This window comes from Orbicella franksi, chromosome 15 (assembly GCF_964199315.1).
Source record: "Orbicella franksi chromosome 15, jaOrbFran1.1, whole genome shotgun sequence".
NCBI classification, from domain to species: Eukaryota; Metazoa; Cnidaria; class Anthozoa; order Scleractinia; family Merulinidae; genus Orbicella; species Orbicella franksi.
The window spans coordinates 12640853-12783277 of NC_138159.1; the positions used below are offsets into that span (position 1 = coordinate 12640853).

General features: G+C 39.7%; 10 protein-coding genes and 2 pseudogenes across 12 annotated transcripts in view; 6 read left to right on the plus strand and 6 right to left on the minus strand.

The window, feature by feature from the left end:
* Window positions 1–989: 989 nt before the first annotated feature.
* Window positions 990–59925, minus strand: LOC145469233 (uncharacterized). Its single transcript, XM_081452923.1, has 46 exons — window positions 59896–59925; window positions 56139–56736; window positions 54748–54979; window positions 52883–53271; window positions 48518–48751; window positions 47357–47462; window positions 44980–45434; window positions 42508–42791; window positions 41972–42013; window positions 38503–38644; window positions 37141–37554; window positions 36121–36222; window positions 35320–35582; window positions 34958–35075; window positions 34164–34512; window positions 31886–31961; window positions 31699–31837; window positions 28081–28409; window positions 23621–23759; window positions 22879–23034; window positions 21918–22656; window positions 20677–20791; window positions 19828–19857; window positions 19630–19688; window positions 19197–19327; window positions 18458–18865; window positions 18300–18324; window positions 18157–18214; window positions 17180–17552; window positions 16607–16657; window positions 15735–16124; window positions 13322–13639; window positions 12517–12827; window positions 11279–11703; window positions 10366–10730; window positions 9375–9674; window positions 8814–9266; window positions 8270–8613; window positions 7474–7850; window positions 7135–7153; window positions 6363–6974; window positions 5329–5423; window positions 4749–4905; window positions 3532–3598; window positions 2233–2507; window positions 990–1768 (listed from the first exon to the last, which is right to left on the minus strand). The coding sequence occupies exons 1-46, from the start codon at window positions 59923–59925 to the stop codon at window positions 1385–1387; spliced, it is 11478 nt and encodes a 3825-aa protein (XP_081309049.1). The 3' UTR covers window positions 990–1384.
* LOC145470044 (retinoschisin-like) lies at window positions 28662–30751 on the minus strand. Its single transcript, XM_081453872.1, has 2 exons — window positions 30233–30751; window positions 28662–29207 (listed from the first exon to the last, which is right to left on the minus strand). Exons 1-2 carry the CDS (start codon window positions 30599–30601, stop codon window positions 29034–29036), a joined length of 543 nt encoding a protein of 180 aa, XP_081309998.1. The 5' UTR covers window positions 30602–30751; the 3' UTR covers window positions 28662–29033.
* LOC145470013 (uncharacterized) lies at window positions 40203–43275 on the minus strand. The gene is made up of 2 exons (XM_081453844.1): window positions 41881–43275; window positions 40203–41601 (listed from the first exon to the last, which is right to left on the minus strand). Exons 1-2 carry the CDS (start codon window positions 41927–41929, stop codon window positions 41216–41218), a joined length of 435 nt encoding a protein of 144 aa, XP_081309970.1. The 5' UTR covers window positions 41930–43275; the 3' UTR covers window positions 40203–41215.
* On the plus strand, window positions 45523–47334 carry LOC145469985 (uncharacterized; annotated as a pseudogene).
* Window positions 59926–65370: 5445 nt separating the features above from the next.
* On the minus strand, window positions 65371–67079 carry LOC145469234 (RYamide receptor-like). The gene is made up of 2 exons (XM_081452924.1): window positions 67066–67079; window positions 65371–66691 (listed from the first exon to the last, which is right to left on the minus strand). Exons 1-2 carry the CDS (start codon window positions 67077–67079, stop codon window positions 65917–65919), a joined length of 789 nt encoding a protein of 262 aa, XP_081309050.1. The 3' UTR covers window positions 65371–65916.
* A 1374-nt stretch (window positions 67080–68453) lies between these two features.
* LOC145470034 (uncharacterized) lies at window positions 68454–79805 on the minus strand (annotated as a pseudogene). The gene is made up of 5 exons (XR_014042417.1): window positions 79607–79805; window positions 78768–78861; window positions 76887–76914; window positions 72531–75041; window positions 68454–72062 (listed from the first exon to the last, which is right to left on the minus strand). The product of XR_014042417.1 is annotated as an uncharacterized LOC145470034 (transcript).
* Window positions 79806–87063: 7258 nt separating this feature from the next.
* LOC145470837 (MPN domain-containing protein-like) lies at window positions 87064–105198 on the plus strand. The gene is made up of 14 exons (XM_081454710.1): window positions 87064–87441; window positions 89744–90000; window positions 90601–90747; window positions 91594–91656; window positions 92305–92615; window positions 92812–92936; window positions 94201–94303; window positions 100728–100824; window positions 100951–101023; window positions 101249–101325; window positions 101669–101837; window positions 102370–102530; window positions 103146–103238; window positions 104861–105198. The coding sequence occupies exons 1-14, from the start codon at window positions 87438–87440 to the stop codon at window positions 104936–104938; spliced, it is 1758 nt and encodes a 585-aa protein (XP_081310836.1). The 5' UTR covers window positions 87064–87437; the 3' UTR covers window positions 104939–105198.
* A 317-nt stretch (window positions 105199–105515) lies between these two features.
* On the minus strand, window positions 105516–113288 carry LOC145470838 (uncharacterized). Its single transcript, XM_081454711.1, has 8 exons — window positions 113056–113288; window positions 111279–111509; window positions 110637–110944; window positions 109433–109761; window positions 107554–107717; window positions 107001–107073; window positions 106115–106147; window positions 105516–105674 (listed from the first exon to the last, which is right to left on the minus strand). The coding sequence occupies exons 1-8, from the start codon at window positions 113286–113288 to the stop codon at window positions 105516–105518; spliced, it is 1530 nt and encodes a 509-aa protein (XP_081310837.1).
* An 86-nt stretch (window positions 113289–113374) lies between these two features.
* On the plus strand, window positions 113375–117052 carry LOC145470839 (superoxide dismutase [Fe]-like). Its single transcript, XM_081454712.1, has 3 exons — window positions 113375–113663; window positions 115247–115350; window positions 116209–117052. Exons 1-3 carry the CDS (start codon window positions 113406–113408, stop codon window positions 116621–116623), a joined length of 777 nt encoding a protein of 258 aa, XP_081310838.1. The 5' UTR covers window positions 113375–113405; the 3' UTR covers window positions 116624–117052.
* A 931-nt stretch (window positions 117053–117983) lies between these two features.
* LOC145470840 (uncharacterized) lies at window positions 117984–121099 on the plus strand. Its single transcript, XM_081454713.1, has 3 exons — window positions 117984–118454; window positions 119416–119686; window positions 120629–121099. The coding sequence occupies exons 1-3, from the start codon at window positions 118222–118224 to the stop codon at window positions 120782–120784; spliced, it is 660 nt and encodes a 219-aa protein (XP_081310839.1). The 5' UTR covers window positions 117984–118221; the 3' UTR covers window positions 120785–121099.
* Window positions 121100–122876: 1777 nt separating this feature from the next.
* LOC145470081 (N-terminal Xaa-Pro-Lys N-methyltransferase 1-B-like) lies at window positions 122877–132665 on the plus strand. Of its 2 annotated transcripts, none has more exons than XM_081453910.1 (10): window positions 122877–123374; window positions 123468–123549; window positions 125468–125566; window positions 126529–126637; window positions 127027–127139; window positions 127890–127937; window positions 129145–129214; window positions 129749–129872; window positions 130548–130649; window positions 131352–132665. In XM_081453910.1, exons 1-10 carry the CDS (start codon window positions 123370–123372, stop codon window positions 131374–131376), a joined length of 777 nt encoding a protein of 258 aa, XP_081310036.1. In that variant the 5' UTR covers window positions 122877–123369; the 3' UTR covers window positions 131377–132665. The 2 variants fall into 2 exon arrangements, with proteins under 2 accessions (XP_081310036.1, XP_081310037.1); XM_081453911.1 differs by having other exon boundaries at window positions 122878–123351.
* A 5225-nt stretch (window positions 132666–137890) lies between these two features.
* LOC145469473 (pleckstrin homology domain-containing family A member 8-like) overlaps window positions 137891–142425 on the plus strand; it is a 15090-nt gene continuing 10555 nt past the window's right edge. Inside the window, exons 1-4 of the mRNA XM_081453208.1 lie at window positions 137891–138168; window positions 140569–140685; window positions 141193–141363; window positions 141827–141936. Of these exons, the coding sequence (XP_081309334.1) occupies window positions 138120–138168; window positions 140569–140685; window positions 141193–141363; window positions 141827–141936 (447 nt within the window). The 5' untranslated portion in view covers window positions 137891–138119. The remainder of the gene's footprint in view (window positions 138169–140568; window positions 140686–141192; window positions 141364–141826; window positions 141937–142425) is intronic.

Below are 142425 nucleotides of genomic sequence, written 5' to 3' on the forward strand. Positions count from 1 at the left end.
GCATCATGGGTAATGTCGTGTGATTATTTAAGCTTGGGATTGTTCCTAGGCAATCATTCTAGGCCCTATCATTCTGATTTGTGTCTTTCTGAATGTGTTTCGCCTTGTAGGATGGACTGCAAGAGCTTGGGCCTGGTTCTTGCCCAGATTTCCTGTCATTTTTTTCCTTACAGGGTCTTTTCCTGGCATGTTTTTTCTGGCCCCCTCTAACCACAATGTCTTGTTAGTGGTTGCCCGCGGCTCTCGTTATTTATTTAGCTTAATTACACTGTTATGGTGATTATTGGAGGAATTTAGAAGATAGTGTTTTGCTTTACATGGCTATTATATAATAGATTCCTTATTTCCTGTACTTTGGTGCTCGCCAGAAACATGCAAAATGTTCCTAATGGCTCATAATTGTGTTCTGTCTGTTGCGTAGTGAAGCTGAAATTATATCTTGACTGAATATGCTGAATCCAACAGATGTTTCAACGTCTCTGTTGCCTAAAATTTGGTTTCCTCCTTACTTGTTTCGTCAGGAATATGAAAGGAAACTCTCACTAGGTTGTAATTAGGCCTCTCTTGTTGGTTCTCAGTCAAGATCATAGCTTTTCTCGAAGTGGGCAGCACGACTAGCCCATGTGTTAAATCTTCTTCTTCGTGGCTTGTCCTTTGTGAATTCGCCGACACTATGTCTCGTTGTTCATAGAGAAACTTGCGACTGTTATTCATTGTTCTTAAAACAGATTTTCTTTCAATTCGGTGCTTTTCTTTCAGTTCCATGATCAAGTTGTACGTTTGAGTTTTATAGTCTTGTAGCATTTTTCTCATCTCAAAAGACGGCAGAGTTGTAGGTTTGTTATCTGAAATGCAAGGAGATCACAGATGTTAGGGTATTCATGAATTGACTGGAACCTCTTCCTTTTCCAGACTTGAGAAATGAAGCACGTTTGTATGGTCGCCAAGTTCAGTTGCGCCTTGAAGTCACCCTGGAGTCACTCGGGGGGGGGGGGGGGGGGGGGCTCAACCAGAGGAGGGTGAACTATTGCAAGACCCTTAAAGCGGGGAGTTGGGGGCAGATAAATAGAGAAGGGAGAGCTTATCACAGAAATGAGGTGATGGTGATTTCTACTCTTGCTTCTAATCTCTTGGTTAGTATCTTGGGAATAGTGGCCTTTGAAGTTCATAGAGATAGGGACCTTACTTAGCAACTGAAGTTCTATACGGGGCTAATTTGAGAGGGGCGCTAATTGGGAGGAGAGTGCTTAACAAAGCTTTCATGTTTCTGGTTGCGCAGTTCTGGCCTATTTTAACACATTATGTTTATTTTCCATGGTCAAATTCATGAAGCACATTCAGCAACATGATAAATTGTGTGCATTTGAAAGGAACAAGTTCATTGCTACACTGCATAATAAAAAATTGAATTATACAATTGTTGACTAATTAATATAGTTGACATACCTTGAGGTTGTATTTTCATTTTGTGTCGCAAGCGATGCATTACTTCCCACAGAATACCGCCCAGGAAAGCGCAACACAGCAGTACAGTTAATATCATCAGGTTATTTCTGAATAGCTCGCTCTCGCTGTCAAACAAGCCAGTGGAACGTTCCACCTCTAACGGTTCAGGGGACTCCTGCAATGGAGAAAAGAAATTTGCAGTGCGCGTACCTGGAAGCAAGGTAAAATGTGTGCGCGCATGCGTGTAGCCATTAAAAAGGACCGCCAAAAAGCGCACTATATGGTCCCCTGTATATGGCACCTTATGTGGAGCGAAGTAATCCTGTAGTCAGTTTGGAGGCACTATAAGAGAGGGAGAGCATCTACCAAGAGATCATGTGTTTTCCTGTACGCTTCAACTTTTGCGCACAGCGTTTGTTATTTCATTTATGCTCGATGTGTTAAGTGCATAAATTCCTATTTTTCGTTCTTCGTAGATCAACCAATAGTTGTTCTATTTTTCCGTAAGGAAAACCATTAAGTAGCCCTTACTTGTGAAAATGGTGCGTAAAACCCCGAATTTGAATTATATTCTTCCATTTACCAGAATTTACTCGAAGAACCTGAAAGCGAGCTGGCACGAGGAGGTGCCACGCGCACGAAACAAATTGGCGCAAGGCCTGGAACTAAACTCCTTAATCACTCATTAATGACATTCCTAACGAATTTTCGTAAATTTACTCATAGATGAATGAAGTTTGAGACTGCTTTGCAACGTACTTTAAAGGAAAATCAAGGAAGATAATTTACCTGTATTGCTTTGACATTGTCTGCTACATGTTCGTAAATGCTGGCTATATTTTTTTGTATGTAGTTGTGGAAACATTTGCCAAGTTTTCTCGAGTCCCCACCGGTTACCACTCCATAAACTGCGGAGTAATCATAAATTCTGTATATTCGAAGGAATGGTTTTTCGAAGAGATGTTTTTTGCTTCCCACCATGTAGGCGTCGACGAGAACTCCACCAACTTGGTTTGATGAAATTACCTCGTATATTTCTTCGAAACTGCGGTGTATCTGGTCTGAAAAGTAACACCGTGAAATCCGAGAAAACATAAGCTGTTTCAGTAAAACTACAAGAGCAGTTCTTAAGAGCCGCTAGCTGTAAAAATCAAGAACAGCCGTTGCTAAAAATTGGTTCAATTTTCGACAGAGTACAATGGCGGCTTTATCGCGAGCACGGCATTTTCACGTTTGGCTGGATTCCTGAAAAACGAAAACCCTTCCGGAAACTTTTATTGTGATTTTTGTAAATAATCCACCAAAGGGTCTCTCCTGACCAAATGTAAGGAATTTCGAATTTTCAGTTTTAGCAGCGAATTCTTGATTTTACAGCCAGCTTGACCTAGTCAAGGCCACCAGTAAACATTCGACAGTAAACTCGTCATTCATGTTTCACAGTCTCGTACCACGTAACGCACGTTACACCCTAGAGTTACGTTATTCGTCAAGTTAACCGCGTAAACTCTGAGGCTACAATAAATTATAAGGTAATGATTTTCATTGGACCAAACACCAAATAAATCGTACATGTCTTGTATTGAATCCTTCCGTCTTATTACATGTCAATCAACGTGAGCAGTCTGATAAACGAGTACATTGCTGATTATCCAGCGACACGAACCGGTCAGTCCAGTTTTCCTTTTTCTCCCATGCAATCGAACTGATTGATCTCACAGCATTTACGTTTCCTTAATCTTCCTTTCTAGGGAGGCGCGGTGGCCTCATGGTTAGTGCGCTCGTCTCCGGATCGAGCGGTCCGGGTTCGAGCCCTGGCCGGGGACATTGTGTTGTGTTCTTGGGCAAGACACTTTACTCTCACAGTGCCTCTCTCCACCCAGGTGTATAAATGGGTACCGGCGAACTTAATGCTGGGGGTAACCCTGCGATGGACCAGCATCCCATCCAGGGGGGAGTAGAAACACTCCTAGTCGCTTCATGCTACAGAAACCGGGATAAGCTCCGGCCTGATGGGCCACTTGGCTCGCATGCAGACTTTACCTTTTAATCTTCCTTTCTATTGGGGTTAAGTGTAAAATCAAGTACCTTTGTGAAACTTAGCGTTCTTTCTCACGCCCATGTTATATTGTGCGGAACCAAAGATGGCTGCAACCTGAAATAAACAACATTCTCCGTAAAATGTGCTTTTATTAAATCATCCTGTTCTGAAAACTGTTTAGCTTGAGTTGAAATGAAAAGTTTACCTTCTCATAAATCCCCAAACACTACTAAACGTCTTAGCTCTAACCCTAGCAGGTACACTTCAGTGGATCTAGAGTCAGGGGGATGTCCAGTCAACGGGGGGGGGGGTGCTTGCCCTGCCGGCTTTTCTTCCTTCTGTGATTATTTTAACCCAAAATAAGGGGGCAGCGGGGCCCCCTGGCCCCACCTCTAGATCCGCCACCGCCTCCAAGAGAAGACTCTGAGAGAGGACTCTGAGAGGGGAAAAGCTCAGGAACGCTGGCAAGGAAGGCTTTGGCAAAGTAGGCCGATATCCTTATACGAGTCAAACTGTGTTAATGCATCCCTCTACAAGGGCATGTACTAGCTCTGGTGAGGTGGAAGAGTTTGTGTACCTAGGCGTATTGTTTGACGAAGAAGGCGGAGTGGCCAAGGACATACAGCAGAGATTAAAGTAAAGCCAAACAGTCTTTCTACAGGATGCGAAGAATTTGCACATCAGTGAGATTGACATGAAAACGAAAGTTCAGTTGCTCAAAACTTTTATAAGATCAAATTATGGCTGTGAGGCCTGGAAACTTGCAGACGCAAAGAAGCTGGAAGCTTCACAATACAAATACATGAAGCACATACTAAGAATAAGGTGAACAGCTGGGTTGCACGGATTGGTAAGCTCAGCTTCGCATGCCTGGGCAATGCCGCGGTGAATCAAACTGGTCAGCCTGCCAGATTTTCAGCATGATATAAGGGTTTTTGGCCAAGCGTGAGTTCAAGATGGCTGGATATTGGCCAAGTTCTTTTTTTGCGTGTTTATGCAAGAGAAAGAACGAGGCTAACATCCAGCCATCTTGACAGAACAAGCTTGGTCAATAGAGGATTCATTGTATGAAAAAAGAACCCTATTTTCTTCCGGGACACTGCGGGTAATCCCTAACAGGCAAGACAGCACCATCTTGCCCGCTCGGGTAGCCAATCACGGTGCAGGATTCGGTTTAGCTTGCCCGCTCACGGAGCTATCCATATAATAAATGCCGTTCTTATCAAGTTTAGAACTTTTTAGACTTCGAAGAGCGTCAACGAACCTTTGCTCCGTAAAGTTTGTAGTCCACACCAACTGACACACTCGTAAGCGACACAGCGATGACACCAACCAATATACCAATGATGATAACACCGGCCAGTGTCCACAATACAGCCATTAACCTGGCTGGGTTTGAAAACGGCGTGCGATCACCATACCTACAAAGCAGAGAACTACATCACTTTCTCTTCACTTCTACTGCTTTTTTTTTCCTCTAATATACATGCACTGCTTCTGATGTGGTACAGCTGGAAAGCAGCAACGGAACCCCTTACTAGCGGCTGCATCTCCCGTCAACAGTATATCTACACGAAGAAGTTGAAAAGTAGTTTCACGTTTGTTTCAATTAATGTGGCGATGTTTCTATTTCTGGATATTTCTTTTAAAATTGTGAGGACAGAAATTAGAGGGTGGTTCTTAATCTTAGGTACTTAACCTCTTGAACTTAATATTATATATTTTTAACTATTCTGGTATGCAATGAGAGAGGATATAAGTCATTTTCGATGGAATCTTTTTTGTCTGGACCTTGTAAGGACTAAAATATTTCTACATCACTATCCCTTTATTATCGTACTTACCCGACTGTTGTCATGGAAACAAAGGCCCACCAGAATCCTTCCCACATTCCGGGAAAGAATGATCGAGGGAAGTGTTCAGAATTTTGGACTTGATCCTAGAATGTTCAGAAGATAAAGAACATTTTCTCATTACTACTTCACGAATGAAAAATCTGGTAGTCCATTGGGAGATCTTAACCTTTTGGGTCAGACCTCGGTCTCCAGTTTCACTTCTAGTAGAGGAGATCAAGGTAAGAGAGTGAATCCCTCATATGGGCCTTATACCCAAGGTAATCCCTCTTAAGTTAGTTGTGGACATGTTACTCTCGCGATGCGTGGATGTTTTGTGGTGGATTCGTTTATGTTTCGTTTCGTTTTAACAAAGGAAAACCTCCAACGCTGTGGGGACGTCTGTTTTGATATTTTAATATCAAAGAAGCAAAGGAACTTCGGCCATCGCTATGTTTTGACACATTTCGAAACTTTAAGAGGAATTTAAATATGAGACAGATTTCCCCTACACAAACAATAAAATCTGAATGAACGGCAGAGAAATAAACAGCCAGACGAGTGCAAAAAAACGAACGACCGAACACAATGCAGTCCGTTTCCCATATCTTTTAGTTCTTCCCTCCCTCCCCCGCCTCTGTTTCGTAGTTTCGAAACGAGGTTTCCGCCTCGTCGTTCGTTATCCATCGCTCCCATAAGTTAAAAGAGCAAAGGTGGGGCATGGCAGTACGTGAGAACTAGTCTAAAAAAACACAAGAGCAAAGAAAAACACTAAGGAAATGGATTGGAAATCGCTTTAGGTATGAGAAGGAAATAACAACAGAGCATTCTAACAAGCTAACATTTGGTTTGCTTCAGAAAATTTTACGTGCAAATATTGGCTAACTAAATGCAATTGCAAACACATTAACAGCGTCTACGTCTTGAAAAAGTACGTCTACTGCGCATGCATTAAATGGATGAATAAGAACTCAGGTCAATACAGCTTTATATAAACCCCGTAAAGAGCCACTTAAATAAGTCGCAGAACTCAATGTATGACATACCACAGCCCATACAGTAAATCCTGATATGTAGGCCAGCAAGATACTCATTAATGCCAATGGCCAGCACGCCAAAATTGAATCCAGCAGCGATGTGGGAAGCTCTTTACCAAATTTCGTGTTTATAATGTACGCAGTTCCTGGGGACTCGATCATGCCCGTGTATCCAAACTCATGTCTGAATTTGTCTTGTAACTTGTACCCGTACACGGGAAAGCTCAAGTCTGTATCGTGGTTTATGTTCAGACGATGTGCATTTTCTGTTGGCTGACCGGAGGGTTCACCTTTACCGTTAAAATCAAAGTCGACATATGACTTGCCGTGTGTTCTGCAGGACTGACAACATGTCACGGCCATGTCGCTTACAAAGGGCGTCATTAGACCGCCGAGTCCATGCTTTGTTGAGTTATCCTTGGTGACGTAAGGATCGAGTAACATCCAGTTTGTTGTTAAACGCTTCACACATCGGCACGTTTCTGACAAGAGGGAGCGACAAAAGTTATTCTGCATGTCAAAACCACGCTTGTCTATTTGTGGAGAAATTGTTCCGTTTAATCTACTCCAAGAAAAGGATAACGGTCGATACTTATAAGTATCGAGTCGAGCTTTCTTGTTCTAAGATGTGATCATCAAAAACTATGAGGTGTTATTGCATTTTATAACAAGACAAGGAAGTTCAGAGAGGCAAGAAATAAAACCAATCAATCAGATTGGTAAGTATCGGACCGGGCAGGGTCCCGAATGATCCCGCGTGACCTCTTGTAAGATTTCTTACAGTTTTCTGAATAACGTTTCTAAAATAATTAACGTAGACTGAGGTTGTACTTTTGTCTCTTTTTTTCATTTTTTTTTCCTTTTCTTTCTTTGAAAACTTCAGAAATAAGTCAGCTCTCAATCAAACTGGTGCGCTTAAGGCTCGTGGTGTCTTTTGAACCCGTTATAGTGACATTTCTTTCCGACGCATTTTCAGTCGTGTTATAAATTTCGTATTTATAACCAGGCTTGTCAAGACGGGCCGATATTCGTTTATACGGACCTCTCACTTGATTTATGAAGTACATGTATTGGACTAATTCCTATCTTCTCAGAATTGCATTTCATCATAATATTTTACCTTTGATTACCTGCAAAAATTACTTTACTAGGACCATCGCCTATAATTGTAAGTCCTGTCACCTCGATACGATACACAGCAAAGCTTTCTAGACCTCGTAGAACGGTAGACGTATTTTCTGGCGGTAGGATCACTTCCCTGGGGGTTTCTTCATGAGGGCATTCCCCTATCTCTATAGCTTGATATGTTATCCTGTAGCCGGTGAGTATTCCGTTCAGTAAATAGGGAGGAATGTGTGTCCACGTCAGTGGAATACTGTGTGTTGTCCAAGTGTTTTCAGCTTTTATATCAAGTGGTGGAGTGTCAGGAACTATGAAGAACAGAAAAGCCAAAAAAATTATTGTTCCAGAACTCGTTAATAATTCATCAAGTTTATACTAGGGATATCATAACCGTGACGGTGTTTGGATAACTGGTCTTAACCAGAATATATTTTTAAGATTTTATTTCTCAGCATTCTTCTTAGTTTTAGTTTCGATCGAAAAGATATATCAAACACGAAAGAACGCGGTTTATCAAATTTCCAAACACCTTGAATTGTGTCAAAAAAAATCCCCATCACGTCGTATTTTCAACTCTCTCCTAGGTGTTTGAAAATGTGGTAAAACAAGGTCTCTCGTGTTTGATATTATACATAAAGTGTACTGTTTAAGACTTTCGTTTCTACAAAAAAGAGAGAAACAGATTGCCGTGCTCTGGTTAGTAATGTCTAGAATGTCGCAGCAGTAGGTAACGATTTTACTTCTCGAGCAACGCGATCAACCATCAACCAAACCCACTAAAGAAGACAACGTGCGAAATGCTTCATAGGGTACCTAGACCTTAATTTCTTATCAAACATACCATCTTGATCTGTCATGATGACTTCGGTACATGACACTCCATCACCTTTGCTCGTGTACGCCAAAACAGTGATATTATACAGGGTAAATTTCTTTAGTCCAGTGATACTCAATGATCGTTTCCATGGCTCTAGGTCCTCGATCTCGATTGACCCGTTGTCCGTCATTTCTGTGTATTGAACTTTGTACCCTCTAATGACTCCATTTTTGTAACCATTTGGTACCTCATTCCAGCTTACATCTAGGCCTGTTGAATGTGGTGTCCAGACCTCCAAGTCAGCTGGCGCTTGGTCAGGTTCTTTAGAGACAAGAAAATTCGATCTGCGACTAGTCCATTGAATATTACTTAGAACAACAACAACAAAAACAAAGAAACAGGAACTTTGCTCGAAAGCTATCTACTGAACAATACATAATCATAATTATTTTTGACTCAATGCTTTGAAAATCTTATATCTGATTGACATTTTCGCTGAGTTTAGAATATCGTATACTTACTGTCTTCATCTGTGAAAACGTTCACTTTTTCGCTGCTCACTCCATCCTTGTTTGTTCTTGCCACGACATACACAGTGTAATTGGTGAACTTGTACAGATCAACTAACTCGACTTCCAATGTGGTGGAGTCCACTGTTACATTCTTGAGCGAGCGAGTGAAGTAGGTTTCCTGTTCAATATAATACACGCGGTAAGCCCTGAAAATAGCTCTCAAGCCCTGTGTGCTGATTGGCTGCCATGTGACATGAAGACTCGTTGAGCTTGTGTTGAACGCGGTGATGTTTGTTGGGGCAACTGGTGGAGCTGAAAAAGCATGATAAGCGGTAGATGTTAGGGCAACCCCTCTCATGGTAAATGAAAATATATGCGAAAAGAAAGTGTGCAAAAAAAAGCAAATAAAGTAAAATAAAGAACAAATGTACCAATTTAAAAGAACAGGGAACTGTTTTGGCAGCTAGCTGCTTGGAGTTATAGCCTGCTTTGTCATAGCCTGAGAACACAGACGAATTTCTGGGTTTTGTTTCACGTCGCCGAAAAATATCATTTTTGTTTGTTGTTAACATTTACCTTCCTCGTCAGTTATTCCCCGCACAATTGGACTCCAAGGTCCATTTCCTTTCACAGTGAACGCGGAAACTTGCATGGTATAATTTGTCCAGACTTCTAATCCACCAATAGTCACAATCTCAGAGCCAAGGACACTGATATTTCTCATAAATTCGCCCGTGCTGTTGCTAAGAGCGACGCGGTAACCCAGGATAATGCCATTTCTGTCCTCTTCGATGACCGGAAGCCAAGTAACTGTTAAAGCTGTTTCGTTGGCAGGAAGTGATAAAAGGTTGACAGGAGCACCTTCCGGAACTGTTAGAAAATAGACGTTGAACTAAGTCAGTTCATGACACAAAAACGTCAACTGTAGTACGGAAAAAATACACACTTAAAGTGTCGTGAAGTTGTAATGCTTTCGCTTAGTTGAAGACGCACCTTAAAAACCGACTAGGTAACCTCCTTGTCAACGGCTACGTATGAAATAATTTATGTATTGAAGGGATCATGAATATATGGGCAGGATAATAGTTAGGTTTGTGTATGTGAGGTGGTGGGGAAGTGGGTCATTACGTAATTCAAGCAGTTTATGACCACTGTGAGACGTTTAAATGTTTGTTGTCTGGATCATACGTAAGGTAACAAGACTTACGACCAAATATGAAGAGATAGGTCGGGGTTTGAATATGACACTTAATTTCTCCATGCATCTATTGTTTTCGTTCTGATTATACAAATTTGGAGCCGTTTACTATCGTTGAGCAGTATGTTCACCAGAGGGAATAAATAAAAAAGGATTACGCCGACCACATCTGGGTGCATCTGATTTCAGGAGCTGTTCGAGGGCTGCCTCGTGTGGTGCGCGAGGAATTATGGGCCTTTCCACGTTCCCCCACCTCACCATGAAGCACTGCACTCCCTGTCACCGCTAAATGTAACGGAGCCAGGGGACAAGACATGTTTGCAAGTGTGTTCCTGAACATCTCTACATTATGTACTTAATGTAAAAGCAATTTACCGTCCTCATCTGTCATGCAGTAAACAGGCTCGGAGATATTTCCGTCTCCAACCATTGTAAATGCCAAGAGCCGTAACTCGTACTTTGTGTAGAATTTCAAGCCATTTATTTCTATATCAAAGATACTTGAATTCACTGTAAGATTACTGAAGTCGTTAATTGCTTTATCAGCCTGTTTGTAGAATAAGCGATATCCCAAAACAATGCCGTTCACGTGATCATCAGGTACGGGCTCCCACGTGACATTGATACTTGTGGAGCTGGTATTGAACGCGGTCACATTTATTGGCGAGCGACTTGGAACTGAAAAAAAAAATGAAATGCCATAGAATAAAGATAGTAAAGGTGACTTGCTGAAGAGCTCTGACGTAAAGTGGGTAAAGACTGAATGTCATTGCAATAAAATTCTAGCAAGTCACATTTAAAATGACAAAAAATAAACAAATAGACGGACTGTTGATCATTATGCTGAGAGACGATAAATTAGAGAGACGTGGCTTATCTTGACATGAAAAGGTCCGGGGGGACTCCCATCTGAATAGGTGAGGGATGCTAGTCGGAAAATTTGAATTTAACCCTCAACGCAGACCAAACTGGGTGTGGCTCGAGCTATTTGACCCCTAAAAAATACCACTTAAAACCAAATAGGCTTGATTACCGGCTGGTGCTCAGGACAGGAGCCTGGGCTAGTAGACCGGATTTGAAAAAGCGGCGGAAATCAAACCTAAAATGACTTCTTTGAGTGCACCCTAAAAGATACTTTGGCAGCTAAAAAGTAGTGTCGTTTCGTCATGAACACCCTAAGCGAGACCAGAATCCTTGATTTATACCCTAGACATCCTGAGGGAAATGGTGTTGAAATCATGATGCAACGAAAACAAAAGCTAATAAGGACAAGTACTAGTATTTGTTTAAGAGATTACCATCTTGTGCTGTGGTGATGTTGATTTCAAGGCTTGGCACTCCATAGTCAACAGTGTAAGCCATCACCTGAACAGTGTAAGTGGTGTACTTTCTTAATCCTCTCAACTCATAACTCGGTGAAGAAGGATCGGTTATAGCACGCCGTTTTCGAGCAGTCGTTACAGGTATCGTGATGTTGTGACGCGTGACATGTGACGAATGCGTGATGAAGTAGACAATGACGTAAGCGCGTAGTACGCCATTTATGTGCAGCTCGTCGACTGGTTTCCATTCCAATGTTAGTTTTGTTGAACTTGGAGCTTGGCCTGTGAAATTTGAGGGTGGGCGACTTGGAGCTGAAAAAGAAAGAAAGAGAAAGAAAGATGGGACTGAGTGCGAGTTGGGCTTTGCAAAACGTGTCGAGAATTTTCATCCAATTGGGAATAACTGGACGAAAAAAAAGTTCCATTCATTGCAAAAGAAGGCCTACAATCGCGTACTCACTCCCTATTCTGTAATCAATGCTGAAACACTTGTGACTGTTCAGGAGACATTTTTGTCCAAACATGCAATTTATAACAGCTCCTTTCTTAAGTTATTAGACTTCAAGAATTTTACGATATAAAGAGGTAGCTTTTATTTCTATTTGACTTCTTGTTATAACGCAAAAAAGTCTTATTCGATTTTGGAAAACTAACCATGGACGCCTCAAACTTATTAATAATTCATCAAGTTTCAACAAAGGAAATCAGGACTGTGGCGTTGTTTAGATGTCTGATCTTTATTAACATAGCTTTTTTACGATTTCATAGACCCTTTTCATAAATGGCTGCCAATTATAAATTCTTTTGTAAGTATTAAAATTAGCTTGACTAACCTCGTTTTTGAGTTGATAATTCAAAAGAATTTTTACTCCCAAACGAGTTTAGTGAGGCTAATTTAAGTGTATACAAAAGAATTTTAAATTGGCAGCCATTTATGAAAAGGGTCTATTTCTCGACTTTCTTCTTAGTTTTAGTTTGGAATGAGAAGACAGAGTTTGACCTCATTTTCAAACACCTCGAAGTTCGTCAAAAATACTCCCCTACGCGTCGTATCTTCAACTCTCTTCTCGGTGATTGGAAATGTGGTCAAGCACGTTCTTTCGTGTTTGATATATCTGTCAGTTTTTGAGTTCTGATCATTATTGTTGGGTGGTCTGTGGACCACCTTTAATTCATCATGAAATTAGATGACATAGCCCCTATACTTACCAGCCTCCTGGGTTCTGCCCAGCATGACGTCACTGGCGTTACCTTGGCCTTTACTGTTGAATGGCACAATACGCGCTTCATATTCAGTGTAGGGGAAGAGGTTTTCAATGTTTGCCTGGTCTAAAGACTGCACAGTTATAATCCGAGTCTCATTCCTTAGTTTGTCGAGCAATATAACGTGGTATCCCAAAATAAGTCCGTTTGCGAAGTCTTTGGTCAGCGGTTTCCACGAAAACGTCAGACTTGTCGCCGACGCAGCCGCTGGAGTAATATTTTGCGGGCTTCCTTCAGGAACTAAAACCAAAAAGGAGAGTTAGTTTTGCTGATGCCATGAAATAGTAGTTAATTAAATAGTGATAGGAAGCAGGCTCTTACACGTTATGTATAAAGTCAGAACACGTGACTTAAAGGTATGTGGGAGGCTAGGCGTGGTGGCCTCACGGTTAGTGCCCTGGATTCCGGAGCGAGCGGTCTGGGTTCGAGCCTTGGCCAGGGACATTGTGTTATGTTCTTGGGCAAGACACTTTACTCTCACGGTGCCAGCTCTCTCCACCCAGGTGTATAAATGGGTACCAGCGAATTTAATGCTGGGGGTAGCCCTGCGATGGACTAGTATCCCATCCAGGGGGGAGTAGAAATACTCCTAGTCGCTTCTTGCTACAGAAACCGGGATAAGCTCTGGCCTGATGGGCCACTTGGCTCGTATGCATACTTTACCTTTTTAGTATAAAGGGTGACTTGTGTTTTTATGTTATGGCCAATAACACACTTTGTCGTTGTAGACTTACCATCCTCGTCAGTCAAAACAGTGATCTCGTCACTAGCTTTCCCAATTCCTCTATCAGTGACACCTGCTACCGTGATCCTGTACGCCGTGTATTTGCGCAGCTTCGTTCGGTGCAGTGTCATATTAGTAGCGTTTACACAAGCGCTTAATATGGCATTAAGCTGTTCCGTGTCACTGTAATGGTCTGCTCCTACCATGGTCACGTAATACGCCCTTGTAGCTATATACTTCTGATGTGGAGGAATTAGATCCCATGTGATCTCAATACTTGTAGAACTTGTGCTGTGAGCTGTAAGGTTTGCTGGTGGCTGGTCTGAAACTGGACAAATGACAAGTCACAAGTCGCGAGATTACCGACTAACAATTGGGAGGTTCAGAAGTATTCCGTAGCGGAGGGGAGTCGTCGCTACATGAGGTTTGGTCCAAACTTAATGCATCTGACTTTGAAAAGATTTGCTATTATATTCTAAAAACAGGATATAAACTGCAAGGTCTAGAGACAATTCCTAACTTGCAGTTAAAAACCTTTTCATTTAAATACTTAAAATATCAATTATTTACTTGCTACCTTATATTTCTATCAATGTTAGATTTAAACGCTAGACGGGAATGGCAGTTCCCACATTCCACATCTTCATCTGTCGTAAGGCGTTAAGACCCACGTGCCTCACCATCGGGCAAAAAAAGCGGATTTGTACTTTTGCATGCGCGGCATTTTGCAGAGTCAAGCTTCCTGTAAACTAGACACGCTTCAAAATTTCATCAAACCAAAGATATATGTACCATTGATAAAATACGGATAACATAAAATTTGTTAATTTTTGACATAACGTTCCAAGAAAAGGCATGTGCTAAAACCCAGACAGTGGATTCTGGACGATAGACGATGGACGATGGACGATGGACGACATCTCTGACATTCATTTATTTCTCACAGACAAAGTATAAAATTGTCACACAATCTTTTGCCCTTGTCACGTGATGTTATAATATTGAACAGCGCAAATTCGTGCCCTCCCCCCTCCCCCGAGAAAAAATCTAACTTATTTGAACTGGCAAAGTTATGATCGCGAATTGTTCGTCACGCAAATTCACGCATTCCTTCTTTTATCACGCGATGTCACCATGGAATTTTGAAGTAGTGCACAGCGAAAATTCGTGCCCGCCCCGCTCCCCAGCAAGAAAAAAAAAACAAACTTATTTTGACTGGACAAATTTTGACCGCGGATTCTATGTCACGCAATGTCAGTTATTCAGTTACTAACTTCTGACAACAAAGTATAAATGTGTCACACAATCGTTTTCTTTTGTCCCGCAATCGATTGCTTTTTCACATGAATTATTCCAGACTGCACGCAGAAATTACGCAGGAGAATCGTAGCCCATACGGCAAGCACGTGAATGTTTTTGCATGAGTTGTCGTGGGGTGGGGTGGGGCGGGGGGTATATAAGCAGCCTCACCTTAGTTTTAAGCTGTTTTGGTGAAGCTTTCCACAAGCGGTCTGCCAGGATTATCGGTGCTTGCCATTACCAGTTTTCCCTTCCTTCCTTACGTGTTTCTATTTCATTTTCGCCAGCTCTGAAAGTTTTTATTGCAAAATGCCAGCGCTTACACTTGCCAAAAGGCCAGAAGATTTTTTTTTCGAAGCATGAACTCTTACACCAAGCGAACCCGAAAATGGGAATCGTGATAATTTGTCCATTCCCTTAAAGTTAGATTTTTCCTGGGGGAGGGGGAGTGCACGAGTTTTTGCTGTTCAATATTTCAAAACTCCATGGTGACATCGCGTGACAAAAGCAAAAGGTTGTGTGGAAAATTTATACATGTACATCTACTTTGGCTGAGAGAAATAAATGAATGCGTGACATTGCGTGACAAAAAATCTGCGATCAGAACTTCGCGATAATTTGTCCAGTCCAAACAAGTCATATTTTTGCTCGGGGGAGGGGAGGGTGGAGGGCACGAATTTTCGCTGTTCAATACTTTAACATCGCGTGACAAGATTGTGTGACAATTTAAATGACAAATAAATGAATGTGACAATTAAATGAGTGTCAGAGACATCGTCCATCGTCAATCGTCCATCGTCTATCGTCTATCGTCCAGAATCCACCGTCTGGGTTTTAGTACATGCCCCAAGAAAAAAATGGCGCACGTTATATCAGTAACAAAAGATAAGATGCCATATTGTAAAAAAAAGACGCCATATTGTTCTCAGTAACGGTCTGACAAGCGACTGCAATGAGATTGCTCCAGATTTCCTCTCATTTCTAAGGTGGCGGATTGGCAGTCCAGAACCCTTTTAAACCGGAACGCCATTTGAAGCTTGTTTATTCTACTTAGTTTATTAATCTGACAATGTATCAAGACTGCATGGAGAAATTACACATTGAATTTAATTAAGAAAACTTACCACCCTTTTCAGTAACAGCGTCCACGAGTGCAGCTACTCCAAATCCTTTATCTGTTAAACCCGTGACTCTGATGCCATAGCGGGTGTACATATCAAGACTTGCTATTGCACACCCGTACGTGTTGTTACAGTATTTTTGTTTCCAATCTGGTCCTAAGGCGTCGTGTTTTGTGTAGAACAAACCGTAGCCAATAATGATACCATTTCTGCCCTCACTTGGGATTGGACCCCAACTGACGAAAATGCTGCTGGAGTTCATGGCCCACGCGGTTACATTTGATGGAGCAAGACTCGGAACTAACAAAATAAATGTAACGTGTTTATTAACATTGGTAATAGGCCTTTTTACAGTTGTGTCCTCAGTGACCTGCCCTACGAATGCAAGCGAGGCTGGAGGTGACCTTGTTTTGATACAAACCTCTCTGCTTTTCTCATTTAAATGCAAAGTAGTTAACATTAGAACAACTTGATTTACACAACAAAAGCAGTGAGGTCTGTATCAAAACAAGGTCAACTCCAGCCTCACTGCCACTCAAAGGCCAGGTCATTGAGCGAACAACTGTAAAATAGTCTATTGGACTAATTTATTAACATCAAACGTAGAATGATGGCGTAAAAGAGTATTTTACGACGCCAAATTTTTTGGAAGAATCAGAATTCTGCCAATTCTTTGTTTGCACTGCCACACAATAAACAAAATAATTCAAAAACCATTCAGTGGATAAAGTCAAGAAATTTTCATATTATAGGAGATGAAAAAGAAGACACTTTTCTAAGTTTTAGGTCTGGGCGTTTTCCCAAACTTCAGATATTCGTCGAAATATTTTGCACAAATTTACAGAGCCCAGTATGGAGCCACCATGTTGGTGTACCTCCGTTGTACACCGACATGGAGTTTATCTGCTGTGTGTTCAAGCTGCAAACTTGGTATACAAAAAGTTCAATGTTAACACCAAATATCAGTAGTGAATAACACGTGTTAACCGTAAGGTATACTTGTCCACAATGACATGGAGAACTCTGAATCCTTAGTGGTGCGAATTTTCTAGCATGGACTACTAAGACGCACCGCTCACGAATTAATTTCGGCGAATTGTTTCTTTTTTTTTTTCTTTCTAAGCATTGCAAAGAAGGAAGCAGTTTGTTGTTCTAATAGTAACATATTTTTTTTCCTTTTTCGTGTTTGGCGGGAAAAAAGTAAAAACAGATGTTAAATTTTTGCCCATGCGTTTGCCGAGAGCGGCTGGCAGGGTGCATTAAATTTATCAGCAGAATCTTAAAAGAGCCATTATAATATAGACTTCTTTTGAGCTGGCTTATCCAGTCCATATTGGGGAACACTGTTCTCGATCCATAAATTTTAACACTCGACCAATATTTCCCCAGGACGGACCTCACGCTCGTTCAATTACATAAAATGTTTATTGTCTTAAAACGTTATTTGCTTTTACCATCTTGGTCTGTCATGGCGTAGATTGGATCGCTCAGTGGACCTAATTTGTCCTTCTCTGTAAAACCCAGGACTCGAATGCTGTAGTTTGTGAACTTCTGGAGATTGTCAAGATTCGTCTCGTTAAGGTTTCCAGACTCCACGCTGACATTTTGTGCAGTTCTGTTTCCGTCTTTGACAGGAAAAAAGATGACGGTATATCCCATTACCTCTCCAATCCCCTGCCTGGTAGGAATTGGTACCCACGTAACGAGAAGGCTGGTGGAGCTCTTGTTGAATGCAGTGATGTTAGTGGGAGGGTGTGTTGGTGCTTTGAAAGCAACAAGTAAAGGCAACTTAGGAAAACAAAGACAAGGAAGTGAAAAGAGCTAGGTAACAAAGAAAGGTTGCTAAACCCCTGAACTCTTTTTTCATTGGCCCGTTATTTGAACATGTGCTGACCACTTATTGACGTACTTGTTCACCAGATCTGCTTTTGGGGAGGGAAGAAGAGAGACCCTGGGAACGAGGTTGGCCTTTCCTCTACGAAAAGCGCTACAGGTCGAAAAGAAGAAATATCACAATGGCGATTTCTTTTTTTTTCCCACAAAGATGAAAGACAAACAGATCCGTTTGAAACTTCTGCTGAAGTAAACTACATTTGATTGGAAACAAATTAAACTAGGGTGATAGGCGTAGTTAATCATAGGGTTAATTACACGTACGTCAACTGGCGCCTTTTAAATTCTGCAATTCATTGCCGCGAAGAATAAGAGTAGGTGCTTTGTCGTTAGCAACTAAACTGAATAAGGCCTTTTCAGTATTGGTGCAGCATGCGATGAAACCTCTTCCCTAAAACGATTTATGGAATAAGTTTACATTACGGTTTAATTGACTCCGGGTCATTCCTGTGGAACACCCTTGCCGGTCCTAAGACCGGAGAAAGAAGAGGGCTAACCCAGCGAACAGGCTCTTCGCGGGGAGCCAGCTCACAGGGTAAGGACGGCTGTGTGTTGGGCCAGTAAATCCTCCATTTAACACTGACACTTTCCTGTTTACAAAAATGGAAAACAGAGGCATCATCGCCACACAGCCAGGTTCACGGCCGTGAAAGGGAAATGTACCCTGGAACCAACCTAAGACTTGCAAATGACGATAAATCTACAATGACAACAATCGGTTGAAAGAGCACAGAGCTTTTGGAACAAAGCCAAGTATTAATATTGGTGTGAACGCACTATGCTTTCCCAATAATGACGGAATGGCAGTGGTGGTGAGTTACGACTGAAATTACCTGTTAGTGCTGTCCACACATAAATGGGCTCGCTCATTCTTCCTTCACCTTCCAAAGTGAAGCTCTTGGCTGTGATCATGTACTTCGTGTAATGCTGCAGGTCAGATATCTCGTAAAACGTATCACTCGTCCTCAGGGTTACATTAAATTCTTTACCCGAATTAGTGTCGCGATAAAATATCTCGTAACCTTGAAATATTCCATGCAACAGTTCGGTTGGTCCGTTCCAAGTGATGGACAACTCGATGGACGTTTGTTTTGGGGCATTCTGAGCTTGAAGGCTGACAGCTGTTATGAATACTGAGAAAGGAAAGGACATAGGCACGCAATTAGTGCTAAGAGATCTAATTCTTAAATGAAGGAATCCACCATCTCTAAAATCAGTATCTAGCCAGAAAAAAATTATGACTGAGGTAAGAGTCATGATTTAATTCTCTTCCTAGGTATCCAGCAGTGTTTCGCGTTCCCCCTTCAACAAGAAAACCAGCAAAAACGAACAGAAAGAAAAGATCAACACAGTTCTCATCAATTAACGTAAAAATTGTACTCTCCACAAGATATCTTGGCTTAATAATTTTTCTTCATGATATAATAATAAGAAAAAACAATAGGCCTGTTTAAAAAAATGATCCCTATGCAGTCTTAGGAATAGCAATTTATGTGTGATCCGAAATGTTATCTTTCCTACTACGATTAGCACTAGCAATTGAAAAAGGGAATAAATGGTATGTAATCTTACTGTCGTTCGCCTCAAGGCTGTTCATCTGGTATGTGCTTTCTGTGAGCCAGTGTATGACAGGTTCAACTGCGCTGTACCCGGTTTCCGTAAATTTTGTTGTAAACTCGCATCCCACCGCGCCTGATGCGTCCCTGAAGAGACAAACCGGAGATACTTCTTGTTAGCAAACATGAAGTCTATACTAACCCACTAGGTTAACTAGCAAATCAACATTTAGTTAATACCACAGAGACGTGTTTGAAGAACTGTATCAAGCACGAGAGATAGTGCTTCACAACACCGAGAAAAAAAACGACTCGCGCGACAGTATTTTTTGTCCGTTTAGAAATGTGGTAAGACACTGTTTCGAATGTTTGATATATCTTCGGGATGTATGTCAGTGGATAGGAAGAAATTCCATTGTGTTTGATACACAACGAAAGATATGACTTACGAGTATTTTTCAATTGTAACATCAACATCGCCAGCCGTATTATGATACAATGATTGAACCTGCATGGAAAGAAAAGAGAGACGATGCTCTCAAGAAAAAGCTGTAAGTATTACTTAATATGATATTCATTTAATTTTCCCAAACAAGGATTATCATGATCGAGTGTTTAGGATGATTTCGAGAAGCTCAGAATCTTACCAAGATCACAGGAACCCGAGCAATAATGGTCTGTTTTTGAAGAAACAGTTGTTGAAAAATGACAGAACTTATTAAGATGTGAGGGTGACTAACATTCGCGAGGATGGGAAAGGATTGAAAATGCGCGAACAGAAAAACCTATGGCTCCTTATGAAGTTTGTTGTGTGTCCAATTGGTGTGTGCAAGTTATGTCCAAGCTGCAATTTACTGATTATTTCTATTTTACCAGTTCAGCGGTGGTGCGATTTGATTAGAAGGGCGGTAGGAAGCCCGGAAATTATTTCATCTATCATATCGGGCTATGTACGGGTTCTGAGGTGGGCAAGGGACAGAACTGCTGCAAGTAGAAACGAATTGAACTTCTCAAACTCATTAATAATTCATCAAGTAAAACAAAGAAAATCACAATCGTGAAGGAGGTTTGGATACCCGATGTTAATTAGCATAGATTTTGACGATTTTACTTCTTCGTTTACTCCTTAGTTTTTGTTTTGATTGAGAAGATATGTCAAACACTCGAGACAGTGTTTCATCGGTTATCCGAACACCTCGAATTTCGTTAAAAAATACTCCGCTGCGCGTCGTATTTTCAAGTCTCTTCTCGGTGTTTGGTATCCCGATGAAGCATTGTCTCTCGTGTTTGATATATTACATACAAATCGAGCGAAGCCACTTTCAAAACAGACACACCACATAATTACGTCCAAAAGGATCGCTGCCATTCAGTTAGACCTGGCGGGCGTACATGTGAGAGAGTAAGCAGTAATTGTAAGAATCCTGGACTATATAGGTCCGCAGAGCATGCATGGACTGATATATCTATGTTTTCTTTAGTTCTCTTTTCTTTACGTGATTTGTTAATTGCTGACTCCTATCCTTAAACGCGTCTGTTTCTTGATCCAATAGTCTTTCATCCCACGTGGTGCCTGTAAAATTTAAATTTACATGCAGTTGTAGGTCGGGACTTCCTGGAAAAAGATGTTAAAAGAGAACGATTAAAAATGAAGTTAGTTTCGAACAAAGTTCTAGTATATCAGAGTTTTAACTTCCATCTAACCTTTCCTGGATGATACTTGTTGTTTTTTTTACCTTGGGAATACAATAAAACAGAGACAGACCGTGACTAGACATTTACTCCATAGAAAATCCCACTAGTTTTCATGGGCAGCTCAAGTAAAGTGAACTTCAAACTTTCTTGATATAATGCAGTCTTTCTTTTTTTAATTGTTCTTGCATACTTTCTTATCTGTTTTTCATTACTGATTCTCAAACTCATGAATAATTGATCAAGTTGAAACAAAGGAAATCATGGCCGTGACGGTGTTTGGATATCTTAATTAGCATAGATTTTTACGATTTTATTTCTACATTTTCTCCTTGGTTTTGGTTTCGATTGAAAAGATAAATCAAACACTCAAGACAGTGTTTGACCACAATTCCAAACACCTCGAAGTTCAAAGTGAAGTATGATCATCGCAGTAAATTTTCCGATTTAAGCAACTGGAAAGAAGAAGCCTGAAAAAAAAAAATCAGGGCTTCAACGGGACTCGAACCCGTGACCTCCGCGATACCGGTGCGATGCTCTACCAACGGAGCTATGAAGCCACACATTGGGAGCGAGGTCAATTAATTGAGTTCATATCTTCCCGTGAGTGAAATGATGTGAAGTATATATGAAATATGATTGGTAGAGCATCGCACCGGTATCGCGGAGGTCACGGGTTCGAGTCCCGTTGAAGCCCTGATTTTTTTTTTCAGGCTTCTTCTTTCCAGTTGCTTAAATTGGAAAATTTACTGCGATGATCATACTTCACTTTCATCTACTACCGCAGTTCAAATATGAATTATTTCATATATACTTCACACCTCGAAGTTCGTCAAAGATACTCCCGCTACGCGTCGTATTTTCAACTCTCCGGTGTTTGGAAATGTGTTCAATCACGTTCTGTCGTGTTTGATATATTACTTAAGTCATTCAAAACCATTTTATGCTACGAAAACCGGAGAACTATTAGTCAGTTGGGCTAAAAAGGCTTTACTTTTTTACAAGTTGCCAGTAATTATGGAAATTAAATAATGGTCAACGTAACTATATTTGACTATATTTAACTAAAGTCAACGTAACTATATTTAACCCGTTACCTTTATAATAACTATAAGCCGCAGAAATCTCATCACTAGCTAGGTTCCTGTACCAAATGATCACCTCGTCAAATGCAGCTTCAGGAAGTTCGACATCGGATTCCCCGACAGAGAGTTGAGCGCCATCGTTGAAAGGGAAACTTCCATCACTACAACCTTTAGAAACAAAGTTTTTAACTTCCTCTCCATTCACAAACACGTTTATGTTATCCAGACTGTCAAGAGATCTGTACGTTATTGCGTAATGCGTCCATACTTCTTTTGGAGTCGAGAACTCAACGAGACACTTTTTGTGGGAGCTTGTAATTTGATAAGCTACTTGTGGTGTATCACTGTTGATCTGATACATTCTATGGCCTCTGAAGTTATCTTCGCTTGTAGCAAGAAAGACTTGTCCAGCGCTTTTGTGCTTGTACCACATCCATAACATTAATGTGAATCCTTCATTGCATTGAGATGTGTTGAAGAGGCACTCACTGGGATTAAGTCCTTCGGTTAGAGTAAACTTCCCATTGACACCGTGTTCGACGTTCATAGCCTTGCCTCTTATTCCTTTCACTGTGTTGATATCACTCGGTGCAACACCAAAGTCAAAACCTACCATGTTGTTGATCGTTTTTTCGTCATCCATCGTCCAATAAAAAGCAGCTGATTCTTGAAGCTTGTCTATTGATAAAGGCACATATCCTGAAATACAATGATGCTAAACTAAGTTGATACAGTACATTATACGAAGTCTTGAACATGGGAAAGGTGGGAGGTTGTAATGTGAGAACTTAAAGTTGTAAAAGCCAGACTTTGAATTCAATTGTTGAAACAACCCTTATATATGAGTTACAACAGTCAAACAATATTTCTTTATTAGTTTTGTTTAGTTAATCCTATTCATATGAAGTTGAAACTAATTACTTTGTCTTTTCCAGCACCATTCCTCGTCTCGAAGGCTTGAGTCGCAAACGCACTGTCCCGTGACCTCATCACAATATTGTCCCGGCAAGCATGGCAGTTCGCACACGATATCTATGGAATTAATAACACACTCTGGAATAACTATAGGGTGTCTTACTAGAATAAGGAAGAAGTATGGCGTATCAAAAACTTTGAAATATGGACGATGAAGTTCTATTGAGTTATTGTTATTATTCGAGAACAGCGTTTTGCACCAGAAGTTCTGCACCAAATAGAAATAAGGATACGTAGATTATTGAGCGGACCGAGCCTAGCCGCTGACTTCAATAAGATGTTCAGTGTAAACCTAAGCAATTTTGGGCACCATGGTTGCTTCCATTTCTGGTCTCCACCGTAAGTTATACGTGGCGAAGAACGGTCAACAAGGAGAGAAAACATCTCGAATTCAAGACATGGAGGGAGGCAGCGGTGGCGGCAAAAGACCGTGTTGTTTGGAGGAGGCTGATTGATGGCCCCATTCTTCATGAGGAGAGAAGAGAAAGATGATGACCGTAAGTTATGGAATCATACCAGCTGCCCCGAACTCTATCTTTTCACGTTTCGATTGTCGTTATTGTATGTTCGCGTGCCTTACGGTGTAATGCCTGTCTACGTTCCATTTTTGTTGCATTACGGTTTGCTGTAAAATTCCAGAAAAAAACCTCTAGATTGATGGTCTAGTAGAGTAGACCTTGTTAAGTACCTTGACATCCGTATAGCTCCGCCCTCATAGATATGTGGCCATGCCATACTATTGGTCGAAAACGGACGTAACGTGCTATGATTGGTGGGTTTAGATCATGTGACACAACAGTGTCCTGGTCTGTGTTTCCAGCAAATTCCTAAATGAGTAATGTGAAAAATGTTTACGACTACTTCAAACTTTAAGTTACTGCTTTAGATCATCATTACGTTGGAGACAAGGTTATTCAGCATCAGCATCAATTAATCAATCAATCTTTATTTGCAATCACTCTTGCTCAAAATAAAAAAAAATACAACAATGAAAATATTAAAAGTAAAAATTAGAGTACTAGCTGCCTAGAATAACCATAGGCGTTATTGGAGCCAGGCAGCCAGTTAACATCAGCATTAAATAGAAATAAGATACAGGTCAGCAAGAAAACTGAAGCACAAATGCACACACAGGCGTATGGGTCGGGGGTGCGTGGCAGGGGGGCTGCAGCCCACCCAGTTACAAAAATTTTTGAAATTTTTCGGACAAAACGCTGATGATTTAGGCAAAAGAACTTGGGAAAAAACATTCTAAAAGGTAGTCAAAGCCAGGTTTGTAGGCTATTTTCTCTGACGTTTGCCTTGTCAAAACGGAGTCAAGGTCAAATGATCTAATGAACCAGGAAATCTGTTTTGAAAAAGCCATATATCGTTTAAATGTGTATCGTGGAAATCCACGAGTTGGATTTTAGTCCATCAACAAAACAGTGACAGAATCAAAGCAAACTAAGACCTTAAGACTTTTGTTTTTGTGTTTGCTCTGAAAAGAGCCGTTTTGAATGGCTCCACAAATAGCCGATTTAAATTTTCTTGAACTTCTCGTACGAGCAAGAATTTACTGTTTCTTTTATAAGTTTCTGATTTTACTAGGCTGTCGATCGAGGTCATTGAGTATCCGAGGTTTCAAAATAACTACAGTGGAATCCCGATTTCTCAAACCCTCAGTTTTTCGAACTTTCCGATAACTCGAAACAAAAGTCGTTTCCCTCTGCTCAGTCGAATACTGTAATTTTACCCCCGAGTTCTCGCACTATCCGATTTTTCGAACCAATTTTCGTTGCCCTTGGAGGTTCGAAAAATCGGGTCTCCACGGTAATTTTAGAATGATAATAGTTTCATTAGACGTGAGAATTGTGAACGTTTTTGTTTTTACTGCAATTTGAGTGCGTTTGTACAACACATTCTTTCGGGCATTGTGTAATTTTTTTCGAGCAATAAAGTCACCGCACCCTCAAGTCCGAAGATGCCCGTGCGCCTATGAGGGCACACATAAGAAGAAAAAAAGAAGAGGAAAAACGCTATTTCTATGCTATGAAGGACGTCTAAGATAGTTAAATTTATATATGAATACAAAACATTAATATAAGAAGAAAACACAATAGCTACGGCAACTCGGCTAATGACAGCTATATATTAAACTATAAAAGAAAGACTTGGAAAGTTGACAGAAATTAACAAATGACTAATTTACAGGTGAATTGGAAAACAACAAAACTGCTAATAAGAACACAAGTAACTAATAATCTTTGACAAGATCGCTTTTTCCTGATTCCTTGAAGTTTGAAAGAGGGAAGGTTTTCAAATTTTCACCAATTGAATTCATATTACTTTGGGCCCTTAAATCTTATGTTGACCATTCCATAATTATTATTGTTATTGAGGACTTTTTACAGTAATGTTGTTTACGAAATCGCCATGATTTTCGCCAAGGTATCTTTCTCATGGAAAACTCTCACTGATCAGGGTATAAAGAACATACATACATACAGACAGACAGACAGACAGACAGACAGACATACATACATACATACATACATACTAAAGAGACTAGAATTGACAACGATGACTAAAGACAACTAATAAACTAACGATATTACAAATAATAATTAACAACAGTTACGACGAGAAACTACAGATACACTAAAGCGAAATTATTGAGTATTAATGAATACATACTAGGAGGAAAATAAATTCAACTTTACTTTTTGAACGATTTCTGTAAGATCAGTATAACAGTCTTCTGAAGCTAGAATTTCAGAAAGTATTTGTTTTATTTTTCCTCTTAAAGACATTTTTTGGAAGCTTTCTTAAATATATAGGCATTTCATTCCAAATTTTTGTTCCGATTCTAGAAAATGAATTCACTTGAATTGAGAGTCTAGAACTTTGTGTGTAAAAATTATTTGAGACAGAGGATCGAGTATTGTAAGAATGAATATCAGAAATGTCTTGAAAGAGATCTTGAATGTTTCCAGGAGCATTTCTGTGTCTTATTTCAAACATAAGGTTAGCTAAAAGCTCATAATACAAAAATTTTAACGGTAAAACACTGGCATCAATAAATAAAGGAATCGTATGTTGATTTCGCTCAGAAAAATAAATAAAGCGAAGAGCTCGCTTTTGGAACTTGAGAAGCTTTTCAAGGTGTGATTTATATGCTTGGCCCCAGGCCACCAAACCATAAGTTAAATAAAGAGTAACTAAGGATCTATAAATAGTTAAAAGAGTTTGTCTTGGCAGAAGGTGCCGTAGTTTACAAATCAATCCTACAGTTCGGCTTATTTTAATAGCTACATGATCAATATGATGTTTCCAAGAAAGATTATTGTCAATTATTACGCCTAGATATCTCACAAATTCTTTACATTCTAGAGCCACATTCTTTTGTTGATCATTATCGAATATCATAATTTTGGGATGATAAGTAAGTTTTCTCTGAGCTGGTCTAAAGATAAAATTTGTTTTTTTAATATTTAAGGTTAATTTATTAGCCGTTAACCAATCGAGCAACTTGCAGAGTTCTTGATTTACAGTCGACTCAAGGGACTTAAGATTTTTGTCAGCATATACAGCATTCGTGTCGTCAGCAAATAAAAAAAATTCAAGTTTGTCAGAGGATTCTTGGATATCGTTGACATAAATTAGGAAAAGTAAAGGGCCTAGGACTGAGCCTTGCGGTACACCACAAGTGGTATTTTGCCTTCTAGATATATAAGAGCCAATTTGCGTAGTTTGAGTTCGACCATCCAAGTAAGATGAGAATCACTTATTTATAACACCACGAAAACCATAGTGATCTAACTTGTGTAAAAGAATTTTATGATCGACTGTATCAAAAGCCTTTTTCAGGTCAATGAATACAACACATAAGAGCAAGCGCTTGTCCATATTTTCCTGTATGGTACTTACAATGTCAAGAATTGCATGCTGTGTTCAATGCGCTTTGCGGAAGCCATATTGAGATGAAGAAAGTATATCATTTTGCTCAATGAAAGATTCCATTCTGGAGTAGACCAGTTTTTCGAAGATCCTATTAAAGTTAGACAGCAAAGAAATAGGCCTATAGTTGTTTGCATTAGTGTTATCTTCGGCTTTAAAAATAGGAATAATTTTTGCCATTTTTAATTTAGTGGGATACATCCCAGATGAAATAGAAAGATTTATTATTTCCGCAAGTGTACTGCTTACAACATTTGACGAGTACTTCAACAGTTGGGTAGGACATGAGTATAAACCATGAGACTTGTTATTTGGTATGCGCAAAATTTCCAATTCCACTTCAGTTGGGGTAACTAGATTGAAAGCAAACGACGAATCGGGAGAGTTAGATCTGTTCATAAAATCAAAATAATTACGCTGAACGGTTGGTAACTTATTTGCCAGTTTAGGTCCAACAGAAGCGAAATGGTCATTAAGTACGTTGGCTATTCTATTATGGTCACAGGCAACAGAATCATTATCAGTAGGGACTTTAATAGAAGTAATAGGTTTTGTGTTCTTCAATTTACGAGCAAGTACATTGTTTATTCCCTCCCAAGTTTTTTTCATATTAGTTAGGTTATCATTAAAAAATTTAGAATAGTATTGCTGTTTACTTAAACGCGTTAAGGTACAAATTTTGTTCCTATAAATTTTGTAGTTGGCGGTGTCACCAGACGCATATAACTTATTTTTAACTTTAATGGAGATTCTTATGCCTTTGGTGATCCATGTTTTGGAGAGCTGTTTTGCTTTGCGGTTTGAAATTGTCTTCATAGGTACATGTTTATGTACAAATATTGCATAGCGGCTAGCAATGAGTGTCAAACTTCTCCTCTGTCCTTCTTTTCGTATTTATCCGGTAGAATTTTCATAACAGGGATTAAACTCTCGCCTGTAGGGGTTCTCTTTTTGCAATCTCGGAGACATCTATGATCGTTGTCATAGTAAAAAGACAAAGAAATGGAGGTTTAATTCCCTCAATATTTTGACGAGTGTTTTGTTGAGCTCGCCAAAAGGAAGTAATGATAATATTTCTGTGTGTTTAACTGGAGATCGAGAAGAAATTTCCCCAGTGGATACTTTTCATCGGCTGTCTTAAAACTGATAAAGTTCTCAGAAAAAACAACTTCAAATTGACCATCGTTTTGATGGATTAGGTGCATTTACCTTGTATGTCGTGTGATATTGCTGCTTGTAGTCATTAAAATCCCCTCCACCGTTACTGAACTGTAACATGTATTTGGTCACCCACTGCGCGTGATCACTCCTTCCTTGTGTGGCTACACGTGTCACTTTATTGTACTGACTACCAATGTCGATCTGAAGCCATTGATTCTGATCTAAGTCTCTAGCAGACCAACTGCCTCCTTTACCTGGAGAATGTTCAACGTTCAGTCTACCTCGAATGGCAGCCAGAAAAGCATTGTGTTCTGAAGAGGCGCTAATCTGTCCATCGGCGATTACACCACTTTCCATGCCGAAAGCGTCTTGACATTCTAAAGCTTTTGTGGAATTGATACAAATTCAACATTGATTACATATCACGGTGTCAATTTTCAGGAAACAAGGCTCAGATTATTTAACAAGCATATTTTGATTGAAAGTCACGTCATCGTCTTTTTAAACGTGGGCTAAATTTGAATTTTTCACTCTCATATATTTTACATTCTTAAACCAAGATCTTATCTGAATAGAAGCGTTCTCCTTCGTCGAACGCAATGAGTAATAATGACTACAGTTATGAAAAAAGGACTAGTAACAGAACAAAAAGTCTTTACCCTTTTTGGACGTTGGAACTGACAATAATTAGTGTTCTTCTTCACTCATTAATGCTCTGTCTACAGCGAAAAGACTTTCATTGGTCGGCATCATTTGTCTCAAATTACGAACCTCCTTTCATCACGGCCTTATGGAACTCTGAATTATATTGATTGGTGGCATTTGCATCTGCGCACTTGCTAAATATAGGCTATAAAAAATAGACTACCCAAATTTATATGCTCCGTTGAACTAGAATATGGTATTTTTGTGCAAGTAATAAAAGCAGGATTTCCACAAAATTGGTTTCTTAAGTTTATACTCAAAAATTGGCACCAGCTAGATAGAAATACGATGCAACCTCAACGGTCCCCAAGCAACCGGTATGAGAGATTACCTTGACATCCGTACAGTTCCACCCTCATAGATATGTGTTTATACCAAGCTATCGGTCTGAAACGAATATACCTTGCTGTGATTGGTGGGTTTAGATCGTGATAAACAACGGTGTCTTGGTCTTCGTTTCCAGCAAAGTCCTTAATAAGTAAGATGACAAGTTGTTAGGGATATGACGTTTTTCTTGTAATAAATGTATTTATTTTTTCCTAAGAGGGCACGGTACCGAATCCTGCAATTCAACGGTAACGCTTTCGTAAGTTTTTGCCCTTGAGTTTTTATTATTTGACGGATAGAGGAATAAATAAATATAGATAGATAAATAAATAAATAAATAAATAAATAAGTTATCTACCGGCTGAGAGGCAGTCCGTATAGTGAATAACTGTGACCTCGGACTTGAAAATGCTGTCCTCGGCCTGCGGCTCTGGGAAGCATATTTTGGCCTCGGTCATATAATGGTTCACTATACGGACCTCTCAGTCGGCAAATAACATACAATTAGCTTTCAAAATTTACTTAACATTTTCCACACTAAATTATTAAGAACAGCCAGGAGATTAATTTTACATGAATATTTGACAGCAAAATTTACAAAGAAAAAATGCTTAACAATTTAAAACTTGTGACTTTCCCCAGTTCCACAGCTAATAATTAAAAGCCCCGCAATGAAACTATAAAATTCTTATTCCAAATAAAGTTGCATTTGCTCGGGATTTATCAACTGAATGAAAGGTATCTACACTTTGGAAAAAATGTGAGCAGGTCAGTTTAAACCGCTCAATAATAAAACGGCATGAAATGGTTCGAATGTTAGGTAGCGTTTTGCGAACTCAGCTTAATTTCAGCCCTGTGGGTGTCAAAAGATGAACGTTCGGTGCTGCCGCACAAAAAAATTCTGTAGCTTGACCTTGATGGAATGTTAGTCTATCGACAAGGTAACCCCTGTCCCTTACAAACATTTAGCACTTGACTTGAGAGGCACTGTGAGAACGAAATATCTTGCCGTAGAACACAACAGAAAAACGTCCTTAAGGGCTTGAGCCCAAACCCCTAATACTAAAAGTCCATCGGTCTAACCATCTAGATTACCGCGTCTCCCACAGCGAATTTTTAACTTCAAAACTGATTGTTATCAACCTTACTACGGATTCATTTTTTTCACCTTGTTTACGGTTTGTCCTCGTTCCCTGTAGTACTGGAAATTCACTCCATTGTTGCCATACTGCAGTTTGTACTCAGTCACCCACTGATGATATGAATTCCTTCCTTGCGTTGCTACACGTGATACGCTGGTGTAGTAACTACCAAGATCAACCTGGAGCCATTGTTTAGCATCGACTGTTCGAGATGACCAAGCTCCGCTTTTAATTCCGGTTTTTTTAAAGTTCAGTCTTCCCTGTATGGCGGCATGATGGGCGTCCCATTCTGAAGACGCACTGATTTGCCCGTCTGAGATAACACTGCTCTGCATGCCAAGAGCTTCTTGACATTCTAAACATGGCAGAGAAATAACACAAACATATGACAACATAAAGACATATACCTTCCTAGCAATTCCTTCGAAAAAAAGTTATTATCTTTATTGCAAAGACAAGTTACGGTGCATAATAGATTACAAACAGTGCATTACAGAAAGTGGTTTTATATAAAACATAATTTACCTATACTTGACGGAACTTTGTCACGGATTTTGGCCAAATTTAATTTAGACATATGACTGAATGGCCACCAATTGGAGTGAAATATAAAAATAACCACTCAAAACAGTGAGGGAACATTTCAATAACACAGCAAATACAAAACAAGGTACGAATGGACAAAAATTGAAAAAGATTGAAACGGATTTTGGTACGGGCTTTTGAAAAAACTGTTTAGACTGAACAGTTTTCAACACTTCTAAATTCCAATTCGATCTAGAAACAGTGGACGAAGAGCCACTTCGTGGAAATGCCACTGCAAATTATCATTATCATCATTATCATCATCATCATGTGTATTAATCTTAGTATTGTTATCAAAGTTAAAATCTCGTTTGTTTGCCACCTTTCATTACAATGCCCAAGAGACATACGTGTTTGTAATGAAAGAAGTCATTTCCTCGCTACATTTAATTTCATAGGAAATGTTGCGCAGAACTTAATATAATACAGTCGAACACCTATGAGCGGAATGGGAGGTGGTCGCCTAATAGGGGTTCGTGTATTTTGAATAGTTTTTAGATCGGGTCAATTGCTTAGTGAACATAGAATGGCGTTAAGACAGTCAAAATAAACGTGTGTTTGAATATATGTTTTTAACGGTCTACCAATCCTATTTCTGTCATCGCATTTTCCAAAAGAAAGCCAAACAACGTTTGTTAAATTTTGGGTGGCCGCTTAAAAGGGCTAGGGAAATAGAGAACTTGCGTGGCCACTTAATAGGTGGTCGCTTAAAGGTAGTCTGACTGTATTTTATTTCCTACAGAAACCACGTTCGCAGTTGGTTTTAATTTAAATTTACTACAATTTTCAGTTTTAAAAAAACTTGTTAAAGAAATGTTTGACATTTCATGTGCATATTTTCCCATTCACTGGAAGGTAATTCCACCGCTAAAAGTGAAAATCGTCGAAATGAAACTTCTTGTAGTACCTTGACAGCCATAGAGCTCTACTCTCATTGAAATCCAACCATCCCATGCTACTGGTCGGAAACGGACGTAACGTGTTATGATTGGTGGACTTAGGTCGTGTGACACCACAGTATTCTGGTCTTTGTTTCCAGTAAACTCCTATAAGAGTAAATTGAAATAGTTATTACGAATTCACCACATTTAAACCTCAATAATATCAAAATACTGAATGAGACTGGAGTAAGGTGGGACACGTCTTGTACATAGAATAACTTCACCCAGCCTAAATAGAGAAGGACACTTCTTTTGGGAAGAGAAAAGCTTTTGTTTAAGTCAGCTGAGAGCTGATCTACAATAATTTACAGTATCTTTAGTATTAAGCACCGATTTCAAAACCGGTTTGTATCCTGTAACGGTTGTGGTTGACACTCTCAATTAAACTTAAGGTGATTCCCTAGTAAAAGAGTCCACCATAGATTTCCGATGAAACTTGGTATGCTGTTGTTGCAGGACAAGGAGATATTAAAAACGTAGTAAAAAGGGGGGGGTCACCGTACTTGTTTTCAAGCTACAATGCTGACAAATACGGTTATTTAGGCGACTTTTGGTAATTTCCGTGCGCAGCAAATAAGCTCGATTATTTTTCAACGTAGCGTGTTATATCACAAAGTGTTTGACTTTCTTTGATGATTTATTCACGTTATTCATCTACGTCCCAGAAAAATTGTCTTCAAATGCCCTGCATTTTTTTATCCTATAAAGGAAACATAATTTGGACATGCGCTGTTGGGCCCATTATGTCTCCCTCCGGTAGCGTTTATTTCATTTGCCAAAAAAGTAGCCATAGATTTCTGCTATTTTTTTTCTCAGTTATTGAGGATATTGTTTTTATTGAAATTATGAAATAAAAAGTGGGGGTCACCGTGCTCGTTTAAGAGAAAAGGAGCATTTATTTCGCTATCGAGCTTAGTTTGAGGGAAATCTCTTACGTTTTGTACACGCACGCGCTCATGTGCGCGCGCTAATGACACGAAAATCGTGCGCAGTAGAGATGCGCAATGCGATACTAAGGAATCACCTTAAAGAATGATTGTTTCTTACGGCCTGTCTCTTGATGTTGAAGTGACTATGAAGTTAACTCATAATGTTGGCGATGCGGGCTTGGCTTGATGCATGATTTAAATGAGGTTATTTTCACAAAGGGAAAAAAACTAAACTTTAAACACTACTATATGCGCACAAAACCAAGTGTGTGATCAAAGGTTGTTGTCACAAACCAATTAAAATCTACATCATTTTACAAACTAAACTTAAGCTATCCTGTCAACTCCTTACACCACCGCCGATCGTGTAGTCACCATCTTGGACACATTTGTAACACACATGACCTTAACTTTTATTAATTGTATCCTAAAGATAGCCGCCTAATTTTTTTTTAAAAGAAACCGATCGCGCAGGTTTCCCGTAGCTGAACATTTCAACTCCACCCCCCACTCTCTGGATGACATCATGGTCTGTGGCTTGAAACAGTGCTCTGGCAGTAAAATCATCCGCAAGCAGCATGAAATGAAATTAATCTTCAAGCTGGGCACGCTTCGACCGAACGGACTCAACATTAACTTCTTGTGGCTGTGGCTCTAGCACGTATTACACACACGCGCGCTAAAACAATGGTTTGCCTATTTGTTTACTTTGTACTTCATACGCGCGCTTTCCGTGCGTGCGTACGCGTACAGTTTTTTGTATGGCGTGGCTCAATCATTCCACCTACAGAAGAAGGACTAAGCGCGAAATGTTTAGACTACCAGAGAATATTTGACACTTTTAAGAGCCTTTCTAGCCTTATATCTAATTTTTCTCAGCCTTATAGTTGCTATAGACAGCTAAAAGATTACCATCTTATAAGCTTCAAATTATTGTATTCTTCTTTCCTTTTTTGGTGTAAATAAATGTTGTTGTTGTTGTTGTTGGACTATTTGACGACAGAAATCTGGTGAGAGGAGAGATAGCTATGGGCAGTACACAAAATAATCGAAAATGGCGACTACATACACGATCAAACGTGACAGCCCAACGATTTCAACATGAGGCTTACAATTTAATTTTTATCATCGAATTGTGATACAAGTATGTTAAAATTCAGCGGGTTCGGAGCCATCTCAATTTTTTTTACGAAAATTTAATGTAACAGATCAGACCGTCATTTGTTAGAGTGGTGGTATTAACAGCAACAACTAGCTTTATTTGCATGACCATAAATACATACAGCGTTGCAAAAGCAATCAAATTACATTGGTTTGATTTGAAAGTAGAACAAAGCAAGATATAATAAATTTTGGTAATTGAATATTAACATAATGATTTGAAGAAGTCACAAGCTCGCCGATGGCTTGTAATGGCTTGTATTGATCCGTTAAAGTACACAACACTGTTGATATCGGGCGGGCGGTTAATTGCCGGTAACTGTTGCTAGTCAGCTTAAAACCATTCTACCTTATCTCTATGTTGTCCTCTCTGCCTGTAGTATTGAAAGCTTGTTCCATCATTACCATACTGCAGCTTGTATCTAGTTACACTCTGTGGGTAATCATTCCTGCCTTGTGTGGCTACGCCCGTTACTCTGGTGTATATACTGCCTAAATCAACTTGCAGCCATTGATTGGCATCGTTTGTCCCAGCTGCCCAACTTCCTCTCTTGCTTCCACTTGGTACAAGGTGTAGTCTGCCCAGACTGGCCGCGTGTTGGTTATTCGGAGACGCTTGCGAAGAGGCACTAATTCGTTCGTCTGGTATTGCACCGCTGGCCATTCCGAGAGAATCTCGACATCCGGAAGCTTGAATTGAATACAAACACAAATATAAACATTGCTTTAAACAATGACATCTGTTCTATATGTTTCAATTACAAAACTGGAAATCTTTTGAAACGCCGCGAGCTAGCTGCGTTGCAATTAGCTGTGTGTCCGTTGCAGTCTAACAGTAAATGGAAAATTGGTTTTAAACGGTGAATCATTCTCTCACGCCATGAATCAGTTCAGTAACAACGAAATGTTTTATTTGCATGGCCATATAAATACTAGCACTATCGCGATTATGCACTTTTTAAACACAAAATGTCTTCCAATAATTACAACCTCCCTCCCGAGCCATTAAGCCCACCGAAACAGCCTTTTTTCTGGAATCCTATGGCATGCAGGTACTCTACTGAGTAATCCCAGTTCAAATAAGTCAAAATTCATTTTCGACGAGCCGAAACAAATCAAAAGTACAAACACGTACCAGCTGGAAGAACTAGAGCCTTCTTTGGCGTAAAGGAGCAACTATCATTCACGTCTAGAACAACATCCCTGATTGCAATGTCTCCATGGTAACCACCAACCACTCCTTCAATTATAACCTAAATATCAAAAATATAACGGATAATGTAAAATGAACCTCGTTTTAACTTGGGCAGAACCCAGTACAATCCGTCATTTTGTACGAGATTCTGAACTTTATCGACAGAGTAGCCATGTTTGGCACTGCCCTGAGGTTTGCTTGGACGAAACGAAGACGTACCATATATCAAACCACCTAAGATATTAAAAAACGCCGAACTAATATATTGAAACCTTAAACACGCAACATACTATATATTTTACCTGATACGCATATATTTCCCTTATAGGTATCTCTCCTTTCTTCCAGACGTTGCCATGGGAACCAGCGAGTCTCCAGATGAGTGTTTCTGCGTCGTTGCTATGACTACGTAAATACACATTAAGCCTTCCTGTAGTTTCTCCATGCATGTGGTACCAGAATGTGAGGCAGTTTCTAGTGGTAACTGTTAGACGACTTTCGAGACGAGCCTTATCGCCTTTTACGCGTGGGAATGAGGATTCGATGTACATAAATCTCTCCGTCTCTGAAAATTATTTCAGAAAGAGTAGTGTTTATAGTATCACGATTCGAACCCATTACTACGGAGAGCCACGGAGAGCTACTGAGAGACTACACATTTTGTTAAACTTTAGTCACAACTGTGCTATGTTTTGTACCGAGATAGCTTTACTTTAGTAGGTACTCGTTTACGTATCCGGTGGATTATGTTATTATAAGTATTTCAAGGAATTTCTACTTAGCTACCGTCTCAATGCATTTATCACAACACCTATACCAAACACACTAAAATACCCACGTGCCCTGTAACTCCACTAATTTGCCCTAGACAGGCCGAACGTTCGATCGAAACGTCGGCTAAAGTGATATTCACTGACCTTTAACTTTTCTTATAATTTCCTGTTAAGTGGATGTTAAAATAGCAAACCCAAAATAAATTTCAGTATCATCCCGGCATCGAAAAAAATAAATGGTCTAACACCAGAAACTCAAAACCATCAGTAAAAGAAATATATGGCAGAGCGTAATGAGAATCGACATTCTAATCATTTCATTTGAGTTACCTCCAGAACAAGGTCCTGTGTCATTAGTATTAGCGCAGTGTGTCTTTGACTGCCAAGCAAAATCCATCATCGACTGGTCATATGACCAGATTCTGTTTGCGTCTACAATGGGAAAAATACGCATAACCTGAAATTTGAATGGTCATCATGGATACTGATATGAAACTAAGAAAATCAGAACGAAACTCATATTTTTGATCTTTTTGTAACCAAATTGTTTGAAAACAGTGTTCGAAACAAAAATGTCCGCAACATATAGACGGGATACAAGTTTTGCTTTGACTCTGTTTTGCTCAGTCACCAGGCAAATAAATGAAGCTACAAATAAAAGCGGATGTTTAATAGTAAAGTGGTTATTGCTGAGGAAATATTTGACAACTGAAAGCAAAACAAAAGAAGTCAGATTCCAAAATAAAACTTGTATCCATTTTTACTCATTCTGTATTTTGTGGTGTGGTATTGGACGTATTATTAGCGGGTCTCGATTCATTTTGTTTGTTTTTGTTTTTGTTTGTTCATTGAATGCTGTCGAGACGCCAACGAAAACGCAGTCGTTAGTTAGGTTTTGAACTTCAGAATTCGCGTGTTACTGAAAAGCGCTGTAATATAAATTATATTAACAAAAATTTGTTGTATATAGATCGAGATGATACCAGCAGAAATAAAATCATTTAAATTTCTCAGCAGAATTAAAAACTCGTTGTTATACCTCCCGACTCAAATACGTTTTCCGATTGGAGGAGAACGTGTCACATGTCATGGGTTAAAACTCACACAACCCCTAGGGAATCAACAACTTGAACTTTCGACTCATACCTGATCAGGTCGTGCATCTTGAAACCGCGGCAAATTTGTTGTGCCAGCCGACGTCAAGGACAAAAGTTTTTCGTAGTTTGTTCTAGTTTTGAGTTGGAAGTATAGCAACAAAATAAATGACTGGTCCCACGGGAAACAGCGAGTTTTGTTTGGGGATCATTGGGAAATAAAACTCACTGTTTATTGTAAGCTATATTTCAGTACCTGATAGGCTGAACCCTTCCATCACATCTGCTTCTGACAAAAAAGCATACCAAAACACGAGGTCGGACATTTGAAAAGTGGACGGAGCGTAATCTACGGAATCGATAGAAGGAGATCTGCCAATCGTTATTTTATCAAACGTATGACTACTTCCGGTCAGCTTAAAGTTCACTTCCTCTTTGACGAGTCTCCCATCCTCGTAATACTTTAGTCCCCAGATCGCGCTCCACGTGATGGTCACGTGCAACCAACGAAGAGGAACAGCAGGAAGTAGCATAGACCAACGCCTTGATTCTGTTGCAAACGTTAGGTGATATGAAGATGTGTTCTGTGGGATGTTATACGTGTGATACATGGCAAAGCCCTCACTGTTTGATTGCTCACCGCCTGATGCTATTATGTAGTCGGTTTGCCCTCAAAAAAAAGAAGGTTTTATGAAAACTTTGGAGTGTAAGTTCATGTCGGAGGAAGGGTTGGGACAAGGTATAAACGCATTTCACATTTTTAAATCAATTCTGAGGGCTTTCTTCTTTCTTACTAATATTGCAAGCTTTAAAAATGAAAAAGAAAATGATTATTAACCAAATAGGTTTTGTAGAGTATTTGAGAAAAAATGACCTTAAAAGTATTTTTTCATAGAAGCCTTTAATTGCCAGGGCAACAAGAAAGGTCAAAAAGCTGTCCTAAACAACCTTGAAACTAGCCTGCGAACGCAGACGTATTTCCGGCTGTCACTTGGTTCCGCCGAAAAATAACGTCTGCGAACGCGAGCCAGGAAACGATTTCTGCGACGTAATGACTTTTGTTCCTCCTTGGCCAATCAGATTCCATGATAGAATGAAACTCGAGTGCTCCTCACAGCGAACACCTCGCGCGGTAGTTCTGGGGTTATTTGAGCTAAACTGTGATTGGCTTAGAATTCCTACGTCACAGAAATCGTTTTCTGGCTCGGGTTCGCAGACGTTATTTTTCGGCGGAACCAAGTGACAGCCGGAAATACGTCTGCGTTCGCAGGCTACCTTGAAACAAAAAGCCTAACAAAAACACCTTCCATAAAAGTTGACAGAAATATCAATAACTTGCACACAAATTTAATTATTTCACAGGTAATGTGAACCGTAGGAAATCGTTTCGAACCTGCTTGATCATTTATGGTGTGACGCATTAGTGCGAAATTTTAGAAGCTGGTTTTCTTGTTAGTTTTTTCACTAGTTCCCTAGAAGCTTATCGAAAATGTAACAACTAAGGAATGTATTTTTGCAATTTAAAACCGGTCAAAAGGATATGAAAAAGTTGTCATAAATTCATCAAACACTTTGTCAACTTGAAACAGCGCAGCAATGTAATAACTTTCTGACCTACCTCCTCTAAGATTGTACAGTCTTACGTTCATACAACAAGGGGAGATACAATCATGTGGTAAAATTCGAAGAAACCGAGTTTCCAGAGGTGGGAGGAAGGCATGTTTTGTCCATTGTTGATTGGTCCAGTCTCCGTACAGTTTCTGCAATGAATGAAATAGGAAACACTCAATATGTTCGCTTTCCATTCAACCAAAAATTCCGGGACTTTCGAAAGAGTGGCAAATGGCTTGTTTAGAAAGCTCCCTGGCAATTCCAAACAATCTGAAATTGTCAAAATTTCCGAAATGAGAACCATTCAACCGAAAATTTGGACTTTCCGGTATGAAAATCAAATGGAAAGTTAATTCCCGCGCTGTAATAAATTTTCGGAAATTTCGGTATAGCTCGCGAAGTTGTCGTAAGTGCTGTTTCATTCGCCCGTGACATTTTCCGGAAATGCAAACCTGCAGAATTGTTGGTCGAATGGGAAGTGCCCATACTATTACTGAATTTTTTTGCACATGATAAAATTACATGTTGCGGACATAAAATTTTCCCACCGATATGGCAGCCACATCTTTATCATCTATCAAACAATTTTGTGGTTCCTACAAAACTTTTGCAAAATTTAAGGCGTATGAGTACATGTAGTACAAGGGGATGGTTGCTGACTGATAAAGCGGCTTCTTCTGAGAGTTTTCTCCCCTCATGAGTCTCATTGTTTCATCTGGACAGAAGCCATAATCGGGGACGGAGACCGTAAGCGCGCGCCATTTCTAGTATTGGGGTTGTCCCCATGATATGGGACAATAATTCTATTTTTAGAACAAATTGCGCCATCGCCTGCGGCACACGCGCGTACATGCTGCGAGGATTTTTGCGGATGTCGCGCGTGGGGAAATGGCGTCCGAAATTCCCGAAATTTTTTATGTTTTTGGCCCACAACTCAACGCGTTTACGTCTGTTGGAATTTTGCTTAAGTATTTTCGTCGTAAGCTGCTCCAGTTTGAGTGAAGTAAGACAGTGTCGAATTTGGGTATGTTCCGCTTTAAGCTTAGATATATATCGCTGACCAAGTTGTGTTCTGACGGATGCTTCTTTTACATGAGCTGTACATTACTCCACTTTAAATTTCACATATGTTAAAGATTAACAGCTTTTCCATTACACAATAAAAAACTAGCTCGATATATTTAGATATAGCAGAGCTTCAGGACCTCATAGTTTCCTAGCTCCTCTTGCCACACGCTTCCGAGGAATTTGCCAGTCTATCGCGACCGAAAAGTTAAACAAAATAATTGCTAGTTTGAGTTTCGCCTGAATTGTAAGCAACGCTTGATGTTTCATTAAGGCCCAATAACTTTACGTCAGTAGATACTGCTCAGTTTTATTCGTGTAAAAATCCAGTAAATGCTCTGTTGTCGATGAATGAGAGCGCCCGCCGATGCGTGTTTTGTACAGTCAGTAAACATGACAAATTGTACTTCCGCCGCACTTTCGTGTGAAAGCGTACATCGAACTCAAACAATAACTCTATAGTTTTCAAATATGTTTAAGCTTGATAAATGTTTGAGAACATATTAAAAGCTAAGCTGAAAATATGCGAATAAAGCAGAAATGATCAGCAAAGTTACGATGACGCTTTCTTTAATCAACTTCGAATAACCATTTCGATTTTGTTGATCGAGTTATCAAACTCCTTGTCTATTTCCATTTTCGCAGTGTAAAAGTTCACTATGCTTATGTTGAAGAAACACACATGATGTTTGTAGCCTTTTTTGCGTTCGTGAAATTTGTTGCAGCATCTCAGCAGAAAAGATAACGATAGAAATCGTTGTCAAGATTTGTTGACAATTGAAAACAACGACTCGGACTTGAAAGTGCACGAGCCGCACTATGCAAATGAGCTAATTGTACGCGTCAGACTTTCCTTTCAAAAACTTTTGCAAACTCACCAAACAAGCAGAAACAATAAGAAACCATCAAAACAGGTTTTGGTTATGATTAACCATTGTCCGAGAAACTCACAAATCAACTCGATACCAGAGTAGAGAGTTTTCTTGCTATATTCTTAAGTCAGAACAAACACAAAAACATACGCGTAAGCTTACAACTAGCGCGAGCAGATCTTATTATTCATTCCCAGCGCGAGATTGAAGTCTTGTTTTCGACCCTGACAAACCCACCTTTTCCGTTGGCTCAGAGCATAAAACTACATATAAGCGCCCTGGTTCTTAGTCCCTGTCTTATTCCCTGCCATCGCTGTGAAAAACACGCAAGAGAATCTCTCAACTCTCACCATTTGATCACGCAACGTGACAACATCCACACGAGAACCCCCGACATGTGCGTGGATCCGCGCGGATATATGACGTCAGGATGGCGCAATTTGTTCTAAAAATAGAAAAATTGTCCCATATCATAGGTGCACGCGGATCCCAAGACTTACGGTCTCCGTACCCGATTATGGCTCCTGATCTGGATTATTGCATTTTCCTGCTCTATTTTTTTTTTATTTTATTTCCCTCCGAGAGTCGAGATTGCGTTATTCTGAATAGCTTGCGGTTACCAGTGGCGGATCCAGACCTTGAGCTAACGGGGGGGGGAGGGGGGGTGGAGGGAGAGTGGGGGCGATTTTTTTGTCTTTTCTTCCTTCTGCGACCTTTTTTTTTTTTTTACACAAAATAAGGGGGGCTTCCCCCCCCCCCCTCTATATCCGCCACTGGTTACGTTTACAATAGTTCGGCGTGGGTGCGTTCTCGATCGTGAGGCAGCAAATGAGAAGGTAAATAATTATAAGCAAAGGAAATACAAAGGAAGCTTACCTGTCTCTCTCCCCCTGGGGCGTAATCTTGCCATGTTGTTCCATCGAAGCTATATGCCAAGTAAAAGGAAGTGACCGGATTACCTTGAGCTGGCCCTCTAGTCAAGATAAGTGTCAGCAGTTTGTTTTTCTTCATATCAATTTGAAGCCAGGTGGACGCCCCCGTTCCACACCAAGCTGCATAGCATTTTCGAATTGCGTTGTGGTACGCTAAGGAAGGAGTGTTCATACATTTCCAAGACGACGCCGTGAAGCTGCTATTTGGAATAACTGAGGAATTGTCGATTCCAAGGTCTAAAGAAATACAGACTTGTTGATAAAGCCACTGAAAAAGTGCCTGAGGGCACAAATTTATCACGAAACAATGCATTAGCCTCAGGTGATGCAAATTGAAATGAGGACGCTTCTCCTGTTTGGAACACAGGTAGCCATGGAATGGAAATGAAAGTCTTCATAATTTGACCCTTAAAGAAAACCTCTTTTCCCCTTTAGTCTTGTAGTGATGGGTATATCCCTTTGCAGGACCTCCACCCCCCTAATGTAGACGTGTACAACCTAAAAAACGGAACGTACCTGTTAGAACACTGCCGACTTCCTTGTAGACTTGAACACGCATACACATCTCGTTGTGCCAGGTTTTGGGATAAAATCGAATAAACCTCACCGAAGAAATGTTGACCACTGCAAGATTTTGCCCGTCAAGCACCTGTTAAAATGAATACATAAACCTATGAAATTTTGTTCGCTGTTACGAAGTGTTTACGAAAATGAACGAGCTATGATAGGCCGGTAACAGTTCAAATTACAAAGTAAAAACAAAAAATCACGAGCTTGACTAAGAATTGGATACCTTATCTTATGTTTGCCGTTATTACGCAAATTTTTTCCGTGTTAGGTCGAAAGAGAACTCAAAAAATTTGCGCCCGTATGCTACGGCTGCGTCCTCGTCAACTTCAAAAACATCGTGTGGTTCATCAAAGCGAAATCTTATATTGTAAATTAATTTGATTTTTAGGATTCATTGTTGTCTGATTTTGTGCTGAGGGTCACCGTAATTAAACCAATGATTTATTTGTGGAACAAATAAATAGCGTTCAAAAATATATTCAGCCAAGCAGAATCTCCTCAGTTATGACATTGTAATGCACCATTGAACGTCAAAAGAAGCTTATGTTACCGAACAAATACTAAATCCATTACCTGGCTGTTGTTATAATCTGTCCATGATTCTGCTCCATCGTTCCTGTATTTGACTGTATAGGTTAAAACGTAACCCGCATCATTGCTATTCTTCTCCAGTTTTATCTTATTGACACTCTGAGACGTTCCAAAATCAATAGTTAGCCAATTGCCAGAACTATCAGAATTGGAACACCATGGAACAGGGCTGGATGGGCGAGCACGATAAGGTGCATAGTCGGTGTTGGAGAACGTATCACTTGCAGAATACAACGTGTGTCCCGGCGTCACAAGGTAAACGTTAACTAAACATTTGATAAAGAACGAGTTAAGTAGTGTCCACATAACTTATGTCTAAAGTAATCAGTTACTTGGAGAGCCAGTCTTTTACCAGCCATATTAGCTATGTTGTGAATCCAATGAAGTCCAAAAATGATCTGTGGCACACCATCCCAAAACTAGCATACGTTTTACACTTGTTTTTTGAGAATTGTACCGGCAAATTAAATGCGCAGGGATAATAGAAATTATGACGACACATGCGTCTTTATGCTTTATCCTAGTAATATCCTGTCTAAGTAAGGTAATAACTGAGCCTCTCATTAGCTAGTCTTTTATATCTCAGGGTTTAATGTATCCGACCGCTGTACGCCGCAAAGTCACCTGTTCCACTCCCGTAAGGAACTCGGCAGAGTTCCGTATTCTCTTAAATATCTATCGAAACATTACAACAACTGGAGACTGACCAGAAATCGTTCAGGTAACCTCAGGTTACCTCAGTCTCCACACTCAAATGTACTTTTTTTCTGACCTTTTATTTATTTATATAAATTCTTTTGCAAAACTATAAATACATGAGTGACTATAGTTGTTGTTTTCGGAATCTTTTCTTTTTTCCTTGGATGCGACAAACTGAACTGAATACGGTTGGTTTGCGGCCCCGCAAATGATCCCAGGACCGGAAATGATCCCCAGATTGTACCATAAATGATCTCGGACCGGAAATGGTCGCCTCGCCATAAAATTTGGAAATGTGAGGACTCGGAAATTTGGACAGTGGATTTTAAATTTATGCAATCTCTTTTTTTTATGACTGTGAAACTCAGAAAACCGTGAGCATTTGGATTTGATTCCAAAAGGTTAATTTGGTACTGAACCAATCACTACAAAGTTGAGGACACGCGAGAAAACCTCCCGCAAAGCCACAACCAATAGGCCACGTGTGATATATCAATATTCTAGCATCGATCCAAGGCTTTCGGGTCAAAATTGCAATTTTTTTAAGTTTCCTTTGTCTTTCAATTACCAAAAGAGACTTGGATACAAAGAAAACACCACCAAACATAGAAGTTTGTCCTGAAACTCCCTCGGAGCCACGTTAGAACATTGATATATCGAACGTGGCCTATTACCGCTGGTGTTTGCGGTGTAATTTTCTCACGCTTAATTGGCTTTTTCCTTGCTACACAATAATTATCCTTGAATACTTCTGGTATTCACGGTTTTCTGAGTTTCACAGTAATAATACAATATTTTGATTCAACAGTTACTATATGAAACGCAAGAAAATGTGCAGTATGAACGATTTGAATGCAAATTTCACACCTTTAAAAATGATATCCAACGTTACGAAATCCTGTGTGAAGTCTGTAGTTTAACTGGATCCTTCCCTGAATGACTTTATTGCGTCCGGGCCTGAGATGTATGATAACACAGGATGTTCACTATATCCTCAAATTTGGAGACAACTGAGAATTCCCAAGTGGATTGACTACATTTTTACTACGGTAACTAGCACGAAGGAATCTTAGAGACTTTCTTGGAAGCCCGTGGCTATCTAGGACGCAAGTATAAGAAGTATACAGGGAAAAGTTCGAAGCGGTTAATTAGATGGCAGAGGCATCTTCGAAGATTCATGTTTCTTTTTGCAGTGCGTTTCCTAAACGAAAAATTTATGCAGTCGACACATGTCAATTTAGTATTTTGCGCAGTATGAGAAACGTTTTTTATTGCTGCTTTTATGCCTGAGGTACTTGTCTTTTCTTCACCAAGGATAATTAAGAAAATATGTATCCATCCATTGACTTTTCATGGAGTCCACGCCATTTCTAACTTTTTCCGGTGGAATCAGTTCCGGTCCCGGGATCATTTGCGGCACAATTTGGGGATCATTTGCGGTACGGGGATCATTCGCGGGCCGGGGTCATTTGCGGGGCCGTGCATTTGTTACTTGTTTTGACTGTTCGCAAGTATTCGAGTCCCATTCCAAAATATTGGGATAAGCTTTCGGGAAACTTCGTTTGCTCCTAGGTAATCTTCGGAAATCTTTGGAGTAATCCACCCGTCAGGTAACTAAATATTAAGGAATTTTTTTTGTATGCCCATCTGCAGCATGGCGCAGTTTTGCTGTATGTAATTTTGGGACATTAGTATGTAATTCGGCAAGATTAATTAATTCATTTTCAATGCAGTCTCCAGACCTTTGTCTCCTACTGGCATGGCTGTCAGTAGGATTAAACGCGGTAAAGCTATCTCCTGTAATAACATAGACAATTGTCAATGAAAACTTACCTACGTAGCGAAACACTTCAATATCATCTACAATGAACTTGTAACTTCCCGCAAAAAACTTTCTAGCGTCCAACGTACCAGCCCCAAAAGGGTTATCTGGAAGCTCATAGGCATAGCCAAGGTCACTAAATGATACCGCTGATTGATCTGCACTGTCTCCAATGTAAAGATCATTTTCTCCAAATACAGGACCTGATTGAGGATCTTGTCTTAAGGCCTTGTCAGTTTTTTCAGGTCTTATATTAAGTTTAACAGGTCCGATGCCAGCAGGGTTGACAATGCTGAATAAAAACGATCTTGCGCTCCACATATCTAGTTGATCCACAGTTGTTCCTGTCATTTTAAAATGAACGGCAAATTCAGTTCCGATCAATGTTCTGTAAATTTGCCCCAAGTATTGCTGGTTTTCAGTGTCACGCAATTCAAAATAGATCAAAATAAAAATCAAAACCGGTCAATAGATAGAGTCCAGAATCTGGGAAATGAAATAAGGTAAATATGCAGACTCTCGCCAAAATTCTGTTCACAGCAATTTTTCTTATGCGAGATATGCGGAGAAATTTTTTATCCAAATTTACAGAGATTTGTATGGAGACGCCATTCTGGTGCCCATCCGTATGGGCACCAACATGGTGGCCGGAAACCAACAGAAACATCTGTCACTGAGTTTTGCTAGCTACAAAAGCGTAAATTTATCCCTCGAGAAACTCTAAAACATTAAAATAATACTTTTTCTAAGACATGAACTGTTCAGATAGCCAGGTTCCCCGAAATAAGTCACTTTTTTAACCATCACGACAGCTCTCTAGGCCGTCATGTAAATGCCGCGTCGCGCAAAAGCTTAGAAATCCAAGCGTAGTGTATCACAAAACCAAGAACCCATTCGGAGCGAAGATTTGTATGAATATTAGTTTTCAGCTGCTCTTATACATCATTTAAGTAAAATCTCAGGAAGACCAATAGTTTTGTAGTTTGAACTTTAGTGATGTCATGTGAAAACCAGCTATAGGCAATCTTGTTTTAAAGGATTAAATCTACGAGTGATACTTGGAAATTTTTCTCAAAATTGGGCGAGCGTTTAGGAGAGTTCAATTTGAAATAATTTTACATTTTTACATTACATTTACTATTAAGTTACCGAATACCTTTAGAGGTGCCTAAGCGATGTAGCACGCCCGGTTTTAAAAAACAGTACATACCTAAACCCCTATTCAAATTAAACCTTATAGAGCTTGCTATCAAAATATTCTTGGGTTTCACGTGACGTCACAAGCTTTGCTCACATCAGTGTCCGCCATGTTGGTGTTCCTCGGGTGTCAAATTTATGCTAATAATAGTCCATTTCTACATTGAAGCTGCTCTATTATCGCTCTATTATTTCACCACCTACATGAATATCCAGAGAGAAAAAAAACATAAAAGTACCGGGCATTCATCCAAAGGTATCCCAGTGCTCTCTGAGTATGCCAAAAGCTTAGAGAGTCGAGTTAAGGAAAGATATTCGCAAAAGATCTCGGTCATCGGGGTTGACCCCGAAAGCATAACAGCCGAGCAGTTCAGTCCAGAATTCTTGCCTCCTGTGGAAGTCTCGGCCTTGCTGAGTTACCTTGTTCTTGAGACCAACTTCTACACCAACAAGCAGTTCAAGGCGTTCAAGAGTCTGGAGGCGTTTAATCACATGGTGTCGGGATTTCTAACCTCAGTTGTAGGCAAAGTAATCGCCCGCAAGTATGGCATTCACAGCGTATGAATGATCCTTTAGTGAACATTTGGGTCATTTCCGAAAACGATGGGTCTATTTTGTCAGCCCATTGCTTGGGATGCAAAGCTGGACTGGCTGAGTCATGCTCACATATCGCGAGTGTTTTTTTTTTTTTTCATTTAGAGGCAACTACACGAATTCATGGCAAGCTCGCTTGCACGCAGGTAAAATGCTCATGGATTTTGCCGACATATGTCAATGAAGTGCCGGATGCGAGGGCTAAGGACATCGATTTTTCATCGGCTAACAAGCCCAAAGAAAAGCTCGACCAGAAAATTGAGGATCTACAACAGCCGCAAGCCTCGAACCATGCAGCAGCTTCCAGTTCTGGGACTGCATCAGCCAGCGCCTCAGCGCATGCAGCGCGCATCGGCGCCTTCGAAAGAGGAAATGGATCAGCTTTATGCCAAACTCAACCAGTGCAAAAATAAAGCAGTAGCTTTAAGTTTAATTGATCCTTTTGCTGACCAATTTATCGATCAAAGCCGCTCTGTTCCGGTAGTTTCAGAGCGAAGTGTTTGCTACAAACTCGTTCACTCTCTAGCATTCTCTTGTTTGTAGCGTCGCCGCGACTCACCGCAGAAATCCACTCGTTTCTCCCCCTTATAGTGAGTTCCTCCTATTCCCCTTAATTTGTAATAATCTTAGGTATACGAAAAAACCGTAAGCCTTTGTGACTTCCACTTTTGCTCGAACAACCAACAACGACGCATAAAACCATCCCTTCTTTCTCACATGAACTCTTCTTTGGATACGGTTTGTTTACGCCTGAGGGACACCAAGATGGCGGTTAGTAACCGTTGCTAAGCTATTGGTCACGTGGGTGAAACCCAAGAATGTGAAGAATTTTGAAATAAACTGAATTGTCAAGTTTTTCACGACCTCTAAGTGCAAGCATCCGGACAAAGTTTTATGAAAGCCACAAGTTAAAACTGAATTTTGTTTTTCCTTAATTCAATTTGTTCCTCAGTGTCCGGACGCGAAGCGCTAAAAACTCCACGCCTGCGTTTTGTCATATTCAGCATGAGAACCCTCAAGCCTTAGAGCGAAAAGTAAAGAACATTTTCGAAATAGGATTGAAACAAATGTGGGGTGATCGTACAAAAATCGCTCTCGGAGACAAAATATTTCGAAATAAAACTTTCGCAGACATGTTTTTGTCAACAACCAAATTTGTAACTTTTACATTGCACACAATTAGATGAGTCGTTGTTTTAATTTCTGTGAGCGATAGTCAATTAAAGTACGTTTGATCATAGAGGGAACAGCCAATGAGCTTGTCTTCTGAAACCAGTAACGCGTTTCTCGATAGTCCCGAAAATGTTTCGGGCCCACAAAGTTATTTTTAGTTAATCTGTATCTAATAAAAGAGAGGTGTGTACGCCTGAAATTTCTTGTATGAAGAGAACCTCTCTTCATATTAAGAACAAGCGAATAAACCAGCTCTGTAATCATAAGGTTTGAGAGTTTGCTACGGCTTTCCGGGCGCGAAAACTTTTCGGGACCTTCGAGAAACGGGCCTCAGGACTATGACTTCCTCAAACGTCCAGAATCACACATTGGATACGACAAAAAAGCCCTTCTCATCTCCCCGTCAGTTACATTCCTCGCCACCTCCTGGGACTGAAAGCAAATGAACTGACAGCCCGCACCCTCCACCCCACCATCAATTGTCCTGGTGCTAAAAGGTACACATACCTCCCCATCTCTGGTCGGAAAATCCTCCAAACACGAAGTTTCTTACTTTCACCAGAGTGACCGTCGCTCCATGCGTGGGACATTTTTCATGAAATGTTTGCGCTCTAAAACCATGTTGGACAGCTCTGTAGCAAAGATGCCAGCGGGCATTTTTTGGCAGGAAAGGTTCAAACCACGCCCGCAAAGTGTCCTGGTATTTACTGTTCAGTCCCAGAATGTGAGAAACAAATGGTACTGCAGAGATAACATTTTAATAAAGTAATTTAGAAATTTAGTAAAGAAACTTCGCTTATTCATATAAATAAAAAAAATGGTGTATTACGAAAAGTTAAAGTTAAAATAGGATCCGATCCACACCAAGTGAATTATTTTTGTTTACAAAATTTAGCAAAAATATCTGTCATGAAATACATTTTGCAAGTGTACATGGTTATTTTTAAGCCTACCCACGCTTCAATTTATGTCAAGTGTCAAAACTGACAATACATCTGTCAACCTGTCAATTAATTGAAGCATTTCAGGTGATTCGTTTTGTAGCCTGCTACGCAGACGCTCTTTGGGCTCGTCGCGCAATCTTCGGGGAGGGGGCAAGAGGATATTATTTTTGCCGCTAACAGAGGACGTGCAACATCATATTTGACTGGTATTTTGCTGTTGGGAAATAATTTGCTGATCCGTTTTTAAGTGGGGACACGAAACGTTTCTCAGCCTAGTGCATATGGACCCTAAGAAAGAGAGCTAACAAACAATGTAACAGACACTATCTCTCCCCCCCCCCCGCTTTGGGCAGGAGACCATCATTCGGAGACTCCATCTCGCCCTCTAGGATAGGAGTGAACCTTTTGCTGCTGCGTTTTATTTTTAGAGAAAGTCTAAATAAAGCTTGCAAAATCTTAATTTAAACCGATTGCCGTGTGTTATATATAGACAGCAATCACTACAATAAGCAATCACTACAATAGACCATTATACAGTTGTCTGTTCAGTGACCTGGCCTTTGGATGGCAGCGAGGCTCCAGGTGACCTTGTTTTGAAAAAGACCTCACTGTATTTTTTGTGTCAATCAAGTTGAGTCCAAGTTATTCTTATGCTAACTAGTTGGTATGAGAAAAGCATAGCGGTGTGTATCAAAGGAAGGTCACTCCAGCCTCGTTTGCATTCATAGGCCAGGTAAATAAGCACACAACTGAAAAAATGGCCAATTTTAGTTCCATTTCTTACCGTTATAGTTCATCCAAAAGCTTAACGAGAGACCGCTTTTACAAAGTTCAAGATTACCAGCACATTCTCCTGCGTAGGAACCCAGGCTCAGCGTCGATCTATACTCTCTCGAGAGCACTCCAAGTTTTGTGTGTAAAATATTTGGATTATCCATATGGCCACCTTGTCGGGATGTAAGCCTTTCCTTAAGTCTGTTGTTATGGACTTCTGTAAGTGGCCAGTCGTACTTTGCTAGGTTTTGTTTGAAAGAAAACAAAAAGGAAAAACAGACAAAGTGTAAACTGTGCTGTTCGAGTGATTGACACTCGATCTATCTTACGCCAGTTAATCGTGCGGTTCTTAAAGTAAATGTAGGCAACTTACTGAAAATGTGTTTATTTTGCGTTCACTGGTGTACAACCCGAAGTTTCATACCCGTTAGTAATACAACAGTTTCGTCGAATAATAAATTCACGGGTTCAAACGTGCCCTTGATCTCAATGCTTGAAGGTGCCGTTTTATTATATGGCAAAGTAGACAGAAGTAAATTTGGACTTTACGTTCTGACTGGTTCTTTCTTAGTCTGAGTTTTCCTGTACAAAGTTCGGAATTAGCAGCCTTTTTGGGCTCGCTACCTTCGAATAGGGGGGGGGGGGGGAGGGTGGTGGGGGGCTTCCTTTCGGGAGCAAAAAACTATATATATATATATATATATATATATATATATATATATATATATATATATAGTGTGTGTTACGTGTACTGAGTCCTTCTTAACAAATTCAAGATGGAAATGCGAAAAACAGTTCTTAAAATGAAATGCTTCGTTCCAACTTATTTTGCTGGCACATGGCTGGGCTTTTCACTTGTCAAGACCATGTTGTTAGTGGTCGGCAGGAAATCTAGTCAAATTGTTTCTGCTTCTTGACGCACTGCTGCATTAGTCTGTCAATGTCTCAGTGTGCTGGTCGAGTTTTCAATTTTAATTGGAAGAAAAGTTCCTTTTAAGGTACCAGTAAGGGGAAAATTTGCCATTTTGCATAATTTTACTTTTCTAAGCGGTTCGATAAATCTTTAGACAATCGTTAAGATAAAAAAACTCTACGAAAAAATATTATATCTGCCGCTAGTTATTGCGCGAGAAAGATTTTTTGCATATTAATTACTTAATTGAGAGTTGACAAGTTCTGTCAAATGAATTAATTATCGAGGCAAGAAGTCACATAAGATCATGCTGAGTTGACAGGCGATTCACGCGCCATAATCAGTGCCGGATGTCTTCGAAGAAGAAAAAGCGATCTTGCCCGTTTTCATCGGCTAAAGGAAGGCCAAAGAAGGCGAAAAACGCTTTCGACAAAGAGTGGGCCGCTAAATTAGCGGATAGCGTCGAAGGGTCGGTTTACAACTAAGAAAAATTGCTGGATGAACTCGACAACGATCGCGATCACGGAGCCAGCGAGCAAGCCGAAATGAGCGCAAGCCGCGCTAAAATACTGTTAAAAATTTCGAACGCTAATAGAGTAAATCAAAAGATAATGTCACGTTTACTAACCTTGGAATTCTGACTTCACACATGAAAAAGCGGTTTATTCACTGGTGAATAATTTACCGTGCGCCGTCGCGGGAAATTTGTACCTGTTCCATGTTAACTGTCACTGGCCTATTGTTATACAGAAAGCTGATTCCTCTACGGTGTGATAATCTCATAACACTTGGATGCCGCCGAATTTTAAATTTTTTTCTGTTTCTCGAAAGTGAAAAATAGGCGAGTTGTACGTGCATTTCGAGTTCCAGGTCGGCAGCCCCTGGACCAAATTGGCTGAAATTCGGAGAGAATATTGTCAGAACGATCGCCGACAAAACCGTGTCTGCGAATTCTGATTATTCTTTTCATTAAAAAGTTACGCCTTTTTTTTTTTGCGGCAGTCCTATTTTTTTCGCTTTTCTAACTTTATCCTCTTGTAAAATAATAACAAATGCATGTGCCAAAAAATCTGAGACAGGGTTTTTGAGGTCAATGTGTGAAGAAACGGATGCCATGTTAATCGTTTTCTCCGACCTAAATTTAGCGGGCGTGTACCTTGATTTATGGGTTCGTGAAGCTTTGTAAACATATTCACATTTTCGAAACACGGTAAATTTTTACCGTTTTAAACAGGCCGGGTCATAATCTGTAAGCTTCCAATAAATATACGGTTTACATAGGTTTTTGTTAAAACCACGAACGCTAGAGCGGACCGCGCGCAGATGGTCAAATGGGTTATACTGATACCAGAGTTTCAATTTCAGTTTGAAGAAAATGTCCTCTTAGTATGTCAGTTCCTGTTATTTGATGGAAATTCTACGGGCTTTGTCGTACAGGGGTATTCTCGTGATGCGTGATTAGCTGATTTTGTTTTCCGTGAAAAGTGAATTTAGGAAATTATTCTTCGTGATCCGTGACCTGAAGGTTTTCCGTGATCCGTGAAGAACTTGAATATAATTATTAACCGATATTCGGGATTTCACAACTCTATTATTCTACGATATTTTGAGACGCGAGTTCTCCGAATGGTTAGAGTCGTCTATCGAGAGTGACTTAGGTATGCGATTTGCGATATGGAGCCTTGACTTAGCCTTTCACGATTTTGCTTTCTTCAAACACTCTTTCTAGTGTAAGAACAGGTTATTAAAAAGAGTATCTTACTTGCTAATTTTTGTGATTCGGGAAAACGAAATTTTTAAATCCTTGATCCGTGATCCTCTATTTTTTTTTCCGTTCGTGAGCCATACCAGAGACCCCCCCTGTAAGACCCTCTTTTTAACACGGCGTAAGATTAACTGATGAAGCACGAATTGAAATTTCACAACGCTTCGTGGCATAAGCGATACCCTCCCTTGTTGCAGAGTGCTTTAAAATGGTCACCAAGTTACCGTACGTAACTTTCACTTGACTATTGATTGGAATAATAACTTCACCGTTGAACCTTGGTTTGGCTACTTTCGGGGGTAGGGATGGTATCACTACTTTAGTGGGGTCGCTATTTCAGGGATTTATTAATTAGCGGCCACAATTTCTTGACGTTACCTATTTTCGGGGGGTCGTTATTTTCGGAATTATACTAGTAGACATTACAAGTAGGAATTTTTATCTGTTTGTACATTAATTAACTAAGACTGTCATACCTTCAGCGTGGCATCTAACAAATGCGGTCCTTGTTACATTACCATGAAGTGATAATAACATCTCTGGCCACGGAACTAAAGTTCCTATGTTTACATTGCAGTCTGAATGTATGTCTATTATTTCTTGATCAGTAAACACACGTTGCCACATGTTGAAATGCATTATATCTGCTTTCAAACTTTCATTTCCATTAATGGCTCCCAACGCATCTTGTGCCTGACCAACAACGAGATGACCGCCAGGGAAAGGTTCTGAATGTTGAGTAATTTGGCCGTTAAATACAACTTTGCTGTCCACATAAAAACGTAAAATACCATTCTTAACATTCCATGCTAACAATAAATGATGCCACTCGGAATCAGCAAAACTCTGTTCTGAGTTGATTTCCCTATTAGGAAAAAAGAAGAAGAACAAACAAACAAGCAAAAAATAATAGGTTGGTGATAGGTTTAACAGATAGTTTTCCATGCGTCTGTCCTGTTATTGATCATGAATTTCGTCATAACATTGTCAAAGTAGCTGTGGATTCATGAGGCGATATGTTTTGTTTTTTTACAATTATCGCATAAACTCTAAATTCATGTGTTTGTCCGCTTCTTGACGATGAAAATTAGCCAATTAGCGCGCGAAAGTTCAGCAGTTTTTTGAAAAAAAACAAGATTCCAGCCCATTTCTTAGCCATCAGTAAATTGAGCAGATATCAGAATGCCATGTATACTGTGTATTTTCTTTAATTCACAATTCAGAATTTAAATCACTGACAGGAGTAAGCTGGTATTTTGCTGTGCTAGAATTGTAAGTAGAGCAAATAATCTAATTATGTTGTATTGTAAGCAGTGTAAGTATCAGTATTGTTAGTAGCGTAAGTATCCGTGTTGTATTGTAAGTAATATAAGTAGTGTAAGTGTTTGTATCGTAAGTGGCGTAACTAAGAAGTTTTTATAAGTAGTGTAAGTAACTACATTGATATTGTAAGCAGTGTAATTAGTAATTAATAATAATAAAGGAAAAAAAACTGCTTTCACCCCCCCCCCCCCCAAAAAAAAGATCTCAGAATGTGTTTTTGACAACCAACTGCCGGACAACTAAAACTTCGATCAACTTGGTGGAAATTTGAACTTTGAGAATTGAATTCTCAGCTACCATTTAAAACACACCCACACCCACCCTATAAAAATGTGCGTAATGTACCAAAGTGTTCATTCAGTTGAAACTTAATGTACGTAAACGTCTTCGATAACCCAACGACAAACCCTTATATATCTTTAGCAAAGTTAACCTCGCCTCGCCAGAGACATATAGTTCCACTGGCAATATATTGAAAACAGTTAGTTCTTGTTTTTAGCTTTGCATCATCGAGTAAATGATGTGCTTGGGAAGTTTGGAGAGCACTTAAGAAGCTTGAGTTGCCCTAAGCTGCATCTCAAGCCATTCTTAGGTTTCTTTCGTGCTCTCCAAACTCCCCCGTGCACCATAACTCGATATTGCACACTAAAGCATGATCAAGTGTTAGATAAATTGTGCAAGAGTTAAAGTGCGCGCAGACGGACTCGGCTAACGTGTTAACATGCTTGCTACCACCCAATTCAGATCATGTGATGATTCATTTGTGAGGTTGCAATGGTATTGTTTGTTCATACTCTCATGTAATCAGTTCCGTGTAGCAAACCTCCCAAATGAATCATCACGTGGCCTGAATTGAGGTGGCAGCGAAAAAGAGGTAAACACGTCAGTCGAATCCGTCTGTTAATAACTTGCAAACACTGCACATTTCTTGAGTCAACTTAATGAATTTATTTAATAGCTGAAGCTTATTTATCTGAAGGTAACCTCTCTGTCTTGGTTATCACACTGTTTAGCTTACCTCGTGTCACTGTCTAGAGTTAATTTATACCGTCGATCTCCAGTGTAGGAAAACGCTGCTGTTCTTCCCTGCGGTATATTGACTATGGAAAACACTGCTGACCAGTGTTGAGCCATAGCTCCTCTCATCCACCACGAGACAGTTATAGCCTCAAAGTCCAACACGACAGGAATAAATGCAAAATCCTGAGACTGGGCACCAGTGAAGCTCAGGTAGTAGTCCCAGGGTCTCTCTGAAACAAAGAGTTAATCTAAGAAGAGTTGCAAAGTGCAAATTACCGCGTCAATTTCGCTTGGAGAGCGGTCAGGAAAAATGCATTCTGAGAAAAACAGGCCAGGCCCAGGTTCGAAAAGTTGGTACTAAACGCTATCGGATAATTTTTTTAAAGGCTTTACTGCGTTTCAATTATGTTATACTTAATTACGTAAAAAAACAACACTCTGAGGAGAAAAATGAATAATGAACGAAAGAAAAGGTATAACACACAAGGGGCAAAGCACTAACGAGACCAAAGGACCCACGCAAGCTAGGTGCCGCCCAAGTAGAAAATTTATCCAGTGGATAGTGTGTTTTTTTAACTCTTATCCACTGGATAGCGATTTCCTTAGCGTTATTCAACATTCGAACAACGGGGGCCAGGATACTAAGTGATTAGGCCACGAAGCACCACTGTTAATTGAAAATGTATGAGAGTGAGAGAAAAAAAGATATGCGATCAAAGAAAATCCCCTAGAAGAATAGCCTTTCTGTCGACAAGAGAATCTTGGGAATACAAATCTTATTTGACCCCAGCCGGTGGTTTTCTAGACCACGAACATCGACTGGGTCAGACGTGTTAACACGTAACCTCCTCTCCTAAGTAAACATATACCATGAGTCATCTCATGAAACTCTCACTTCCGGTCAAATCTCTTTGGCATTGGATGGCTCTTAGTCAATGCTTCTAAAGGCCGTTAACTGAAGCAATGGCCAAAAACATCTACAAAAAACATCTCCCTCCCGAAATAAATAGACACCGTTCATTGTCATTACCAGTACAATATAAAATTATTAACGACGGAAATTTTCTGGGGCATGAATTTTTTCCTCGCCTTTAGGTTGTGCGTGATTTTTGTTTGGTGGGCAATAGCTTGTGCAAGAATTTTTTTAAAGTCCAACTCAGGACCTGGATAGATGAAAGCACTTGCTCGATTTTTTCCCCATGGTTCCCCTTGCACGAATTTTTTTCAGCAGTGTTTACTGCGCAGGAATTGCCCAAACCCCCCCCCCCCCCCCGAACAAAAAAAGAATAATGGTCCGTCCCTAATTCTCCTTACCTCTAAGCGTTCTTATTTTCATCGCTGTTTGTTTCAGGCGGTGATGGCTATTTTTCCAGTGATACCATAGCATACCTATTTCTGGACTAGGTACATAGTAACCATTTAATAATGCTCTTCCGCAAAATTTGAACCACCAGCCTCCGCCATTCCTTTGTGAACAATGCCTTGAAGCAAGTGGGTCATTATCTTGATCAATGGTGCTGAACAGAAAGCCACTGTGACTCGAAAGTGAGTCCTTCGCTGTGCCAGAGTATCCTTTCACGTAAAGTTTGTATTTTTCAGTCTCGGAATGAACGGAAAACTCGTCATAGGACGCGTGTACTTTTTCTCCATTAAAATCTTCGATTTCCACTAGGAGCGTTTGATTCATGGACGACAATCGATGCAGCTTTTCGTTGCCCAGCCAGAATTCAGTGGACAGGTTGCCAAATCCGTCTTTATATTCGCTCCAGATTTTATTAACAAAGTCAACAGTGCCATCAAAGCGCTTTTGTATCACAACCCATCCACCACCGTTTGTTTCTTGATCGCATAAAACTTGGTAAGCTCCATTACCATCCGGGTCAATGTGATACAAACCGGAGGAGTTGAAGCCTCGGTGAAGCAAGTCGAGACAATCACGCCCTGACAAACACGAGTGAAATAAGCATAGGTAATCGTATGGATGCGACTGCAATTAATGATTTACACTACGAGTGATATTGGAAGATTCTCTAAAAAATTGCACGAACCTTTAGGCGAGTGCAATTTTAAAAAAAATTTCAAATATCACGAGTAGTGTAAATCCTTAATTGCTCGAGCTTTCATACGATTACTTATTTATTATATGACTGATAAAATTGCGGATACGTGTGCGTTAATTTGCACTGCAGTGCAAATTGAGAATCATAGTAACGATAAATTGGCCTCCTCTCGGCCAATCGCAATGAAGTAGTTTTCTCGCTCATGTAATAAAGTATTTTATCGCAAATCGGAAGAAATAAACTTGGTATCCTATCTGTTGTCATGGGCGAAGAGCAGAGCACAAAACTGCAATCTTGAAAGATGTGCTCTCCTTACTACCTCTTCAAGGTTTTCATCAACGATAGTTGTGAAAACAGTTGTGACACATCAAGACAATATATCTTAGTTATTTATTATCTTTATTGCCGTTTTCTTCGTCACTGTTCTGAATCCAAAGGGAAGGAGGCTACAGCTTTTCGGCCAAACTGGTCACAAGTAAAATTGAATTCAAGGGAAGAGCCTACATCATAGTGTGGAAATGCCACTGTAAGCTGAAAAACAGTCAAACAAACCACTATCTTACTATTAAGCACAGTACTAAAAACAACGAGAAATGACTCACCTACAACGCTTGAATTTGCCTGCACCAAGTTTTCTTGGGAGGAAAAATAAAGGACTACCTATTTAAAAGTACAGGAAAAGATCTAATGAAGCGAGTAAACAGGTCTTAGACCAATAAACTATTCACACATAACCGAATTTTCGAGCTGTGTTCTCGTTCTCTATCAAAATGGGCCCTGGTGCAACACCTTCATATAAAACTGATCACAGCATTTTCAAAAATGAACAGTTTTGCACCGCCTGAGGACTTTTATTTAAAACAAGTGGAAACGAAAACATCTCCGTATTAGTTAGTGGAAGAGAATGCAACCCAATACTCACGTTATTTCACAATTAACTTCATACCATTTCTCTTGTGTGCCAGCACCCCCCCCCCCAAATCCCCGTTCCCCCCCCCCGAAAAGACGTCTAATTTTTAATCTGCAGATTTTAACTGTTGGTTTTTAACTTTCATCTTTTGCGCTTTATAATTATCTGTACTATATACTATATAAAATAATTGTACCACAAAGTACACACTTTGTTTCTTCTTGTTTCCCTAGCCACTTTAGTTTAAGCCTTTTTAACGTTTTTGTAATATTCTTTTGTGTAGTAAATTAATTCAATAAGTATCTCGTTTCTGTTGTTTTACTCCTTCCCGTGAGGGTCAGTTTACTGTTTAGGTGATTTAAATTTCAAGATTTTCTACTCCATGTTTATAAAAGATCCTTATTAGTTTTCCATTGTGGTTTTGGTTTACTTAGAGTTTTGCAATACGAAACTATACCTCTCTGTGACCAACCTGGAGAGAATTTAATAAAATTATAAAGAACACCTTTTCATAACAATAACCTTCAAGAGACATGATTAATTGAATTTAATTCAATTCTCAGAAAGTTACTTCTCAAACTCATTAATAGCTCAGCTAGCGAGTTTACGCAAAGGAAGCAATAACTTTGAAGACGTACGTATGTAAGGATATCTGATGTTAATCAGCATAGAGTTTTTTTATTTTATTTGTGCGTTTTGTCCTTAGTTCAGTTTCCGGATTGGGAAGGTATATCAAAGACGCAAGACCGTGTTTGATCATACCTCCAAACACCGCGAAGTTCGTCAAAAATTCTCCGCTGTGCGTCGTATTTTCCACTCTGTTCTCGTTGTTTGGAAATGTGGTCAAACACGGTCTTTCGATTCTGATATATTACTTGAATTCCTTATACTCTAATTTAAGGTGCGAAATGTTTTAAGAAAGATGTCCAATGAGACATTTTTGAAGCATACTTAAAGGTAAAGTATAAAAATAGATTTTGTAAAATGCTACTACTTGAACCAGTGGTATGTCATTTAGACAATGTAAGTTGTTTGCAAAAAGCTCTTTGTTTTGTCCAAGTTTCTATCCCAAAATTAATAAATTTAATCAAAAAGGTAAAATATTATCGAGACCATTTTCTATGCAAATGCTGAACACTACTAAACGCCAATCCGTCTATTTTTTTTATAAGGACGTAATTTATCTTAATTAACTACAGGTTGAATGAAATTTGATTTTTATTTCTGGAAATTTCCCTTGACAATTTCTATCATTCCATGTTATCAAGTTTAACCAATTTAACTGATCATGATTGCTTTCTGTTTATTAAATAAATAATATGGCAAACAATAGTACCCTTTTAAATTTTTAAAGCCATGATTTTGTTTTAAAAAACAAATCAAAGGTTGAAAATAACGAGCCGGTGCCTAAAGAAATTATAACGAATTTTGTCACAAGAGTAGATATTTCGGCTTCATAGGTGCATGTCCAGTGCAAAGGGTTGCAGCTAATTAAATCTTAAGCTAAGACTATTGCAATTCGTTTTCATTGGTTTTTGCTACGAATGTGACATCAAACATCAAAAGCAGTTGGATACACGAACAGACTTCCTGTGTCATAAATTAATAAAAGATCCAGTGTAGAGGATATAGAATTTTCTCCTGAAATGTCCTAAAGAAGTTTTTACACTTTATTCCAATTAATTTTGGGGTATTTTGGATGTCACAGTTTACCTTTATATCTGTATGTCTTTTAGTAATACTATTTTCCCTTACATCAATAAGACCGACATTCACTAAACATTTCAGATATTAAACACGACCACTTCTTCCATTTGAGTCCTAATATAGTCAAAGCCCCCTTAAAAGATGGCAGAGGAGTTCATTTTCTAACTGACTTTAATCAAGAAGGAGTGAAAAATTGGTAATTCTAATTGTTTAAGTTGACATCCAATTATAGAGTTGTGGTCCGAGACAAAAGTTTTCTGAAACACGATAAACCCACATTTAGAGCATTGAAACTATTATTTTCTGTATTTTACAATCCAAAAATTAAGGACCAAGAAAATATTTCAACTTATTTCCTGATAATTCAAAGCATTTAACCTCACAGCGCAATGCCTAACTCATGCACAAACCAAAACAAAACGAATTTCTGAAAAACACACTGAAATTTCTAAAAGTAGCTCGTTCTTACCAAATATGCGACACTTTTGCCAACGTCCATAATGCTGATAGTATTGCGCAAATTAGTAGCTTGAAGTTAGCGCACTTTTCCGTTCAGCGAAAGTTGCATACGCTTTGTGCTATGCAGCCGAATGCTTTTAGTGTAGTACAAAACAACATGCTGAGTGTCAAAGGATTTTATTTTATTTGCACGTTATGAGGATTATAGTCAGTTGGGGAGTTGTTATGTTAAATTTTTATGATCTTAAGGATCACTGGAAGGTTCTCGATAATCTTAATCATACAATGAAAGAAATCTGGCCGGGTTGTTCAAAGCCCGATTACCCTAACCCAGGATTAGCGAGAATTTTGATTTCAGTTTTGTAACCTTCCGGTGAGGCTTTCTGTTTATATAGTTTGTTTGTCCTTCAGTTTTGAGTACCCAACACAAAACATAAGCAGTGAAAAATATTTTTATACAAGAAAAATCAATAGTTTGGTTAACTTTTAGTCCTGGGTTAGCGTTACCCGTCTAGTGCTACTAAATTATGACTGTGGAAAGTTACGTTAAGCACATTTACACCGCTCGGAAACGTTTCAAGAAGAAAATGCGCTTTTGACTAAACGTCTTACTTAGTATTGTGCAATTGATTGTTGGATTTAACAAATTCAAGGCTATAATTCATTCTGCCAACAATAGCCCCTTATTCAGAATAAACTCGCTTGGAGAATTGTAATCACTGATATAGAGCGGTTTTCAATCGAGTGTCGTAAAACCAAAGCCAAAGTAATCACTCTAGCCAATCACAAAGGACACAGACAAACCAGCGAACCAATCAAAACTCGAAATAATTACATGTAGCTGACGCAAAGCGCGGGAAAACGCGTGTAAGCTAGTCACAATAGCCCAATTTCGATATCTTAAAATTCAGCCTAAAACAACAGACCTCATTACGAGACTCTGGGGAATAAGTACAGAGTTTGTTAGGTCTATTCCCCAGAGCCTCGTCCTGAGGTCTATTGTGTTAGGCTGAATTTTAATATATCGAAATTGGTAAATTGTTTTGGTTTCATTCCTGATTGGATGGAAAAGTGGCGCAAGTTTTTTAAACCAATCGGTTGGCTTAGTAAGTGTAAAACCAATTTCTTTTCGACACAAATGAAAACCGCTCTAATCAGTATAATTTTAGTGTTGAGGAGTGGATTGTTCAATAATTGTACATGGAGTGCTGTGTTTGACAATGTGTTGTATTACACTCCCATGTGGTTACAAGGTGATCGATCATCAGCAGTTGAATTTTTCAGTACATCTTACACCTTCGAAGTTTCAAGAGTAACCCGCCATAGACGTCGTGACAATATCGGTGCGTGTCATTCTTGAAATCTATTCTTGCTTTGTGGAACAGGGTACTTTTAATTATTTCATTGGCAGGTAGCCCTGTGGTGTTTATCAAATAAATCATTTGCTAACTGTCCAACTTTTTTTTGTTTCAGAAATTTTAAATAGGTTAGACAAAGGTCAATTCACCGGACACGTTTATTATTTATGTGTTTGATTGTATTGTATTATAAAGGGGTTTCGCGGAAAAAATGGGCTGATTAAGTTTGTGAATCAAAACCAAGGAGAAAACAGTTAACAGTTGACAAAATTTGTAAGGGAAGAAAATTTTGCAGGGTTACACCAATCTGGGTAAACGTGATTTTCCCAGAGCAACTTTCCTTTGGCATAATACCCAAGGGTTTCCTATTATACTTCTCCAATACGGGCCGAACAAGCTAGTTCAATGAAGTATTTATTTTAAAGGCTTTTTGTAATCTGCTGGTAAGTGCGTCTCCGCGATCCATTCTCGGTAAACGCGCGCGCGGAAGGTAAGTATTTATTTACGTTTCTCGCGTCGCTTTTGTCCACATTTAAATGAAATTGTCTACCAAACTGGTAAAAAGGTAGTTCTACTTAACAAAAAACTTTGTATTTTGTGCAATGAATTGAAAAAGCAATTCGCTGAAATTAATCCGTGAACGGTCCATCTTAGCGGTCCATCTTACAAAGTTCGGACCGCTAAGGGAACCAATCAGATATCTCCTTTTCATAACGGACCAGCTCAGCCATATAATAAATTTTACATTAGGCGATCTTTTGTCGTAGAACTGCAGACTTTTCGTCTGGGTCAAATCGGGTTAACCCTTTGACACCCAAGTGACCATATACGGCCACTTAATGGTCGTGCTCTTTGTAGCACTTGTGACGTCATCAATTTAAATGTCACCAGATATTCTTGATAAGCAGATGGTAGAGTTACAATCGTGGACAAAAGTCCTTGGGACACATGTAATTTAACGAATTATCTGTGTTTTACTACTGAAGTTTGAAAAAAGCGCTGCTTTCCTTTTAAAAACGCGTTACTGTTCCCCCTCCCCACCCAATATAATGTTGAAGATCAGAAGAAATTGCAGGTAGTAGTTTTCAACATTGTATGGGGGGTGGGGGGCGAGGTTAGGCAGGTGAAGTAGTATTCGCGCCTGGCGTGTGCGCAAAAGCACCGAAAGTGCAAATTTGTCCCAAGACTTTTGTCCATGATTGTAGGATAGGCCCTGCCGCACAATGGTCAGGTTTAGATATCGACGACATTCCAACTTCGCGAATCGAAAAAGAACGTTATCAGTTTTGGTGCAAAAACGGTGGTAAAATGGTCCACTATGCCTATGATTGATCAAGGTCCATTTCTAGGCTTCGCCCGTAGTCAACATCCAACTTTTCACGGCAGCCAGAAAGAACATGCAACACAAAAGGTAGCCAGAGTAAAAGGGCCGAGAAAAAAAGAAAGGAAAGGGGCAACAAACAAAATTGAGAAAAATTGAGGCTTATTTAGCGTCATGGCAGCCAAAAAACCTGACTAAACGGTAAAAAACGGTATTATTTGGCGAACGTTAAGTATTCAAAGGATTAAAATTTGTCGGAACATCAGCTTGCCGTACACTAGCCGATTTTTTGTCGCGACTAACTGCGTTCAGACTTAAGGCCGAGTCATCCAAAATCAAGATGGCGCTTATTCCACTGACGTGACTTTCATGACATTTCCTAATTGGTTGAGGCTTACGCGAGCCCCGATAAATTGTCTTGGTCTACCGCACGCAAGCCGACAAGGCCCGACAAAACGTTTTGAGATCTAGCACTGTAAGATATCGCCCGACAAGCCCCAATCTTCTCGCAGACTTGTCTGAATTCACCGCACACTAGTCAACAAGTGAAGATTTTTTGTCGTAGAATTGCAGATTTTCTGTCGGGGTCAAATTGGGTTAAAATTTGTCGGGCCATCAGCTTGCCGCACACTAGCCGATTTTTTGTCGCGACTAACCGCGTTGAGGCTTGGGGCCGAGTCATCCAAAGTCAAGGTGGCGCCTTTTCTACTGACGTGACTCTCATGACATTTCCTAATTGGTTGAGGCGCGCGCGAGCCCCGATAAATTGTCTTGGTCCACCGCACACCAGCCGAAAAGGCCCGCCAAGGCCCGACAAGCCCCGATCTTGTCGCAGACTTGTCTGAATTCACCGCAAGTGAAGATTTTCTGTCGGCCGACAAAAAAATCGGCTAGTGTGCGGCGGCCTTTATACCCAGGACTTCGTTATACAGAGGTTCGTTAAATCGATGTTCCAGTGTACTTTGAATGTTTTTTTAACATCGGGTTAATTACTCAGTGAACACGGAATCACGACAAGATAGTCATTTAAACGTGTGTTTAAATGTTTTCACAGTCGTCACTTTCCATTTCGGGCTCTTACTTGTTATCTCCTTTTCCAAATCAAATCCAAATTACGTGCATTAAATTTTGGGTCCCTGTTTAATAGGAGTAAAGACGATAGAAAATGTTCAAAGGTGGCCGCTGCTACTTAGAGGTGGCCGTTCAGTTCATAGGAGTTTTTATTTGCAGTGTTTCAACGTGATTTCCTTCAACTAGAACAAAAAAATCAACCGTGTTATATTTGGAAACGTTCACGGCCTGGTTGCTCAAGTGCCAAACAATCGGAATAATTTAGAATCAAAATCTTATAAGCATTTAAATTTCCCTGGCAAAAGTTAAACAAAGGGAATACTCAAGGACAAAAAATATAAAGAGAAAATGCCACTGAGAAGTTGCAAAACTGAATCCACATTTCACAATTCTGTCCTCCGTACTCCGAATTAGCTTAATCGAGCTTTAAAAAAACACTCCCCCATCCAGAAGGGGGGAAGGGGGCCCCCACCCAGAAGAGGGGGTGGAAGGGGTACGGTGGGTATTCTATAAAGTCTTACATGGGGAGCCTTCGCCCCGAGGTCCAATCTCTTTCTTATATGCATGCGGCGACTGCGCCTCCTGAACGTGCGCCAGTCAAAGCCTAGCTGTTCTAGCGAAACGACACGAAAATAGTTCTTTTCTTCGCAGCTAACAAAAGCAAAAACAATGTTCAAGTTGCTTTGGCCTCTTTTAATACTTGACTCAGGAATTCTGCGTTTAATTTGACACGGAACAGCACATTTTGTTCGAAATTTTTTTCACATAATACAATCTAATATGGTTTTTGAAATTATGAATCCCTTTTCGTGAATATTCAATGCCGTCTCCAGTGAGAAAAGTTGCCCGAATTCAATGCATGCCTTTCCTGTTAACGTACATTGACGTCAGGACAGTACAGTTTTTCCTGCCTGCTGAATCCTGATTGGTCGATTCAAATTACAGGCGCACCGGCCGTTTCAAAGTAACACTTTTGTATACCATTTTGACAGAGAAGGTAACCCCTTTGTTTAGCTTTTATTGAATTAAGGTAGCCTCACACATGCCTACTTAAGAACACGGCATTCCTTTTCTAAACCCATATTATACAAAAGTCGCCAAAAAAGGAGTCTTCTTATTTTCATGAAGTGCTTAAAAAAGTGAATGATACAGCCATATGGTACGTCTGTTCGAAATAATTAAAGGGCCTTTTAAATACCTAGACGATAGATTTCCCTGCCCTTTTATATACCTCAAATTGTTATGAGTGCCTGCCTGTAAAAATCGGTCAAATTCTCAATTTCGAGGCAAGGGTCGAAAATTCGATTTCGCTCATATTTTTATGGTAGATAGGCTAGGGCATGACAAAAACTACTGGGTAGTTTTTTTGGCAAAATATCCTTTTATTTCAAAGAAATATGCAAATTACCAAATTCCGTTAAAGTCGTCATTTGACGCACCATTTTATTAAACAAGTTTGAGAGCCTCGCATACAAAACCACGTCATTCTTCCGTCTTTAAAACACTCAAATATTTTTGTGCAATGTTTAAATGTGTACTGGGTTGATTTTAGGGAATGTTGCGTTGTCTTTTTGGGTGCAAAATAATTAAATTTCGAAGACATGTATTTCATTCACTTAAAAGTACTACTAAGAGACTATTGTCCACTGTAGAAACAAAAACAACAATTTACACAACTTGAAACGAACGTACGATAAAATCATTGTGATGTTTGCTAGTGAGCGTGAATATCAGAATTGCGTTCGGACAAAAAGGAGTGCAAGTTTTGCATACTTCTTTCTGACGCCTGATTCACTCTCGCCTCCACCTAGTACCATAAAATAACTATCATGTAAGCCCTGTACTTAAACAACTTCATAAGGGGCATTCTACAATATCTCAAAATTCAGTTGTATCAAAGCACACACAGCAGTATTGATTTGCGTTCTTTACCACCTTCACAAAACTGAAGTCGGTCACGAAATTTCACTGCCTCCACCGAATGGCTCAAAGCTCAGTTGTAGTAAAACGTAGTCTACCCGTTCTGCTGGTATGATTGGTGTTTATCTCCTGCTGTGGGCTTACTTGATTAATGTTAAGGCGGAGGCAGATCTTTCCACAGAAACAGCGTAGTCTGCCTCAAAATATGCAAGTAGCCTTCTCGAAAGTTCTGATTGAAAACTGGGTAAATGTACGGCGTGAGAGCGCTGTTAGAGTAGGACATGAAATGCCTGATGAAACCAAAACTCTCACTGCTGCAAAAGCGCGGAAGTGGCACTGTTATGCAGCTAGCGAGAGTAACCTATGCAGGCATCAAGCAAACACAAAAACATAGCACCACTGTTGTAAGCATAGATATCACCTTCCGGTTAATAGTGCGGTTGCGGGTGGTTCTGGATGCCGTTTGATTCCCTGGGGTTTTTCTAGTACACATTTTTAACGCAATAGCAGTGTACAGAGCTATTGCTATGGTAACGGGAATTCCTGTCGTGACAACCAAGTCATAGATCAAGTACCTGTGGTAGTTTTCGCTGGTTTTCAAGAGATCTCTTATAATGGCATTCGCGCAGTATGTTTTTCCATTTATGCTTGTAAGCTCGGCGTAGTGAAATAACAGATAGTAGCAGCAACATGGAAAGATCCAGGTAAATTCGATTATTCCAGCCATTATTTTCCCGGTCATGGGGCGACGAAGTGGAGAGAACACCGCAAGAAACCTGTTCAAGGCGATGAACGCGAAACATAATGTTGACACAAGTACTGACATATATGAGACAGCACTGGTAATTTTGCACACCAGAAGCCAGAAGGTTCCATCGATTGGCCACTGATACCCAACAAGGACTACATAGATAGCTCGCGGCATGTTGCATACCGTGATGAGCTGATCAGCCATGCTGAGATTCACAATCAGGTAATTACTGACTGTCCGCATTCGTCTGTTCACATTCTGATAAATGGAACCAATGGCGAGAGAATTACCGATTAGAGAAAGGGCTATGGCAACAGCATAGCCTAGTACTTTGAAAACCGTTGAGACCAGCGGCTCACGGAAATTGCTAACAAACGGATATCTCCTAGTGGGAAATGTTCCATTCCCAGATCCGTTCCATTCCAGTTTCCTGATTCGTTAACAAAGCTCGCGGAGGATTCGGAAAGGGTTAGGTCGATGAAGCTCATCTTTCGACAAATCTTCAATTGAACTTTTTTCAGTAGATAGTAAGTTAAATCTTCGACTTAAGCTTATAACAAACTATTTTCTCAGCTGACAGATGACTGTTCGGGATTATTAAATGTAAGCTTTTTTTACATCTCAATCTTGATTGCAATGGAAATTTAAGATCAATACTTATTGTACAATTTTTCATACAACAATGCTTTTTCAACTAGTTTTGTATTTTACAGCTGTCTTCAAAAAATTGCACTTATCTTAAGTAGAAACTGGTTATACCTCTTAAAATCCATGTTTCAGTGAGCCTTTACTAATATACCTGCCTAATAACACTTGTAGCGATCGATGACTTATCACTTCAGGAGAAACTAGTGAGTACATTGCAAACTCATAAGGGTATTGGTAAAGATGCTTTCATGTTAGAGAAGATTCAGTTGTGTTTAAAAGTTTCGATAAAATTATCTTTGAAGTCTGACCGCTGCAGCACAACTTTTTAGTACCAGTATGTGACGCAGTTAAATTCGTGTTCTCACTTTTAAGAGGCATTGTTTCCATTTTCACATCGTGTTGTGGAATAAAATCGAAACAAAACAAACATCGCTGTGTTTGCATTGGCGACAAAAATACCGGTCTTGTACCTTTACCCGCTTAGTGACTTAATTACATTTTCTCTTTCTTCTTTTAAAAAAACCGTTAATTATTCAGTTTTAAACACATGCGCTTTTCGCGCCCTCCATTTATAATTCCCAGTATTTTCAATCATACGAGTGCCGATTTTGATTATCCAGCGTGTTTTCTCCACAACAACAAAAGAATAGCTGAGGCGTTGAACACAATAGCTGAGAGAAACTGAGATTGGAAAAGTAATATTGAAATGTCGGCACCAGCCACTGTTTGCGCAGCCAAACTGGTATGGGTTTAGAGCTAGTTATTATGTCACAGAACCATGATTAAAATCCAATTAAAAATGCAAACGCTACCCGCGTTCGAATCTCGTCTGTTACTGGGATATTTGTTTATTTGTCCCGTACTCATGATAACAGAACTTTTAGGTTACTGAATTATATTTCTATGTTGAACATTTTGTACAAAGAGTGGATAAGTGTCCCTCGATGGGCACAATTAATGGGCTGAACAGAGCTTTTTATACACCCATAAGAACAGTAACAAAAAGATGAAAAATTTTTCTTTAGTGGGTTCATCGTCGGAGGAAAACCAAGACACAGAGATATGTTCATTCTCAATAAACCCAATCCTTGGAAGCGATCTCTGTGACAGTATGCCATCGCATCGTGAAATCCAAAGATGAGCTGTTAGTAACAAATGTCTCGCTTTTAGTCACAAATTCGTCATTGGTACCGACGATGCCAGAATTTGTTGAGGTCAAAAGCACCAGGCGGTCAAATGACTGACCCCTCCCCCCTCCAGAATATATCCTAGTGGCTTATAAAGGCTACGAGTATAATGAGTTCTACAATGAAAATAAGCTGACGCATTAAAAGTCAAGATTCTTGCACCCCTTAGGACTGGAAAAAGAAAGACGTCACGTTATTCTGAATAGTGTGTGGCTATATCGTTATAAGAAAATGACAGTTATCGTTCAAGCATTTAAAGAGTCCCCATCGGAAATGTTTTTTTTTTTTTTCAGAAAGTGGGAGTGATGGGAGTTAAGACAATATGGGAACTATGTCTGTTCCAAGTAGGACCCTTTCCCTCACCTTAGAGGTTGCAAATGGGGATGTTTGGTTTTTTGACAGAAAGAGACTGGAACCAAAAGAGTTGCTATGGCAACAGCACTAAATTACCACTCGGCTATTTTTCAAGAAAGAAAGTCTAACTAAGTCTTCAAACATGGTCGTGACTACAAGCAACAACCAACGTAACACAGTCATCGACCCTTTTCAAAATATTAAACAAAATTGTTTATATAGTTCACTCTAGAGTTTTCATGTTTCCAACATTTAATTACCCGTTAAAAAATAAGTATTACCTCATTATATTTCGCTATTTGCCCACACAAATAAAAACCAATCATTCAGAAAATCTATTTACGCTAATCAAGCTCAAGTTTCTAATGGTCAGGCAAAATAATTCTGTGAAGCGGAAAATAAAATGGCTTTTTGAACACTTAATGATGGTTTATTACTTTTACAGTTGTTGCCCTCTTGTGTAGATAAGACTAAAAAGTTGTAAATGCAAAGGAGAAGCCTAAGCGAGAAAAAAAAAAACGGTAACTACAACAATAACATTTTCTGAACTGATTCGAGTTCCATGCTTCCTGACGCTACCAACAGCCTTCCAAAACTACTAAAGTTAACCTTTATTGCCTTGATTACCGACTGCAACATTCCCCGTGTTAGATCCTTGTTGGCCAACGTTGCCAGCAGTGCTACCGAAACTCATCTTTTGGACTTTATTCAGTTGATTTCCGACAGCAACATTCCCCGTATTAGACCCTTGTTGACCAATGTTTCCAGCAGAGTTGCCAAACCTCATCTTTTGGACTTTATTCAGATGATTTCCGACAGCAACGCTTCCTCTGTTGCGGCCTTGCGTACCGATGTTGACAGGGGTCCTACCAAAGCTTGACTCTTGGCCGTTTTTCAGCTGACTGCCGACTGCAACATTTGCCGTGTTTGTGCCTTGTTGGCCAACATTGCCAGCGGTACTACCAAAGCTTATCTTCTGGCCTTTATTCAGTTGATTGCTGACTGCAACATTTTCCGTTTTTATCCCTTGTTGGCCAACATTGCCAGCGGTACTAACAAAGCTTATCTGTTGCCCTTTATTTACCTGATTTCCGACAGCAACTTGTCCATTGTTGCTCCCTTGTTGGGCAACGTTGACAGCGGTATTACCAAAGCTCACCTGTTCTCCTTTATTCAGCTCCTTGCCAACAGCAACATTTGCCTTGTTTGTCTCTTGTTGGCCAGCGTTGCTAGTGGTGCTACCAAAGTTTTCCTCTTGGCCTTTATTCAATTTCTTCGAGCTGCTTTTCTCTTTGCCTCCACAGACAACGGTTTTGCCATTTTTTTGTTGTTTGCCGATTACAATATTGCCCTTATTGTTTCCTGCGTGGGCTGTGCCCCCAGCAGCCTTCCCAAAATGGAACTTAGAGCCATTGTAATTAGAAGTGCTGACATTTTCATTCCCCGACTTTTTTCCTTCTTTGCCACCGCAGACAATGCTTTTTCCAGTGGTTTTGGAAGCGCCATTATTGTGTTGACTGCCAATGACCACATTCCCCGAACTACTTCCTTTATGGCCCACAATGCCACCAACACTCCCAAAGTTGAATACCTGCCCCTTGTTGCCTTCGTTGCCAACACCAGCCTTTGCCGTGTTCGGTTGATTCTGCGAAGCGCTGCCAGCAGTGTTACCAAGTTTCAACTTCTTGCCACCGGCAATGTTCTTTGCGGTGTTTCCTTGTTGGCCAAGGCTTCCAGCGGTGTTACCCGTATTGGAACCTTGTTCACCAACACCACCAGCCGTGCTACCATAGCTTATAGTTTGGCCTTTATTCAGTTGACTGCCGACTGCAAAATTTCCAGTGTTTGTTCCTTGTTGGCCAACATTGCCAGTGGTGCTACCAATGTTTATCTTTTGGCCTTTATTCAGTTGACTACCGACTGCAACATTTCCCGGGTTTTTTCCTTGTTGGCCAACATTACCAGTGGTGCTACCAGAGCTTATCTTTTGGCCTTTATTCAGTTGACTGCCGACCGCAACATTTCCAGTGTTTCTTCCTTGTTGACCAACATTGATCATCGTGTTACCAAGGCTTATCTTTTGGCCTTTATTCAGTTGACTGCCGACCGCAACATTTCCTGTGTTTGTGCCTTGTTGGCCAACATTTCCAGCAGTACTGCCAAAGGCTAGTTTTTGGCCTTTATTTAGCTGACTGCCGACTGCAACATTTCCCGTGTTTGAGCCTTGTTCGCCAACATTGCCCATGGTGTTACCAAAGCTTGTCTTTTGGGCTTTATTCAGTTGACTGCCGACTGCAACATTTGCCGTGTTTGTCTCCTTTTGTCCAACATTGCCAGCAGTGCTACCATAGCTTATCGTTTGGCCTTTATTCAGTGTACTGCCGACTGCAACATTTCCTGTGTTTGTTCCTTGTTGGCCAACATTGCCAGTGGTGCTAACAAAGCTTATCTGTTGCCCTTTATTTACCTGATTTCCGACAGTAACTTGTCCATTGTTGCTCCCTTGTTGGGCAACGTTGACAGCGGTACTACCAAAGCTCACCTGTTCTCCTTTATTCAGCTCCTTGCCAACAGCAACATTTGCCTTGTTTGTCTCTTGTTGGCCAACGTTGCTAGCGGTGCTACCAAAGTTTTCCTTTTGGCCTTTATTCAATTTCTTCGAGCTGCTTTTCTCTTTGCCTCCACAGACAACGGTTTTGCCATTTTTTTGTTGTTTGCCGATTACAATATTGCCATTATTGGTTCCTGTCTGGACTGTGCCCCCAGCAGCCTTCCCAAAATGGAACTTAGAGCCATTGTAATTAGAAGTGCTGACATTTTCATTCCCCGACTTTTTTCCTTCTTTGCCACCGCAGACAATGCTTTTTCCAGTGGTTTTGGAAGCGCCATTATTGTGTTGACTGCCAATGACCACATTCCCCGAACTACTTCCTTTATGGCCCACAATGCCACCAACACTCCCAAAGTTGAATACCTGCCCCTTGTTGCCTTCGTTGCCAACGCCAGCCTTCGCCGTGTTCGGCTGATTCTGCGCAGCGCTGCCATCAGTGTTTCCAAGTTTCAACTTCTGGCCACCGGCAACATTCTTTGAGGCGCTTACTTGTTGGCCAAGACTTTCAGGGGGATTACCCGCATTAGAACCTTCGCCAACACTACCAACAGTGCTACCATAGCCTTTATTCAGTTGACTGCCGACTGCAACATTTGCCGTGTTTGTCTCTTGTTGTCCAACATTGCCAGCAGTACTACCAAGGCTTATCTTTTGGCTCTTATTCAGTTGACTGCCGACTGCAACATTTCCTGTGTTTGTGCCTTGTTGGCCAACATTTCCAGCAATACTGCCAAAGGCTAGGTTTTGGCCTTTATTTAGCTGACTGCCGACTGCAACATTTCCCGTGTTTGAGCCTTGTTGGCCAACATTGCCCATGGTGTTACCAAAGCTTATCTTTTGGGCTTTATTCAGTTGACTGTCGACTGCAACATTTGCCGTGTTTGTCTCCTTTTGTCCAACATTGCCAGCAGTGCTACCATAACTTATCGTTTGGCCTTTATTCAGTGTACTGCCGACTGCAACATTTCCTGTGTTTGTTCCTTGTTGGCCAACATTGCCAGTGGTGCTAACAAAGCTTATCTGTTGCCCTTTATTTACCTGATTTCCGACAGTAACTTGTCCATTGTTGCTCCCTTGTTGGGCAACGTTGACAGCGGTACTACCAAAGCTCACCTGTTCTCCTTTATTCAGCTCCTTGCCAACAGCAACATTTGCCTTGTTTGTCTCTTGTTGGCCAACGTTGCTAGCGGTGCTACCAAAGTTTTCCTTTTGGCCTTTATTCAATTTCTTCGAGCTGCTTTTCTCTTTGCCTCCACAGACAACGGTTTTGCCATTTTTTTGTTGTTTGCCGATTACAATATTGCCATTATTGGTTCCTGTCTGGACTGTGCCCCCAGCAGCCTTCCCAAAATGGAACTTAGAGCCATTGTAATTAGAAGTGCTGACATTTTCATTCCCCGACTTTTTTCCTTCTTTGCCACCGCAGACAATGCTTTTTCCAGTGGTTTTGGAAGCGCCATTATTGTGTTGACTGCCAATGACCACATTCCCCGAACTACTTCCTTTATGGCCCACAATGCCACCAACACTCCCAAAGTTGAATACCTGCCCCTTGTTGCCTTCGTTGCCAACGCCAGCCTTCGCCGTGTTCGGCTGATTCTGCGCAGCGCTGCCATCAGTGTTTCCAAGTTTCAACTTCTGGCCACCGGCAACATTCTTTGAGGCGCTTACTTGTTGGCCAAGACTTTCAGGGGGATTACCCGCATTAGAACCTTCGCCAACACTACCAACAGTGCTACCATAGCCTTTATTCAGTTGACTGCCGACTGCAACATTTGCCGTGTTTGTCTCTTGTTGTCCAACATTGCCAGCAGTACTACCAAGGCTTATCTTTTGGCTCTTATTCAGTTGACTGCCGACTGCAACATTTCCTGTGTTTGTGCCTTGTTGGCCAACATTTCCAGCAATACTGCCAAAGGCTAGGTTTTGGCCTTTATTTAGCTGACTGCCGACTGCAACATTTCCCGTGTTTGAGCCTTGTTCGCCAACATTGCCCATGGTGTTACCAAAGCTTATCTTTTGGGCTTTATTCAGTTGACTGTCGACTGCAACATTTGCCGTGTTTGTCTCCTTTTGTCCAACATTGCCAGCAGTGCTACCATAACTTATCGTTTGGCCTTTATTCAGTGTACTGCCGACTGCAACATTTCCTGTGTTTGTTCCTTGTTGGCCAACATTGCCAGTGGTGCTAACAAAGCTTATCTGTTGCCCTTTATTTACCTGATTTCCGACAGTAACTTGTCCATTGTTGCTCCCTTGTTGGGCAACGTTGACAGCGGTACTACCAAAGCTCACCTGTTCTCCTTTATTCAGCTCATTGCCAACAGCAACATTTGCCTTGTTTGTCTCTTGTTGGCCAACGTTGCTAGCGGTGCTACCAAAGTTTTCCTTTTGGCCTTTATTCAATTTCTTCGAGCTGCTTTTCTCTTTGCCTCCACAGACAACGGTTTTGCCATTTTTTTGTTGTTTGCCGATTACAATATTGCCATTATTGGTTCCTGTCTGGACTGTGCCCCCAGCAGCCTTCCCAAAATGGAACTTAGAGCCATTGTAATTAGAAGTGCTGACATTTTCATTCCCCGACTTTTTTCCTTCTTTGCCACCGCAGACAATGCTTTTTCCAGTGGTTTTGGAAGCGCCATTATTGTGTTGACTGCCAATGACCACATTCCCCGAACTACTTCCTTTATGGCCCACAATGCCACCAACACTCCCAAAGTTGAATACCTGCCCCTTGTTGCCTTCGTTGCCAACGCCAGCCTTCGCCGTGTTCGGCTGATTCTGCGCAGCGCTGCCATCAGTGTTTCCAAGTTTCAACTTCTGGCCACCGGCAACATTCTTTGAGGCGCTTACTTGTTGGCCAAGACTTTCAGGGGGATTACCCGCATTAGAACCTTCGCCAACACTACCAACAGTGCTACCATAGCCTTTATTCAGTTGACTGCCGACTGCAACATTTGCCGTGTTTGTCTCTTGTTGTCCAACATTGCCAGCAGTACTACCAAGGCTTATCTTTTGGCTCTTATTCAGTTGACTGCCGACTGCAACATTTCCTGTGTTTGTGCCTTGTTGGCCAACATTTCCAGCAATACTGCCAAAGGCTAGGTTTTGGCCTTTATTCAGCTGACTGCCGACTGCAACATTTCCCGTGTTTGAGCCTTGTTGGCCAACATTGCCCATGGTGTTACCAAAGCTTATCTTTTGCCCGTTATTCGTTTGACTGCCGACTGCAACATTTCCAGTGTTTGTTTCTTGTTGGCCAAGATTGCTGGTGGTGCTACCAGAGCTTATCTTTTGGCCCTTATTGAGTTGACTGCCGACTTCAATGCTCTTTCCAGTGGTTTTGGAAGCGCCATTATTGTGTTGACTGCCAATGACCACATTCCCCGAACTACTTCCTTTATGGCCCACAATGCCACCAACACTCCCAAAGTTGAATACCTGCCCCTTGTTGCCTTCGTTGCCAACGCCAGCCTTTGCCGTGTTCGGTTGATTCTGCGCAGCGCTGCCACCAGTGTTACCAAGTTTCAACTTCTGGCCACCGGCAACATTCTTTGAGGCGCTTACTTGTTGGCCAAGACTTTCAGGGGGATTACCCGCATTAGAACCTTCGCCAACACTACCAACAGTGCTACCATAGCCTTTATTCAGTTGACTGCCGACTGCAACATTTGCCGTGTTTGTCTCTTGTTGTCCAACATTGCCAGCAGTACTACCAAGGCTTATCTTTTGGCCCTTATTCAGTTGAGTGCCGACTTCAACATTTTCCTTGTTAGTCTCTTGCGGGCCAGCATTGGCTGTGGTACTACCAAAGCTTATCTTTTGACCTTTATTTAATTGATTACCGACTGCAACATTCCCTGTGTTGGACCCTTGGTTGCCAACGCTGCCTAGTGTGTTTCCAAAGGTGTTCTCTAGGTCGTTAAGCTCTTTTTCTGCAATATTGGAATATTGGACATTAATTAGCGATTGACGCTTTCTTAAACACATAAGATCTCCCGAAGTAAAACTCTGAGTGGTTTGATTCGTCCACTTTGTTCTTTTTTTTTTTTTTTTTTTAAGGGACTGAATTTTCCCTGGACTGGCTGGTTATCTTAGTGGGTCTTAGTAGCAGAGTTTTCAAGGGTTCAGAATATAACCGACCGACTTCGTTGCTGAGAGAGATCAATGAGTTCAATCTTTACTGATGCGAGAGACGTGTTTTCCCAAAGAAATGTGAGAGAAATGGAATTAAAGAAACGAGCTTAAGGATAGACTGGACCAAGTTAGTACATTGTCAAACTATGGCGGATAAAGCGATAGATGAATCGAGTTGGATTGAGCGAACATTCCTTTTGGAATGCTGGAATGCTTACCAAACATAATTACTTTTGAGGGAGGCAGGTAGGCAGGCAGGGAGGAGGGAGAGAGGGAGGCAGGAAGGCAGGTAGACAGGCAGGCGGGCAGGGAGGGAGGCAGGTAAGTAGCTATGTAAAATCTGCATACAAGCCAAGTGGCCCATCAGGCCGGCGCTTATCTTCTTTATGGTGGGAGATAGCGTCGCTGAGTGGTTAGGGCGCCGGACTTGAAATCTAGAGGTCGCGGGTTCAAGTACCGCTCTGCCCAAATAACTGGAGTTGTTTCTTGTTAGACCCTAGTTCAACTCCCTGGTCATACTTTTAAATAGCCCACTGGTCTGCCTCCCGTCAGGTGGGATTTTTAACCATGCTATGTTCATTTGCATTATTTGTTTCATCATTTGGTTTCATTGGCCCTGAAAAGCCTCATTTGGGGTGGGGGGGGGGGGGGGGAAGGTCAATTAAGATATATATAGATATATTTTTACAGTAGCATGTACTGATTAGGAGTATTTTTAGTTCCCCAGGATGAAATGCTAGTCCATTGCAGGGTTGCCCCCAGCATAAATTCACCGTTACCCATTAATACACCTGGGTGGAGAGGGGCACTGTGAGAGTAAAGATTTTTTTGTCCAAGAACACAACACAATGTCCCTGGCCAGGGCTCAAACCCGAACCACTCAATCTGGTGTCGAGCACACTAACCATGAGGCCACCACAAACTACCTACGAGGTCTTTTTTTGAGACTGCAGATGAAATAAGATATGTATTAAGGAATTGAGCCATGCCTTGTAAAGCAAAACGACTGCTTCCAGAAACTGAAGCACAGTTCGGACGCCGTGCTTCTGCCGAACGTAATTTTAATTAGGCTCGACTTTAGCACAGCAAAAGCAGGACCCTGATTCAGATCGCACGCCAGAGGCGTACCAAATTCAAGATTCAATGAAGCCACGTACCTATTCTCCTCGTAACTCTCCGCGAAAACGCAATCCCTCCAAAATGCATCAATACTTACTTATTACCTGAGAGTGAGGTCTCAAATCTCAAACCGGTGCCGTATTGACTTAGCTAGCGATAGCGAGGTCAATATGCAAGGTCGAGGTTTGAGATTTTCCCGTAAAGACGTCACTCGTCGTTAATAAGTAGTTCATTATACGTATTTTTGCTCTGTCTTTGTAGGCCCGTAATCGGCCCGTGGGCACTACAGGAGAATGATACTTATACACTACAGTAAGCCAATCAGAGCACGCGTTAGATCGACTACAAATACAAGCCATATAATAATATTATTTATGGATATTGTTTGACGCGGCAAAAGCACCACGTTTGATTCGCTGCAGTGTCAGACGCCGTACTTCTGCTACGCTTTTGTCAGACTCCATTCCTGAATTTAGTTCGGCACGACAGAAGCACGACGTCTGAACTGGGCCTGATAGACTTACCGGGGTCTTGATAAGTTGACGAAGACCTCTGTTGAAAAAAAAAAATCAAATTCAAAACAAATATTAAGAGGTCTTAAGAGACCGAATGAGGAGTTGCTATCAGAAGCAAGAAAATGTTACGGCTTTGGTAGTTGATATTTCGATGTATCCAGTAATGCAATTATTAAGACTGAGCGTACCAGGTCAAGACTTTCAACTGGATATGTGCCTGACCCGTAAAGCATCTTCGGAGTACTGATAAGACAGCAACGAGCAACTAGCCGCCATGTTTCTTTCTAAGTTTAGCAACTGCGCCCTTTTAGCATCTCGATCAATCTTAGAATCGTCTTTGGAAATTATACCACGGGCAGCCCAAGCTCTCTCTATGAACCACACGAGCAACACAATATGGCATCGAATTATAAGGGTTTATATGGGATTTTCTACAAGATATCTATGGAGATAGTTAAAAGTGAAAATTCTCAATAAAAATGGCTTACCTTATTCCATACGTGTGTTGTTTGCTCCTGGTGTGGTTATTTTACCGATTGAACTTGATTTAAGCGACTTTTTTGAATTCCGGTTTTCCCTCTATAAAGAGAGGACGAGGCGAAACACCTTAGTCGGGACAGCCTGTCGAACGAAGTCAAAAATCCCAGGCTAAAATGTACCCACGGCCACAAATCCACCGAATAATTCAAGGGTAAAGGTTGATCTTCCATTTCAATTCTCTAGCCACACAATCGCAGCCCTGCGAGCGACGCCAGGCGGCTCTTCGTGTCGCCAGTGAAACGATAAAACGATGGAAGAGCTCCGTGTCCGTTTGATCCGCGACATAACGGCCGTTGAAATCGGCTTGGTAGCCTCGCCATGTTGGCAAACCAAGACTCGCGGGGGTACTAGACCGCAATTTGTCAACCAAACTTTTTTTGACACCCGAGTTCCTCTTGGGTCGAATTTACAATGCAAAATAACAATCGTACAGACCGCTTTCGCAAAATGGCTTCAAAACCAAAGAAACGTAAGATCAACGGCGAAAGCTCTGTAGAAACTGAGGATTTTTGAAGTGGAAGTCATGGTATATTGCGAAAGTCATATTGCGAAAGCGGTCTGTACAATTGTTATTTTGCATTGTAAATTCGACCCAAGAGGAACCCGGGTGTTACAAGAAGTTTGGTTGACAAATTGCGGTCTAGTACCCCCGCGAGTCTTGGTTTGCCAATATGGCGAGGCTACCAAGCCGATTTCAACGGCCGTTATGTCGCGGATCAAACGGACACGGAGCTCTTCCATCGTTTTATCGTTTCACTGGCGACACGAAGAGCCGCCTGGCGTCGCTCGCAGGGCTGCGATTGTGTGGCTAGAGAATTGAAATGGAAGATCAACCTTTGCCCTTGAATTATTCGGTGGATTTGTGGCCGTGGGTACATTTTAGCCTGGGATTTTTGACTTCGTTCGACAGGCTGTCCCGACTAAGGTGTTTCGCCTTGTCCTCTCTTTATAAAAGGAAAACCGGAATTCAAAAAAGTCGCTTAAATCAAGTTTAATCGGTAAAATAACCACACCAGGAGCAAACAACACACGTATGGAATAAGGTAAGCCATTTTTATTGAGAATTTTCACTTTTAACTATCTCCATAGATATCTTGTAGAAAATCCCATATAAACCCTTATAATTCGATGCCATATTGTGTTGCTCGTGTGGTTCATAGAGAGAGCTTGGGCTACCTGTGATTATACTAGAATGGGAGGCGAATTCAACATTCAAGGAACTATTTGAGTGTTGACAACATTAAACAAATAAGAAATAATTTTAAATTTTAACAAGAAATATTTAAACCAGAAAAATGGTACCTTGTTTAGTCAACTGCGAGAAATTGATCGATTACGTAATGTGTTTACCTCAGCTCGCTGTTTCGCTCCAGTCTCATTTTTGAGAGGAAATGACGCTGCCGGGATCCAAAGTATCAAGAAGAATACAAAGACCGTCATAGCTCTTAAAAAATACGTAACAAAAATACATAGGTTACTTTATATTTAATTGTTGGCACTCACTTTATTTAATACACAGTAACAATTTACTACACTAGATTCACCACTTCTTACAGTAATACTACTAACAACTAGTAGTAATCGAAGATTATGAGTACGTTCGTTTTCTACGCAGGTGACTAACCTAAATAGCTGTCTGTTGCTGAAATCGATCATTATCTTTGTGAACAGCTAAAGTTTTATAAACAGACGTAACATAATGACAAAGTACCCTATTTGTCTGTAGATTACAGTCAAACCTCTAAAAAGCAGCCACTCTGGGGGACGAGACAACTGGTCGCTTCTTAGAGGTATAAAACAAAAAAATCACCCTTGGGACGGCAAGAAGCTGACCGCGGCCGCTTAATAAAGGTGGCCGTTGAATAGAGGTTTTTATTACAGTGTATAGCTGAGAATTTTTCCGGGATTTTGGTCGCTGGCAGCCAAATAAAAGTTGGCCGCTTAATATGGGGCCGCTTAATAGAGGTTCAGCTGTATTTTGATTTCCTTGCTTTATTGTTGACACGTTGCGTAACAGCTCCAGTTTCCGTAAGTCACAAGTTTAATAGATCATTTGCCTTCAAAATTCATGTTAAAATCTCAGTTTACCGTCAATTTTGAAGCATAAAGGCCAATTTCTAAAAGTACACTTGTGTTACATCTGGTATTCTAAGCTGGAAGCACAAATATCAGCTAGCATTTGCACTCACTTGCCAGTTTATCCGTGGTTTACCGTAAACAAACTCTGTGCAACTGGCAACTGATTCGAATATTTCCGCTGATGAATAGAAATAGTCGGCATTTACATTGCTGTTCCTTAGTTCTGGCCTACTCTTATAGATCTTGGCCTCAGAGTACTCTTCCATCGATTCAATTTTGAGCTTCCTTGAACACTGAACTATTTTTGCCCACTGGAACTAAGTAATTAAAGTCAACAAAATTTGTTTAATGTGCTCAAAATATAGCCAATGAAATATAGCTGTTCCCACGATTAACCCTTTGACGCCCAAGTGGCCATATACGGCCACTTAATGATCCTGCTCTTTGTACCACTTGTGACGTCATCAATCTAAATGTCATCAGATATTCTTGATGAGCAGATACTGAGTAGTACTAGGCTAGGCCTTTCCGCACAATGGTCAGGTTTAGATATCGACGACATTCCGACGTCGCGAATCGAAAAAGAACGTTATCAGTTTTGGTGCAAAAACGGTGGTAAAATGGTCGACTACGCCTATGATTGATCAAGGTCCATTTCTAGGTTTCGCCCGTAGTCAACATTCAACTTTTCACGGCAGCCAGAAAGAACATGCAACACAAAAGGTAGCCAGAGTAAAAGGGCCGTGGAAAAAAGAAAGGAAAGGGGCAACAAACAAAATTGAGAACGGGTAATGGCAAAAAAAGTCCAAATTTTGGCTTATGCGCATGCCCGGAATTGAAATTTTGCTCAATTTTGTGCCTAATCCTCGAAAAATCTCTCCTTTTAGTAAAAAAAAGAGGCTTTCTTAGCAAAACTTAGGCTTATTTAGCGTCATGGCAGCTAAAAAACCTGACTAAACGGTAAAAAACGGTATTTTTTGGCTAAAGTTTGGTATTCAAGGGGTTAACATCCCAAAGCTCAGGCGAATTAAAGTCGTGGTCGTGAACAGAATAAATAATTGTTGTCCCAGTTATGTAACGAAAGCACGTCGTGTCGCATCCTGACAAAAGAGGCCACTCACGGTCCAGAATCAAAACGACAAACAAGCGATCGCTAACGATCTAAAAAGCAAATCACCTTGTTTACACGTGCTAATTTGTTTTCGCCCGGCCAAAATATCACTCTAGTCTACATTGGGACTGCATTCCCTTTTTTGTCGAATGCAATCAGAGTGAAAAACCAGTTCAAAGAATACTCCAAAACGTCGAAAACAACGAAAGAAGCTACAAAAGAGAACAAGAATGACGTTGCAGATGGACACGAAATGTACATGGACACGAAATGTACAGCATATGGTTTGGCGATGATGTCATTCGTTTTCGCCCCTGCTGCGGGGCGGCCAAATCGGTGTCGCAGGATCCAAGATCCAAGACCACCGTCCCATGAAACTTGAATCAAGTCGGCATTAGGACTGCGTTCTACGAACGCAATAACTGTCTAATTTCTCGCGCGCTGATTGGCTCATTTTTATCATCAATAAGAACACAGACGGATAAAATTTTAATTTATGCAAGCTTTCAAGTTCAACTTTCAGTTGTCAAACTGTCAACTTTTTAACCAATGAGATTTTGTGGACTTTTTAAAGTAGCCAATCAAAAAGCGAGAAAAGATATTGGCAATGCTCACGTCATTTTGAATAAAATTCACTTATCTTTGTTTACGGCAAGTTTACGGAGTCTTTTCCCCTCATTTATTCCCGGCGTTTGACCATTTTGGAGTCTTGTTACTGCAAAAAACAAATTGACGTCAGTTTTTTATGCGTCTGTCCTCTCATTGATGATAAATTGCGTCATAACATCGTCAAAGTTTACTGCTGAACCACTCGCCCGCGGCTTGTGGTTCCACGGCCACTTTGACAATGTTATGACGCAATTTATCATCAATAAGAGGACAGACGCATGAAAAACTGACGTCAATTTGTTAAACTTACAATAGCCTGATACTCTTGAATTAAAATGTTTCAATTACTTTCTTGCATAATAAATTGGGAAAGCTACTTAAGGTGGTTGGCAACAGTTGCCAGTGCTTTCCAGAATTTATTTATTGGTAACGAACAAACGCCAAGTCATTGGTGAAAACGTTATGGTTATCTCCTTGACATAACAGAGTACGATCACGGAAACAGTAAAGTCTGTTAAAAACCCTTAAATTTTTTTTTGTTTACTTATAGCTCTGAAACGAGCTCGGTTAGACAAAGTTTTATTATCAGATTGTGATAAGCGTGTTCAGACACAAATTTGTAAGCCAACCTCGTCCTCAACTGGGCGCTTTCTCTCTAAATATTATAATTTATTTAATTTATATTTACTGTTTGACTTGCCTTGGGCGGTCGAACAGCTAAAAAGTAATGTAAATAAAATAAAGTTCTTATCTCATTTTACATTATAGAGCGTTGTCGCTCACGCGGCCATCAGCCATGCAAATTTATTGAAAGAAATTAAAGGAAGTGTTTATATAAGAAAAGAGTTCAACTCTCACAGGACTGGTTTGGTACACCAATATGGCTGCCGTGACGTCATGCCAAAACGCTCTATATGTTGTTATTTGCACTAATGAATGATGAAAAAGATATTGGACTCTGTTTCTCGTAAAAGCCATAATAATCAAGGTCTCGGTAAGTGTTTTCAGCCTTGCCCGAGGCTGATCATGATAACACTCACCAATTTATTATCAACACTAAAGATATTCAGACATTCTTTTCATACTTGCTTTCCATATGTACGTCTGTGGCCTTTTTCCTATTTTCCCGTTCAATTAATGAATTTAGAAGGTTATCCCTACATGGGCTCCGGCGAAATATCAGCCATTGACTCACGTTTTAGCGTGCATTATCTAGTTATGGTGCATGCGGGAAGTTTGGAAAACACGAAAGAGGCACCAAGAATGGCTTCAGGCGCAGCCGAAAGCAGTTTTAGCTTTTTGAGTGCTCTCCAAACTCTCCGATTGCAAACGTATCATAACTCGATGATGCGCAGCTTAAGGCATGAATCAATTGCTTTATAGCATTACCACTGGAAACAAATGTACGACAACGACCATTCGCGACCACCACTCGCGCAAGAGAAAAAATTCTGTAGCGAAGCAAATTAACTTTACCCACGTTTTGAACGTGCATTTTACCTGGATTATGATACTCGCTGTCGTGTACTGAGTTTGATAGCGCAGCTTTACTAGCTATTACAATGCTTGATATAAGTTCCCTGTTACCTGTAAATCCTCTCTTCGCGGTGTCGTCCGTACAAGACTTATGTTACATAAAGTGTCCTAGAGCAGCGTTAAGTTAAAGTGACAAGACAGTTGCGAAATAACCTGATATCAACATTCCGCTGCCTAATTAGAGCGACATAGAGAAAGACCATGTGACATATCTAAATCCATCGCAAAGACACGGTGAAGACACATGACATCGATGACTTTTTAAGCGCCAGAATGGAAGAAGGATCAGAGCTTCCTTGGCATATCTTTCTTTGAATAATCACCTGCACGAATTTCCAGGTTTTAGCCTTTGACGAACATTTTTCATTAAACAAATACAAAGAAACTTACCCTAAACAATTGCAGCTGAGTATACGCTGTTTCAAGTTGCCCAACATGAGTGGGCAGTTACACTTGAAATCACTTTTCCAAATTTTAACTTTTTCTGTCCTGTTTGACAGGCAAAAAAAACGGTTGTTCTTAGAGCACAAAAGGTACAGCACAACTTTATCTCTTTAAAACTTATGCCAATAAGAATAATTAGTTCATTGGTATACAATATATCGATCTTCCATTCTAAGATAACGTGTCATCAATGCACGAATAGCAGCAGTTGTTACCTCGACACTTTGGATGACACTTTCATCTAACTAAAAGCCTTTTCGTCCATATTAGATTCTTTTCGATAGCCAAATGACAGAATTGGAACCTGTATCCAAGCTCAACCTAAAAAAGTTCTGAACTGCAAGGATAATTCCTTTACTGCAGCAAATAAAAACTTGAAATTTGGGAAAGAAGTGCTGGTATTCAGTTTTCAGTTGAATTTTTGGCGATTTCTCAGTCTTAAGGGGGTATGGTACCCTAAAATATGGCGATGTTCATGGAAAAGTCAATTTCTTGGAAATACAAGACTTAAGACCCTTGAGGACTTGTCAAAAACATTTTGAAACGATCTTGCAGAATTTCCTTCCAGATGAGTGTGAAATTTAAGGAAAGTGCACAGTGGTATAGGTTTTTTCACGTGACAACGGCCATAGCAACGACTGTTTACTATAAGAGGTAAAGTCTGCATGCGAGCCAACTGGCCCATCAGGCCGGAGCTTATCCCGGTTTCTGTAGCATGAAGCGACTAGGAGTATTTCTACTCCCCCTGGATGGGATGCTAGTCCATCGCAGGGTTACCCCCGGCATTAAGTTCGCCGGTACCCATTTATACACCTGGGTGGAGAGAGGCACTGTGAGAGTAAAGTGTCTTGCCCAAGAACACAACACAATGTCCCCGGCCAGGGCCGCTCGAACCCGGACCGCTCGATCCGGAGACGAGCGCACTAACCACGAGGCCGCTCGAACCCGGACCGCTCGATCCGGAGACGAGCGCACTAACCACGAGGCCACCGCGCCTCCCACATGTTTACTATAAGAACGTGACAAAAAATATAGATTATTTTAAACTCATATGAACGAAACTATTAAGAAAAAACTTTTAAGACATGCACAACTCGATTGGTATAATTATTTGTGAAAAGCTTTGCCTCAAATTGCCATCACAGGCTCATTCATTTCCCTTATGACAAGGAATATTTCCCACAACTGCGGTAACTTTTTACAAAATAGAACAACCATTGCACCCCCTCTCCCGAGATCCAATCTGCACCCTCCCTTGGGCTTGGGCTCATCAAAGACCAGTAGTGTCGTGATGATATAAACCAAAAAAATCGTAACATTTTAAGGTCTGTCACGTGACATGAGATGATTTGTCCACTGGGTGTGGTAAAAAATAAGGTTCTTTCCAAATAAAGCTGTAAAAAGCACTGAAAATAAGAGTTAACTTTCAAAACTTAGGTTCATATCACAGAACAAAACAGAAACTTACATGATATGCTTATTTGACAGTCAATTCTTGTTTCGTAAAAGAGCAGGAAGTGTTGGCGTCAATACTATAAAACACTACTTCAAAAGGCTATGGCTGGTTTCCATAGCAACCATTTTGAGTAAAACTCTAGAAATTTAATTTCTCTTCTTGACTGCAATAGCACACAATTTATCTTTCTTCGCCATATTTAAACAAACTTTTTGGTCCATATTGAGGGTACCATACCACCTTAAGCTAACATTTCAGCCCATTTCAAGCTACCGATAGATTTTACAGATCTCAGTTCTCAAATTTCAGCTGTAAGGTAAAACGCGTGTCATTTCTCAACTGACAGTTGCATTTTTGACAAATTTTCAACTACAAGTTATACTTAATCCAGGCAAACCCTTGCCTAGTCGACCATATTTTGTCGCCTTTCGTCCTTTCTTGTTTAAATTTTAATCTTTGATGACAATTTTTCAGTGCACACAACATTAGAGTTAAACCGTTGACTTAAGCAATGCAAGAATAGTGGTCAGCTGGCGGTTTTTACATTTCTTTAAATTTCTATCAAGAAGGCGAACTTCTAGTAATTCTGGCAAATAATAGTATGAAGCCTACCCGTACAAACCTACCTGGATGCGAGCTGTTTTCAACTCTCCACAGGTGCCAGAAACTCTGATGCGTGTAAACCGGCTAATCAAGTCAATCCTATGTTCAACAGTTACAAAAATTACAGCCACTTAAAGCGCACAAAGCCACGGCTAACCTTCATATTGTTCTTAATTGCGATAAATAAAAATAATTAAAATAGTCAAATTTCTGTCACAGGCGGCATGCTGTTTCTGAGGTGCTTATTGTAAGTAACTTATTGTCGCCATTGGATGGAAAGCCGTTTTTTAAGGCCAAATAAATGCTTGTCAGTTTCCAATTTACTGCCAGTCCCCTGTCAATCAGAAGTGGTTGTTTTAGGTAACCAATTATCTTGCCTTGTTTTTACATGGAAGTAACATGTAATGAAGAAGCAATGGACGACGACAGTGGAGTTAAAACTGGTACTTCACCCGGTGCAAAAGTATGAGCACAGGAACAAGCATAGACGTAAGCAAGTGAGAAAAACAGAATATAGACATGAGAAAAAACCAAGGGGGGGAGTAACACATACACAAGTGCAGAATAAACGGCATTCTCGATCGGCATCAGCTCATTGTCATAAAAGAAATATGATTCTGGGAACCAGAAGGAAGTCTAGTTATCTGTGATTGCCAAACAATGTGGCAGAGTCCGCCACATTGTTTATGATGGTTTCGCAGAGGTCTGGGTCAAAGTGAATCATTATTGGGTGGCTGCTAGTGCTTATGACCTGGCCCCGTTCAGAGGCAGAGTCTGTAAGGGCCAATTTCCAATTCCCTCGGTTTCAATAGGCAAGATTCACTCTAGCTCACTGACTTTAATTCGACTAACACTCCAATAAGACGTTCCTGTTGCTTGTACATAATTCCATCAATCGTCCGCGTCTTTATCCGTCTTATCCGTCGTTATTTCGAGTGAATCGCATACACAACTACGTTTGCCGACGTTCGCCATAACATGCACACTCGAAAAGATCACGTGACTTAAACGCGGGAACTAAACGGCGGGAAAAATACATGAACAATATAGGCAACCCAGCAACAGAGTCATAAGCTCAACAGAATCGGAATCGGAAGAATAAGATCGTTTCCGTTTTTGCCGATTCCGCTTACTGATGACTCCATCGCTTATGATCCAGTGAAAACTAGATTGTTGAAGTCGGAAGCAGAAACGGGAGAACCAGCCAATCACGATGTCTGGAATCGAGTATTGTGAGGTTTGAAGTTTTTAGAAGTTTTCTGTTCGTTTTTCGTGAGCGCTGTTAATGCACTACGAGCGATGAGTAACGTACCAGTCGCTGTCTCTTTTCCTGCTGACGATTGTTTTTGCGCACTGTCACTGCGGAGGTAATGCATCGAGAGCGCCATTCTCGTCCCCAGAGGCCGCGCTCCGTTTGGTCAGCCGCGATTCTTGGTGCTGACCAAAAGGAGCGAGGCCTCTGGGGACGAGAATGCGAGAGCGCACGAATTTGCTAGGATTAAGCGCTCTTGGACGTTTGGTGGCCCTTACTGGTAACATTTGGAATCATTAACTCAACTTATGCAAAAAATTGAAATGTTGCTTCCCGGTTGACTCATAAGCCTTTAGCCTGCCAATGACCCCGGAGACACGCTGGGATTCTGGAGGACATTTTTTCACACGGTTTATCTCTGCAACCATAGTTAGTAGAGGTCTCCTTTACAAACTATGCTGCAACGAAGTCAGTACTCCGCTAATCTTTTTGCATTTCTGACTCAAGTAACTCATAATCTATAAACCACATTGAAAGTTCCAAAAAAAATCTATGTATGAGAAGATTTTCACGCGATCGTTCATAAACTATCCATTATTCAAGAATGAAGGGTTTAAGACTATGTTTTGTAAGAACTAGTGCAAGCTTTTGAGTTCTTTGCCAATATGTTTAGGAATTTCTTCCTACGCATGGTAGAGCCCATATGTCATAGGTCTCCTTGTTTTTTCGCCTGCAAATAGTCGCGCTTTCTTTCTAGTCCCAGGCTCCTCCAACCATCACTCTCCGAAGACGACTCGAAGAATTACGAAGATTACGCGATTCAGCCTGGTTGTGTTCCGAAGATGCGATTCTTCACCACTGTTCCATTGAGCGCACGCTTTCACTTCTAGAGTTGCTTATAGCTGGATTTTTAGCTTTTCATAAGCCGTTATGGGTAAGTCTTTTTCTTTCGTTAACATTTGGTGGTAATTTTTTCGGTAGAATGTTTAATCGGTGTCGCTAGAACCTTAAATTCAACAGTTGTTTACGATAAAAAACGGTGCATTTCACCTGATCGATCGTGCGCTCAAATTAGATCATTTATGAGCTTATTTAAGCTTATAACATAATTTTGGATCAATCTTTGTGCAACATGCAGTCGTACCGTAGTTATCGCCAACTGCCTGCGAGAAGATGATTTTACAGTCAGATACAGTGATTGCAGAGAATGCTCAGACCGCCCTTTTGTTAAGCGCCATTTTGCTGTATACATGTACAAAGGGGCTAGAAAAGGCGCAGGGATTCAGTCCATTTCATCACAAGATTTAAAAAGTTCACCCGTGCTGGAGATCGATCTTGGGCAAGTTCCAAATAAAATGCACTCCAGATTCTGTACCAATGATTGTTTTTAACTGGTTCATATAATTATATGATCCAATAAATTTACGTATACAATCAGTCAGTACCCAGTCTGCAGTCTGCATTTTGTACCTAGTCTGCATTTTTTACCCAGCCTGCAGTCTGCAGTCTGCAGTCTGCATTTTGTTCTAGACAAATTTACAATCGGGGAAAAGAAAGCAGCAAATCAAAAAATGAACCAAATTTGCCTTGAAAGTCTGGGCAACCGACAGTCTCCTCTGCAGCCGTTTTTTGGGATGTCACGCAATGCTTCCCCCAAAGAAATTGTTGCTTACATGCCGACCATATTCCTTTGACAAAATAAGCCAATCACAGCTTCCATTGCATTTTCAGGCATGTTTTCATGCCAAATTTGCCCTTGAAACTTGCCCAATCAGAGATATCTTTTTTGTCTTTGCATCCCATCGTGGGAGATGTCACAAATGAACATGGTGACGCTGGCCTGCGAACACTCTATGGATTTCCAGATTTTGTTTAGGGCTGCCAAATAATACGGGCAACACTTGAAGCAGCTTTGTATGTTCAAAATTTTTGAACTCAATGCTTATTAGAAGCTTGCAATTTAAGAAAATTATTGTCGAGAAGGAAGATATCTTTTTAACTTGCCTAATAAAGAAACCGGGAAATCAAGATTAGTGGCTTTGCTCGATTTGTTGATAGTGAGTTCTGAATGCTGATTCTTTCCTCTTGACCTCAATCTGTAGGAAGCGTAACTTAGCCCTTGGCTAGGCTTGAAAGGCGTCTTGAATTTCTTTTTATAGTATTAACTGTTTCCACTAATTTCTCAGTAGCTCGCTGAAACGTCAAAAGCCGCTTATAACACAATGTCTTCCAAACAAACAATTTACTTTTTTGTATCGTTAACATGGCAGTTAACGTTTACAATTTGCCTTTGTCAGAAAATACATATTTTCTCATTAGCTGAGCATGGCGACGAGCATGTGAAACACTTAGGGCTTTCATTTACAAATTTTTTTGTCCGTCATGATTGTAAATTGCGAACACAGCCTATTTTTCGAGGGGAACACTCGCATGAAACAGAAGCCAGAAGTCCCTCAGTGTTCACCCTGCAGACTACATCCTTTTCGTGTGAAAGCCTACGTCATTCACACTTAGGTATTATGTGATTGGTCTGTTCAACAGAGTGTAAACAAACCACAAACACAAAAGGAAAGAATTGTGGTTCGGATATGAGCAGCTGTTTCTTTTGGGGAAGTGTTGTGTGACATCCCAAAAAATAGCTGCTGAGGAAACTAGGCAACCGACAGCACCTATGTATGCTAGCCCATAGGTTTATGTAGGCCTTGGCCTACCAATGTCCTATCTGGATTTTTTTTAGAACTATTTACAAAGTATAAAGGAAAAAAACAACAATTTGCTGAAGCACTTACACATTTGCAGATGAAAGAAACCCTGTTAGAAGCTATTATATCCAGTTTACTTAGTTTGAAACAACCACAATGTAATTTCACTGGCTGAGTAGGAACTTAAATCCTGCTGAAAATAAAGAGCTGCCAGGGCCAGAAAAGCTAGCTGGGCTTGTAAATGAGCCAGCTCGGTGTTTTCTTAACCACATCCATGGAATACGTGAACAAACTTGTTCAGTTCATATTGAGAAATAATTGTGTTATTATTTTTTTTGCAAGTTTATACACCTCGCCTAAAGATTGGTCCATAAAAAAGAACTCAGTCCAAAGAAAAAGAACTTGACAAATGGTTCCTCATTACTGACCTCGCACTAGTTCAATAACATATTAATTTGAGACTTATCATTTCAACAAATTTAAAACCAATTAAACAAAATCAAACTGCAACATACACGTGTTCTTGTACTACAGCGACAATGGAAGACGATATCGGAGACATGGATGAGGAAGAAAAGATGGAGGAGGATGAAGACGATGTTGAGGATGATGATGATGATGATGATGATGATGATGATGAAGCTGAAACAGAGAAACTGCAAAGTAACACAAAGTCAAAGGGAAGGAGAAAGCCCCGATCAGTACTAACAGGGCGAGGTGTCACCCTTGGCATGCTACTTGATGATGGTGTGATGGAGCCTGGGGAAAAGTGCCTTTCTATAGACTACTTGGTAAGCTTCAGACAACATGCTCTGATTGGCTCAGGGCATGTTTTGTTGAAGGAATGATTTTTCTAGAGATTTCCAAAGATTACCTCAGGATCTCTGGCAATTGGGTCTTCGTAGGTAATGGTCACATGGTACAAAAGAGCAAGCTAATTATTGGGACGTCTGAAAAAAAGCAATTTTGACTATTGAACTTAACTTTGTTTTAGATGCTCCAGTGCATAGCTTGCTCTTCTTTAGCATGGCAGATCCCAAAGATTCCCAAAGATCACACTAGGAGATTTATTTCTCATCTTGGACCTTATCAGAAATTGTGAATTCAAACATTAATTCTCTCCCTATACTGCATGCACATGTAGATTGAAGCTTTCAGTTCAATGGACAGTACTCTTCAAGGGATGTCCAGTTTTCAGACAATTACACCTGAATTCAGAATTTAATTGTATCAGTGCATAATCTTTTACCTTACTGAGCTTTACTTGAAAACTTTGAACTGACTACATGTAGCAAGGATCTAAAATCCCATCAGGATAGAAGGTTCCACTGATACTGTAAAAGTCTTGAACTTTCAAGCCCCTTTGTTCATGAAAATACTCTATGTTTCAGGGTCAGAAATTTGTAGCTGACCTCCAGTCTGATGGTAGGATCAGATGGCCAGAGGCTAATCAAGTGTTTAACTCACCATCGGCTTGGGCAATCTATTGCAAGAGGCTGGTGAATCCCTCCAAGAAATCTGGCTGTGGATGGGCATCTGTAAGTTTCTGATATTGATTCTATTGTTTTATCTATCAGATAGTATGTGTAGTACCTCTTAAAGGTAAGTTATCACCCTCTCGCAAGATGAGAGTCTCATCTTGTGAAATAAGACTTGTATCAAGAGATGATACTCTTTAATTGAGTGACAACGCTTTGGTGACATGTCTTGTGAGACGAGGCTCTTGTGTGGAGAAACTACACGTAGACTCCCATATCGCAAGATGATAACCATACTTATTCTAGTCTCGAGAGGAACAAGACGAGAAGTGGTAACTTACTTTATAGTGGTACTGTATGTTATACGTAAATGGGATTGGTTAACTTTACAGACTGTATTCAACAGCTTACAGACTTCCAGCATGCTTGACTTTGCTTTTTCCAGCTGGGGAGAAATGAATAATAATCAGTTTTTCGCTATTGATTTGTATGGCCCTTTTGCCTGAGCGAAAGATAGACTGACAAAAAATAAAAAATACTTGTTCTGAATCTAACAGGGCAAAGTTCAATCTTGTCTGGCAGGAGGCAGTGATCAGCATGGTATAGTACAGCTTATCGTACAATGTGAACAACATCCATGAAAATCCATGTTCCATGAAAATATTGCAAATTTTGTTACCTTCAAGTTGTTAATTGAGTCTAATTTTGGCGACTGTAATAGGGTCAGCATCTCAGTTTCTAATATGAACTCTTTTCTTTTATTTTAACTGGCTAAATTCTTAATCTTGTCAAAATGTATTGAGAAAAATCATCCAGTAAACTACATTGTAACAGGATGGACCACTGGTCTTATACATGTAGACTATGACATATGGACTAAATGTAATCTTGTTCCCATCTTTTAAGGTGAAATACAAAGGTAAAAAGCTGGACCAGTTTAAGACAACTTGGTTTCGGAAACAAAATCCCGTAAGTATAACAAATTTTGATTTATGTACTGGTAGATTAATATTATACGTACATTATACCAATCTCGTTCCCAGAGCCCACGTGTCTTTTGGTCAGCGCCAAGACATGGAGCTCTGGAATAATCAATTTCCAGACTCCAAGATTTTCGGAGTTACGGTTTCACGGTGCATGCGTGCCTTGGTTTAAAACATGGTAATTTCGTTCCCAGAGCCCAGGTGTCTTTTGGTCAGCGCCAACCAAAAGACACATGAGCTCTGGGAACAAAATTACCATGTTTTAAACCAAGGCACGCATGTGCCGTGAAACCGGAACTCCTAAAATCTTGGAGTCTGGAAATTGATTATTCCAGAGCTCCGTGTCTTGGCACTGACCTAAAGACACATGGGCTCTGGGAACGAGATCAACATTGTACATACTACGTACTGAAATGAAACTGAAGTGAAGCTCCTCCTCCTTTTTATTTACAAGTCAGTTTGATGGTACGTGGTGGTTTTTGCTTACTGGAAGAAATACAATATTTGCATGGCTTGACCTACACCTACCTCTTAGGCACGTTCTCCAAGCTCATCTACTGGCAATGAGTTTAATATTCTTCTTTGTTGCATACACATCACCACCTGAACTGAAACTTTCTCTCTTTCCCAACAGCCATCGTCTAGCCATGGTGAAACACCAACATCTTCTCATAAAGTATCAGCCAGTCTGCCCTTGCAGTCAGTGCCCACCTCGTCACACAAGACATCGACAACTACACAATCCAGCAGTCATGGTGCTGTGCATGCTTCATCGTCATCATCAACCAGTTTGCATTCCCCAATCTTGGCTGTCTCACAGCCAACAGCACATTCAAAGCACTCCACACAGAAGTCTTCAGGATCTGGTTCATCTGGAGGCAGTTCTTGGTCAGGCAACATGAAACCTACGGCCAAAGCACCACATTCAACATCATCAGGTCGAGGGTAAGGATATTGTAAGATTTACATGTACCTGGCTTGTCATGAGGCTATGTTATGGATATTCAGAGTCCAGGGCTTTTTATGGTCACCATTCTTTTATTCTAAACTGTAACCCAGATACACAATGTCCCATGAGCTGAAGGGAATGTATGTATTGTAAATGTTATTAAAAGTTAAATCATCTCTTTTTTCCCCACAGGAGGAAGCCAAACATTGGTTACATTCACCCACCACCTGTAAAATCACCTTCACCTTTCTCACCAACTGCGTTAGCTCCGTCCTCTTCACCAAAGTCTTCCTCAAGTTCTATCAGAAGTCCAGTTGGTAAGTGAAAAAGGTCTTGTTTATTGCCATGGCCTGGCTTCTCCTTGAACATGGGAATACATTGTCATTGCAACACAGTTTAATGTGGTCTGATGGCTAGTGGATTTAAGATTTAGGATCAAGCACTCTGGGTATGAGCTATGCTCAGGGTTATCTTTGGCAAGACACTTTACAATGCAGTACATATTACTACTTTCACAGTACTTCCCTGACTCTCCACCCAGGGGTAGCTGTAAGGGCAACTAACAAAATGGTTGCATTACTCTATGGCTAGCTACATAAGCAGGCAAGATGAACCAAATCCTCCACTGTGATTGGCTACCCAAGCAGGCAAGATGGTACTACATGTATCTTGCCTGTTCAGGATTACTCACTGTGTCCCTCAAGAAAAAAGTGTTCTTTTTCCATATAATACATCCTTTATAGACCAATTATTATTATTATTATTGTTATAGACCAGTTATTATTTAGTTAGCAGATGACTTGTATGGGCCCTTGCCCATCAGGCAAGTGAGAATGAATGTTACTTGCCCGGCAGGAAAATCTACTTGTCCTGGATGGCTGGAGGGCACTTTTTCTAAACTCTGATCTTGCAAAAGCTAAATTACTACAAAACTCACCTGATAACATAATTTAGCCCTTATTAACCGAGCAGGAGGTCTGTATGGGAGAATCTTGACCAAGGTCATGAGTACAGACTGAACACAGTGAGGTCTGTACACACGACCAAGGTCAAGATTCTCCCATTCAGACTGACTATGCTCAGTTAATAAGATGTTTATTATATGGCAAACAAAAAAAATTTAAGTTGTTTAGTGTAACTGGTTTGTACTAACTGACATACTCTTGCGAATGGCAATGAGCTGAACTAAAATTCTGCCAAAGTTTGCTCATCCTCTTTACTTTTTTTCCTCATCAGGCTTTTGGCACTTCCATAAATAAAATTAATATTGTTATAAGAAAACAGTCAATGATTTTTCAATTTAGTTTGCAACTTTTTCACTGCAAAACATTACCGGTCTAGATGCTGGTCTTGCAGATGGGAAAATCTAGACCTCTTTTAATATTGATTTAAGCCAATCAAATTCTTGAATTTAGTAGTTCCCAGTCCTTGTGAGACAGAGCCATATAATAATACAAAATATGAGTATAAACATCTGTAGAGTGCTGTGTGCAATTTAATTTGTGCAGTGGTAGACTCAAAACCCTTACATATACTTGGGAATTGTTTAGTACCACTCACAGTAATGGTTAATGGTTACAGATATACCCAGCCCTCTATTGTCTCCAACCAGCTCAGGAAGTAGGAAGCGATCAGCTGTCAGGGCTCGACAATCAATCAAGTACACAATGTTGACTCCTGACAGGTGAGAGAAATACAATTGTCATGTCAGGCACTCAAAATAGAATGGAAAACTGTCTTGAGAAGTGATGTACTGCATGGTACAGTGTAACTCTGAAATACTTTTAATTAATTTTAGTTACAGCTGTACATGTTTAAAACAAACCCACAGTTATCAATATGTGGTTAATGAATGTGAGGTTTGCTTTTGCCTTGAAGTGTTATTGTATGCAAGAGGGAACTGTTTTGTCACTTTCCATATACCAATAAGAGCTATAAGGTGCTTGGAAAATTTCATGTATGTGGTGAAATGTTGCTTTGAGTACAGTACCGCTCAAAAGTAAGTTACCACCGTCTCGCGAGACGCGTCTCGTTTCTCGCGAGACTCGTCTCGAGAGAAACGAGACGAGTCTCGTTAGAAACGAGACGAGTCTCGTTTCTCGCGAGTGCACTGGAAGTACCAATGCTACGCATTCGTTGGTATTCGAAACCTGTTTTGTTAATAAGACGTCTGTATCGTATCGTATCGATTAGCGCGGTAGACACGATTTTCATTCTCATCAGCAATGCGTGTGTACCATGTGTGTATTATAAATTCTCAAGCGTCCAGTATTGTTTCATATACATCGACCAAACCTTTTTTTATTCCAGCCAGACTTGCTTAACGTTTAGTTTTTGTAAATACATGCACGATAAAAGTTGAAGGTATGTGAATCGTCGGCAAGTTAGTCACTATGTTTACAAATATGTTTTACAGTTATATTAATTCTGTTGTTTGTATAGATCTTAAAAAAAAAGTTTGTTCGCAACCCTAAACGTGATTCATACAGTTGATAATGTAGTGTTCATGAAACAACTTGTGGAGTTTTGTCACCCGATCTACGTGTTGGAAGTTAAAGCCGCGATCGTGATCACTAAGTCAACACAGCAGCGCCGCCTGTGTTTTGCCAACTACATGTATCGCTCCCAACTGATTTGTCGGGAAACTCGACGAACTTTTTATCCAAAGACTGCGAACATACGAAACGACGCTAAGTGTTCCGTCGAATAATTTAATATTCAAACTTGCGAACACACGCTTTGCACATAAGCCTCGAACTTTTTATTCAAAAGTTGTGAGCACGCCACGCTTTGATCATACTTCACTTCACTTTACATTCGAATAACTAATTTATTCAAACTTGTGAACGCTCGCTTTGCACATGAAATCCGAGTTGACTAACTTTTTATTCATACTTGTGTACGCTTGAGAACACACGCTTTGTAAACATAAGGAATCTCGACTACCTTTTGAACACACACTTTAATCACTGAGCCTCGACCAACTTTTTATCCATATTTGTATTCACACGCTTTTTGCCACATCAAACCTCTAACATTTTATTCACACTTGTGAACACATGCGACACCACACTTTGATCATGAAACTTCAGCTAACATTTTATTCAAACTTGTGAACATGCGACACCACGCTTTGATCATGAAACCTCGACTAACTTTTTATTCATACTCGTAAACATGTTAAACCACGTTTTGATCATGAAACCTCGACTAACTTTTTATTCATACTCGTAAACATGCTAAACCACGCTTTGATCATGAAACCTCGACTAACTTTTTATTCATACTCGTAAAAATGCTAAACCACGTTTTGATCATGAAACCTCGACTAACTTTTTATTCATACTCGTAAACATGTTAAACCACGCTTTGATCATGAAACCTCGACTGACTTTTTATTCATACTCGTAAACATGTTAAACCACGCTTTGATCATGAAACCTCGACTGACTTTTTATTGATACTCGTAAAAATGCTAAACCACGCTTTGATCATGAAACCTCGACTAACTTTTTATTCATACTCGTAAACATGCTAAACCACGCTTTGATCATGAAACCTCGACTGACTTTTTATTCACAGTTTACAGCCAAACGTTTCTTCTAGGTACTCTAAGTGAAAACTTATCACGTGTTGTTAAGTACGCGACCGTAATTGCGAATGTCAACAATATGCGCTTCAACTTTTTGAAATAAACTTTTTCTGGGTGTTTTGAATGTAAATATAGTATGATTTTTGTGCATGTATCATGAAACTTAGCTGATAAAATGATCTCGAACATGATACATTTATTGTTGATCACGACTTTTTTAGGAGTGGTGGCTCCTAAAGGAGCCGTTTTGTTGTTAAAGTGTAATGTTCGACGATGACAGGATTTTCTCTAGGTTAGCTCTGAAAAGAGCTGTTGTTAATGCCCAGATGCACGGCCTTCTCGCTGAACTACCAATGGCACAACCTTCTGTAAATGGTCGATGTACGTCGAGCACTTCTCTGCCGTCATTCTTTCTTGCCAAAATCGCGTTATTCCGCCAAGAAGCTCGTCCTTCGTTGTGGGCTTTACGTTGGTGCGAAGGAAGTGTTTAAGTTCATGCCAGATAAGCTCGATAGGGTTCAGGTCTGGGCTCTCCGGGGGGGTCTTCCACCAGTTGATTCCACTCCGATCCATGAAGTCTTGTGCTAGACGGCTTGTGTGCTTAGGGTCGTTGTCTTGCTGGAAGCGATGACCATCAGGAAATCGAGACTGAATGAAGGGCAGAAGGGTCTTTTCCAAGATTTCGTTGACATAAAACGTCGCATCCATGTTCCCAGAGAAGATTAGAACTCTAGTCGGTCCTCTTTTCGAGATACCGGCCCAGATGTGTACTTTGAAAGGATGCTTGGCTCGTCCTTTCAGCTTCGGCTGCTCCCACCTGCGACGGAAGCATAGCTTGGCGTGCTTTTCCATATGAACGGAACATTCATCTGTGAAGATGACATCATCGAACTGCTCGTTGTCTTCCACACACTTCAGACAGAACTCCAGTCGTTTGGCGCGGTTCGTCTCGCGTATCAGCTGGCAGTATTTCGTGCCAGTCTGAACCCACCCGAGCTTCTGCCTCAGCCTCTTCAGCTTGCTCTCAGAGAAGTCGACGCCGAACTGTTCCTGGAGCTTTTTGCCAAGCTTCGGTGCTGTGAGTTCGTCATTCTTCTCCATTTCAGCATCAATAAAGTTCAATACTTCTGGCGTGACATTTTTATTTGGACGACCTGGTAGAGGGGCATTCGAAAATGACTGCCTTTCCTGGAAACGTTTTAAAAAGCGCCTCACACTGAGACGACTTATTTGGCAGTCATCATCGCCAAGAATTTTCACAATTTGACTAATATTTCTGTTTTGTTCTCGAAGCCTGACAATTTTTGCTTTTTGTTCATTCGTTAAGCGACCCATGATTGAAAGGAATGCTCTTACTGTTGAGTGAGATGCAACTGTCATTCAATACATTTTAACAAGAAAAACATAACTAGCCAATTAGGTATCAATAAAATTTCAATACATTTTAAAAAGCCAATGAGCATCAGGAAATTTGGATCCACCATTAACAATGAAAAATTTAAATACTCAGTAGCCAATCAATGACAAGGAATTTGGATCCGTTTTTAAACAAAGGACTTGTTACACGCACTATAAAAGCACCCCTGCGTTTCTAAAAACACCACAGTAATTTGATTACTCTGACAATCGTCACGTGCATCGTTAAGAGAAAAACACTCACAACAAAATGGCCGCCAGAAAATTATGTCGCGAGACACAATTACCTTCAAAGGCACTGTTTTTTTTCCCCGAAGAGGGTAAGACTGGCATTGCTCCTACACGGTTGATTTTGGAAAAGAGAGCAGCTGCAGTTGGCGTGGACGTCACCATTAACTGGCAGGGGGAGCATGTTCCCGCTAAAATAGTTGCATTAAGTGGTAAGTACAGATGTAATAATTGCGTTAACTTTTTTTAAGCTTATCAACTCACCTTCGTGAAACGTCGTTGAACTCACGGCAACTTTTGTAACCAACAAAGTGATTAGTGACTAAAGAAACTCAGGTGCTGTGTTGGCGGACAAGTTGAAAACGTCAGCTTTTCATCAAATTCGTTACAACAGTAAAATTTACCTTTATCAAGTATAAGTTGATAATCAACTAAATTTTTGTAACCGCTTGATTTTCCTTGGTAGATCATTATCAAGTCTTGCACGAGAAGGATCTGGCCTTTTCTCAGGAGTACCTTAGAGGCGACGATAAGGAAAACCAGGCACAACAAAGTTTGCAGGATATTTCAAATGTTATGGGAAGGTTCGGTCAGGGATCCACGGAAAATATTGTTTCACGGGGAAGTGGAGGAAATCGAATTTTAGGGGACATTTCAAATGTTATGGAACGGGCAAGCGCTTTGGAAGAGGGTGATAAGGAAATTGGTAATGTTTCACGGGAGCAGTCGTTGGGGGAGGAGGATAAAATATTTATGGGGGAGGCATTACTTTTGAAGCGTTCAAGTTGTAGTGTGGGAAATTTCGCCGCTAAGTTTTTAAGCGTTATCTTTAAGCCGGAGGAATTAATTAACCGTAACTGTACTGGGACTCGGGGAAAGTGGCAGCTGAATGCTGCGAAAATAGATATTGTGAAAAGGTATGCTCTAAAAATGTATCCATGTACCCCAGCACAAGAGGACTTAGTATGGAGGAAATGTATTATTGCTATCGACGAATTTTTGCGAAGGAAAAAGCGTGATGGCCGGGAACGACGAGATTAAATAAGCTCTATTTTTAATGTTACAGTAATTAATTCATATGTTTGAGTGCGCTAAAATCCGCTTTCTTAGATTGAACCCTAACGGCCAGTTTGTGCGAAACAGGCCAATTTGTGTGAAAAAATGAATTCATCAGTCTTAAAATCGGAGATTCTCACGTGTTCAAGTTCATATATGAAAGATTGAGAGACAACAGCATAGTTTCGCGGATTTAAGCGCGCTCAAGTACAGTATTGCCGTTCGAAGAGAAAAGTTTCCGTTGTCATGAATGTAATTTAGAAAAGATCACGACTCTTAGACTAGCTGGCCAATGTTAATAATAGTTATGTGCAAATGTGGTAATAAAAGTGCGTTTCAGTGTTCAGAAGTCGGATCATGTATCTTATGGCAGGCCTAGACCGCTGTATCGACCGATATATAAAATGTTTATTCACATACCGCTTGAGATCTTCGTTGTCGAGCGACAAAAATTCTATCTGTTAAAGAGAGTGTATTGTGCCATTGGAAAAAAACGATTTATATCAAATAGAATCAGCGACGCTTTGCAAAACAAACTTCATTTGCGTATTAAATCGACTGCCGCTAGACAGAACTTCCCCTTGTAGAAACATTGAGTTAATGTAAACGTCGCATCACATAAACATTATTAGAAACTCCTGTCTTCAAAGATATAGTATTTTACCGTTTGAATAAACGATTTATGCCAAATAGAACTGGATATATATTTTTAGTGTTTGCATTGACGTTTCGGAGAACAATAAAAGTTCATTATGTTGTCGACTTGTCGACGCGTGCCGCTAGACAAAACTCGCGCTGGCAGAAAAATTTAAAACTACGTGTAATGTAAACGGCGCATCTCAGAAACCTTGATAAAAACTCCTGTCTTCAAAGATATCGTATTTCAGCGTTTGAATGAACGATTTATGCCAAATAGAACCGGAGATATCATTTTTTTCAACAATTTCCGTGACGCTTTCATGACTCCCATTCACAATTGACTCGCTGGCGCATGCCGAAAGCCGGAACGTTTTTCTTCTACGCAAAATTAAACGTTTGTTTGAGCGAGGAAATGTAGGTAACTGAATCATTCAGAGTGAGCAAGATTCGCAAAATCAACTCTTTGCCCCCTTGATCGCACGAATTGAAACGCATGTAACTCTACTTGTAGTTACGTTCGACGTTCGATATTACCTTTGTTCGATATGAATCGAGCAAACGATCGATGCATATTTTATTTTGGACGGTCCCATCGATTTGACAACGAACTGCAGAGCGGCAATCGTTACCCGTAACCGGTTTCTTACGCGTAATATACGCCATACTAAACGCTTCAGTGATTCTCGAGAGAAACGAGACGCGGCTCGCGAGAAACGAGAAACGTCTCGAGAGAAACGAGACTCGTCTCGCGAGAAACGAGACGAGAGGTGGTAACTTACTTTTGAGCGGTACTGTATGTGATATCTTCTCTGTAGCTTCCAAGGTCGTTGTATTTCAATTTTTACCTCTGCTTTTAATACTTACAGCCGTAAGGCTGCACGCAAGCAATCACTGTAAATTTCCCCATATTTGTTTATTAATTGGTCTAATAAGTTATTGGTCCCAGACTCCTTAAACTGGTTTGAAAAATATAAACTGACCATTTGGAAAAATGCAAAGCAGAGGGAAAATTGAACCATAATAGCAACCTGTAACTTTGCCTTTGACTCGAAAGCCACACCAAAAAATTGTAAATTATATTAGTTGAATTGGGAAGAAGTCATGTTTACACTAAACGGAGATCTTGGTTCATGCACTTAAACTTGAATGCTCAAGATTGTTTCACTTGTTGTTAAAGTGATCCACATACTCTGGTTGAACTTGTGAACTTCAGTGCCATAGGAAAAATGCAGCCATTTTCTGTGGATATTTCAACAAACTGTCTTTTACTCATGGTGGGTATCAACTTTTAACGTACAATTTTTGATCAAATGTTATTTGTGTTTTTGAGCTGTAAGACATCTTCCTAAATTCCAGAAGGTTAAATCAGTGAATTATTGTATTTAATCATTTTATTTCAGGATTACCACTGTCATCTGACATCAAGTGAAGTTGTGGGATATCTAGCCGGACAGTTTGACCCACAAACACACCGTAAGTGAAACTGTCACAGACTGCATGTTTTTCTCTGATGATGACATACGTGTAAGCAGTCCAACAGATAAACTGTACATGTAAATGCAAAATCCTTGTTTGAAGCCCTCAGGGCTTATGAAACGTCTTATGAGTTTTTAGGGTGAGCTTACAGTAAAAGTTGTCCAATGTACTTTTTGATATACCAGGGGAGTCATTCTTCCTTATAAACATATTTCTTTTTAGACATGAAGATTGTCCAGGCTTTTCCATGTCGCTGCCGATTTGCAGACAAAGAAAATGCACCAAAAGTAGAAGAAGAGGTATGATAATAAGTTAGGTAGTCGGAAAGAAGAAAAAGATTTTACTGTTATTATATTAAGAAAGATATACAATGTTCTAATTTCTGTTCAGAGTATATAGTTGGTGTACAAGTCTGTAATGCATTGACAGCACAGTAGGCAACCAACAGAAAATGTTAACTCTTAGGATACCTGAGAATTCATCCAAAGTGGAATGTCATATAATTACCAGTCCATCAGTACTGTTTTTGTTGAAGAGTTGCACAATTTGGAAATAGAAAAGGCTATTAATGCTGCTGCATTTTTGTAACTCAACAGTTTGATTTTTAATGATTTATATTTCATAATATTTTGTCTGTGGCAGGTGCAGAATGCTATTGCACAGCGAGGTCTTATTCTTGTGGGATGGTATCACAGTCACCCGTCATATCAGCCTGATCCATCAGTCCAAGACATTCACAATCAGCTTAAATATCAGAGCATCTTGCAACAGGAAAATGCACCTTATGGGCCTTGCCTGGGTATTATAGTGTGTAAGTACTTCAGGGATTTTATCCGGGGGCAGCGGGGGTACTCCCTTATATGGGCTATATAGGTATGTGCGGCCCCAAAGGGTATGGTTTTTCAGCTGTTTTGGTCATAAATTGGGTATGGTTTTTGTACTCTATTCTTAAATTAGGTATGTTGTTTAGAAGAAGCAACTTTTTCATCATTATTGATAAGACCATAAGCAAAAGCCCTTGAAAAATTACGTCGAGGGCAACTGTGTCAGCCGCAACAGTCATAAACAGGGTATCAAATTTTTGGTCTGGTCATAAATAGGGTAGGGAAAATCACAGAATTTGGTCATAAATAGGGTGAGGGTTTTGGGAAGCCCCCTCCCCACCAAATTTTTCTAAGAGTAACCCCCCAGGATTTTATCCCAAGGATAAATAACGCTGGTGGATAGCAAAACTAAGCAACTGATTTTCTGTCCATTTTATTGGACATTGTTTTCAGATTAATCCTAATCCTGCTCATTCTGCATGTTCTGCAATGCTTACAGTACTTTTCTTTTTATATCAGCTCCCTATGACACTTACAGACCAACAAAAGAATCAGTTATGCGTGCCTTCTGGGTTCAAGCATCACCAGACAGCCAACCTCATAAGCTTGGTGTTCCCATGCTCATTAACACAACTCTACATCAAGACCAGTTTCTCACCCAGGATCTTCTCAATGAACTGGTAAGCATGATCAATAAAGGGATCTTTTCACATGTATAATATACTTTGACTTTTTAAATGAAGTGTACATGGTTAAGATTATTTTGAGTCTTGTCAATCTTATTGTATGGATCTTGCCATCTACTGGTCTGCAACAGAGACAACTCTTTGAGGTCTCTGGGAGAAGGACTGTTTTCTTTTGACCTGCAAGAGGGTTTTATACACAAGTCTACCATGGGGTAGGGCCTAAGTGCCCCATAGCACCAGAGCTTATCTCTGTCAGTTTCAGTTGCCTGAAGTAAAGAAAAAGTCTGCATATGAGCCAAGCAGCTCATCAGGATATCTTCAGTTTCTGTAGCATTTAGTGACTAGGAGAATTTCTACTCCCCCCTGGATGGGATGCTAGTCCATTGCAGGTCTAGGATTACCCCCAGCATTAAATTTGTTGGTACCTACACTGTACTTGTACACCTGGGTGGAGAGAGGCACTGTGAGAGTGAAGTGTCTTGGTCAAGAACACAGCACAGTGTCCCAGGCCAGGGCTTGAACTCAGACCACTTGATGTAGAGTCAAGCTCACTATCCATCAGCCACTGGTCCTCCACAAGTTACATGTAAACTTTTTGTTATTTTTCAGAGATGGATGTGGAGTTTTTACAAAGGTAGTCCAGACACTATCAACTTTAATAACTCCTGGCATGGAAACCAAACATACCTCGACAAAGTGAAGGTATGCAGCACAATTAATTTAATGGCCAGTCTGTTTTGGATTGTAATTTGTTGGTGAATCTTTGCCTATTTTTAAATGAAATTTAAAATTTTTGACTGAAAAGTATGCACTAGCTTGACTCATCATGTTTCCTAAAACTTTGGCCTTTGAATCCCTGCACTCAAACCATTTGAACGCAATTTCGAATCCTGTTCAGAGCCTGAAATTTTCTTAGGTCATTTTTCCAGTAGTATTATGGCTGCATTCACATCTTTCATTCTTTCATTATTTAATTGCTACTGTTGGACATCTATTACCATGGAATTCATATACTTGAGCTGATTATTACATCCACTGAACACATAGGGCCAAACCCACACACAACCACTCTCATGTGGCTTTGATAGTTCAGTTGGTAGAGCATTGAACTGGTAACGCAAAGGTTGTGGGTTCGAATCCCGTTCAGAGCCTGAAATTTTTTTCAGGTCATTTTTCCAGTAGTATTATGGCTGCGTTCGCATCTTTCATTCTTTCATGCTTCATACTAAGTTTACTTTTTAGTATTCTGTCAGTTGTGCTTGAAATAACCTCCCCAATACCTTATAATGTTAGTTTGCAATGGATTTTTATATTGCTATCTGCAGAAAAACCAATGCCCAATATTTAAAGAATTTTAATCCTGGAGAAAGTAAATATTAAATTATTGCATGTTTAGGGTTAGTCACCATAAAATTGTCAACCTTCCAGCTAGTAACCTGAGCTCTGCAAAGGTGGTTTAGGCCAGATGGGAAATATCTTGGTCATTTTGTGCACAAACAAGTGCTAGGTCTGGACACAACAACCACCAGCCAAATGTCAGTGAATATGTGCTCTTATTACATAGCAAGGTAGTCTTGAGGTAAATCTGAGAGTTCTGGCACTGCTTCTTTATTGGTCAAGATTTTGCTATACATGGAAACATTCAAAAGCCCTTATTATTTTTGTTTTTAAAAGCTGCATCAAAATTTCCCAAAACAACTAGACAAGTGCCTCATAATAAACTACTTACTAACTTAACTTGAGCCGCACTGGGGAATATTGACCCTTGCTCATTTTTATACTGACCTCACTGCACTTGGTCTGCACTGCCATGACTTCATACCAGTGCTCCCCATTATTGCCCTAGCACTAGGTTAGTGAAAGGTTAATATTAACGCTGTTAATAGTGCATGAGACGATAAGGCACATAATTTATCAACTTATAATAACAAGGGATGAAAATTTTGCAGCGTTAAATTATTTTACAGCGTGAACATTTTAGTTCATGAAATTTCCTCCAAAGACTGATTTTGAACATTCTACTTAGTGTATACATGTATTTCATTGTGATCATGAATCTTCTCACTGTGTCTTCTTAGTATGTTGGAGAAATTTCACCCACATGCCAGTCATTTTTTTTTTTTTTTTTTCACTTTCACGGCCAGAACCTTTTAAAAGCTATCTGGATAAGCCCTGAAATCATGTGAGGGGTCACACTATACTGTTACAGCAAATCACAACTTGTAAATGCTTTTATTTTGTGCAGCAGCATTTATTTATGTGACTGTATGGTTGGTTGACAAAAATTTAATTGCAAAATATCTTCTTTTTGTCTTTTTTTACAGTCTTCTCTGATAAAAAAGTTCCCAACAGACCAAACAGATGGAAGATTTCTAGAATTCATCAACACACTGCTTACCTAAAACACCCTTTAATTAACAAATTGTATTAAGTACCATTTTGTGTCCACATTGTGCATTGTATATTAAATTATTTTTAAAAACGTTGTATTTCGATGTGTGCCCAGTTATTGAAATTTTTGTATTAAGGACGAGACGTTAGCATATCTGTAATATTTTTCAGGTAAAAATGTATTTATAACGTTGAAATACACTTTATTTCGTTTGTCTGGTTAGTTTAGATAATGTGCAAAAAGGATACTTTATAAAGAGATGTGCATAAATTCTGTACTTTAATGTGTAATGAATATAATCCTATATTTGAATCATTACCACTAATCAAAAACTTTGACAAGTGGCAGCATTATGGCAACCTTCACAGTCACTCCATGTGATTGGCATTTTATCTTGAAATTCATGATAAAATATTATCATAAGAAAACATGTACAAGCTAATGAAGATGCAGGAACTGACGCAAAAGAGAAATTTTAATTAAATAATAATTATTATAATTGTATTATCTTAAATTCTTTTCGCCACCCAACGAACCACAGAGAATTTCCATGTTCAGGTCAGTTCTGACGGGTTAGCTGTATTTGATCATAGTTCATCGTGCTGGTGTAGGTGTTGATACATCTTTCGTTCAAATGAAGGATCGTGTACTTTGGAACTGTGAAACTTGTGTAGGGCTTGTGGAATGAGACCTGCAATGTCTGCCACAGCAATGTCTTTATCGTGTGCTCCAAGATTTTCAACAATCTACACAGAAGTGAAAGATACAAATCATTGCTGTTGTTGAAAATATTATTTTGTACAATTTGTGACAGTCCAGTGGAAGTTAATTGGGAGTATTACTAATAAAATTGATTACGCATGTACATATATATCGCACATGTTCACAAATTAAAACATTATGGGCTGCTCTTGTGTTTGTTTTCAAAGGGGATAAACATTGGTTGGACCCTAAGAGAGAGAAAAAAAACTGGCCTGGAGCAGTCTAAAGAGTATAATTATTAATGGCTATCAGCCAACTTTTAGGGCAACCTAGCCTCTGAGATGTTATTCATTGTCCTTCCATGTTTGAAAAGGACTGACATTTTCTTTGCACCTTGCTCATGGTCAAGAAACTGATATTAAACACTGGTAAATCGTAGTAAATTACATTAACTCTGTGGCAGTTACTCGTATGGTGTAATTACCTCAGTGGCCTTGCTAAGAGTTCCACCAAGTTCCTTAGAGACAGAAAAGCAAAGAATTAAATGTATTGCTAGATGACGAAAAACATCTCATCATGCTAAGCAGACTCTGATAAAATGTGTGGTTCTAGGAATTATCCATACTCACCTTAAGAATGTCAAGGGAAAGAGGATTTTTGAAGCTAAAGTTCTTAAAAATGCTTGAGGAACCCAAGGTCGAATGGGAATTTCCACAGGGGTGGTCAGGGGTCATTCAAACCCAAAAACCTTACACTGGAGAGGTACAGAATGATATTTTCTGGATCAGCAAAATGTTCTTTTGTGTTTTAGTGTGGCAATTGTACTTCATGTTTCTGGGGAGGGGGGAAGGGTATTGGCACAAAAAGACAATATACTGTTACAGGATGTGTACCCGGTGGTTTGTGAAACAAATGTGGGGGTTGGGAGTCTTAGGTATGGATATCTCCTGGAACTAAACAATAGCAGGATGTAGGGCTTGAACATGACACTGTCAGATTACAAAACTAGGATTCTAATGACTTAATCGTGCCACTGGCATACCAGGGATCAAACCTAAAATAAAGTACACCTCATCCAGCCATTGCACCTGCAAAGTTACCCCAATTTTTTTCTTTCTTGCAAAAATCCAGAGAGATTTAAGGTCTATTTTTTTAGGTCTATTAGGCAACAGCTGCCCTTAGCTACAACCCTACCACACAGCTTCTCCTATGCAACCACGGTTATTTTCAGTTGGCTCAGAACAACTTGGTCAGTTAAATGCAACCATATTCTGGAATATGTAGACGACTGGATTAATGAATGGATTCTGTTGTATAGAGTACATGCTGAGTTTTCTCAGAAACGTCCTGTGACAAATCTTTTCTCTTACCTCTACATAACTTGAAACAAACTGTTCTCTGTCAAAGTTTCCTCTTGCATCATGGCAATGAGTGAGCAGATTTCTGTTAAGTACAGGAAAAATGTATTTATTTAGTAAATGAAAATAATTTTAATTACATGATCTTGCAAAGTTAAGATAATTTAGTTGTAAGAAATAATAATGAAAAGGTGAGCATTTTCAGAAGAGGTGCATGGAAACAAGTTATTTTGGGTGGTGGAAAAAGTGAGTGATTACTACTGATGAATGATTTCAGACATCACTCGTTTGCCTGCTGTTTGTTTATTCATTGTTATCGATTACACATTGATTATACATGTATATGGCATATGAATGACTTCAACAGATTGTGACTGGCAGGAAACTGACTAACAAACACAACTGACTCACAATATCAATGACTACCTGATTGATTGATTGATTGATTGATTGACTGATTGATAGACGGATGGACAGACAGACAGTCAGACTGACTGACAATACAGAATGATTGACTTTAGAACTGACTGACTGACTGGATCGGCGGGATGATATACTAACGTACTCAATATCATCAGCATCAATGTGGCTGTATTCAAACTCTTCAGTATTCGACACATCAGTTGGGTCAATAAATAACAGCACATCCTTCAACTGATCGATAGTAAGGTTCTGTACGTATTCTTGAGTGATGTAACCATTGCCATCAGAGTCGAGGAACTCAACAAGCTGGGAAGAAATAAAATAACAACCTTATAATTCTTGGTGGCCTTAAGCTTATGCTTAATAATTTAGGGCAAAAACCTCTACATGTATTAAGAACCTTGTAGTCCAACATCATTGTGGTAGTTTGTTGTACATATACACGTAGGACTACACTCTTTTACACGTCAAGTTGCTATTAATACCAGCAGCAAGTAACTTTAAATAAGAACCTAAGTATAGCCTGAACTGGTCTCTCATATGCAAAATCACCACTTTAGAAATGCACAAAGAGCACTAAGCTGATAGAGTTTCAGTAACTTAAATTCTTACATAGACGTGTACCAACCAATAACTTTTTATTTAGAATAGGTCTACAGGGCGATGAAAAGTGCAATTTTTGTCACACCTCCTCTGAGTCAATAATTCATCTTTTTTGGTCATGCTGCCAAACATCTCACTTTTGGAATAAACTTACTGAATGGCTGAAAAACTTAAATTTACTTCCTAGAGATTATGCTTTGACAAATATTACTGCTTTGGGTCTGAGGCCAGGTATCTCTCAATTTGCGCTTCTTATAAATTACTGCTTTCTCTTAGCACGATATCACATATGGCTCGCTAAAACAAAAGATGATCATCCAAATCTTACGCTTTTCACATGCACACTAAAATCACAATATGAGATAGAAACAAAAAGTGGAGACACAAAGAAATGGAAACCTCTTACAGGATATATGAGGATTTAATTAATATTTTAGATTATATTTTCTGTAGGGTTATCTATCTCCTACCCATTAATCTATTTCTAATCTCCTGTCAGATGCATAACTCATTTTACTTTTAATGTACCACATGCCTTTGGTCTGTTTTTTATGTTTCTGTACTACAACCTCAAGCTGTAATGATAACTAGCTATTTTTCTCAGTTTTTTTTTTCTTTGCCCCTTGTCGTCACTATTTCTTAATTGTGTAAGTCATGTAACTGTATTTGTTAGTAATGTAAGTCGTTTAGTTATTGTAATTTAAATAGTGTAAATAATTAGAGCAATATAATGTAAATAGAGTTAGTGTTGTAAGTAAGCATTGGTTTCCCTTGTGTTATTGCAAATAAAAAAAAATTTAAAAAAACTTTAGAAACGAGAGGAAATCTAGGGCAAGTCTCACCATGCAGTTGCTTGTGGGATCGTTACTGGAGACAATATGGCTTCTTACACTGTATCTTTTGCTTTGTAGCCATTAATGATTCCACAAGCCACTGTGTGATGAGATTTGGTCTCCCATATAAAAAGGGCGGGGCTGCTCATCGGAAATTTTGAAAAGAACCCCTAAGAATTGGTACCAAGATCATGTTGTGTGGTCGTGGCTTGAATTTTTTTCATCCCTAAGAGGTACCAATTCTAAAACAAAACATCTCCTATCATGTTTTTTTCAGCTCAATTCCCTAAAAGGTGCTGCAAAAGCTCCCGCTGTGGACCTTTTGGGGCTGAACACCCTAAGAGATACCAAAACTGCTTTTTTAACCCCTAAAAGGAACAACAAGCACTCCTGTCCTTTTTATATGGGAGTACCCCCCCCCCCCCCCCAGGATTTGGCCTAGGTTTCTTCTTGTTTCTAAAGTCGCAAATACCCTGCAAGCTGTCAGCCACTTTTAAAGTTCTCGCCAAAGTTTCACGTGAGAGAGGATAGCTCCAGATGCTAGTTTCTTATAATTATTATGTAAGGTGTCTGCATGTCTGCTACCTTTCTTGCTCTTTCCTGTTCATCTTTTCTCATCACATCTCTCTTGTTACTCTCACTATCAAAGTACTTTGTGACAAAATCATTCAGCCAGATCTTTCCTTCTCGATCAGATAATGTCAACAAGAACCGTCTCAAAATGTGAATATCCATGTGTCCTTGAGTAAGTTCACCATGACCAGAGTACTGCCATAACACCATCACTTCATTCATGGGTGTAAAAGAAATTTTTGCTTCATCACAGCCTTTGTCCAAAAACTGTTTCAACTGTGAAAACCAAATGGACACAGCAGAATTCATGTAACCCCATGAACGAACTTGGTGCCAGTAACCTGTATAAATAGTAGCATTATTATATCTTGAAATCTCAGTCTCTATTTTGTGAGCTGCAGATAATTCTGGATATTTTGTCTACTGTCGAGAGAAGTCACAAAGCTACAAGTGCATAGGCATGTGTATAGTGTGGCTGCAAACCTGCAAAATGTATCGTGATTGCATTTCCGAACAGAAAAGTCAAAAATATATAACTTAAGGTAAATAATAACAGTAGATATCATTCAATGTTCAGACAAAACTGATTCCACTCCAGACCTGTAAATTGCTGACACTGATTTCAATTTCCCCTTTTTATAATGACATATAATAAAAAAATCATCTAATCTGGTTTTTGTGACATCCAGAAATAAATGAAGGTTCTCAGTTGCCTAGTTTCTGTACAGCTTTCTCTTAGGCCTTCACACTCAATTGATTTCAGTGACGTATCCGAAATGAAGGGCCCGGAGTACTGACCTGAAATGATTGAACGCCACAAAATATTGAGGCTTGGGAACTAGGCAAAAGTCTTGATACTAATAAGTGTTATCAGCTTCAACCTTCAGCTTCAGTCCAGGACATTGACCTTGCCCTTGATTATTCTGGATGTCACCAAAATCCTTATCCAATTAGTTATCTTATGTATGAAAAGTTAGCCTACCTGTAGCCGTACCCACCCCCCGAGGAAAAACGTTTTTCCTCGGGGGGTGGGTACGGCTACACGTAGGCTAATGAAAAGTGTACAAAGACTCTGTAGTCCTTTGCACGCATTGCAGGCCTATAACGTGAGTTTATTATCTTTAGTGAGTTAATGTTATACTCATACCCTGTTTACTTATTGTTTTTCAGGAATGTCTCTCACATGAAAAAAGAAAACATTTCCCATGTGTCTCACCTCCAGGCATAAAAATGCAGTCGCCCTTATTCATTGTTACTTTAGAATAATGCACATCCTTGATCTTTGGAAATACTTCCAGGTCAATTGAATCAATATTAATCTCCGAGTATCCTCCCCATTCAAACTTGGAGTCATCAGACATGTAGACAAGATCTGTTTGATCTGGGTGAACTAGAAGCCAGTCTTTGGTGCCATTAAATATACAATGTATGTTACTGTATGGATCCTGGTGCAGTTTTGTTTGGCCGCCACGAGCACTGAGAAACAGATGCACCTCTTGAATAGCTTCTGAAAATGACCCACATCTGAGGTGACAAAATAATTGTAATTAAGGTTGGTTATTATAATTTTTTTAGGCTGGCTGGCTGGCTGGCTGGCTGACTGACTGACTGACTGACCAACTAAAGGACTTATACCCTGTGACTGACTGACAGGCCGACTGACCAACCGGCAAACCAACGACTGACAAGTTGAGTGACTAGGTAACTGAGTGACTGACTGAACAACTGACTGACTGACCGACTGACTCACTGACAGACCGACTACACGACCAACCAACAAGCCACATGACTGACTGACTGACTCACTGACTGAAGAATTTATTGACAGACACACAAATTAATTCCCACATGACATTACCTTAAACATGGGGGTATTCCTATATCTCTTTCCATTGGCTGCGGAATCTGTGAAATCACGTAAGCATCCATAGTCTGGTAGTTGTGTATAAAATGTTTTATTGTATCCCTACCAAGAATTCCAGCTTCACCAACTGGTGCTCTGTCATTACTTTCAGCTCGCGCTTCGAGCCGCACAGTGAGATTCCCATATTCTGAGATTAAAAAATCTTCTGTCCACAACTCATATGCCCTTCAAAAAAATTGTAAAAATTGCCCTGAAAAATTATTTATTTATTTATTTATTTTAGGATTCGTATAAGTACAGGTGCTTAACAATAGGACATAAGTCCCCTACTTGGTTAATACACCCACACCCAACCCCGAAAAAACCCTTCCCTGACCTGACTTAATAATCCTTTGAAAAATGGCAATTTTAATTACGCAAAAATTACTGAAAGATTTAATACTTGCTGTTTCAGAGTCATCTTGACGCCATTATCTAGAGAAAAAAAGTATAAGAAAATGAATATTTAAGTATGCCATAGCTTAAAATTGACATACACTGACATACATTTGATGGCTAAACAAACACTTAAGCACAAATTGACTTTAAGCGTTTGTTTAGCCATCTAATTAGTATGTTAGTTTTCAGCTATCGCCTACTTAAATATTCGCTTTCTGATACTTATTTTCTCTTGATAATGGCATCATGATGACTCTCAAACAGCAAGTCAGGGGCACCCAACGGATCGTTTCGGTAAATTATCTGTTCGGAAGGCCTTTAATCCCCTCTGATTTTCTTGAGAGAATTGGCACCTCGAACTTTCGTGATATGAGAAATTTAATGTCTGTTGTTTTCGGACTGTTGAAAATGTCGTTTTGAGTAGCGAAAAAAGGTCAGCTATCATTTTCGGAAAGGCGATAAGACCTAAGGTTTTCGGGAAATGGACAAAAAAGCCCTAATAAATTCGAGAATACTCAAGTTCCCCTAGAATATCCGAACAGATAAAATTTTTCTAGTGCAACCTAAAATTAACCTACAGAGCTTTAAAAGTACTCCAGATAGCCTAAAACAGCATCTAACAGCATTAGAGAGAAAACGGTCGTTGGGTGCCCCTGAGCAAGTATTAAATCCAAAACGTCCAGAATTAAATCTTTCAGTAATTTTAGCATGTCTTAGCCTTGGCAAATATCTTTTGATTAATCTTAATCATAGCAGCGGTTTTGAATATCTGAATGAGCGAGTTTAGCTCCAACCGCTTCAGTATCGAACTGAAATTCACGAACCGTTCACAGTAACACCAAACACGCGATCCGAGTTGATATTTCAAAATTAGAAAACAAAAGTCTAATTATTATAGTTTCTCGACGATTATAACGTAAATATTTTAAAATGATAAGCTAGATAAGTGGGTTAACAGCTGTTTCAGGACTTACACCTTTGTTGAATAACGTTAATTGCAAACTGTAAATATTTACCCTTTGGCAAAAACTTGTAGCCACATGTAGGCAGGCGAAATGGAAAAAAAATAATATCAAATTTTACCTCTTAGTTTCTGTCAAAGCTTTCTCAAATACAAAATAATAATTAACATACAAAAAGATCAAAATGCATGCTTTACAAAATTGAACAACTCTACAAAGTATTTGCGCGGAACAACTCTGGAAAACTTTTGAATAAGCTAAAGGAATAAATCACGGCTGGCCGGAGCGTTTTCCCGAACAAACACCACTTACTTAAAAGCAGTTCTAAGTACACTATAAAGAGCAACAAAAAGGGATTTTTCTTTTAATACCTGGAATGCTTCGCGGCTCCTCTAAAGACGACAGGTTTGTTTTGTGAAACGTAACTTGCCCAAAACTCCGAAGGGTGAGGTACTGTTTCTCGTTCTTCTGTGACAACATCAGGTTCTCGATGACGACCGAACGGCTTTAGGTGACCAACAAGTGCGTCATCCAAACAAACAACAAGATCAAGGGATATCAGAGAAAAGCACAGTTTACAAAACAAGGCAGACCCCCACAGCATTTTCACCTGTATCGACAATGTTTTGATCGGTAACCGCGCGAGCTCGCCGAAAGATCTTTTTAGAACCCAGTCTACTCACTTCAGTAGATCGCGTGAGATTGGGTTGAGAGAGGCAAAATGGCTTCTATCGTCAAGGGATTGGGTTTTTTCTGTTTCTTTATCGTTTTTTATCTTCATTTTTCTAGCGTCAAATGCGTCACTCCTTACGACGAAATTGTACAATATAAAGAAGAGTACAGTCTGCCAGATTTGCCGTACGGTTATGATGGTTTAGAACCTTTCATCGACGAAGCTACCTTACGCGTCCATCACATGGGACACCATGGAGCTTACACTAAAAAACTAAATGCGGCGTTAAAAAGCTGGCGGGAATCGGTTAGTATAAACGAAGACGAAGCTTAACCACATCATTCTCTTTGATATGGCCTACAATTTTATTGCGGGAGATCAGTAGTTATGTAAAAAGGGTACCTTTTTTCAATAAGAGGTATACGAAATGGGTAGTTAATTTTCTGTCAAAGGGTAAGGGGCGGAGTACCCCCTGGGAAGTAGTTAAGGTCTACATATAAAATGGAATGGCTCTGGTTGGGGAGAAGGGGGGAGGTAAAAGTGCGTGAAAAAATAAAGTGTCCTTAACTCCAGTTAACGACAAATATCATAGATGGGAGTATTTTTGTTTTGCTACTTCCCCTAGGAGGGGATGCTAGGTCCCTGTAAGTTGATTTTCACACCTAGCTTTTCTCATGCCCATAATGTCCCACACTGAGTGTTTCTTTTGTTAATAATAGAATGGAAGCAGGGCTATGGCTGGTCACCTCCCAGCATTTTTGTCACATATTTGCCCCTGGCTAACACTTTGCTGGTATTCTTTTGTTCTCTTGGGTGGTCAGACTGCACTGGCATGAAATAAAAGTACCTTACACAAGATCACAACATGATGACTCTAGCCATTCCTAACCTCCTTAGAGTCTCTATACACCTCCAACAACACTTTGAGCAATCTGTTGTAAAATAGACTTTCCATGAAAGGAATGCTATTAACACACAAAGATGATTAGGAACCAGCACACAGTCAGTGAAAATAGCAAGCAATAGATATGTGTCTATGTAATAAATAGAAAATCTACTTTCACCTCTCCTCACCTTCTCTCTTTATGCCCATTGCTCATAAGGCCTTCATTCTCTTCCACCTTTTAAGTTTGTCTGTCATATCTAACTTGTAAAGTATTTCTGGTTCCTTTAGTACTTTCAGCTTGTTTTGCTTTTTGGGGGGCAAGGTTCATTAGCCCTTTGCCCTACTCCCAACCTAGAGGGCCAGGTGCTGTATTTGTCTCGCCTCTCACCAGCCTCTTGTTAGCAAGGGTGAACATGCCTGGGGCAAATGCCCCAGCAGGTATACCCTCTAGGATCATTAAATTTTCTTGTCTATCTCTGATGTGATATCAATATTGTTTTACTGTACCATAGATTATTATTTTCTATTGACTTAAGCAACCCTCCGCACTACAATAACTAACAGCATGCAGGGAAGAAAGTCTAATTTTGGGGCTTTTAAATTTTATGACAACCAAAATAATGTCTGTGTGAATATTCCTGTCGTCTTCTCATATTAATTCCACAATAAATTACCAATAGTAGAAAAAAAAATTCTGCAAATCTATTATTTGGACAAAAAGTATTTTTTGGCCTGCCCTAAAACCTATTCAGTGTCTGATGTTGTTTAAGAAATCAAGAAGTTCTTGCAACATTAAGAAAAACCATCTATAGAAGTCTTACCAGTTCTCCATTTTCCCAGCTTGTCGGATGTATGAACAAAGAGATCTTCCAGACTTACATACTTCTAGACAATTGCCTCTTTCTTAATGATTTTGCACTTAAATGGTCTTCGAAAAAAATGCCTGAACGGGGCTGTTCAAAAACTATTTGCAATAATTTATTTCTTTAACCCAATCTTTCAGGGCAAATCTCCAGAACTGTCCTCAAAGCCCATCTCAACTATCTTGAACAACATTCAACTCATACCTTCTGATTGGCGGCTTAAAATTAGGAACAATGGTGGAGGGTGAGTTATTTTTTCATATTCTTTACACAAATCCATGTTTTTTTTGTTGTTGTTTTTTGTATTACATCCACACCCCAAAGTATAAAGTAAGTCAAATAAAAAAATTAGGAATTTCATCATTCATTTATTCATCGTTTTATCATTCCTAATTAAAATTATTATGATAACTAAACTCTTTGGGTGTAACATAGGTAAAAGACCATATTCATATTCTCAGTATTGAACTGGAACTAGCTTGTAATGGAGGCCCATGCGGGGAATATCATTAAAAAGAGATTAATGTCATTTGCATTTGAAAAGACTCCCCGCGTTAGCCTCAGTTGCAAGCTAGTTCCAGTGCAATACCGAGATTATGAATATGGCTTAGAGCGGCTTTATTTTCAATTGAGTCTCAAAAGTAATCAGAAAATTACTTTGTTTTGGTTTTGAGTTTACTATGGAGTTTACCAGATTGGCTGAGTAGTCTAATTGGTAAGTAACTGGTTTTGCTTTGGTTTTACTACACTCAATTGAAAACCGCTCTTGGTTTAGTTTATATTTGCTCTTATTATTAACTGGATCATTGGATAATTTGGTTCGAGAGTTGGCTTAGCCATCACAGGTTATGAGCCATTATACCATGCTATACAAACATGGTAAGCGTACACGTGAGGTTTTTGGGCGTTTCTATTTTTATTTTATTTTAGTTTTCTATATTTTGGTGGTGTTGTTTGATAAGGCAATTATTCCACTCGCGCTCGTTGGATATGACGTGATTATAGCCAACTCGGCGGTATGCACCTCTTTGGCTATCTACCATCTCATATCTAACTCGTGCATGCTCGTGGAATAATTGTTAATTATTCTTTGTCTTTCCAGGTATGTTAACCATGCGTTATATTGGGCAATCATGTCTCCAAACCCGAACAGCGAAGAGAGAAAACCCTCTGGTAGAATCGCTCAGCTTATTGACGAGACCTTTGGCAGTTATTCTAACTTCCAATCAATGTTTGAGAACACTGCCTTGGAAGTTTTTGGTTCAGGGTATGCTTGGCTCTGCTTGGATGTCGAGCAAGGTGGGGTGAAAATCCGTGGTACAGCAAACCAAGACAGTCCTTTAAACCTGGGCCTTCTGCCCATCTTAGTGATCGATGTGTGGGAACATGCGTATTATCTTCAACACCAGAATCGTCGGGCGGCATACGTGAAGAATTTTTGGTTTGTTATCAACTGGGATGCGGTCAGCGAGTTGTTGGAATGGTGGCCAAAACAAGCTAAACACGATGAACTGTGAACTTTAGCGTGATGATAACCAAGAATAAAATTGAAAGAAGACAATTTTGTGAAGATTCTGTATGAGAGACCTTTTCTTACGAAATTATAGTGGTAATTTACGTACAGAAACAAACAAAAACCCGCAAATCAAAACAAACCAGCGCGTGTTTCACAAGTTATAGTGGTCGTGGTAATTTCCTTACAAGAACAAACGAACAAGCAAACAAAACAAGCGCGTGTTTGTAAGAATTTTGCTCGCGACTATCAAGACACGAGAAGTAGATGCAAATTACTTCCAGAGCAGTTCATAGTCTTTTCAAATGTTCAAATGTTGTTGTTTATATTCTTTTAGAGTAATAGAGCTAGTAAAGGTCATAGAGTAGTTTATAGTAATTAAGATCTAATTATTTTGCTATCCTCAATAACGTTTGCATGGAAATCTTAGAAATCTTAGAATGTTTTCGTTCACAAAAAAAAAAAACATGAGATAACGCGTCAACGCGTCCTAAGGAAGCTGGCTATTTTTTTCTGATTCCTCGTATTCTTTCTATTTTTCCTGTTTGAACCATGAACCACTCTATTCTAAGCTCGGCATTTTCAATTTTCTCTCCTTGAGTCACCGAGACAATGTTTACACTTGTACGTACTTGTACCTGCGATGAGGCGTTCTTTTGTTTTTCGCTCCCAAGAACGCCTGATCGCAGGTTAACTTAAATGGTTTTCTCAATGTTTTTAGACATGGTGTTTCGGTTACAGGTGTGTTATCTACCGCGTTTAGAATGCAGAAATCGTTGTTGACATGTTTTCGCTTTCTAAAGGTAATTCTTTACGACAAGAATGTAAAGTTTTATTTACAAGCTACGATTTGCCGGTCTGATTACTAATTGGTTCATTCGAGCAACCTCGATTTGTCGCGTGGAAATTGGCCTGGACTAAATTTATGCACCTCAGCAGTTACTTGCAGTTTAACTCCCGGGAAGTCGAAATAGTTAAGTCTTTAGCATCTCTTGCTAAGAAAAATGTTTGTTCATGCCCGGACGCTGAGTTTCTTAAAAGAAAGACCTTTCTATTCCCTCTATTCATTATTTTGACTGTTGTTAATGATTGTGTAACGATCGTGACCAAGTTTTCTCTTTTTATGGGTTTATTAATTAGGCCTGTTGTAAGCTTCTCGGCGGTGGCCTTTCCGCGAACATTTCACTTTCATTTGTAACTTTTAAAGCGATTATATATCACTATAAAGAAGCCAATCTCCCACAATTTTTACGGAGTTTTAAGTATTTTGCAAAGAGGAAAGCTCCCAGTGAGTTGCGAAAAAAAGTTAAATCTCTCGTTTCTAGGAAACATGGCAGTTCTTGCTACGAATGTTTCGCTTTGCCAACGCGACATGGTCCATGAATTTTAATTGAAATCTTGTCCACGTTTATCCCTTTTAGTTGTTTCGCTCTACGTGGACTCATTCAAATTCATTGTAACATCTTCAACCTGCAAACCTCTGCTCTAGTTTGCCCTTGCAGCTTTCGATAGCTGGTCTACTTCGGTCGCTCCACATCTTCAGTTCTTTGCACGCGAGAGCAAAACTTCAATTCACTGTTTCCTAAATTAACGGAGGACGAAATGATTTCTACGCAGTTGTCTGGTTTAGTAATATTGGCGGTTCTGCTCGTTTCTGCCTTCGCTCATAAGCAGCATAATGACGACCATGAAAAAGCCGAGCAAGACAGAGACCATTTGTCGGTTGGAATTATGCGGAAACCCGACCATTGCCCAAGAGAATCTAAAGATGGCGACCATTTGACAGTGAGGTACAACAACACCCTCATCGACCAAACACCTGTTTTATCGACAAGGTAAGTTTTAATTTTTGGTCAAAATCGTTGTTGTCTCGAGCATGTAGCACAACCGCTGCTTTCATACAACTGTATGTCGCGGATTTCTGCATTTTCTCAGGCCATTTAGTTGCCTAATGCCGTGAATTAGTTGCGTTTTTGAATTTAGTTCATTGTGTTTTGAAAAAGCTTTTTGCCCAAATTTGCCGTATCAAAGAGCCAAGTATTGCTACGTTCCCGAGGTAAAATTAAGCCACATTTTTGCATGAATTACATTATATCCACTGCTTTTACAGCAATTTTTAACGGTCTCCAATAATTTCTAGGCTCAACAAAGCTAACCAATTTCGCATAGCGAAAATCGTTTCGCGTGGATATTCGGTTAGGCCTGTTCAAGTTTTCTTTTCCTTTTTTTGCGTTAAAAATTACAATTCGAGCTCTTTTTCTCCAGGCGGAAAATGATATGTAGAACGTCAGCCTGTAGTAATTTCAGCCGAAAAAAAAAAAGCTGCTGTAGTCGCTAAAAGTCCAAAAAGTACTTCGGAGGCCACAAATTATAAACCTGGATTTGACATGACCGTGTGACAGGAAGACTTGTGACGATTGTTTTGCAGTCCTTTTACACGGTTCACTACAATACTCTCTAACTTTGGGGCAATTTGGGAACCTTTTTTGGTCCGTTTAGTTTCTACCCTGTTTCGTTTTACAGTCGACCGTGAAAAGGGTTATTTCATGACGCTTCACTACGAGTTCTTATCGATTCCATGGTTAATAAATTTAAGCTCAATGCCTTTGTGACAATTAAATCAGGCATTCGGCACTCGATTAGGAAACTATACTAGTTACATCGGAGTTCTTACGAACTCATTCTCTTTGCTGTTAGATAAGTGTAAACATAGTGGCATAAATACGATAACAGATCTTCGTTGCAGCGCAGAACTATTAACTGTACCGTTTCTTTGAAATTGTCTTTTTCTTTTAGCGAATTTGAGTTCACTCTGGGTGAAGGACAAGTAATTCCCGGCTGGGATCTGGGCTTGAAGGATATGTGTGTGGGGGAGCTCCGTGAGCTTGTCGTCCCATCCCAGTACGGATATGGGGAATACCCCGTCGGAGACAAGATTCCCCCCAGGGCACTCTTGGTGTTTTACGTCGAGCTTTTAAAAATCTCCGACCCTGGCGAGGACAGTGGGAGACCGAACATGTTCAAGGAGATAGACGTCAACGGAGATGGTCTGATCTCACACTCAGAGGTAGGACGAATAAAAAAACGAACTGCAACCTAAACCTTGAAATAAAATTCAAGAGTTAAAATTGTCCAAACTATAAATCGAATATCTATCGACTATATTGTAAGCTCGGTCAATATATATACGTGTGGCTCCTTCATCAGATTAAAAAATGAAGAAAAGATAAAGTTACCTTTTATATTGATTGTGTTGTGCTTTAATTGGGGCGGCCCGTTTCGAATTTCGAATACACGGTCAGCTGGTGTGAGGTCTGGAACCGAGAATTCTTTGGTAACCGTTCGGAACCCTTTGAAAATTGTCGCTCCTTCTCCATTCTTCTCCCAAGATATTTCAATTTCCCCGGCTGTGCGCTGTAACTCCCAGAGCCCTAATAGACCTCTTTAGCTTGGGCGGTTTGTTTTCCTATTTCAGACCAGTGATATTCTCTGGAGAATTTTTCTCTTATTCATTTCAAAATTATTTATTCATATATTGACGCGACTATTTGAAAATTTGAAAGCAAGAATTCTCAAAAGTATTATCACATGGCCTAAAGTGGGGCAACAAACTGCGTAAGCTAAAGAAGTCTCCCTAATTAAGGGTTCCAGTTGACCACAAATTGAAAATTGAAAATAACATTTCACAAAACACAACAAATATCGATAAAAGTAAGACTTTCTCTTTTCTGTTTAACACTATGGTGGAGAGTACAATTTTGCCTACATAGCCTGTGCTAAATGCTTAGGTCGCTAATCAGACTGGGAATAGTCGACCACAGTACTGGTTTTACTTTATGATGTGGGAAATATCAAGCCAAAAGGGTGTTGTGTTATATAAATGACGCAAATCCTCCTTTAAATTTGTGTTCATATAAATATAAAAGTTTTAAGAAGAAAACTGGCCAGGCTTAAGCATCTTGAAAACTTGTGGCTTAAGTTCCTGTTTTTTTTTTATTATTATTTTCAGGTCGCTGGGTATTTGAGGCGAGAGGGAATGTCGCATGGCGAAGGAGATGAAAGCCATGATAACCTGATGCAAGAAATCTTCCACGAGGAAGACAAAAATAAGGATGGCTACATCTCACATGACGAGTTTCAGGGAATCAAGCATGGAGAGCTCTAGACATTTTTGACGTTGCTCAGTGTTATTTAACAATGAAAAGCGGCTTTTCAAAGCAGAAATTGATGTTAGGCCTTAGGAATCACCTTTCGATTTAGCAATTTGATGTTAATTGTCGTCACTCGATGAATTTTAATAAATATCTCCAGTTTCTCTTAGACTTCGGAATTCATCAATTCCACCACCCCCTTCCCTTGCCCACTATCGTAGCTGTTCAAGTCACCAAACACTATTCGGGAACTTCCTTCGGTGCCCTGGATCCTGGAGTAAAGAAGTACCAGCGAATTTGACAAGATTTCTCTCTCCTCTCTCTCCCTCTCCCTCTCTCTCCCTCCCTCGCCCCTCGCCCCTCGCCCCTCCCCTCTTCCCCGGACTAACTTCCGGCGGGGGAAGATAATTCTCTCAATTTTTGGTTGACTTGCGTTCCACCCTTTTGGAAAAAGCAACTACGGCCCCCACTGCAATCATTTCCAAAGCTAGATTTATTACGCAGATATAAGGTCGATTTCCAGGGAGGAGAGCGGGACAGCGGCCGGTCATCGATCCTATGGAACTATCGTGGGCATGTCTGCTTGAAGCCAGATTAAAAGACATATTTACATTAATCAAAACCTAAAATTTACAATCTAGCAGGAGGGTGGATCTAGTTCTGTGAAAAGGAGCAAACTTTTTCCTTGTAGTTGTATCTTTGATAAATAGTGATAACAATGGGGTGGCAGGCCTACACAACTCCTATCCACGTGTAATAGCCGCTTTGAGAGTTTTGCTCGAACTAGTATATCTTTGAGGATCTGCCCCTTTTGTATTGTACGATAGGGGGATCTTTGAATATTTCGCTAAGCAATAATCCTGTTTTTAGGAGGACATTTCACCAGAGTAGAGCCGTTAGAGGTCATAGGTCTGCGTGGTTTTCGCTGTAATCCGCGTGTAATTTGTAGAGTTCGACACCTCTGTTTTTTGCCACGTGCTAGTTTTTATTGGCTCATTTGTATTGCAAGATATGTTTTAAGCTCTCTAAATATTAGCTCTCGAGGGACAAAGTTTGAAACATTCCGTGAACATGTTGGTTACTTGCATTTTGTATTATTACGCCGGGCCCGGCTGTTTGATTAACTGTTGCAAGTTATTCTCTGCAAGTTATTATTCTCTGTATTGCACTGGAACTAACTTGCAATTGAGGCTAATGCGCTGAGTCTTTTTAAATGTAAATGACAATCATATGTTTTTAATGACATTTCCCCGCATGAGCCTCATTTGCATGCTAGTCCCAGTGAATACCGAGAATACGAAAATGGTCTATTACAAGAACAATTTGCTCTTCCTTCGATCTAGCTAGCCACGAGAGACGAGCGAAACGATCCTTTGAAGGGCCTGGGGCCCGTTTCTCGCGGAAACTTTTCGGGTCCGCAAAGCCATTTTTTTGTCCATCTGTGTCTAAGAACAGAGAGCCTTTGGGTGTACGCTTGAAACTTCTTGTATGAAGGGAACTTCTGTTCATATTAAGAGTATGTGAATAAAACAGCTCTGTGATCATAGCATAAGGTTTGAGATTCTGCTACAGCTTTCTCGGTGCGAAATGTTTTCGGGACTTATGAGAAACAGGCCCCTGGTGCGCAACATTTAATCTTCAGTTCACTAAGGGGATCCTCATCTCGTGCCATGAAACTTGCTCGTCATAATTTTTGCACCGTTCAATTTAAATCAAAATTTGCAGTTAAATCCTATTTAAGTTAAAAAGCTTTTAAACTTTGCTACTGACACTTTTTAAGACGCTTAAGGTGGCTAAAAACACTTTCCAACACTTTCCAAGACTTAGATTTTGATGAGTCATAACCACCATTTATCAATTGACGCTACAATCATGGTATCAGAAAACTGCCCAATCATTGTTTAACGCATTGTTATCATTCTCATGACACAATAAGTTACCATAGCAACAGTTTGAGCTGCCAAAAGCACCCTTAGTTATAGTTTTAATGGGTTACAAGTGAAAAACGGCACGAAGAAAATTTTTTTACTTATCAAATTTTGATAAGCAGGATAAGGCGCAACTTTTGGCAAGGTTTTAAAAAAAATTGTATAGGGGGTTGAGAGCCATCCTAAAATTCTGAAAATTTAAGGTGGCTCTGAACCCTATGTATGTAAATTTTTTTAACTGTTAGGCGAAGAGTGGGGTCTGGAAGAAAAAAGAAAATGGCGTACACACGGAGCTCCAAGTTTTTTGTGGACCGTCATATCTGAATACGGAGCGCCTACATCTTAACCTGTTCCAACCGATTCCGAGCGACCGATCGGGCGACGAGCGCGGTCTGGGAGAGAAAAGGAAATGAGTTACATGGTGCATATGGGGGAGGTCATGCTCAACTTGCTCCACTCATTGAGAATGGAGGACATTACAGGCTGAATACATAACATATAAACTGGCCTCGTTCCAGGCCCGCACGTGCTGTTAGCGATTCCCGCGCGATAAAGCAATATGGCGCCCTTCAGAAAGGTTGTTATGCAGTAAGGTTCTTTGCGGCTTGTTATCACACCTACCAGAGAAGCGATCTGCCTTTTCCCTTGTCAAAGTTAGTGAAAGAGAAATAATGATGTGAGAATTAGGATCTTACATGTTTAATTTAACTAACACTGCCTACAGAGGTCGGGAGTTCAACTTGATACAAACATTAATTTTTTCATTCAGAATGGCCTCCGCTGAAAATGACATCCCTACAGAAATGCAGGATAGAGGAAAGTGGTATGGGGATGCTGCAGATTACTGGAAAGTAAGGGATTAATTCTTTTATATTTATAGTTTTTCCTTGAGGAATCGTGTACAATCAACAAACAATACTACGGTCAATATGGGGTTAGAAACTGTGTAGCGTCACTGCAGTAACCATTCTTCCGTTCAGAATTGAGTCTACTGAAACAAATCCCTCTCGAGCCCAAGAGGACATTCTATTGACTAGTCCTAACTGACCACCTTAGAGAGTTCTCCAGCATAAAGAGAGTTTGGAATTCAACCAGCCAGCCACTTATGACTGTCTCAGAGAGGTGTCCCCCGGAGGTGTCCAGTAATCTCACAGTGGTGTCCATTTTTAGAAAGCTGACTGTACATGCCAACTTTTTCCAAATTAGAGCTGTGTGATTTACATTGTGGTAGTGCAAGGATTCTGAAGACATTCCAAAGATTTCTGTAACCCCATATTTAGTTGTTATCACAGTTTTTGGAGCCATCTTGTCAGGTATAGTGTGTCAAGTGTCAAGATGGCTTCCAATACAATGACAAGTTGTATTTGCTTATAGTAACAACAACAACATCTTTTATTAAAACACAGTGGGTTTTGAAAGCTAATATAGCTTATGGGGCCATGTAAAAAATGTTAATAGGATGATAAAAAATTGAAAAAATGCAAAAAAGATATGAATAAAATCAATAAAACACAAAATCAGAGTCAATTTGGGGCCCATTTGTGGTGACTCTCATCCTGTCCCTTAAACCTGACAGGGCCCACACAGGAAGGAAAGGTTGCTTTGGAGTGACAATACCGCAAACTGTCACTTATAAGCCCTGGGCTTACACAACTTTGTAAGGGCTTTCAGGTGGGCTTATAAACTGAGGGGCTTATATTCAAGGGACTTATAACCAGAATAAATAAAAAATAGAAAAAAATTTTGAAACAAGTTATAGCTGTACATGTTGATGGAATTAGGATTTTCCTTTTCTGGTATTAAGCTTCAAAACACCATAATAAAACGAATTCAAACCAAGGAAAGCTAGAGGGGGTACTTATATATCTGGGGGGAGGCCTATAGCTGGATGGAATTTTTGGTTCACAGGTAGATAGGTCTATAACCAGGGGGGTGGGGGGGGGGCAGGGGGGGCTTACGAGTGGCAGTTTTTTTGTATTTGCTTGGCTAGATTCCTGGATTAGTTTTTATTTAACAAATAAAGAAGCCTAAGCCGTGTATTACACTGTGATAAAACACAACGGGCATTATTTTGAGAACACAAGGGTAATGTAGAAAACACGAGCTGCAGGCAAGCGCTTTCTACATTTCTCACATGTTCTCAAATGTCCGAAGTGTTTTATCACAGTGCAATACAGGGCTTAGGCTTCTTCATTTGCTTTATGATAAAGAGGTAATGTGGCGAAAAACAATAAAACGTGCTTTTTCTATGTTTTATACTCTGATAAAACATGGCTTTTAGATAAATCAGAGCATGTGCAGGGTCCTATCTATATTATAAAAGATTATAAATTCAACACTGAAAATATTGACTGTTTGATCTCTAAACAAAACTATTTTCATCAACTACAGACTTTCAGAAAATTTAAATCTAGTCTGCTAGGGAAATTTTTTAGTGCGTTCTTTGTTGCAAAAGATATGGATGCTTTTTACACTCAGAATTTTACTTCTGTTTTCAATTCACTTTGTGCAAGTCAGGTAAGGTCTGTACTAGGTAAATTTGTCACTTTCAAGCAGAAAAAAGAGATACAATCTACAAACTGATTTTCCCCCTAATTTGCTGAATAATTTTCAGTGTTATCGTTAAAAAATAAAGAAAGAAAAGGACTGTTTTTTTCATTATCTACTCTTATTTTATGAGACCTTATGATACCTTTATCTTACCTTTATCTCGCCTTATGATACCTTTAAGAGTTTTTCTTATTTGTTTTTATGTTGTAATTTTGTCAGAACATTCCTGCCACAGTTAATGGGATGTTAGGAGGTTATGCTCACATTTCACCTACAGACATTAAGGATTCAAAGCAATTTTTAAAGAGCTTTTTAGAGGTAAGTGAAGCCTTTACTTAAAGGTCCTTGAAAGTCCTTTAAAAGTCCTTGGTTTTTTTCCTTAAAAAGTGTATGAACCCTGTGCTTACAGATACGTTCTTGTTACGTTGTTACCTTGAGGGGGATCAAGATATTATTTAATCATGATTTTAACCTTTCCCTGAAGGGACATTTCTCTGCATATTGTGTTCTTCTAGAAAATATGGATGAACACTCTTCACACTCACGAATTGTTGGACAGGTGTGAATCTCTCAACCCTTTGAAAGATTTAATTGAACTTCCCCTCCTTTCCTTTCTAAACTTTCCCTTACTTTCAACACTGTCCCCCTCAAAATTTCCTGACATGTCGTTGTCATCGTCATCATCATCATCATCATCATTTAAAAACACGGTAAATACATCAGGCATTAACAATTTAATATAAAAGCTAAAACTTATCACGGAAGACCACTGTATGTGTACAGATTAATTTAAAAATATTGCTAACTATTAAAGAAAAGTAAACTAAATTAAAGCCTGTTTTACATGAATGCCATGTCGGAATTAATTAACAGTTGTTGGAAATTAGTCAGAGATGTTGCTTGCCTAGCGGCTGAGAGTAGATTGTACCAGAGGACTGCACCACTATAGCCAAAGCTGTTTTTGTAATGGTTAGTATGTGGCAAGGGAATAGCAAGCTTATTATCAGAATGGTGCAAATTGTGAGAAGTAATCACATCGCTCTGCTGAATGAATTTTGAGTACAAATAATTGGATGTGAGGCCATTTAAGGACTTATAGACCATCTCAGCCTTTAGTTTTTGATGTCGAGTGTCTAAATTGTCCCAGCCTAATTCTTTCAATGTAGGTTAGGTATGGATATTTGTTGTAACTACATATTTTTAGTTTGAACGCTCTATGCTGATTGGATTGTTAGATTATAAGAGAATGAGGAGATTGTGTTCATCCTTATCTTGTTCAGTTGCCTGATGAATGTGATGAGAAGACTCCTGCAAAGGTTAGACGCATTGAGCCTTCTTCAACTAATGACACTTCCATAACTAGCAAAATCAAGCCATCCATTGCCCTAGGTGAGTGTATAAATTTGTAATTTGATGCTAGGTAACTGACAACATTTTAGGTGACTTTTTTTTAGCACAAGCATACCAAAAAACATCATTTAACAAAAGGTATCATACTAGAGATACAGTGGCCCAGTGATTGCTAGTAACTGTTCTTCTTTCCTCCGACTCTGGAGTATAAATGGGTTAAAACAGTGATTTGGTACAGAAACCTGAGTGAGAATTGAAGTACATGTAAGTGGCACCATTAGTAGAGCACCTGGCAGCTGAGCATAACTTAAAGTTCCAGCATTACTTGCTGGAACTTTAAGATGTTTTCCAGCTCTTTTTGATGCAGTTAATGCAACAGAGTTTATTTTTTAGTTATGCTTCCTTGTTGTTGTTTAAATTGTTTGCAGACTGTGGGGCTGGCATTGGTCGTGTCACAAAGAACTTGCTGTTACCACTGTTTGACACTGTGGACATGGTTGAACAAAACCCTGCATTTTTGCAAAAAGCAAAAGATTATCTGGTACGTAGCCAAAATTTCAAAATAGAGTCAAACCTCTATTAAGCTGTTCCCTATTAAGTGTCCCCCAATTAAGCGGCCTTTATTTGGCGACCAGAGGCCAAAGTCCTGGAAAAATTGTTAGGTAGACACTGTAATAAAAACCTCTGTTTAACGGCCACCTCTATTAAGCGGTCACGGTCAGCTTCTTGTTGTCCCAGGGGTTACTTTGTTTTGTTTTATACCTCTATTAAAAGGCCAGGAAGATTTGAAGTTGGACGTTTTTAGCCAGATGAAGGTAAAAGAATGACGAAGTGGAAGACTGTAAAAACACATAATTTTCAGCAGTATTTGATAAAACAGTCACAAAACAAAGTCTCAAAGCGTTTTAGTTTGTTTGTACAGCGCACGAACCAGTGTTGGGTTGACAGACACATCGCGTCTGTTCAAATAATTGTTCCTTTAACTTTTGTTAACTTTATGGACCTTATTATAGCCATCATTGTTCTACTTTTTCTCCACTTTAATTTGTTTGTACTTGTATTTGGTGAACTGGAAACTAGACCACGCCCAACATTGTTTTCAGGTGAACCTCTATTAAACAGCCACCTCTATTGAGTGGCCAGTTGTCTTGTCCCTTCAAGTGGCTACTTGATAGAGGTTCGACTGTACTCTCTTAGCTGGAAATAACTGAACATTAATTTGGCATAGTTACCTCCCATTACACAACTATATGTATTGACATGTCAACTGTGGAACTTTTCTTACTTACAGGGAGAGAAAAAGGATAGAATAGGACACTTTTATGCCCAAGGATTGCAGGTGCAGATTTGTTAGCCCCCATACAACCTCCATTTAGGCTATGATGACCCACATACCTCATTGCAAAGAAAGGTCCTGTTAAGCCCTTAAATGTATAACTGGCACGTCTGTTACAAAGTACCGTGGAATTTCCGAAAGTAATGCCCCCCACCCCCGAAAATAATGGCTCCCTAAAAGTGATGTTAATTTTGTCCCTTCCTATTGAAGCTCAAAAGTAACCATCCCCCGCCACCCGAAAGTAGTGGCCCTTTGAAGCAGTCACTAAAAGAGAAAGTCTCTGTTCTCAACTGCGGGTCATGCGGATCGAACAGCATGACTGCATGACTGAACATTGACTTGAAGAGCTATCTGTGATTTTATTTTGAACTGGACTGAATTTTTCTTGAAACTGTGATTTATAAGCTTTACATGTGTATTTGTCTAGCAGTAGAGTTAAATGATATGCTGTAGGGTATTCAGTTGCATTGTGATATAATGCAACCAGTATACTTTCGATTTGAGTACCAACCGGTTTAGGGCCTTTTTTATTTATACAGTCTGTTTTGTTCATGTGGGTTGTTGGAAGCATACATTTAAACAGAACGTTGAATTTCATTTGTTACGCTTCCGCTTTGTCTAAAATGACTGTTACTGCACAAATGTTTTTTGAACATCCAAAAGTAACAGCTACTCAAAAGTAGCAGCCCCTTTTGCCTGCTAAATCCAAAAGTAACAGGGGCCGTTACTTTCAGAATTCTCAGTGTGTGTAGGTTGACCTTTTTAAGCCCTTCTTTAGCTGCGCCCTGTAGGTCCTTATAACACATTCTTCTTTTAGGCCCTCCTGTTAGGTTCTCATAACCCTCACACCTCATTTCGGCCCTTTTTAGAGCACACATATCCTTTAAGGCCCTTGTAACCTCCATTCCTCATTTGGGCTATTTTTGAGTCCGAACTCACACACCTCCTTTTGGGCCCTTTTTCACCTCATTTGGGCCCTCCCTAGGTCCTTTTAGCACGCACACCTCCAGAATTATCCTTTTCATCGCAGACCAGTTCAGCCATTAATAATAGAAGACTTCTCGACCAACAGTTTGTCTGTCACTGGTGCACAAATGTGGCTTCATTTTTGTGGACAATAGTCTTGTGTTTCCAAAGAAGAGTTCTACAGCAGCAATGTCACACTGCATTGAAAGCTCATGTATTTTATATTACCTTATTATTTTGGTAGGATTTCAAACCAGAAACAGGACGATACAGTGTAATCTGGGTTCAGTGGGTGTTGGGACATCTGACAGATGGTGAGTAAAGCTGTGAACTTGTTAATTCTCGCCGTCAATCAGAAAGTCTGGGTTCCTTTATATCTCCTTTTAGTATAATCTATTCAAGATGCAAAGTTGCAATCTCTATTCTTTGATCAGCATGATAATTCTAGATATTTTGTCCCCAACTGACTGCAGCTACATTGATACAAGGGTAATTTTGTAAAAAATATGCGGTCATTGCATCTAGCTACTGTATAAAGTTTACAAGTTACAAGTTACAAGGTACAAGTTGATTGCATTCCCACCACAATGTGGAGACAAAAACTGCATACTGGTAATCTTGACGCTGGAAATAAAATCTTCAAAAGTAAGGTTCACAAAGAAGGGTTACTGCACCATCTGACGTCAAAAGTGATCGGAAAAAAACCAAGGGAAAGACAAGACCCTTTTTCCATTCAGTGTTCAGAATAAATTGATTTAACCCACGACTGAATGTAAGTTGTCTTACAAAACTTTTTTTCTTTTTGGCTTCTTGAAAAACATTTATTGTTTACTGTTGGACTCAAACAGATGACTTTGTGGATTTCTTTGAGCGATGTCAGTTAGGACTAGCACCAGGTGGATTGATATGTGTCAAGGAAAATATTACAAAGACTGGAGTGGATATGGACTCTGAGGACAGCAGTGTAACTAGGTAAGAAAACAATGCGTTCTGGGGAGACTCCCATGTAAAAAGGATGGGGGTGCTTGTCGGAAATTGTATTACCGGTATATTATATCGGCTAAATACCCTAAAAGGTACTGCGTGCAAAAGCTCCCGCTGGGGATCTTTTGAGGCTGAACACCCCAAGAGGTACCAAAACTGCTTTTTTAACCCCTAAGAGGTACAGCGAGCATCCCCTTCTCTTTTATATGGGGGTTCCCCCCTTCCTTCCCCCCTCCCCCCTCCCCCCCCCCCCAGGCAATGTGTATGAGATTGTCTTTAGAAATACTGGGTTTGCATTCAGACAAAGTGTCCCATACCACCTGTGTTTATCCAGGTTTCTGTTGTGTGGCAACTTGCTGGGCCATTGCAAGATACCCGTCAGCATGCTGTTAGGTTAAAGCACTGAGTTTCTACTTGACTGTTGAAAACTAATCCACATGTGCTTTGGTTGTGCATTACCATGCTTAGTGATAAGTGTAAAAATACTTGCGGCGCTTTCTCGTCCATTTAGACGTAAAACCAAAACCAATAACTGTTTCACACATGTTTTCCCATGCCTTGCCATCAGCTACATGTATCTGCTAAGAGCTTTGATTGGTTTACTACAACTGTAGATTGTCTGAGGGTATATGGCCAGAGTGATTTTTTAAACATTTATTTCAGGTCAGACGAGAAGCTTAGAGAATTATTTGCGAAGTCGTCACTCACTGTGATCAAGGATGAAGTTCAAAAGAACTTTCCTGGAGAACTCTACAGAGTGAAAATGTATGTCACGTTAGTTGATTTGCTGTAATTATTTTTTTCTAAATTCTTGCCGACATAGTTCACATTTTGCCTCCTTACACACGGCTGTGCGTCGAGGAGGCGTCATGCTGATTGCCAATTAACGCCAAACATTTAAATAACTTGTGAAACTTAGTAATTTGTTGAATTTTTAGCTCTTTGGGTGTACTATTGAAAGATACATTAAAGCTGCAAAATTTCTGGGCGACAAAGGCCCTAATAAGCCCATACATTCGCTGTAGAAGTTTGAGTTTTACAACCCGCATCACACCAAAAGTATTTCATATATATCGCTCAAATTTCTTGGAACATTTAATCGAGCGTGGCCCTTTCAATACTCCTAACTGTTTTTTTTTTTTTTTTTTTTTTTTTTTTGAGCCTTATCAGAAACTGAAGCGTTTACAGCTGTTTTGAGAAAGGTTGTCCTACAAAAACGTTGTCGAAAGGTATTATGGGTAATGGTGGCTTTTGGTTGCTTGATTGAAGCTCAAGATGTTTCAGTATGATAGATGATAAGATGAGAGACCCTGGGAACGAGGTTGATCTCGAGACATTGTCGCGTAAGCTTTTACGCTTTTGTGAAACAATTTTTGTCGAAACAGTTGTAAGCTAATGAGACGAAAATGCCCCAACGGTCCTCTGTACTAGTTTTTTCCTCTTACCTGGCATCTTTTCACTTTACAGGTATGCAATGAGGCCAAAATCATGACACACTGCCGAGCTGAAGTTACAATGTAATATAAAGTTCACTACACCTAGCTGGCCATTGTTAAGTGAAACTAGCGTTTTAAATTTTGATTGCCAGCTTTGAGATAAGCGACAGATGCATTTGTGCAAGAGTCTTGTAGAGTTAAAGAGTGTTTTCAATAATTTTATCTTCCAATGACATAGTGAACGGTTTAAAGCCAGGTTAGTTTTTCTGGCATATTTTGCTCGAAAAATCTCCTCAAGAAATCGTTACTGGCCCCTTTTTATTCCAGAGACGCATAATCCGAAAGCGGGACGGTTTGTCACCTGCACTATGCTCTAAGTTCGTCGTTCAACACGCACTTAAGCTGACAGTTTGTTTCGGTGGACCATCCGTCCTGCATCTTTTTTTTATACAAACAGAAAAGTCGTTAGTTCGTCGTTGAAGATACACTGAAGCAGATGGTGCATAATCCGCGTTTTGTCCGTTTTTATACTGCGACGCGTAATAAAACGCATTTAAGAAAAAAATAATTTTCCCAATTTCGCCCTAACGGGTTATGCATCTCTAGTATATAAAACGCCCATTGCTCGACCAGCATGTGCTACTTGTTCGTCACAATTTTGGTGTCGTAATATTGTAAACATCAGCATGTGCTGGATGCAACAACGTCATTTGAAATGTTGCAGTTTTGGCACGTTAAGTGAAAAATGTTTCGCGCACTGTCGTTTGCAACGTAGTAGGGTTTGTCTGTTTTAATTTTTTTGTACATAAATGTTCTTTACACGTTTGTTAGTTTGTAACTGATTCTTTGGAAGTTATATTTTATTAGCCGAACTCAGGTCGTTTCAGAAATGTGCGAAATAGAAGTTATGGTGGATTTGATAAATTCTAGCCTACGTGTAGCCGTACCCACCCTCCGGGATCTGGCGCCGGATTTGGACGAAATAGTGTCTTCCTACGCATAAATGTAGCGGGCGAATATTGCCAAATTGTTTAAACGTAAACATGCATTCATCTGAAGATTTGGACAAATTCTTACTTGAAATAGTAATTCGCCATTCTGGTCGCCACAAGCACTTGACGGAAGCAGTTAAAAAAAGTCTTTTAGCAGTTAAAAGAGTCTTTTTAATTGCTTTCGTCGGGTGCTTCTTTCAGACTCGTTTTCACAGTTTCGTTACCCGGCTTGGCAATTTTTTTTTCGAATCCTAAATTTTAGACAATAAGTGCTTTCGTGGTGATGCCGTTAGTAATCATTTTTGTAGATTTTATGAATAAATTTATTAAACTTGCGATTCCATTCCAAATAATTTGAGTGTTGAATTTAATTTGTCATAACTGTATAGCGAAAAATTATTCACATTGTACGACATTGGCTAAATTATTATTCCACTTTCCCAGTTTTAATTCATGTTTAATAAGGCCAACGCATTTCAAAATTTTACTAGCCCATTCATTATGTAAGCCAAAACGGGAAATTGAACTTAAGTTCTATTAAAATTCGATTGTATTAAACATAGAATGCTGTCTTGTGCCAAAAATCTTAGCGTCATTTCTTTTTCAAAATCTCAACATGATTTTTGTAACTCAAATGTTTTACTTTTATTTTTTCTTTCCTAAATCAAATTGGCCTGCTGTTGACTTTGTAAAGTTGCCCGATACAAGCCTCAAAACCGTGAGAAGTTTCGATCCTCTTAAACTCCGTAAACCATAAAAGCAACAAATTGTGTTGAGGGAATATAACATCTAAAAAAATTCACGGACTTATTTATCAAGAACACATATTAAAACTGTTTTATTTTTTAACAACATTTAGCTTTTCTTCCACTACTTTTAGCATGCAAAGTTTCATTCATCGCCAAATCCTTTTCGACCATAGTAATATACATGAATTACTCGATTCTGATTGGCTGAGAGCAGTGCAGTTCAGGTGTAACACCAGTGCAAAAAGTGTAACACCAGTGCAAATTACATATCGTAATTCTAGATTATGATTGGCTGAAAGACAATAGGGAATTTTCTAAGCCAATGATATCACGTAAAATGATGACGAAAACTTAGTGCGGAAGCTTTGAAAAAAGTTCTCGAACGAGAAAAAGTGGCTTCAAGAAAGATCTGTATTTCCTCCACGCGATTTTTTTTTTTTTTTTTTTTTTTCATGTTTATATTATTAATAAGTAATCATTCGGTTTTCTCGTTCAATTTGGAATTAATTAGCACTTGTGAGTTTTTTTTTTAAAAGCGGCGAGTGCAATTTCAGTGTTTTTAAAAACTCACTCGTGCAAATTAATTCCCAATTGAACTCGAAACCTTATGATCACCTGTACAAAGGACATGAAATATATCACGTTATTAATATCATAAACCTTACTTCTCACAAACAGCGCCTGTTTGTAAAAACCAAACATATAACTCTTGTAACATACTTCCGTAGTGTTCTTATCATTTTAAGCAAGAAAAAAGTCATCAAAATAAACGTTGAAGGGATAAAACAATGAATCAGAGATGAAACTCTAATTACAAATCAATAAATGGTAACCGCTGCAGGAATTCATTGAGTCGGCAGAACATCATGTTAAAAAATCTCCCCTTTTAAAAAAACTCTCACGCATATAGAGAAATTATGAAACAATGGATAAGTAGTAGAGTTTTTAAAAACATTTTCCTCTTATCGTGAGATATAAACAAATGAAATTAAAATTGCGTCTTGATGGGCATTTTTAGGTTTTAGTCTAAAAGCGACGTCTCGAAGCGTTTTGCTGGTCGTCAGTTGCAAAATGGCAGGCTAGCAAAATTTTAATTTGATTTAACGGTACATTCACTACAGATTATTGCATTTATTGTTCCGTTTCACCTTGTTTCTTGTAACAGATTTGCCCAATTTACGACGCGATATCCAACTTAAAACCATCAGCGATTATTTTTTGTCAAAAAACGTGGGATTTCACTTGACGAGGGAAACCACTACAAAATTATTTAAAATATCTTGTTTTTCACGACTTAATCTGTTAAGTCAGGTAAGACAAGTGGTGTTTCAGTCCGGAATTATTTTATTCAGATACACCTAGTACACACTTTCTGTAAATTAACCATCCAGGAAAGGTTGCATAAAAGTTGCTCTTTTATTAATGTTTTAAGAGAACATAAAGGTCCATAATTAAAGGTGTTTCAAAATAATGAACAGGAAAAGACACAAACCCACCAAAAGTACGAACAACGCACATATAGCCATTTGAATACATGTGAAAACCAAACTTAGTTCACATTACATTATTGAAAAGAGATAACAGACTGCACAGCACACAAACTGAGTTTACCTCTCGCAAAAAAGGGAAGATTGGCGATAAAATCGAAGAAACCGTCTGCCATTAACTCAAGCCGGAATACAAGCCCCTTAAAATGTGACTTGCACCATTTCATTGGTGGAGTACCAGAGTACTTTTCCGCATAAACCTACAGCGTTATCGTCTTCAATATATTCATTCTCGCGATGGCTTGTCCATTCACCATCGTGTTGAACGTTCTGGTAGTGATGGCCGTGAAGATGAAGGCGCGACTGCAAAGTCTGTCCAACACAGGACTGGTCTTCTTAGCAGTAACTGATGTTATGGCAGTAGGAATTCTTGTCCAGCCGCCTCACATTTCTGTTATGATAACAACACTACAAGGTGACATTACAAGCGTTGTATGTCGATTGGATAATGTTTCGAGATCTCCGGCGAACTTTTTCTGCCCTTTATCACTCTTCCATTTGGTGTTAATCATTGTCGATCGATTCTTGGCCATCAAACTAAGCTTCAGTTATAATCAAATTGTTACGAAACCTCGATGGCGATTGCTTCGGCCGTTGCGTGGATCTTCACTGCAGTGGTACACATCTTTCTATTTCTTGACCATAACTTATTTGTTTCTATTCAAGTTTCGCTCGAAGCTGTTTCTCGTGTTACTCATTTTTTGCAGTGTAATAGTTTATCGCGAGATTCGCCGTCACGAATTGCAAATAGCACAGGGGCACCCAACGGATCGTTTCGGTAAATTATCTGTTCGGAAGGTCTTTAATCCCCTTTGATTTTCTCAAGAGAATTGTCACCTCGAACTTTTATGATATGAGAAATTTAATGTCTGTTGTTTTCGGATGGTTAAAAATGTCGTTTTGGGTACGCTAAAAAGGTAAGCTATCATTTTCGGAAAGGCGATAAGACCTAAGGGTTTCGGGAAATGGACAAAAAAGCCCTAATAAATTCGACAATACTCAAGTTCCCCTAGAATAACCGAACAGATAAAATTTTTTTAGCGCAACCTAAAATTAACCTACAGAGCTTTAAAAGTACTCTACGTAGCCTAAAACAGCGTTTAAAAGCATACGAGAGAAAACGGTCGTTGGGTGCCCCTGATAGCAGTTCAACAAGTTTCACCAGAAGCCAGAGAAAGGTTTTTAAAGGAAAAAACGTGCGCTAAAATTAACGACTGCTATTGTTGTAATGTTAACTCTAAGTTACTTACCCATAGAAAGTTTTAGAATAATTCAAGAACGCTCTTGAATACAGCGTCTCGATAGACACAATTTACGCAGTTTTTTTCTCCAGGGTGTCTTCAGCAGCAGTTAATTCTCTTATAAATCCGCTCATTTATTCTGTCAGATTACGACAGTTCCGTGTTGCATTTATCGAGTTACTTTGGAAGAAAAATCGCAGCGAGGCTGAAGAGTTTGAAAAGAAAATCTTTGGATCACCAAATGCTTTGGCTAACGTTGTAATGAACCAGGGAGGAGAGAGAGAGGAGCAAAATGACGACCAAGTGAATGCTAACGTGCACATTAGTTCGATACAGGGAGGGGAGAGGGAAGAGCAAGATTTCGACCGAGTAAATGCTAACGCGAACATTAAAAGAGTGCAGGGAGGACAGAGAGGGGGGCAAAGTGTCAACTAAGTAAATGCTAACGTGAACATTAAAACGGTGCAGTGAGGGAAGGGAGAGGAGCAAAATATCAACCAAGTGAGAGCAAATTGAAACGAAGGATGGGACATAGAACAGCAAGATCATCTATGCACCAACAGTAGAGAAACAGATATGTGTGTAAGATGACATGAAGCATTTGCGTTCGTAAACTTCGTAAATAATTAAGTAATAAAGTACTGGGTATTGAACCGAAAACAATATGACAGGAGAGGATGTTTTGTTTTAGAATTAACACCTCTAAATTCCTAAATTGTAAATATGTGAATAAATTACAACCAATCATTCGCGTTTGTAAACTACGTAAATAAGTAAGTCGATTTTTGGCTTTAAGAGAAGTCAGGACAATTTCTAAAGTTTGTCGAATTTTCATTTTGCCCCAGATGACGTCATTTTGGTGGTTATTCCCATACAAAAAGGCGAGGTTGCTCGGTAGTACCTTTTAGGGGTTCAAAACGCGGTTTTGGTAGCCCTTAGGTTGTTCAGTCTCAAAAGGTCCACAACAGGAGCTTTTGCGGTAACTTTATTATTACTTTGGAGGTCATTATGTGTTGTTTAAGAATTGTTTCCTCTCAGGGGCGGGGGGGGGGGGGAACATTTCAAGCCACGCCCGCAAAACAGGATCTTGGTACCTCTTACGGGTTCTTTTCATAATTTCTGACAAGCACCCCCGCCTTTTTTAAATGAGAGTCCTCCCCCCGGAGTTGAACTGACCAAAAGACTGGCACTAGTGATTTATGCCCTTTTCGTTAAACCTCCCCTGGGTCGAGTATGGTTTTTCTAAGCAAGGCGGGGTAATTCAAAGGTTGGGGTTAATTTAAATTAATTCAAGGGTTGATTTAAGTTAATTCAAGGGTTGGGGGATGGGTAGGGAAAAGAGGGGTTCAGCCGAGGGAGACGAAGGAGACAAGAGCAAAATCATTGCGTTGAATGCAAAAGAATAGTAACCTAGTAAATGGTTTGAACACAGGAGTATCAGTAGTTCGTATAGTGTGATCATCCGGGTGAGTGTAGTTCTGAAAAGAACTGTTGTTTGTGACTGACGTTTCGACGACCTGAGCGGAAGTCATCTTCAGAGTCCAGTGAATAGTGTTTGTCAGTCGATGATGTTATAAGTCTGGTCCGTTGAACGTGATTGGTCAGTATAGCCATGATGGTATTGGCTGAAAGACTCGTGTAAAGTTTGTCATCAGTCATTGATGGGCTTCGATCCGTCTATTGTTGGTCAAATACTGGGTTGGTTTTTGGTCCGTCTATTGTTAAGTCGGTCTGTTAGAAGTCCGTTTGTCGGTTTCGTTTCCGTCATGGATAAGTCGTTTGTAAGGCGCCGGTAGTTGTTGACATCTGTTAAGAGACGTCATTATTGCTGCGTCATTGCTGCGTCATTATAACCGTCATTATTGCTGTTGGGTTTAGCACTAATCGCACCAAGCCTGGGTTTCCAAGGCTGATTTTTTAAAACACATTTTTGGAAGATTTGGAACAGATTTCGCGAACGTAATCGCGTGACCAAAGTGTTCCTATCACGTATAAGTGCCCTGGTTTCTATTGTTACCGGAAGTGTACATAAACTCCCAGCATGCAACACCACCGGAAAATGGAACCACTGTTGCGCAGGCGTAAAACAGATTTCAATCTAAATTCTGTAATGGCGGACAAAGAATATTGTTTCGTCAATGTTCACAGTGGGAACTTCAGGGTAGATAACAGAATCTGAGAGTTAGATCAAGTACTGCGTTAACCTTCATCCGAAAGTTCGACTATAGCACAAGGTTACATCACAACATTGGAAAACAGAGGAGCAAGAAATGTCCATAATGGAAGGAACGTTGTGGAAATGGACCAATTACTTGAGTGGTTTGTAGCAATAACTTTAGTCCTTCTTTTCCCCTTGTTGTTGTTTGGAAAGTGTTGGGTTTTTTTTACTGAAATTGAAGAGCTTGATCCCACGTGTTTGTTTGTCTGGTTGTGGCAAAATTGAATAGCTATTTTTAGTGTTCATACGACGATGAAATAACTTACGAGCTTAGCTGAAGAAAGTGTTACTACGATACGCTAAATCGATCTTGTCACTTAACGTCAGAATGAAGTTTCACTTTGAAACACTGTATTTGTTTACTGTCGTTTCCCCATATTTTGATCCGCTTAGTGCAGACGTTCTCGCAGGGAAATTATCTTTGTGTCAAAATTTAAAGTGCCTTAATATACACTGTAGAAATTCCCGCGGTTTTACGTTTTGGTTCGCGAGTTAATTTACCCGGAGCCATAATTTATTTATCATTTGGGGAGAAATTAAACAAAGGAATCTATTATTCATTAATTTTCGAACAGAACCACATCGATTTTTACTATAAATCTTGCAAATTCTGGGATTTGCGGGACCAATTTGTTGAATTGAATTTCGTCATGCACTGTTGGTGGTGTAAATTCATTGTATTGTACAATGTAATTACGTCATGAACTATGTGGCAACCTTCTTTAAAATACTTATTCAAAATCTATTGTGAAATCATAGCTTTTAACGCATCTGGTGTTCTTGGTGCCAAAAACACTTTGAATTGTGATAGCCTTTTAGGTATTTACGATTAATTTGCCTTTTCATGTGTTGATGCCTTACAAAAGGGACATTGTGACACGAGGTACCAGGGGATAATAGGCCCTTTGCAGGATCCAGTCACATGGTACGGAATTAATTACACTGGGACGCAAGTTACACAGTGGGACTTCCAAAACAAAGGAACGCGTACCAGTCCAGCCTGACTTTCCTTTGTTTTGGAAGTCCCACTGTGTAACTTGCATCCCAGCGTAATTTATTCTGTACCATGTGACCGGATCCTGCAAAGGGCCTATTTTTTCATTCACTCATGACAGCTTTCATCAATGTGTCATGAATCTGTGCCAACTCTCCCAGATTATCCAGGAGTCTCCCAAATACAGACCAAACCTCCTGGTCTCCTGTATGGGTCACCAAATCTCCAAACAAATTATACAAAGGAAAGCATATAAAATATATTTTTCAGACATATTTCGGCCAACTTTTAGTGTTTTTGTGGGCAATATTTTTCAATATTTGATGCTTTTTGTGGTTGAATTGGCAGCGTTCTAAAAATATTTTAGGGTCAAAAAGGTAATTAAAATAATTTGGCAATCTCTTGGATTTCAATTTTTTCGGTTTAGTGTCTCTGTCAATGAATCATCTACTTCTCTCACTATTTGTACAGACTATAATGGATTATGACGTCTTAACATGTGTGTACCTTACATTGGATTTTGGCTTAATTTTCCCACATATATATTTTGTTTGAAAATGATAACATTGCAGACCTGTTGTATGCATAAGTCTTTTCCTTGTTTGAATTTTGCTCATCCACAATTTTTTTACCAATTGTTGTACGTAACCCTCTGATTCCCGTGTTCGTTATCTTAAAAGAAATTCCAGCATCTAATTTTGCATCACAACGTCTGTCAACGGGTACATTGTTGGGAAATAGTTGATAAGAAAAAAAAATCATTGACTAGGCAAATCAGGGGATTCATTAAGGTGAGGCTGTTTTTGCTTGCCTGGTTTGATCATCTGGAGGAATGTTTTTCTTAAGAAGAAGTTCAGTGCTTTAAGATTTCCCTGTCTGTGAAAACCAGTTGCTTTCCTACTGAGAATGTCAATGAAGCCCCTGCAATATTCTCTTGATTTGTCACCAAATTCTTAGAGCTTAGCTAAAATTAATTGACATATATGGTTACAAGTAAGTGATATTTATTTTTTTGATTTTGGATCTCAAAGGGACATCCAGGACATTTTGCACTCATTTTCAGTGTGATTTACAATTTTCCTTTACAATCATCGGCAGTGGCATAATAAGAGTGCATATTACTGCTACATTCTTGCACAGTAAAATATGTTGTTATAGTAAAAGGCTAGAGGTTCAAAAGGTACAGTTAATTGATTTTCCATATAATTATTTTTCTTTGATGGTGTGAATAAATCACCTAGTGTGGACATGTTAATTGTGATTCAACCATGTATTGTGTCAAGAATATAAATTGACTTTGACTTTGAGACTTAAGGGGTTCACTTAATGCAGGTTTTCCTAGATCTTTTAATGACCACATGTAATTTCTCACATTAATAGCAATTTTATATTTATTTTCCAGGAAATCAAGATTTAGGCAGCACATTAAGTTAATATTGTACATAATAAAACTTGTTTGTCTCTACTTATAATAAAAGGTTTTTACATATCATTGCTTTGCTATTAGGTTGGCAGCCGAGATGGTTTGTTCTAGAAGTCGGTGTGCTAGCATATTACAAATCACAAGAAGAAGTTGGTCTTGGGAGCAGAGGATCTGTCAAAATGACTTGTTGTGAAATTTCAGGTAAACTAGAATTTCTTGCTGTTGCATACACAAAAAAATCAAAAGACAATAACCAATGCACTCACCAATGGATGACATTGCTAACCAATGCAATGGTCTCCATGACACCAAGTTTAACCTGATAAACTTGTGTTATCATGACAAAAAACAGTCGTGTTTTTTTTTTTTTTTTTTGAATACTTAAGTTTCATTTCTATTTGACATTTAAGTCAAATTACTAAGTTAGTAATCAAGTTTGGACAATAACATTGAACATGCTTTTTGCAGTTACAAGTTGTTGTACATGTTATGAAACTATCAGTGATAAAGGTGTGCAAGTCAGAGCAGCCAAGATAACCAGTTATTACCAGTGGGGGTGGTCAATATGACAATTGATGTTACTTAATTAGATATTGATTTGATTGCAAACACATGATGAGAGATTACAATGTTATCATTATCCATGTATCTTTGCATACCATTGTATTTTCTTGAGCCAGTTAATAATCTTGGGCCACTCTTTCCTAGTCCATCCTACAGATACCGTCCGAATTGACCTTAAGATCCCGCCTGACCAGTACATTTACCTTAGGGCAGCTACACCTGCTGAACGGCAACAGTGGTTAGTAGCACTGGGAACAGCAAAGGCATGCCTTACGACAATGAAGCATAATGGCCACTCAGAAATGCCTGGAGAAAGTAAGTTGATATACATGTAGGGTTTACAGTTGGATTTTCCTCTTAGAGAACCATTTACTGTACATCTTGGAACAGATACATCTGTACACAAACAGTAATGTCTCTGTAGATGTTCACATTTGTTTTTGTTGTTGTTGTTGCTGTTGTTCCTTTCTAGATGGTCTGGGGCCATGGTTCCTCAGATAAATTTGAAAAAAAAAAACTGGAACAAGTTAATTGTCAGTGATTTCTTGGATTCCGAGTGGCAAATTTATGACCCTTATAGATACATTAATTTTGTACTTTAGGGGCAGTTATCTTTTTTGAGTACTTCAGAATGAACTGCTGGAGTTGGAAAATTTAAATGTGTTCATATTTGTTTGGTACATTAACCAATGTTGCTACCAGAATAGCTTGTGACAAGCTGATGGGTTAATTGTTCTAAGTAAATTTATACTGATTCATCATCATTTTCTACCCACAGCCATGAATCAGTTGAAAGAGAAGATGCAAGAGCTGAACATGTATCGCAGTTTGTTACTGCAACAAATTAGCACCATTAAGTTACTCTGCACCAACAAAGAAGATAATCAGGTAATTTTTTTACAAAAAAATCAAAAAGCATAATATAAAATCAAGCAGTACTGGAAATTGGTGGCTGCATGCACAGATCAATTGAATAGTGATGTTCATAAAAAATGACTTGTTGCATTTTACAAGTAGATTGACTTGATTAAATACACCAAAAACAGGTGCAAATGAGAGCAAATGTATTATATTTTGTCTTTTCTGAGCTCGTTCCCTTGACTGTGTGCCTCTCAACATACTGTAAAAAGCCTTTTTATTCAAGATATTTTTTGCCTAATTAATAATGTGTTGTTCCAGAAAATATCCATACCCCTCCCAAGGTTTTTTAGCTTGAACCCCCCACCCCCACCCCACCCCTCTGGAAGTTCCATTTTAGTGCCATAGTTTCCTTTAAAAAACTAGGCTTTTGAAACCCCCCTCCCCCTTGGAATTTTTGTCAACCTTCCTAGGGGTTGGTATGGATATTTTCTGGAACTACACAATAAACCTTATGGT

Bases quoted from the DNA above. Each gene is read 5' to 3' on its own strand.
- LOC145470044 (XM_081453872.1), bottom strand. From the start codon at position 30,601: ATGTTGTCATATGTTTGTGTTATTTCTCTGCCATGTTTAGAATGTCAA. The intron at 29,208-30,232 runs GTGAAAAAAATG...TTACTTATTAAG, and splicing joins GAGGACAAACCGTAAACAAG to GACTTTGCTGGAAACGAAGA.
- LOC145470013 (XM_081453844.1), bottom strand. From the start codon at position 41,929: ATGTGTATGCGTGTTCAAGTCTACAAGGAAGTCGGCAGTGTTCTAACA. The intron at 41,602-41,880 runs GTACGTTCCGTT...GTATTTCTTTAG, and splicing joins AGTCGGCAGTGTTCTAACAG to ACCTTGGAATCGACAATTCC.
- LOC145469233 (XM_081452923.1), bottom strand. From the start codon at position 59,925: ATGGACGTTGGCAAAAGTGTCGCATATTTG. The intron at 23,035-23,620 runs GTACTTAACAAG...TCCTTATTCTAG, and splicing joins GGAGCTATACGGATGTCAAG to TAAGACACCCTATAGTTATT. The intron at 9,267-9,374 runs GTTAACAACAAA...CAAGCAGCTAGC, and splicing joins AACTGACGAGGAAGGTAAAT to TGCCAAAACAGTTCCCTGTT.
- LOC145470837 (XM_081454710.1), top strand. The intron at 90,001-90,600 runs GTAAGCTTCAGA...TCTATGTTTCAG, and splicing joins GCCTTTCTATAGACTACTTG to GGTCAGAAATTTGTAGCTGA. The intron at 92,616-92,811 runs GTAAGGATATTG...TTTTCCCCACAG, and splicing joins TCAACATCATCAGGTCGAGG to GAGGAAGCCAAACATTGGTT.
- LOC145470838 (XM_081454711.1), bottom strand. From the start codon at position 113,288: ATGCTGTGGGGGTCTGCCTTGTTTTGTAAACTGTGCTTTTCTCTGATA. The intron at 110,945-111,278 runs GTAATGTCATGT...TTGTCACCTCAG, and splicing joins GGAATACCCCCATGTTTAAG to ATGTGGGTCATTTTCAGAAG. The intron at 107,074-107,553 runs GTACGTTAGTAT...TGTACTTAACAG, and splicing joins ATTGATGCTGATGATATTGA to AAATCTGCTCACTCATTGCC.
- LOC145470839 (XM_081454712.1), top strand. From the start codon at position 113,406: ATGGCTTCTATCGTCAAGGGATTGGGTTTTTTCTGTTTCTTTATCGTT. The intron at 113,664-115,246 runs GTTAGTATAAAC...CCAATCTTTCAG, and splicing joins TAAAAAGCTGGCGGGAATCG to GGCAAATCTCCAGAACTGTC. The intron at 115,351-116,208 runs GTGAGTTATTTT...TTGTCTTTCCAG, and splicing joins ATTAGGAACAATGGTGGAGG to GTATGTTAACCATGCGTTAT.
- LOC145470840 (XM_081454713.1), top strand. From the start codon at position 118,222: ATGATTTCTACGCAGTTGTCTGGTTTAGTAATATTGGCGGTTCTGCTC. The intron at 118,455-119,415 runs GTAAGTTTTAAT...TTTTTCTTTTAG, and splicing joins ACACCTGTTTTATCGACAAG to CGAATTTGAGTTCACTCTGG. The intron at 119,687-120,628 runs GTAGGACGAATA...TATTATTTTCAG, and splicing joins GTCTGATCTCACACTCAGAG to GTCGCTGGGTATTTGAGGCG.
- LOC145470081 (XM_081453910.1), top strand. The intron at 126,638-127,026 runs GTGAGTGTATAA...AATTGTTTGCAG, and splicing joins CAAGCCATCCATTGCCCTAG to ACTGTGGGGCTGGCATTGGT. The intron at 127,140-127,889 runs GTACGTAGCCAA...TCTTACTTACAG, and splicing joins AAAAAGCAAAAGATTATCTG to GGAGAGAAAAAGGATAGAAT.